The following is a 139,433-nucleotide window of genomic DNA, read 5'->3' on the forward strand; positions in this document are numbered from 1 at the left end:
CTAAGAAGGGCTGGAGGTAGCATTTGAACCCAGGTGGTCCATGTCAACCCCAAGAATAGGGTTTTTCTATACCAGGTGGTAACACTTAAACCCAGTTTGTTTATAATGCCCAACCAAGAATGTGTGCTAGCTCTGGATGGCCACCTGCCCCTTACCAGGGAATCAAATGCACATAGGGTCTTTAAAGGAAGTAAGAGCAGGTTTTGTGTGCTGAAGGTGGCTGATGAGTTGCAGAGCAAGACAATGTCCAAATGCCCCAGATAGGTGGTGTGGAGGTTCTTTTCTGTAGTGAAAACCGGCTCCAGCTTGGAGGTTAGGGAAGGCTAGGCCCCAACCTCCAGATCAGGGGCTCTAACTAGGCATCACTCTGAGTTGACTCCATCTCTAAGCTCTAGTTAGACCACCCTGTTGGCAATGGAGCTTCAGACTGCATCTCTAGTGTGACCTCTGTCCCAAAGGCTACCCTGAGGGTTCAGTGAACAAGGTCAAAATCCTTGGTCTTTGCAACTGAGCAGGAGTTATTTCTATTGACAGTCTGTAGTCTGAGAGCCAGGCTCTGGACTTCTTCCTCCACAGCTAGGTACTTAAAGTCATCCTTTGCCCCTGTCCCATGTTCATGGAGGTCAGGACAGGTAGATCAGGAAGAGGAGTAGGCTTAGCCCTTGGGGCTGTAGCTGAGCCTGGGGTCCTACCATGGCTGTTTAAGAAAAACCTAGTATACATGTATGGGAACAAGCCACCAAAGGTGTAAGGTGCTAAGAGACCAAATAGAGACAAATCCAGGATTGCACAAAATGCAGTTTATTAGGGCTAAGGAAAGAAGCATGTCTTGGGCAGCAACAGGAGGGTCCCTGTACCCTGAGGCAGGAGGAAGGGGTGGATATGCTAAACAAAGGTAGCCCCACAGCCAATTGGGATATGCCTGGGCTTTCTCAAAAAGAAGTGTGTGTGTGTGGGGGGGGCAACAAAAACTTAATATGTCAAATGACAGTTAAGCTAGCTGACTACCTTAATAGCTTGATTTATCCTGTAGAGTTTGGAGTGTGTAGCAGGGTTGTTTGGCAGGCAAGTGGTTATGACCAAGGTGGCTTTAGTTATGTCAAATTGGATTCTGACAAGGGATCCAGTGTTTTGAAATGGTCTTGCTAAGCCCGAGCCTAAACTTGAGATCCTTCTGACTCGGCTTCCTGAATTGCTGGCGTTACACTTGTCCCTTTTTGATGGGAACAGTATCCCTGACCTCAGGTCAGAAGTGTGGTGGTCACTGAGAACAGGAACTATGGCCCCTTGTTGCTAGGCAGATGTAGCTGAGAGGTACTGGACAGTGTGTTATGTCCTAAGGGCACAGAGCAGTGTGGGGTAGTAGGGAAGGGCCCAGAGCCAGGCTGTTTCCTCATCTGAGGAATTGGTTGGTAACAGCATGTCCCCAGAGTAATGAAAGACTCCCTTTTCCATGAACGTGTGCAGTGTTAGTAGTTCAGAGGCAGCCTTTGTCCATACAGACTACATTACTGGTCAGAGGAAGAGGAGGTCCTTGGTACTGGTTGGGATGACAGCTCTGGGGCAGACTGAAGGGTATAGGGCTCAGTTTTCATTGGGCAGGGCAGGCACACTGGCCAAAACAGATAGCAAGCGTGTGTATATGTCAATCCCACGGAGGAACACCGTCTCATGCAACCGCTCATCATGGTCATGCAGCAGCACAGGTGTATGGTTCATGGGTGAGAAGCCCAGAGCTGGGATCCCCACCTGCAAGAGCAGGAAGGAGCTGTTACGGGAAAGCCTGCATTCAGACCAGCCCATTGCCCAGCACTGTAGTGCAATCAGCTCACCGCACGGAGATAGCGGCTATCAGTGGCAGCAGGGAAGATCTCAGGTTCCAGAGTGAGGTTCCTGCAGATGGAAGAGCCTGATTAATGAAAGGGGATAGAGGAGAGGGCAAGGGAAGAATTAGAGGGGTAAAGGAAGGCAGGGAGAGAAGCAGGGAAGGGGAAACAGGAAGGAGAGGAGCAGGTTGCTGGGCTGTGTGAGGGCTGGTGGGTGTGCTCACATGTCCTTGCAGGCCCGGTTAAAAGCTGCCCACCAGGGGTTTGCATCATCAGTAGGTGTCACTCGGGGCTTCATCCACCTCTGGAAGAGAGGAAGGATGGCAGGATCAGGACAGGCCTGCGCATCTTGCCCTATTTCTCAAGAGTAGGTCATGCCTGGTACAGGGCACACCTCATTCCCATTTATGAGAGACATTGAGGTGGTCAGTGCAGCCACGGGCCGTCTTCAGGACCTCAAATGCCCTATGTCTAGGACCTTTCCACGTCTTCCATCTACTTACCTCTGTCCATCCTTCAGATCCCAGGCCAAGTACCCCTTCCTCAAGACGGCTCCCCCAGACCACTGGTCCAATACCAGATTAAATGTTCTGAGTTTCTCCCCTTTCCTGGATAACGTGTACACACTCATATCAAAGCAATACTAAGTAAATATTTGACTTAATGTCTGTCTCTCCCCTTCATGCTCTGAGGACTATGAGGGTAAGAAATAAGCCTAATTTTTCTCCCCACTATATTTCCCAGCACCCACAATGGCCTTTATATCTAATGCTCATTGAGTGATAAAATGTCTCTCAAAGCCCAGATATATGCAGATACACCTAGCACACACTCCCATACTGTCACACATTTGGTAAGCCCAGTCTTTCCCCAGTCCGAACACTATCCCATCATAGATAGGTCCCAAGTTGGCACCTGAACAAACTCGAAGGTGACACCCTCACCAGCCGCCTGGCACCAGCTCTGCAGCTGCTTCTCAAAAGCCTGAGAGAAGGGAAACAAGCCAACCCCTTAGGCAATTCTCTGAGCCTCCAGGGCGTGATAAAAGGTGCAGGTTCTCTCCCTCTAACCCAGGCAGAGGCAGCACCTGCAGGTCCACATCCGGTGCCAAACGGAAGTCAAAGCTGGCGCTCATAGTGGCAGGTACCACATTATAAGCCACACCACCCTCTAGCTTAGTCAGGTTCACGCAAGTTACGGCCCCCTCTTTCAGGTGAGGGTTTGACTGCAGCCTTTAGTTGGGGGTAAACAGATAAAAGAAAGTGGTTCAGCCTCCCTCTTCTCTTACACAGCCCCCCAGGGCCACTCCCACCCCACCCCATTCCCAGGCTGCCTTACCTCTGCCTCTCCTTCTCTCTAAATGCCAAGATGGAGCTCACAACCTTGTGCTAGGAGAGCATGAGGTGAGATGTGAGAGTGGCCCCAGGATAGAACCTCCCAAACACCCAGATTCACCAAGGACCATGCCGCACCAACTTCTCTGCTGCTGTGTCCTCAATGAAGCGTGACCCATGGCCTGGCTTCCCACTGCTGGTAAACCGCACCCCTGGGGAGATGTAGAGGGAAGAGAGGAAGAGAGTATTTTTGGCATGAGAAGGCTGGAGATGCAATCATCCCTGGGATGGGCCCAGGTGTCCCCCTTATTCCAAGCACCTCTGACAGGGCCCTGTCCTGCGTGGAATCATAACATAGAGCTGTTCCTGCCCATAGTCAGAACTTGCCCTCAGAAGCTCAGGAAAGAGGCTGGGGATTTAGCTCAGTTGGTAGAGTGCTTGCTTTGCATGCACAAGGCCCTGGATTCAATTCCTGGTACCGCCAAAAAAAAAAAAAAAAAAAAAACAACCAAACAAAAAAAACCCCCAAAAAACAGAAGCTCAGGAAAGAGGAGAATAGGCAGGAAGGGGTGAGAGGCAGAGGCCCTGGTTTCCAGGCCTATTCAGGACTCAACTCAATATGTGATCCTTTGTTGGCCATTGCTTTCTGGTCACCCATACATATAGCAAACCCTGCCCTCAGGCCCATACTCACACCAGAGGCTCCGCTCACTATAAAAGACAGTGAAGGCATCAGTGGGGTTGGCCAGGCCTGAAGGGGAAAAGGAGGTTCAGAGAATGGAGTGACCTAGCCCCCACCAGCAGTCTCCTTACTTCCATCCTGGTTGACTGGAAGCTTGCCAACCTACTCACCCTCATCCAGGGCGAATCCCACCCTCAGGGCCTGGAACTCAGGTCGCTGTACAAACAGCTCCATGCCTTTGTGACCCCCAATCTCCTCATCTATAAAAGCACAGGAACTTGTGATGAGGGGGCCACCCACTGACACACCCCTTCCTTCCCCAAAGTTGCCCTCCTCCACAAGTCACTCCTACCAGGCACAAAGGTCAAGTGGATGGTTCTAGGAAAACGGTGGCCCTCGACCTTCAGCCTTCTCACAGCTTCCAGGTACCTGAGGGGACATAAGCCAAGTGCTGCAGGAGCTACTAGGTGCTTAGAGTGGCCCAGCAAGCAGGGCCAGCAGTGCTAGCAAGTGCAGTCCTACCTTGCTATGACCTGGCAAGTGCTCCAGAAAGTCCCTGCCCATCTCTGAACCTCAGTCTTTCCATCCATGCAATGGTAATGGAAATAATTCTTGCCCAAGGTGGGGGTCAAGATCTTTCTTAGCACTGAAGTTCTTCAATCACTCTCCTAGGTCCTGGGTCAGTCTATTGGTCCAGTGGGAACACTGTGGGGGACTGGGAATAGAGAATACTCACTGAATGCTGACACTCTTCATGTCCTGGGTGCCCCTGGCATAGATGTAGCCCTCAGAATCCTTGAATGCCTCAAAGGGGTCATGACTCCAATGTTCCTGTGGGTAGGTATGGGAAGAAGAGGTGATAGGAAGGGTGGTGAGGGGTACAGAAGAGGACTGAAGAAGGTAGCTGATCACCACCTGGCACAGAATCAATGCTGGACAAAGACTGCTTGAGTGGAATAATGGCATACAGATGTCAAGAGTTAGTGCTGCATCAATCAGAACAAATTTTTTTAAATACTATTAAAAAAAAAAAGAGTTAGTGCTGGGACCAGCAGCTTGGACTTCTGAGGTCTACATTCTGTGAGTAAGCTAGGCCTGCACATGCCCCTCCACACATACCTTGAAGACAGGTACCACATCCATGTGGGAGTTGAGCAAGATGGAGGAGAGTGTAGGGTTAGTGCCTGGCCAAGTTAGCACAGTGACCACATAGCCAGGTGTCACCTACAGAGGGTCAAAAGGGAAGCTGGTCAGTGCAGAATGAGGAGGTGCCCCAGGCCCATTGCCCCTCCCCACCCAGGGCCCCAGGCTCACCTCCACTTTCTGACAGCTCAGGCCCATCTGATGGGCTCTCTCCTCAAAGAAGGCCACAGCAGGCCCTGGGGACATAGAGAATCTTGGGGCTCTTTCTGCCTACCCATAGCTTCCACCAGCCCAGGCATCCAGGAACAGACCCAGAAATGGGCTGCTGCCTCCCCATCACAATTTCACATCCCTCAGATGCCTTCAGATGCATTTCTGTCCCCAAGGAGAAAGGTTTTGGTCAGTGTGTGACTTTGTGGAAGACAAGGGTAAAGTTCAGGACTGGAAGCAGGTGTTATTCTTTGTGTGCGTGTGTGTGATGCTGGGGATTGAACTCAGGGCCATTGTTCATGCTAGGCAAACATTCTACCACTGAGTCACATCTCTAGCCCTTTTAAAATTCTATTGAGACAGGTTGGGGCTGGGGAGATAGCTCAGTCGGTAGAGTGCTTGCCTTGCAAGCACAAGACCCTGGGTTCGATCCCCAGCACTGCAAAAAAAAAAAAAAAAAAAAAAAAAAAAAAAAAGACAGGTTGGCCTGGAACTTGCAGTCCTCCTGCCTCAGCTTCCCGAGGAGCTAGGATTATAGGTGTGCACCACCATGTCCAGCTTCGGGTGTTATCCTTCTTAAAAGTTGGGGAAATTATGGCCCAGATACATGAGAAGATTCACCCAACATCTCTCAGCTGACAAATCATGGGGCAGAAATTTGGATCCTTGTACACAGTTCCCAACTACCAATCTTGATTCCTAAGAGCCTTTGTCCAGCCCCAGTAGGCTCTGTGAAGGGCCTCTCCTTATGGGCCTCTCCCCATACCACTCCTGCTCTGGGAAGTGAGGTGAGCCTGTTCCTTAAGGAGCTGCCAGGAGTAACATTTGGAGCAGCACGGCCTCTGGGGAAAGTGCTGTCAACAGTAGAAGTGACTGCCTCATCTACTGACATTGCCATTTGGGGCAGTACAGTAGGACTCTGCAGGGTGACAGGAGTTGGAGGTGGTTAGAGCACAGGCCCTGGGACCACCGTGTTCTCACCATAGTCAGGATTGGGGTGGACAGTGAGGATGCGCAGATACTGGCGGAACAGCGTCACAGACGGGTGCTCGGATTCAGGATCCTTGCTGGTCATGGCTCTGAGCGTGGTGAGCTGAGGGCAAAGTTGAACAGTGAACTATCCCTCCCAGCAGCTGGGGTCCAGTGGACTCCACATACCTGCACACAGGCCTTCCCTACTGAGGTTCCCCGGAAGTTCCACAAGGAAAGGACATCTTATTGTGGAGCCCCTATTCTGTTCAGACGCTGTGCTGCCCGTTTTCAACGCATATTCTTATTTAATCCCCCAAAGACCTCCAGGAAGTCTGTCTCTGAATGCTCATTTTATAAAGGAGAAAGCTGAGGCTTAGAGAGGTTCCGAGACAACTGGAGTTGCTGAGCCAGGTCTGAATCAGGACACTGGCTCCCCACGCCCTCCACAGTAGCTTGGCTTTCGTGCCAGGGAATCCCAGACACTTCTAGCTCTAGCCAAGACCCCCCATCTTACTTTTTCCTGGTCTTGGGCCCGCGCTCGCCTCTCAGCGCCCGCCGCGAAAAGTGGCGGAGACTCCGGGTCCAGAGAGGTCGCGAGATCAAAAGTGCCCCGATCCGCCCACCACGTGGCCCAGAGCCTGGTAGCGGGGCGAAAACCGTGGATTGCGGGGAACAACCTTCCCAATCCCTGCGGCAGTATAGGAACCTAGCGCCCTCCACCGTGTTACAGGAGCTTAGATCGGGATCCCGCCCCCTGGGCAGCTCAGGCGGCCGCCAGCTCCGCCCCGCAGGCAGCAAACTCGGGGCTGGCTCCACCCCCAGAAGGTCCCGCCCCCAGAGGACACCTCCTTCTTCAGCCTCCGGTTAGGACCCAAGGAGAAGAGGGCGGTCCCTGCTGCTAAAAGTGGCAGCAACAAGGTTGGGTAGGAGCTAGCTCTCAAGGAGCCGGGCTGCAAAGGCCTGGCCTTGTTTCCCCGCCCCCTCCTGCAAGACGCCTGCCGCTCTCCTTTTCGTGCCTTGACGGTTCATGGAGGTCCTCCCAGACCTCAGCTCTGTGTGTAGTGAATTATTATTATTTTTTTTTTGTGTGTAGTGAATTATTAATCAACATCTACCTGCCCCACACTGTGAGCGCCAAGAACCTGACCCTGTTCAGGCACAGAGCACCTGCCCAGACAATGTGCCAGGAATGAAGGATACATGGCATGGTTGGGAATATGTGTGACTGTGTGAGTGCGCCATGGTGTGGGCAAACCTGTGTATCAGTGGGCATGACCATATATGTGACAATATGAATGTGAGTTGGTGAGTGTGATGGGATGTCACTGAAAAAGATGCAATCGTGACACTATATGACAATGAGAGGTGGGGAAACAGCACACTCTTGGTGCCCTGTGCCAAACTGACTCTTCTTCACCCACCAGAGACAGAGAAACAGACATAGATGTTCCCTTGGCCACCTGAAGGATGTACACAACTGTAGCTGTCCACTTGTGTACCAGGCTGCTCTTTGCACTCTCAGCCAGTTCTGTCCTCTACTCCAGTGGCTGAGTCAGCTTGGCAGCCGCAGGAGTGGAAAACTTCAACCCCTGGACCAAGAAGCCTGGGAGGGTAAGGGAAGGGTCTGTCCCATCCCTCTTGGGGTTGAAGTCTCTGGTTGTTCACCCACACATAACAAAGGAGCCAACAATCTTGTGATTCAGTAACAATGCTGTTTTAATTCTTAAACCTTGTTCCCCATCCCTCCATCTACAACTTCTATATTCCAGACGCAGCTCAGCTACACAGACCCTGGATTTCCCACTGATCCCAGTGGTCGTACAGCAGCATTAACTCATACCCCTACTTCCCCCAGCTCCACGTGACCAAATGCTCTATTTACCAGACACATTCGATCCTACAAATGTCCTCCCTGCTAGATGTTACCATCATGTCTAACAGATGACTGAACTAAGGCATAGAGAAGTAAGGGCATACAGTGAGGAAGTGGACACCTCACTTTTAGATCCACAGTGTGCTGGAGTACCTCCTTCAGCCCTCACCTTCACCCACGATAGTCCCAGACTTGCCTCCCCTCCCACCTCTCAGAAAGTACACCAGGAAAAAAAGCCTGTTACTCTCCAGGCAAAACAAATACATTTTTCTTTATTGTGCCTGTGAAGTAAAATGAGATGTCCTGGCTGGGTCTGCCCCTTGGACCTCTGCCCTCCAACCCTAGGGACTGCGTCCCTGGTGGAGAGAGAGTGGTGGTCCAGACCCTCCTAGCACAGGACAGGCCTAGGGCCTGGGAAGTGGGTTAGTTCAAGACAAATGGTCAAGGAAGTCAAGGAGGACGAGATGGAAGTCTTGTGGCTTGTGGAGGTAGCAGGCATGGCCCGCGTTGTGTATCTTCACCACAGAGTGGTTGGGCAGGTGGCGGAGCTGCTGCAGTGACTCTTGGGCCAGTTTGTGGTCCAGCTCCCCATACAGGATGAGGGTTGGGGTCTGCAGGGCAAGGCAAGAAGCTGTGATTCTGGGGCCTGGTGAGAATCTGACCCCCAAGCTATTACCTCCCAAATCCCCACCTCTTCCATCCAAAATCAGGGTTGGAGGAATGTCCCACCAAGCAACAAAAGATTGGAACAGGGTGCCACCAGGACCTTTGAAGATCCTTTTTCTAGTACCTTCACAGCCCAGAATTGCTCCTGGTTGTAGTTCTGGGTGGAGGTGGGTGCGATGGGCACGAATCCACGTAGCTGGTGGTGGCCTTGCATCAGGAAGGGCAAGGCGTAGTGGCCACTCAGTGAGGGGCTCACTAACACAGCATTCTGCACCTTCAGGTCCCGCAGAACTCGCTCCAGCAGCTCTGCCCTCCCTGCCTCTGTGCTTACTTCCTTTGAAGGTGCTGAGTTCCCAAAACCTGGGAATGGCAGGAAGTGCTATTTGAGGGAGCTCCAGACTTCTTGCCCATCACAGTATGGAAAAGATGGGAACCAGTGGTACATGGCACATGCTACCCCAAACTTCCTAGAAGTGATTTTTTTTTTTTTTTGTAAAGTAGTAGACCTGCTAGAAAAACATCTTTCAGCCAGTGGCACATGCTTGCAATTCCAGCCACTTGGGAAGCTCAAGGCCAGCTTCAACAACTTCGTTAGACCTTATCTTAAAAAAAAAAAAACTAAAAATAGCTGGTGATCTAGCTCAGTGGTAGAGCACCCCTGGGTTCAATCCTTAGTACCCAAAACAAAAAACACCTAGCAATACCCAATTTGGGGGGAAGATGTAGAAAAACAGGCACTTTCATACATGACTAAAGGGAGAATAAATTTGTACAGCTTTTTGGAGGGTGAAGTAGTATTTTTTTCAGAACTTTAAATTGTGTGTCCTTTGATCCATCAATTGTTCTCAATAACTACCCTAAAAACATTATTGCCTTCGTGCTCAAAGAAGCATGTCCAAAAATGTTTTTGAGGATTTCAGCTAACACTGAAAACTCTAAATCAATCTACATAGCCACCAGTAGAGGAATAGCAGGTCAAAGTTTGTCCATCCCTCCTATAGCCTACATTGCAGAGTTGACAGAGAGGGAGGTTTGCAGGGACCAGCATAATCCATGAGTCATAGAATAGGGGGAGAAAACAAAATCGCAGATGGATTTGTGGAGCCGGCAACATCACACCCCACTATCCCCACACTATCCTGCATATCATCTGTATTTCTATGTATGGAAATGCTGAGGAGAGGGTCTGGCAACCCCCAGCTGCTTAGAGAGGGAGAGAAATGTGGTACAATCTCTGAAGTATTCACTGTTTTGTGATTTTTTTTTTTAAAGACAAGAATGATAGTATCAGTTAAGGGTGTAGCTCAGTGGTAGAGCATGTGCTTAGCATGCATGCACAAGGCCTGGGATTGAATCTCCAGCACCAAGGAAAGAGGAAGGGTAGTGGGGGGGTTGCTGATATAGAATGATAGCACAAATCATTTGTGTAGTTAAACACAAAGTTACAGAGTTTGTGTCATATTTCTATTGGCTCTAACAAGCACACTGTAGTTTTCAAGGAAGAAAATACAAATACACATTTGTATACACGTAGACATTTTCATGGTGCCATCTTGTGTTGTGACTGCTTGTCCAGACACGGGTTCAGAGGGCCCCCATGCCTTACCATAATGCTTCCCTACCCCTCCAATTTCCCCTTCTGGGAATCTGCCCTCCTTGTAATTGCTATTTCTTGCCTCCCTAGATCCAGGGGTGGGAGTGCTCACCTGGAAGGTCAAAGGCCACAGCCCGGTAGCCCCTCTGCGACAGTAGCTGCAGTGTGCCCAGCTGTTCCCACGTGTGGGAGTTAAAGGCCTTTCCATGAAGCAGCACCACCTCCACCCTGCAGGCATACAAGGAAATACATCCTGAAATCTGAGGCAGCCCACTGTTCTTTCTTCCTAGGCTTTCCTACTGCCTTCTTAGGTCCTGAGTACCCTGAGTCAGGCCAGGGTCCCTCAGGTCAGCACCCACCTGTGTGTCCGGTGGAGTGGAAGCACCTCACGGTAAAAAACGGGAGAGTTTCCTGGGGTAAGACCAACCAGGATTGTGACATTGGGTTCTCTCAAGAGCCAGGAAGTTTGCTCAGGGGGGCCAGGTAGTCCCACATACAGTAGCAGCATGAACAATAGACCTAGGCCCAGCAGAGCAGCCCAATACTGGCTCACGCAGGTCTGTACCGCAGTCTGGAGGAGGAGGGAGAAGGAAAAGAGGCAAGGCTGAGCCCCTACAAAGGGTCCCATCCCCAAACCCCAACCTGAAGCCCCCCACAGAGGAAGACCTGTAACCCTGGCCCTTCCCTTGCTCTGGATAAAGGACTGGGGGTTCAATACTCAGCTACTCCTTATGCCAGGACAAAGGCTCGAAACCCCCACAGTGTGAGGAGGTGCATCTGAGTTGTCCCTCTAGCACACAGCATGCTCAGTGACCATCATCCCTGACAGTTAAACCTACTTCAAGCACTTATAACAGCAGGCTCTTGCTCAGTTTCCCACAACAAGGAGGTCCACAAAGAACACTAAAGAACAGACATAATTATAGGTCGCTTACAAATGAGGAAATTCAGGTTCCAAGAGGTGAATTCTATTATTCAAGTAGCAAGAAGGGGGAACTAGGATTTGAACCCAGGGCTGGACTCCTAACCTTCAGGTCACACTTGGTTTGGAAGAAGGAAAGCATGGAAATGGGAGACAATGGATGAACTGCAGCCTTACAGCTGGACAGAGTGGTGAGGGCTTTTCAAGGAGAAAGACTATTTGAAGAGACCATCCACTGAGGGCAGGTTTGGAAATAGTTCATTTTATCACTCTGTATATAATACTGCTAAAATCAGAATGTGTTTTACAGTTGATGGGAATATTTAATGGTTGACCACAGCTGTGGTTGGGAAGCTCACAGAGAATGTTGGTGATGGAGGAAATGCTGAGGCCTGAGTCGGTGTGGGGCCAGGGAGGAGCGTGGTTCACCTAGAAATGGAAAAGGCAGCTGGAGGTTGGAGAGATGAATGTCACCACCCCCATATACAGACACACATACAGCTTCACACCAAAGGATTTGCTTCATGGACTCCTCCAGTATAGGGCTTTTGCCAGCCTACCGGCAGAATCCAAACAGGTCAGGTAGCCCTGACTTTAAGACTGATCTCTGCCAATTCCTGACCCTGAGTCCTTAGTATGTCAGTAAAATGGTATAATTCTGGTTGCTCTCCCAATTCTCCTGTGAGATTTAAATAATACAGGGAATTTAAGGGAAGGTGGGCTTTGTCCCTATCATCATTTCTTGGGCCTAGGATGAACACAGCCTGCCTCCTCCTGGGATTCTGGTAAACAATCTTTATTGAGCACCAGCTAGGTGCCAGTCAGAGTTAGCCCGAGACCAGTCCCGGGTCACACATCCCTCTGGGGGACATTTTAGGGGAATGTCCCCCAACCCTGCACCTCCTGCCACCCCCACCCTGGGGTTCCAGAGTCAGGCAGTAGGTGGATAGTGGCAGCTCCTTTAGTGTTGATGGAAAACTAGAAGCCAGGCGGAGAAACAGAGCGCTCTTCTTTTCTTCCTAGTCACGAACAGCCTAGGGCGCATACCCACAATGAAGCACCTGCAACGCATAGTTAATCTGGATTCCTACTATACTGAGCTTTGCGGTCTGCTGAGAGGTTGGGGCACCTCTCGCAGGAGGAGGGGCGGGGCTTTGGTCCTTGCTTTGGCAATCTAGGGTGCAGCAGTTATGAACTTTGCAGAATTCCTGCAACCTGTTGCTCTATAGATGGGGTTGGGATGGGGCGGGGTGGTGAGTAAAGTGCCCACTTTAGGCCATCTAAATATGCGTCGACAATGACATGTGTCCCCACATGCACATAGACAGTCTTGACCCTATACGCTTTTCTTTTGCATGAGCTATTCCTTGTACGCACATGCAGCCTCTCTGTGCACCCATTGGACCTTGCACAGTCAATCCCTCGCAAAAACACTCTCGAAATCACGTGCACCGCCAGGCAACAGGAAGACTGACAGTGAACTCACATACTCTTTCAGAACGACATGTGTAGTGCGCCCTGGTTCATGCCTGTAATCCCAGTCACTTGGGAGGCTGAGGTACAAGGATTACAAATTTGAGGCCGGCCTGGGCAATTTAGCAATACCTTATCTTAAAGTAAAAAAAAAAATTCGGATGTGGCTCAATGGTAGAGGCTTGCACGGCATGTGCAAGGTCTTGTGTTCAAACCCCAGTATGACTGGGAAAAAAAAAAAACACACACACAAAAAACAAAACTCTAAAACAACTCACATGCAGCCCTCAGAAATACCCAAGCACACTGTTGCACACAATCCTAAAACTACACTCACATAAGGAACACACAAGCACAGGCGGACAGAAATGCACCCCCATGGAGACACAAGTAGATAATCCACATAGAGAAATACCCAAAAGTAGACATGCATAGAGCAACCAATACACCGCCCCCATATCAGTGCTAAGAAACAGACTGACAGATATACAAGCGCACACATCGCACACCCACAGCCCCAAGAATACAGGCTACAGGCAGACACTTGCGTGCTCACACACACAACACACGAACACACGTACACTCCCTGCCCCAGAGCGGGCCCCCTCAGGAGGACTCTGACCCAGGAGGCCGGTGAAAGATGGCCCGCCCCGGGGCCAGCCTTCCTCCCAGGGGACACTCACCGGGCCGACCCTGACGACCCGGCTGGCTACGGAGGGGCGGGCCCCACTCCCGCCCAGGCGGGACCAGGAGCCAAACAACGCCGCTGACATGGCGCTGCCTCCGTCACCCGGTCCGCGGCTCAGTGACTAGGCAGTGACGAGTGAGTCCACCGAAGCGCGCCTGCGCAGTCTGCAGCTGGCAGGCCGAGCTCCTAGTTAGCAAATAGTTCCAGAGGAAGGGACTGAGGATGGCGCCCCTAAGCACAAAGACCCAACCAGACCCGCCCGGCCCTCAATTTCCGAATAGTTTTGGCCCTAAGAGCTGGCGGAGAGCCCCCGGATTCTTCTTACCAGAACATCTTCACTTTAGTTCAGTTCTCTGTCGGTACAATGAGATCGAGGAAAGGACCCACTGTACAGGGCTGTCGTAGGATTTAACCGTCAAGTCTCAGCCTGGCATAGAGGCCTCCTTGTGTAAATGCCAGATAGTATTTGTTACTATGCAGCGCGCCCGCCCGCGCGCGCGCGCGCGCGCACACACACACACACACACACACACACACACACATCCAGGAGTGAGGTTTGAGTTTCTGTGTGCTCATGCAATCTTTCCTGGTTGGCGATGTGTGACCAACATTTGGTCCGTCCCAGGTTCAGGGCTCCGCGTGGTACCCAGACTCCGCACAAGGAAGCTGTGCAGAATGCACAGAACTCGTTTCTTATTTCTACCCTGCAGAAGTGGGCAACATTCTACCCATTCTACAAGCGAGGAAACAGGCTTGAAGGAGTTGGGAAAACGATCAAGATCACCGGGCTAAACTTTGGCGGAGCCTTGCACTCAAACCTGAGATCATTAACTCCATGCAAGGTGCATTACTCGGCCTGGGCAGTCCTGACTGGAGATGAGGGCGATGGTGGGCAGGAAGGGAGCAGAGCAGGGATGCGATTCCGAAAGAGCCCACATCCTCAAGGTGTACCAAGTCAACAGTGGGAATGTCACTGAGGGCTTCGGAAGCGCTCCCAACCTCACGCCTGGGGCACGTGGGACCGGAGAAACTGAGATCTCAGTGAGAACAAGTTTAGCGGCGAGGACGGACTAAAAGGCCGCTTGTGGCCACAAGAGGGCGCCCAGGAGCATGGGCCGGGCCTAGGCCCAGCCCCAGCACCCGCCCCCGCCCCCGCCCCGAAGCCAACCTCTTCTTCCCTGCCTACCTCCCCACTTGATTGCCTCCGGTGCGCGCGAGATCACGCAGCTCCCCAGGTACCCACCTTACTCTCCCGACGTTCTCTTCCTCTCTCCAGTCAGAACTCACCCCCACCTACCCCAAGTCTTCCCATCTCGTGGCTTCATAGGTCCCCGCCTCCTGGGTCGCGCTGCCTCCCCACGGGTCCTTCAGACCTAGAGAGACAGACTATGGTCCCCAGAGTGAATCCAGTGAACCGTGCGGGGCGGATTTGATCGCGCCCCTGACCAATGCGTTGGGCCCCAGCCAGGCAGCACGTTGAGCACCGCGCGCTCCTTGCAGGCTGGAACTCCAAAGCCCTTGCCCATAGGGTACTTGGGTTTCAGCCTCTAGAAAATGGGCATTTTACCGTAAAGTTGGACTTCCTCGAATGGCCTGCAGTGCCAACTCACGATCTGTACCAGAGCGTTGGAGAAGATGGGGTTAATAAGCAAATTACTTTTCGTGGATTGAATTTACTCTGATGCGAGTATTTTACATGCGTGGCCTCATTTAATCCTAACCACCTATGAGCTAGTTCTATTGCATTGTCCCCATTTGTAGAAAAGGATAATAACGATGAGAACAATAACCCGTAATGAGAGCCCCACTATTATTTATTTTCTCAAGCTCTTAATAAAATTCATAATGCTTTGAGGTAAGCTTTATTGTCCCCATGTTGCAGATGAGGAAGTTGAGGTCGAAGGGCACATAAGTGAGTAAGTGGCAGAGTCAAATATAACACCTTTGTCTTCCTGACCCTGAAGCTTGTTTCTAGAGCCCTGGAGGCCTCCTTGCTACTCCCTCCAGGACCCCTCTCTGTGGCAGCCTCCCTGCTGTACCTGGGCAGGATGTTCTGTGGCTCCTCATCAGCCTGGCTTTCAACCACAGGCACTTCAGCAAACAGCAGCAGGAATGGCAAGTGTGGAGCAGCGAGAGGGCACCATCCAGGTGGAGGGCCAGAGCCTCTTTTTCCGGGAGGCACGGCCTGGAAGTGGACAGGCCGCTGGCTTCTCTGTGCTGCTCTTGCATGGTATCCGCTTCTCCTCCGAAACCTGGCAGAATTTGGGTACACTGCACAGACTGGCGCAGGCTGGCTACCGAGCTGTGGCCATTGATCTGCCAGGTACTTCTGGGGCAGGCTTCTGGGTAGGGGTTGGGTAGGTCCTATCTGGGACCCAAGGCCTGGGACTGGAGGACTGGGAGGACTAAGAGTTGGGTGTACACTGTAAGTGCCATTGAGCTTCTCCACTGTTGATCTAGATGGGGCTTGGACACTTCTCAGCTCCTCACTGTTACCCTGGGTGGTGCCTCAGTGTCTCTGAGCCTTATTTCTTCAACTGTAATGGGAGATACCAAACTCAAGTATGGGGTTGCCCTTAGTGAGAATGGAATAAGATTATCCATGTGAATATATGGCTAGTGTCTGACATACAGTAATAGGTACTAGGCTCATTGGAAGTTAAAGCATTTTGACAACCATATTCACAGGTTGTTGGAAGACTTGAGTAGTAAGACTTGAGTCTCCTGGAAACGTGCAGGGCCTGATGGGTGGTCAGGCTCCTAGTTGTCATCCCCCATGTAGAGCTCTAAGTTGGGCTCTGGAAGAGGTAGGGACAGCCTCCAGAGAGCTTGTTTTAACCTAGACTACCAGGCCCCAGCTCTTGGTGTCAGGTGTGGGAAGGGAGGCATGGCTGATATAATCCCCTCAGAGGCTAGGGCTGGTATGGTTTCAGGGCTCAAGGGTGGGCCTCCAGCCCTGCAGGATTTGTTCCAACAGTGGGTTGGGCTGAGCTTCAGGGCGAAGGTCTGGAGCTAAGTTACCGATAGTGGGGACTGACTGGATGTGGTGGGGCAGACATGTAATTCCAACAACTCCAAAGGCTGAGGCAGGAGGAGCGCAAGTTCTAGGTCAGCTTCAGCAACTTAGGGATGCCCTGTCTCAAAAGAAAAAAATGAATGGGATGTAACTCAGTGGTAGAGTGCCCTTGGGTTCAATCCCCAGTATGGTGGTGACGAGGTGGGGACTAACTGATTGGAAAGTGAAGGTCTGATTGCAAAAGTGGCCCCTCAGCCCCTTTTCTCCAGGACCCTACTCTGTGCCAATTCAGGGCCAGGTGCCCTTTAATCAGTTAACAATCTTCAATGGCAGGTACTTTTGTTATCCCCTCTTATCAGGGGAAACTGATGAGCTGAGAGAGGGCTGATGGGACTTGCTGAAGGTCACAGGGACAGTAAATGAAGAATTGGAACTTGGATTCAGCACTGTTAGACTTCAGAGCCTGATTTTTTCCTGGATACTGTTGGGGGGTGGGGAAGGTGGACATAAACATGGAGGGAAATGCTTATGTTTACCACAGTTATGATAGATTAGGCTGCTGTAGTTGTAAACCTGGGCTACTGGGTATGAGTAGGAACCTGGGCACAGAGAGATTGAGGTCTCTGGGAGGGCTTCCTGGAGGAAGGGACCCTTGTTTTCCCATTCACTGTCCCTGTCTTGTCTCTCCCATACCTGAATCCCTGCAGGTCTGGGCCGCTCCAGGGAAGCAGCAGCCCCTGCCCCTATTGGGGAGCTGGTCCCCAGCAGCTTCCTGATGGCCATTGTGGATGCCTTGGAGCTGGGCCCCCCAGTTGTGATCAGTCCATCATTAAGTGGCATGTACTCCCTGCCATTCCTCATGGCCCCCGGCTCCCAGCTCCGGGGCTATGTGCCAGTGGCCCCCATCTGCACAGACAAAATCAATGCTGCTGACTATGCCAATGTGAAGGTACCCTTGTGTGGGAAAATAAGACACCCCTGCCAAGAGCCAGAGTCTTCCTCAACTGGGGGTTGGGTAACCAAGGGGTGGCTTCTGGGAGAAACTGACCACCAACTTCCATCCTTTTGGTACTTAGAAGATTTCTGTACTAAACTCCGTGCTAAATTGTGTGCCAGGAGAGACACAAATCCATGCCCCCCAACCTACTGAGCCAGCTTGTCTCTTCTCAGGGTGTCAACACCCATGGCTAGAACTGACCTTCTGGAAGCTGGTATGGTAGGCCCTGTTGACTCTGCTCCCTTTTCCTTTCAGACTCCTGTCCTAATTGTATATGGAGACCAGGATCCCATGGGTCCCACCAGCTTTGAGCACCTGAAGCAGCTTCCCAATCACCGAGTGCTGGTCATAGAGGGGGCTGGGCACCCCTGTTACCTGGATAAGCCTGAGGAGTGGCATGCAGGGCTGCTCGACTTCCTGCAGGGGCTATGAGGCTTAGCCCTGCTGATGGGGTGGACTGCCTGCCTGCCTGCCTTGAGAACCTCTCTTCTCTCCTACATGGGTTCTGGCTTATGCACATGCAACAGGTGTGTCTATGTCTGAATTCTTGTCTTTTGGGGGTTTGTCTGCCTTTTCTACTTTCTCTTGCAATGACAGATTGAGGAGGTAAAATCAAGAGAAAAAAAAAAAAAACAAAACAAAAACTAAGGAATCGAGGAACATAATCTGGTGGAGGGTAATTCATGAGCTTCTCCTACAGGCTTTTCTGCTTGGCCTTCACTCCTTCCTCTGCTCTGATCTGCTCTGCCCTGCCCTCACCTCCACCTCCACCTTCTTCTTTATGCCCTCTAGGTCCTCTTAGGCCCACATGCACTTACACATTTGAGGCCGTCTATGTTCCCAAATAGGACGTTTCACCTGGGAGCAAACCACACAGGTACATGTAACTGAATTGGCATGCACATTCTCATGTGGCGAGTGCATTGCATGCACGTAACAAAAATGCTTGCACAGAAACATGTACACTTCCACCCATGCAGACCTCACTGGGGAAGTGGGGACCTCACACGCCAGCCTTTGCTGGAGACCCTCTTGCTAGGCTTAGGGTGTGGCCAGCCTAGGCTCCACCCACAGGTTGCAACTTGTCCCAGCCCATAATTGCTCCCCAAAAGGGGAGGATCATCCCTCTGCCGATCAGATCTCCTTGTTTTTTTCCCTTCCTTCTTGGGGCTCCACACTTTCCCAGGTTATTAGGCCTGGGTCTTCTCAGCTACGCTTGTTCCTGCTTGGATTGGGGGTGGGGGGGTGGGAAGATGGATTGTGAAGGTCGGTGATATAAAGTGATGCAATTAGACCCCACAGGCTCTTGCTTTCTACGGAGCACCGCCCATACCTCCGCCCCTTGGGACTGCCACTGTGGGCCCCTCCCCCACTCTGGCGGGACCAGATGGTCCCCCTGCCCTTTGTCCACCAGACCAGATGGAAGGAAAGAGAGATTGGATTCCCCTCCCCACCCACACACACCCAGGTGCCAAGAGACTCAGCTGTGGGGGGAGGTGGAGGTCAGTGGGACCAGGCTGAGCCGATTACAGAGGAGAGGGGGAGGAATATTTGCTCCCCAGGGAGTGGGGGAGGGGCAAGAGACTTGGGAACGGCTCCGCTCCTCCCCCCACTTTTCCCTTCCCTAGTAAAGAACCGAAACGGTGCCCCATCCCTTTCGACCCTGGCCCCCAAATGATTTCTGGGGGTAGATTTGGGGGAGTTACGGGGCGGGTGCATAAGGGCCACACAGCTCTCAGGCCCCTCCTCCAGCTGGTCGGGTAACCTGTCCTGCGCGGACAAGGGCCGGGACGTGCGGTGCGGAAGCTGTGGGTGGCTGAGGGGAGCGGGTCTTGGTGGGCGAGAGCCCGGAGCGGAGAATGGAGCAGAAGCGAGGAGAGCCAGGGAGGGCAGAGGGTCCAAGTTTGAGCTCCGAGGGACCAGAACTGGGACCCCGGCAGCTCAGGGACTGGTGCCGGGGCCGGGATAGGGGATCCAGGGGGCTTCGCGGAGGCGCAGGGCCGGAAGGACTGGCCGGGTGGGAGCTGAGGGGCTCCGGGGCCTGGCGCAGTGCGGGCGGCACGGGGAGGACGGTGGCTAGGCACCGCGCTTCAAGCCCCCTGCTCCGCCACTCCCGAGGGCTCTGAGAACTGCAGGGGAAGGGTCGCCCGAGCCCTCCCGGAAGCGGCGGCCGCTCGGGGCGCACCGCGGCGCGCGGGGCGGGGCGGGCGGCTGCGGCACTGGGGCGGCTGGGGCGGGCCCGCCGCGCTGTAATCGGATCCGGGGAGGGGGCGGGGAGGGGCCGGGCCAGGCGGGCCGGGGGGTGGGGGGGGCGCGGAGCCGGGCTCCGGGCCGGCCGGGCTCCGCGCCTGTCAAACCCCTCATTGTTCGCAGCTGATGTCACTCGCAGTTGTGAGCGGCCGCCTCTCCCGGGGACAATGTGGGACTGAGCGGCCCAGCCGCCGCGCCGCCGCCGCCGCCGCCGCAGGACAGCCCCAGCGAGGTAGGGCGCGGGCCGGGCGGGGCACGGCGGGCCGCGAAGTTTGGGGGTTCGGCTGGGGGCGGGGAGTTGATGCTCGAGTACACGGGTTGGGGTCCTGGGAGACTGCGAGGAACACGTTCCCTGTCCCATGCGGCTGAGGCTGAGGCCTGCACAGGTGGGGGGCGCTGGTCTGCCAGGAGAGCCCCCGGCACTAGGCAGGGCTTTCCTGGACCTTAGGTACCAGATTTGAGGCCCCATCCCTTTCGCGCTTTTTGTCCTTTGAGCTTGCCCTGGGTTGGGGTTCTGTCCCCATCTGCCATTCTCCTGCAGCTCCTGGCTGGCACACACCCCTTCCCATTCTCTGCAGTCCTCAGAGGAACCAGACACAAACCTCCAGGCCAAGGGTGTATGCAGATGGTAGTTGGGGGTACAAAGTGGTCCCTCCTGCCCTATTCCTATTCAACTCCTCCGTTCTGACCTAGCTTCTTGCCTGGGGTCCTTGGGGGTGGGGGTCTCTGCTACTCAGTTCAGCCCGGCCTTCTTGCCTTCCTGGCCTGGGGAGGGAGGTGCCCGCCTCTTCACTCCCCTATCCCAGGACCGCCATCTTGAGACCTGTGGCACCCAGGGCCCCGCCCCACCCCAACACCAAGGGAGTGGTCTTCAAGGGGATGCACCTTAAGCCAGTTGCATCCCCTGTTCCCAGAATGTGGGGCTCTGGGTCCTCAACAAGTCCAGGATGGTCACCTTCTTGCTGGACCAACAAGACATGTGTCCATAGGGCCCCCCTTCCCCCACAAAGAGCTCTTAGACCCCAGGCACTCCCCAGGGGCTGAGATCTAGCTTTCACTATTCCCTGAGGTCACCCTCATGGCCTCAGGACCAGTACCTGGGATCCTATTGTTTCCCATCTGAATATCTCCTAGCCCCTCCAGGTCCTGGAACCCCCTCAACTTGCAAGGCACCCCCATCCCTGCCCCCACCCTGTAGCCTTCATCAGCATGCAGGCTCAGACTGCCCAAACACAAGGGGATTGTTCTCCTTGCATGCTCAGGGTGGGGGGCTGGGAGCAGGCGGCCCACACACCCTGGCAGGCCCAGGCCGCGGGGAGGCTGACTTGCCCCACCCTGTGTCCCCAGACAGGCACTGTCCACTCACCCTACTCCCATCACTGCCTCTCTCCTCCAGTCTCCATCACCACTGCCCAGTGGCACCAACCTTTTGAGGAATGAGCACTGAGCTGCTCAGGTGGAGCCCTGGGTTCTCCCAGTCTGTCAGTTATGGCATGTAGTCTTACAAACAATTCCCTTACACTCTGGATCTCAGGTTCCTCTCTTGATTGGTGAAGCCTTTCCATTTGTGATAGGCTGAACCCAACTCAACTCTGTGAAACCTATCCTATGCTCTAGTGCTTCTTACAGCCCCCTTCCTTTTGGGGTGACCTATTCTGGCTCCCCAGAATTCTCAAAACTCAGTCCAAATTCTTCACTCCAGCAACATGCTCAGGGAGCCTCTAGACCTCCCCAAACAGCAAGAGTAGGGGCTGCGGATACTGAGAAAGAACTGAGAATCCTGTCCAGGTAGGGCCTGGCTCTCTGCCCATGTGGCTAGTCCTTCAGCCCTGGGTACTTAGGTGAGCCTCATGGTCCCTAATGATCCCAGGCCCCATGAGCCCTAACAATTCTGCCTGTATTCCAAGCCTGGTCCTGTCTCAAATTTCTTATCCTCCTGGATCTCTCAGGGTAGTGGAAGGACAGACTCTGAAATGCCCAGTTGGGTACCTTTGAGTCACAGCCATGTCTTTGGGGGCACAGAGACCTGAGTGTGCCTCATCTGACTTGGAAGGTTGGGGAGGGCTCCACAGAGGAGGTGGCATTTGAGAAGGATTTTGACAGAAAATGAGGAGGATGGGCATTTCAAACTGGGATCATCAACCTGGACAAAGGCCCAGAGGCCTGGAGGTGGTAGATCTGTTCTGCCGCCTGGCCTGTATGGGGGTTGGGGTGGAAATGAGACAAGAAGAGTTAGTAGGGGTTGGACCATGAAGGGCTTGATTACCTGTCCATGGAGATCGGGCTTTATTCCTTGGGTTCTGGGGGCCATGGATGGTTATTGAGCATCAGAGTAAGCATGCAATCTTCAGCATGGAGAATGGAAGCTAGAGATCTTTCAATTTGGGTGAGACCATGAGGGGATGGGTACCAGTGAGTGGAGCTGTGGCCTTTCTCCTGAGCCCAGTCTGGTTTTTCTTGGTTATAAAGACTCTTTGAGGGCTATCTAATGATGCCCTGAGGAGGCTGTAGCATTTCTGGTTCCTGCCAGCTTATCAGAGGTCCCCTTCCAAACTCCTCCTTCTTTACAGGCACTTTGTCTATGAAATAGACCCAAATCGAGAGACCAGAGGCTGGAGCTTGTAGACCCCAGGCTGTTCTGCTATAGTCCCCTCCTACCTCCAAAGGGAGGCTGAAAGACTGAGTCTGGGCCCATGGTCTGAGGGGCAGTTTTTGTGGATGCCTGGCTAATCAGCAAGGGTGAGCATCCCTCAAGTAGGCGACAGGCAGAGGAGTCAGTAACCCTCAATCCTGACCCCTTACCCCCTGCCCAGTGTCCACCTCCTGCCACACCCTGCCTTGCCTGATGCTCTGAGCTATTCCCTAGCATCACTGGGTGTGGCCAGCATGACTGCTTTTGGAATAGGAGAAGGAAGCTGCTAGGTTGAGAGCTGGGAGTGCTGAGGGAGGTATTGAGGGATGAGAGGTGGGGGAATAAAACTGACCCTGGATCCCCCTCTCTCTCATCCAGGTGGGTCCACAGGCTCTAGCTGGTCCAGACACTCTGACCAGCAGAGCCTAGGGAATCCCCAAGGGGTGGGCCAGCCTACTTGAGTCTCTTGGCCCCAGGAGCCCTCCCCTCCCCCGGATTGTTCTTGCTTCAGAACAAAGCCAGGGTGGACACTTGATCCCTGCATGTGGGGGGAGCTGGCTAAGCCCCCAGCCCTTTGATTGGGCAGCTGTCATGGGAGAGAGACAGCTGGGGGGGAGGGGCAGGAAGGGGGCAGCCACCATCGCTTACACAGCTGTCACCCCCCACCCCTTCTAGCCTGAGTGGCAGGAAGCCAGGGACCGAAGGAGTGGGCACCGGGTTTGGGGAAGGGACCTGGGGAACAGGAGGGAACGCCTGAGGTCAGAGGCCTGGTCTGAGCTTGTTATGTTCTGCCAGGGAGCCCTGCTGACCAGAGGGGGCTGGGCACCCTCGGAGGTGAGCTAGAGGTCAGTGTGGCATGATGTGTGGCTGCCACGTGGGTGGCCCAGCAGAGACCCAAGGCCCACCAGACTGGAGCAGCAAGTAACTTGCTAGAGTCCTAGGGAGGACAGGGGAACCAGTAAAGCTTAACGGGGCTACTTATTCATAGGGCCATAGGAAAATAATTTGCGAGGCATAGTTCAGGATCCCTTGTTCACCCTGAAAAACAGGAAAGACCTTGAGGGTCTCTCAGAACAGAAGGGGCACAAAGAAGCCAGTAAGTTGCCCCATCCCATTCCCCAAACATAGTATAGGTGGGTAAACTGAGGTCCAGATCAGAGGAAGGCTGGGCCAAAGTCTCGGGTTGAATTCTGGGTAGTGGGTTTCTGCTTCAGACCCAGGTGTCTTTTTCATGGCAGAAGCTCCAGTTCAGGCCAGGTTCCAGCCCTCTTGCCCTGTTTTTCCTGGGGCTACAGGAGGTGATTGAGGAGATGGTATGGGAACAGTGTCAGGTCTCCCACTGATTACCGTTCCAAAGGGATCCCTATGCCCCACCCCCAAATTGTGGAGTTCAGGACTGTTTCTTTTACAAACTGTCAGTCCTCTCCAAACAAGACCCACTAGCCACTAGCCATTGTCCACTCTCCACTAGCCAGGCAGGCATGTCTGAGACAACCAGTCTGCATCCCACCCTGAAGAGCCCGACCTCCAGAAAAAGAACTAGCAGACCTAGACAAGAGCAGCCTGATAGGGGACACACATGGGGTCTGACTCATCCCCATGCTAGCAGGCAGGACCCTGTTACTCCCTTCATTCCCCTTCTCTCTCTGACCTTGGGCAGGTTAAGACTCTTCAGGTATCAGGTTCCCCTTCTTTGCAGTGAATTCATCTCAGATCACCAGTATGTTTGAGCACCTTCTCTGACCCAGCTCTGAACTGAGCCCCTGGGAACACAAGCAGAAGGTGGCAGTCTTGGCTCCTGCTCTAAGGGGCTCCCAGGCTTGGCTGTCCAGGGAGACAGAAACCAAGCACGTCATCATGAGTGCTTTGATGGGGGAAGTGCAAACAGCCAGGGGAATGTCTAGCAAGGGCAGCCAGCATGAGGTTGGCCAGGATGCCCGGAGAGCACAGTCCCTGCATCTACTGCTGATCTCCACCCTCTGGTGAGCCTGTGGCAGAACTCAAATGGAAGGAGGAGCAGGTACCTAGAGAAGTGACCTGGGGAACAGGGCTGTCATCCTCATTTTGTATAGATGAGGAAAAGGATACTGCATGCCATACCACAGCTTGGTCAGGTTTCCTGAGAAAAACCAGGCTGGGAGCCCCACTTCCCACTTCACACCTAGGCTGTACTAGCATAAGGGGATTTCAGAAGAGGGCCTTGGACAGAGTTCTGTGCCCTTGACCCTTATGTTAGAATGGGACAGGGGACTGAGGAGAAAGACATTTAGAGGCCTCCCAGGTGCTTCAAGTTCAGTATACTCAACCTTTGTCCCCAGAGCCTTCCAGGCAGAAGGAATTTGTAGCTGGAGGGCTTAGTCTAGGCCCAGACTTGGCATCAGTTGATCCCACTCCCTGTCTTTCATGTGTTCTGGTCCCTCAGTGAGCTCCTCATCAAAGCTGAACCTTGGAGGGAGATAGCCTCTGAAGAAGGATTTCTAAGCAGGATTAAGGTTCAGGATTAAATTGGGGCATGAAAAGGGGTCGGGTGGGGAGGGTTGGTGGCTGAGCTAATCCTAGTAGCTAATCTCAGACTCCATCAGTTTATGGTCTTGACATTCTTGCAGCCCACCAAATACCTTTCTAACCAATTACAGGCCCAAGGAAACATACCATCTGTTTTATAAGTGAGGAAATCGAGACCCAGAACCCAAGTGACTTGTTTCTGATACAGCAGAAATTGTTCAAGGCAGGGAATGTGGCCAGCCTGGATGCTTCTTGCCTCCTGTGCCCAGGGCCATTCTCCACACATAGGAAAGGGACTGGAAACAGGGTTGTGCAGACTGCTGACCAATCTCTGCCCTGGTTGAGTGCTGAGTGCATCTTACCCAGAGCTATCTGCATAGAGCCTCAACTCTAGTGACCTCTAGAAGGTAGAGGTGACCTTTGCCAGACAGGGGGAAGAAGGGCACTACCTTCCCGCCACCCTCCCTTCAGGACCTCCACTGTCTATACCAGCTTACTCTCCAGTTGCTGGTGCACATACAAGCCAGCATGCACTGGGCTCATTCTGCCTGGGTGCAGGGAGGAGCCATAGTTGGGCCATTGGTGTCCATCTGACTCCATTCTTGTCTTGTTTGCAGGAGGTGGGCAGTATAATTGGGAAGGTAGGTGCCCAGTTCTGTTCCTTTTATTTGCAGTTAAACTTTCAACCTTAATCCCACCTTCAAGGGCCCATTCACAGAGATCCTCTCTTTCAAGAGGTCAGGGAGGAGGCTCTTTTCTGCATTCTTATAAGTCTCCTAGTTAATTCCTCTTTTTCTTTTTTGTGGTGCTGGGGATGGAACCCAGAGCCTCATGCATGCTAGTCAAGCACTCTGTCACTGAGTTACATCCCCTGCCCTCCTTCCTCTAATATATGAGAGAGACAGACACCTATGAATGCACTTATCTCATTTTAATTCTCATAACTTGAGGATAAAAATTGGTATCCCTTTTGAAGATGGGGAAGTTGAGACCCAGAAGGGTTAAATGACCAATTACCTAGTGAGACCCACAAAAGCACACTGGTCAGAGGGATATTTATTTATTTTTTTTGTTACTGGGGATTGAACCCAGGGGTGCCCTACCACTGAGCTACACCCTTAGCTCTTTAAACTATTTAAACATTTTAAAAATAATTATTATTAATTAATTAATTTATTTATTAATTTATTTTAGCTTGAGACAGGGTCTCATTAAGTAACTTAGGGGCTCACCAAGTTGCTGAGGCTGACCTTGAACTTGTTATCTTCCTGCCTCTGTCTTTCAGGTCACTGAGATTATAGCCAGGTGCCACCATACCTAGCCAGGGGACATATAAAAATCAAGGTTCATTCTGTCTCCCCTTTCTGGGACTAGTCTGGCTCTGGGGTACCTGTGTAAGGGTAGGAGCAGGGTGAACTGGACTCCTCTCTGACGCCTTCTCCATTGCCCCTGCCAGAGCTAGTCAGGCCACAGCGTGGACGCACCCCCTGGCTGCTGTGGCCCCAGCCCCGCCTGACAGGATGAGCAGCTCAGATGCGGGGCTGGAGGAGGAGCCAGAGCTTAGCATCACCCTCACACTGCGGATGCTGATGCATGGGAAGGTGAGCATGGGGGCTGCCATGGCTTGGGACTGCGGAGGCAAGGCAGGGCAAGGTGGGCCAAGCCAAGTTTGATCTCAGGAATCTTGTCTTCTGTGGATCTCCTGCCTAGGGAGCGGAGGAGTCATCCTTAGGACATTGGTGTCCATCTAACTCTTTTTATTTATTTATTTATTTATTTATTTATTTATTTATTTATTTATTGGTACTGGCGATTGAACCCAGGGGCATTCAACCACTGAGCCACGTCCCCATACCTTTATTTAGAGGCAGGGGCTTGCTAAGTTGCTTAGGGCCTTGCTAAGTTGCTGAGGCTGGCTGTGAACTCATAATCTTCCTGCCTCAGCCTCCTGAGCTGCTGGGATTACAGGCATGCACCACTGCTCCCAGCTAACTGTATTCTTATCTTGTTTGCAGGAGGTGGGCAGCATAATTGGGAAGGTAGGTGCCTAGATCTGCTCTTTATGTCCCTTTCAACCTGAGGCCTCATTCCAGGGTAGGAGGTCATGACCACTCTGGCTAAGAGCAATTATCTTGCTTTGTCTTCCACAGAAGGGCGAAACTGTAAAGCGAATCCGGGAACAGGTGAGGATGGAGTTTAGGGGAGTAACAGGGTACCTGATGTGGAAGGGAGGGGAGACCCCTGTTCCACCTTCTCCCTGAACTACTCCATCTGGTATGACCAGTGTGTGCCTGAGAGTGACCCCTTGGCTGGGGTCTGTGAGTTGGACAGGCAGAAAGATTCCTGGCACCAGAATGGGGAAGGTGCCCTGCTGCCCAGCATTTGTCCTGTACCCGCAGAGCAGTGCCCGGATCACCATCTCTGAGGGCTCCTGCCCTGAGCGCATCACCACCATCACTGGGTCTACGGCAGCTGTCTTCCATGCAGTCTCCATGATTGCTTTTAAGCTGGATGAGGTCTGTGGATGGCTGGGTGGGAGTCCAAGGGTGGTTCCCTGAGAGAAACTTGACTCCTACTCAAGATAGTAGTGATGAATGGGAGGGGAGGTCAAGCCCAGGGCAGTGTTCCCTTGGAGGAGGACTAGGGAAGGTTACCTCCTTATGCCTCAGCAGAACAGGGAGTGATGAGGGTTGGAGGAGTAGTGGGAGCATGTGTGCCCAACCCACCATCTTCCTGCTCCAGGACCTTTGTGCTGCTCCTGCAAATGGTGGCAGTGTCTCCAGGCCTCCAGTGACCCTGCGCCTTGTCATCCCTGCCAGTCAGTGTGGCTCACTAATTGGGAAGGCTGGCACCAAGATCAAGGAGATCCGAGAGGTAAGGGGAGAGGGATGCCACCTAGAGGGAGTCCTCACCCTCTAGTAGTGAGAGGGGAGCCGGCTTATGCCTTCATACCCTCTGGGGAGCTCTGAGGCTAGGCTGCCTTTCTTTGAGCTATTGGAGTCGACAAGACGTAGCCCCTGTTTTCTACTTGCAGACTACAGGTGCCCAGGTGCAAGTGGCTGGTGATCTACTCCCCAATTCCACAGAGCGTGCTGTCACTGTGTCTGGGGTGCCTGATGCCATCATTCTGTGCGTGCGCCAGATCTGCGCTGTTATCCTGGAGGTGCTGCCTTTGGGCAGGGAGAGGGGGCAGGAGAGGGTCCCTGGGCATTCTTTGTCAGGCATCCCAAAGCCTATGCCTGTGACACCAGATGGGACAGGGCAGGGGTTCAGGGATGGAATTTGAGCTCCAGATTGTAGGGTAGCATTTACCTGGGGGTCTTGGGGAGGGCCTTGAGGCCTTTGGGCATTTGGGGAAATAAGTGGGGCCTGACAGGATCCTGACAGAGTCTCCCATTTGTGCCTTCCAGTCCCCACCCAAAGGAGCCACTATCCCCTATCATCCAAGCCTCTCTCTAGGTACTGTCCTTCTCTCTGCCAACCAGGTAAGGGGAACAGCTGGAGGGAGGGGAAGAATTACTGGAGAAGGGGATCAAGTTGGAGGACGGGGTGGAAAAGGGAGTCGGGTATCTGAGGAGAGGGGAAGGAGTGGTCCAGCCCAACTGGCCTGACTTGTCACAGTAACCACCTGTTAACCTATTTTGTCTCCTCAGGGCTTTTCTGTCCAGGGTCAGTATGGAGCTGTGACCCCTGCTGAGGTGAGTGACCTACAGCCCAAGCACCCCTTCCTGAATCAAGCCCCCTCTAACCTCTGACTCCTCTTTTTTGGCACAGGTCACCAAGCTCCAGCAGCTTTCGGGCCATGCAGTCCCTTTTGCCTCACCCAGTGTGGTGCCAGGTAAGCAGCTCCTGCAGAAGGAGGCAGGGGCAGATCCCAGGAGGCTAGGCAGCCCTCTGGAATGGAAAGGGGGGTCTGAAGAGACCTAGAACCACACTCAGTCTCCCTTCTCCACCTCAGGACTGGATCCTGGCACACAGACCAGCTCGCAGGAGTTCTTGGTTCCCAATGATGTGAGCAGGGGATGGCGTGGCTGGAGGATGGGTAAAGGATCTGGGAATCTAACCTTTGCCCAGGGTTAAATTCTACCTTTTCCTTAGCTGATTGGCTGTGTGATCGGGCGTCAGGGCAGCAAGATCAGTGAGATCCGGCAGATGTCAGGGGCACACATCAAGATAGGGAACCAAGCGGAGGGTGCTGGTGAGCGGCATGTGACCATCACTGGCTCACCAGTCTCTATCGCCTTGGCTCAGTACCTCATCACTGCCTGGTGAGCATGGGGTGGGCAATGGGGGGAGTCATAGGTGGGGAGGGGAGAGCTGACCCCCTTTCTTTTTGAACTGATCCTCTGCCTCCCCTAACACTTTTCCCTTTCCTCATGGTGTTCTACCTAAGTCCCATGTTGCCATGTCTTTTCCCTCTGTATCCATCGCTCATGTCCTCTTTCTCCACTGCTCTTTTCCCTGGGTCTTTGGTCATCCCATTTCTGCTCTCTCCCCATATTATATCTGCTTGTCCTTTCTCCCCTCCTCACCTTCCACCTTGCCCATCTTCCTCCCAAACACATCCAACCCGTGTCTCTTCTCTCCTGTCCTTTGGCTAATCTCATGCCATATATTTGCTCTCATTGCTCCTGTCTCACTCCCACTTTCCCTTCATCTTCCCTCTATATCCCTCTTTCCAGTCTAGAGACGGCCAAGTCTACCTCTGGGGGGACACCCGGCTCAGCCCCCGCAGACCTGCCCGCCCCCTTCTCGCCGCCCCTGACGGCCCTGCCCACAGCTCCCCCAGGCCTGCTGGGCACACCCTATGCCATCTCCCTCTCCAACTTCATCGGTCTCAAGCCTGTGCCCTTCTTGGCTCTACCACCTGCTTCCCCAGGGCCACCCCCGGGCTTGGCGGCCTACACTGCCAAGATGGCAGCGGCCAATGGGAGCAAGAAAGCTGAGCGGCAGAAATTCTCCCCCTACTGAGGCTGGCTGAGGCACAGGCGGGGGCAGGCAGGACCACAGGCAGGGGCTTGCCTCCATATCCTACCTGCCCATGGAGACTCCACCCTGGGGTCCCAAACACCGCTAATGCCAGACGCATGGATGCACCCCCTACCCCGCCCCGGTCTTTGGAGTTCCTCCTCTTGGAGAGGGGGCAGTTTCTGGCCCAGAGTTCTGGGAGCTATGACAGCCCCAGGTCAGGGGGCAGTACCCCTTCAGCTCTGTGCTTGGATGCAGGGAGCAGCCAGGGGCCTCCCTAGTGCCCTACCGCGGTGGTGGGGGGAGGTCACTCGTGTACTCTCCACCCTTAGGGTTTCCTGGCCTACTGCCCCACTGTGGGAATCAGGGAGGAGGGCTGAGGGGTGGCTGGGGCCATGTTTCTCTCCACCTCCCTGCAGATTCCTGCTGCTTCCACTGATCTCCTTTTGACTGGAATGGACTGGTTGGGCTTGTCAGGGGGCAACCCAAAGAGACGGCTCTGCCGGGTAGCTGGGGGAGTGGCCTGGGGTCAGGGGCCCAGTTCTCAGCAGCAGACACTCTGTACAGTTTTTTCAATCCCTGTTTTTGAATAAATATTCTCAGCGACCAGAAAGCTGTGAAATACTGGTGTTGGGGTAGAAAAACCTCCAGAAAATGGGTGTAGTTGAAGCCCCAGAGGACCTCCCATCTGTGAATCCACCAGCCCCAGCTGACCCACAGCCCCTTTCACATGCCAGTTCCAGGGTTCCAAGACTCTTTGGTGTGGGTCATGTTGTCCAGCCTCTTGCTTTGAGCACCAAATTGGTCCAGTTGTTCTCTGGGCATTTTAGAAGCAGATAGAAGAGTTTCAGTGACTGTGTCCAGACTTCCTGCTGCACATGTCAAGGCAGTCCTGAGTTTCTCTACTGGTTTCTCCTGCTGTGGGTGTTTGCCTACCCTCTGCCCTGCTTGGTCCATCACTTTAGCTGTGAGCCCTTAGGGTTCTCTTCTTTGTGACCCTGCCCACTCTCTGCTCCCTGGACCTGGGGATCATCCATGAGTTTCACAGCCTACTGTGGTAGGGACCTTAGAAATGGTAGAGAGCACAAATGGGAAAACTGAAGTCTTAGGGAGGGTAGGATTGGGCACAAGGCCAGGCAATGTTGGGCCCCAACCCAGGATTCCAGAGAAGCCTCTGGGCCTTGCCAAACTGCAGACAATCATTCTCTTCGTGTTCCAGAGCTGAAAGACCAAGCAAGGCACCTGCTTCAACCAGTGCAGGGGGCTGGTTGGGCCCCCTCTAATCCTATTCTCCTTTCTACAACTCAGGAGAGTTGTCAGGTGGCCTCTGGCATGCTTGGGCTCTGTCCTCCTGCCAATTCCCGGGCAGGATCTGGTGCCTCAGAAGGGCCTAGGGCAGGGCCCTCCGGGGGTCCCTGGAGGCGCTGCAGGAGTGCCCGCAGTTGCCAGGCCCGCAGGGTGCAGGCTCGAGGGGACCGGGGCAATGCGCGGCGGGTGAGGCGACCAAGCGTCAAGCGAATGGGACGCTGTAGCAGGCCATACAGAAAGGGGTGAGCCGCGAAGGCTGAGTAGGCTACCCAGGTGACAGCCGCCTCAGCCTCTGCGGCTTGCGCCGCGGGCGCCAGGCACGCGCAACCATAAGGCAGCCAGCAGGCTGCAAATTGGCCCACTGCCAGGGCTGGGGCTAGGGCTGCCTTGCCCCCGGGCAGGCGAGACCGGAGGGGTGGCAAGAAGGAGAGGCGGCTGTCCAGAGAGTCAGAGCGTAGCCGAGACCCACGCGCGGGCCTCGGGGGCCGCTGGGCGGCGCGGCGTGCCACAAGGAAGATGCTGCCGTAGGCGCCAAGCAGCAGGAGCGCGGGCAACGCGAAGGCCAGCAGTGCCCAGAGCGGCCGGAAGGGCCCAAGGCCACCGACCAGGACCGAGCAGCGAGCCGGGGCAGGGGGTGGTGCGGGCGGCGGCCCGAGGAGGGAGAGCGCACCCAGGAGCCCGGCTATCGCCCACACGGCGGTGAGGACAAGCCCTGGCGGCGGCCACGCTCCTGGCCGCAACGGATGCACTATGAGGCGGTAGCGCGCTAGGCCGAGCGCGGCCACACCGAGCGTGCAGGCAGGCAGCAGCGCCGCGGAGAGGAAGCGCGCAGCGCGGCACGGCTCAGGGCCCAGGCGCACGCGGCCCAGCCCGGGCGGTGGTGCAGCCAGCAGGCCTAGCGGCATGATGGAGGCGGCCGCCAGCAGGTCCACGACGCACAGGTGCACCAGGTAGAGCGCGTCTAGTAGTCCTGGAGTGCGCAGCACCACGACCAGCAGCGCACCGTTGCCCAGCAGTGCCCCCACCTCCACGAGAACCGCCAGGATCAAACCCACCGAACCTGCGATTTCTGTGGCGTTCAGCCCTGTGGTGTTGGCCATTTGAGCGCTCAGGCTTCACCTGTGTTGGTATGCGGAGAGCAAAATCGAGCCTCTAGCTCCAGGATTCCCATCACTTGTCCCTTCCTTGCTCCTCTGGCCCCTCACTTCATAGGACACTGAGGAGGTGGCTTCAACGCCCAGGCTGCCATCCTCTTGGTGGCTTGGCCGGCCTCATGGAGGGGTGCAAGGCTAAATCTGCGGACTCTCTCCCCCTGCCCAGCTCCAGCAACTCAGCCTTTGTCGGAGATGGTACTGGCTGTCACTCTGATGTTGCACTTTGGAGACACACAGAGCTGGCAAGGGAGGGGCAGGGCCTGGCGCCAGCCCCCTGGGTCCTAGCAGCTGCCAGCTGGAGGCTGGAGGCTATGCAGTGGAAGCGCCCCGGGGGTGTCTCTTGGAGGGGTATGGAGGGGGGCGGGGCAGCAGGTGTGTGGCTTTGGAGGGAGCCAGACTTTGGTCTGCCTTTCCCAGGGGTGGAAAGTGGGGGTAATCAGATCAGTTGATCTGTGTGCTGAAAGAAACTGAGGTACCAGTCAAAAAAGCTGGAGCAGGAAGACCCTTAAGTATGCTCAGCCACAGGAAGGGCTAGTTCTTTCAAAAAGCAGGTTGGAAAAATCCCAGGGCATAGTACATAGTAGGTGCTCAGGTAATAGTATCTTGGTATAGAATAGTTGCTCCACGACATTGAATGGAATAAATGAGAGGAGGCCTTGACAGGCAACTGCTGGTTGTTTTGAATGATTTTAAGTAAATCTTGAGCTCTACTTAGTTTTCACAATGGTAAGGGGACAGAAATCCTGAAACTACCTTTTGTGTGGGATAGGGCAAATGAGCAAATATATTGATATTGATGGAAACCCAGGTTCTTACTGTTTGAGATGGGAGGAATATGAAATTGGGGAAGAATGTAGGACTCTGGTACTTTTTTTTTTTTTTTTTTTTTTTTTTTTTTGCGGTGCTGGGGATCAAAACCAGGGCCTTGTGCTTGCAAGGCAAGCACTCTACCAACTGAGCTGTCTCCTCAGCCCGAACTCTGGTACTTGATTGGAATTGGAAAAATAGATATAGATAGTTGTGCTTATTATTTGTTAACAGATACATACTTCTAAGTTCTGAGCCATCTTTGCTAAAAGGATTTAAAAACAATGACACCCCAGTATCAAGAAGCACATCTACTTTCCAGGTCTTGGACTCTAAACACCACTGCCTGCTTCAGAAAGCCAAGTCTCCTTGGAGAAATGGCTGATTCCAGATTTGTACAAGATGAACCTGGAACATCTTGTGATGCCAGAAAGTAAGGAGGTGGTCAAAAAATAAGAGGGATACACAAGGGACTTTCTGGCCAGCCAAATCTGGACAATTTGAAAATCAAAATAAATAATGATAGTAATGGATTAAAATCCATTGAATAAAGAATCCACAAATCTATATTAATAATAAGAAAAGAAAGAGCCAGGCATGGTAACCACTAGTAATTCTAGTTTCTCGGAAGACCAAGAAGGAGGATGGAAAGTTTGAGGCCAGCCTGGGCAACTTAGTGATATCCTTTTCTTTCTTTCTTCCTTCTCCTTTTCCTTCCCCTTTCCCTCCTCCTCCCTCCCTCCCTCCCTCCCCTCCCTCCTTCCTTCCTTCCCTCCCTCCCTCCCTTCCTTTTCTTCTTTCCCTCCCTCCTTCCCTCCCTCTCTTCCTTCCTTCCCAGGGGTTGAACCCAGGAGTGCTGAACCACTGAGCCACATCCCCAGCCCTTTTTATATTTTTTTTTAGATTTTGAGACAGGATCTCCTTGAGTTGCTTAGGGCCTCCCTAAGTTGCTGAGGTTGGCTTTGAACTTGCAATCCTCTTCCCTCAGCCACCTGAGCTGCTGGGATTACAGGCATGTGCCACCACACTCAGTTTAGTGAGACACTTTTCAAGATAAAAAATATTTTTTTAAAGGGATGGGGGCCCGGTACAGTGGTGCATGCCTGTAATCCCAGGAGCTCAGGAGGCTGAGGCAGGAGGATCAGAGTTCAAAGCCAGCCTCAGCAATTTAGCAAGACACTAAGTAATTTAGCAAGACCTTGTCTTTAAATAAATTATAATAAAGGACTGGGGATGTGGGTTCAATACCTGGTACCAAAAAAAGGGGGAGGAGGATGGGGAAGTAGCTCAGTGGTAGAGTGCAAGTAGGTTCAATTCCTAGTACTGCCAAAATTTAAAAAGAAAAAGGAAAAATAAAAATGAACAATGGAGTTCAATAACTACTATTTGTAATCATCTTAGTAAAAATTGAGTCAGGTGATTGCCTTCAAGTAAATATTATTGATGGATGCTGAAGTTTGTGGGTGACAGTTGAGGAAGAATGGGTATTTATACACAACATTTCCCCAAAGATGACTAGCTAATTACAAAGGGGAGAAATGGTAGTTTTACAGAGGAGAAACTTGGTACATATACCTCAATGAAGTGATTAAATTTAATTAACATCTCCAAGGAAGGGACATGGCCCTCCTGATAAATCTCAGAAGGCACATGATTTATGTAGTTTCCTGCCCAGGCACATGATTTATGTAGTTTCCTGCCCATGCAATACCTGAATCTATTAAGGACAAAACACCAGACAAACCCAAATTAAGAGATATTATATGAAACACCTGGCCTGTTCTCTTTGAGATTGTCAATAATGTCAAAGTTATGAAAGAAAAACAGGATTGAGGAACAACTCTGGATTAAAGGAGACCAAAGAGACACCAGAGTTAAATGCAAGCAATGACCCTAGACTGGGTCCTGACCTGCTCTCCAGCACCTGTATCTCCTGCCTCTGGGTAGGGTCACCTGGGGTGATAAGTGGCATCACTTTCATGATTGCAGGGCTGTTACCTTCCAACAGATGCTTAACTTGTTTGTAATATCCAGACAGGAGACACACTGGGACATTTGATGGTAAGACATGAATGCTTGATTCACCTGATAATGTCTAGGGTAAAGGACAGAATCACCAGGTGGGTCCCCAAAAGATAAATAATTCTAGTAAGTGGAGAGGGTCCTCTTTGGCAACTCCATGATGAGAGGAGACAGGGTGTTTCAGTGAGAGCCCTGAGTGGGCAGGGATAAGTGTATGACCCATATCAGTGAGTGCCTACTCCTTGGAGTGGGGCTAGAGCTGCCATGGGCTGGGTCACCACGGAAAGAAAGGAGGCCCAGGCCTAGAAAGCTGTGGCACAGATAAGCAGAGGCCAAAGGTTCATGTTTAATAAGCCTGCCTGTGAACATCAGAATTTTAGCATTCTGTGGTGAACACAACCTATCAGATGTACCATCTGGGCTAGTGTGGACAGCCCTGGTGTGTGTGGAATCTGGCCCACTCTCAGTCTGTGTCCCTCTAGTCTTCAGTGGGCTGCTGCATCTGGGTCCCACTAATGAGTTCACCCCCAACCCCCTCCTTTCCCATCACCTTTGGAGGCAAGACTTGGGTCACAGCCATCCCAGGGCTGGCAGGGATTGGAGGAAAGGGGCTCACTTTCTGGGACACAGGAGGGCCTGACAAGAAAGGGTGACTGAAATAGTGGGCATTCTTGCTACTCCAAAGGAAATGAATCAGTATGTTGAAGAGATGTCTGCATGCTCATGTTTACTGCAGTACTATTCACAATAGTCAAAGTGTCCATCAACAGATGAATGAGTAAAGAAAATGTGATAATAGATATAATGTGATATTATTCAGCCTTAAAAAAAGAAGGAAATCCTGTCATTTGCAACAACATGAATGAACTTGGAGGACACGAAACTGAGATAAACCAGGCACAGAAAGACAAATACCACATAATCTAACTTACATATGGAATCTAAAAATATTGAACTCAGAGAAGTCAAGAGCTGGAGGGAAGTAAGGTTGGGAAGATGTGGGTCAAAGGGTACAAATTCACAAAGGCGGAATCAGATCGAGATGGACTATAAAATCTATTATATAAGTACTGACAATGTACAGTCATCTGTTGCTTAATCATGAGATTTGTACTCAGAAACATATCATTAGGTGATTTTTGTCATTGTGTGAATATTATGTGTGTGCTTATATAAATTAAGATGGCTACCATGTCATTAGGCAATATAATCTTATGGGCCCATTACAGTATATGTAGTTCATGGTTGACCAGAGCATTGTTATTGGGCACATGACTATACTGTATTTTTTTTGGGGGGGGGGGTGCAGTTCTCACTATGTTGCCCAGGCTGGCCTTGAACCGCTGGACTAAAGCTATCCTGCTGCTTCAGCCTCCTGAGTAGCCAGGACTACAGGCTCACACCAATGGGCTGGGCATGAATTGCATTCTTGGGGGTTGGGGAAGGGGTGACATGCAAGTACCAAGATTGAAGATCATGGTCCAGCCCCTAGCAGGACCTGGCGGATAGGGCAGGCAGCTCAGAGGTGAACCTCCAGCAGGTAGCGTAGGCGACACTGGCTCTCCTGGTAGATAAGGTACTCGCTCTGCCAGAAATGGGAGCTGCTGAACTCTGGGCATTGCAGGGGTGGGCCCTGGGGCACTGCCACTCGGTGGCCATCCAGCTCCAGCTCAGTGTCCTGGATTGGATCTGCAAGGCACGGAAAGGTTCATGAGTGACTCAGGGGGTCACTGGCCCCTGGTTTTAGCAGTTTGTCCTGTTCCCTACGCTCCCCACTTCTGCCACAGGGAAAAACTCTGCTCATTCCTACCTTACCCACCTCCAAGCCCCTGTACAGGCTGAACCTTCTTGGCATATCCTCCCCCATTTCTCTCTGGGAAACTCATACTTCAATGCTCAGTTACTGACACCACTTTTTAAAGCCCTCTCAGATGCTGAGGAGGATCTGTTTCATCAGTGGACATTGTTGGATGACAAAGTTAATGACTCCAGTGAAGGAGGCTGCATCTTTTTGTCCCTCTCCACAGTTCTTTCTCTGCTCACCTCCTCCCTAAAAATGTCCTAGTCCCCCATCTCAGCCCCACCCTTATCCTCAGGCCTCTCTATTTTCCCAGGGCTCACCAGGCTCTGTGCGGCCTCGGGCGATGACACTGTCGAAGCCATCGGGTGGACACGTCAAGTTGGGATGATCGATGGTGATGTGGTACTCTCTACCCAGGGCCACCTCGCCCAGGAACATGTAGCCCACTTGGTGGGACCCACAGTGCATAGGAGTAACTGTGGGACATAGGGAGGCTCAGTGGGGGATAGCTCAGACCCCTGACTCCAGGTTAGGGGGCTTTCTGCTGACGTGACAATGTTATATCTCCTGACTTTTTTGTCCCTGCTCCTTCCTACCTCACCTGCCCCCTCACTCCTTGTCCCCTGCCGCTAGTCTCTGCCATCTCTTTCTTCACCAAGTCAGTAAAGGCCTCCCAGTGACCAAACCCAGGGGAAGTCTTCTTCTGTGGTCTGCTTTGCTGATATTGCTACTGGAATTCTTCAGCCTCCACCCTGGGACTCCTCATGCTAACTTTCCTGAGGCTTACAGCCACTCTTTCTTAGGCTTCTCTACCCTTCTAGAGAACTCTTGGTTTTCAGCCCCATCTGTCCTGGGGCTGCATCCCTGCATCTTTTTCTCTGGGATGGGTGAGTGGTAGTGGCCTCCAGTGATACAGTCAACCTAGTCTGAGAAGCCAGGCTGGGAGGTCACTGCAGTGAGGACACCCCTGGTCCCAAACTCAGAAGTCACCGGAGGTACTTTTGACCCTCTCCCATATACTACTCATCCCATCACCCACAAAGCCCTCTCCTGGATTCTGTCCCCTCCATCTCCATAGTCCTGGGCAGGGTACCCATCACATCTGGCCTGAGTGAAAGCCCAGACTTCCTGCAGCCTCCAGCCTCTGCCACCTCCACAGTCACTGAAATCCCGCTATGTACATGTCCAACGGGGCTTTCCAGTGCTCTCTGGAGAAGGTCCTGGGTCTCCAGCCCTTGGTGCCACCAGGCATTGCTTTGAGTTTCAGCATCAGAATGTGCCTGGAAGTCTTGGCTTCCTACAGCCTCCCAGCTTCCACGTTATCCCCTTGCCTTGAAGGTTCCTCTTTCACCCTTGCAGGTCTGGTTGGTGCACTCATTTGGTTGGTGATTTCACCTCCTCCAGGAGGTTGTCTCTGACCACCAAGAGCCTCCTCTGAGGCTCACCAAGTCCCAGGATGCCCCACTGAGCACTATGGTTAGTAACCCTTTAAGGATTCCTCTCTCAGGTCCACCATGAGTTTCCAGTGGCTAAAGACTGGGCCCAATTCACTTTGGCACCTCCATACCCACCCAGGACTTGACTCAGAGTGGTGCCTCACCATAGAAAACTGATTTGCTGTTCTCTGAGGCGAAGTAGATGCCCTTGCCAACACGACCACTGGAATGTGGCATGATGCGGAGCCCACTGGTGAGGATAGCAGCCACCACAGCCACGTTGGTGCCATGCCACAGTAGCCTCCGATTACCCAGCTTGGAGTGGGCCTGGAATCTAGCTCCCTGGGTGGGGGAGGGGTGGGAAATAGGAGAGGCCGGCCATGCAAGGGTTTAGGTGCCTCTTCTGTTGTTTGGATGGTATGACCAAGGCATAGGTCCCCTCTGGTCACTCACACTCAGCCTGGCAGAAACTGGTCAGAGCTGCTTAGCCAGCTCATCAAGGGGCAGATAAGCCAAAGTTATCTAAGGGACAGGGGGTGATGGGGGAAGGGCTGGAAGAGTCTCTTACCTCCCCTTCTCGGCTCACTTTCCAAATGTTTTGCAGAGTAGGGTACCTGTGTTTGCTAGCAGTCTGTTCTAAGTAGGTTTGTATTACCTGTGGGAGAACAGAAGCTGGGGGCCAAGGTTGGGAGACTAATGGACCATCCCCTCTGATCCCTCTAGTCCCAGAGCTTTCCTTGGGCCCTAAGAACACAGGGAGAGAAGGTTGAAGGCCAGGACGCCTATGGGCAACTTGAGAGTAGCTGGGCCAAGGGACAGGATGGTGCTCTGTGGGACCCAGCCCACCTTGTACTCATGTGCCCCAGAGTCCAGCAGCTGAAGTTCACACTTGAGGAGCTGGTAGTCTCGGTCCAGTGGGTGTGGCACCTCTTCCACTCTCTCTTCCTCCCCAGGGGTTGCCTGCAGGGTCTGGGCCAGCTCGATGTCTGCCAGCACCTAAGATGATGGGCACTGGCAGCTTGTCTGCCCACTGGACTTCCGGTCTCCCCCTCTTCTTCCACATGTCTGTTCCCAGAGCCACCCCACCTGTTGTCCACCTGTCCATCACTACCCCCCATCTGTTTGGCCTTCCCTTCCCCTGTCCCTCAGCTTGTCCACTGCAATCCATCCCTCTGGGCTTTCTTGACCCTCTGACCCCCACATCCCTTGTCCAGTCTGTCTGTCTGGTGTCCCCACTTGTGCCTGCCCACTTGCCAACCCTTACCAGCAGCATGTCTTTCTTAGCCTGAAGAAGCTCAGGGGAGTTGATGGGTGGGGGCCGGCTGCGGCCAAAGTTGTGTGGGATGACAGTGTAGAAGTGGGAGGACAGCTCCTCCAGGTTTTGGGCACCAGCTGCAGGGGCTTTCAGGGCCACCTCCAGTGCCTCCAAGGCCTCAAAACCCCGTGCAATCTGCTGTTTGCTCAGCTTTCCCAGGGGCATCTTCTTCACATCTGTGGGGATGGGAGAATGAGGGGACTCAGCCTGGCAGCTCTGCCATGTGGGGGCTCTGCCACTGTGCCTGGTCCCTCACCCTCACCTAGGTTCATGAGGGCCATAGCATTCTTAAACATCTCCTTGCTGAAGATGTTGGTGATGAGCTTCTGGGTTGCGGGGTCCAGGGAGCAGGGCTGCACCCGCTTGGTCACAATACTTTGTGGGCCTCCATCCACCTGATGAGAGAGGACTCATGTAGGCAGAAGCAGTTGGGCAGGGCACCTGCCCTTGGAGCAGGGTGTGGCATTAGACAGAGACTGGCCAGACAGAGGCCAGAGGGGGAGGATGGTGCCTGAGGTTACAGAGTTGAGAAGTGGCAAAGCCCCAACAGCTGGGTCTCTCCAACCAGTCCCCTTCCTCTGCCCAGAGCCCACCCATCCTCCTTAGTCTCTTTACCTTTACCACGGCTTCCAGAGTCTCGGCCTCTCCCTGTACTTCAATAAGTGTGTATTTGCCAGGGTGGGCCACAAAGTGGTCTCGCTCTGCCCAGTTGTTCTTAGTCTTGTCCCGAAATTTTTTCTCAAAGTCCTTTTTGGCATCTTCTAGGCAGGTGAAGTGGTTGATCTTTGACTGGCCAACCTCTCCCTACAAGTGATAGCCTTCAGGGGTGTGTCCACCATAAATGTTTGCCCACCTCTATTTTGAGCCGGGCCCTGGACAGTTGGAGGTGAAGGGGGACAGTCGGAGGTGAAGGGGGACAGTCAGCAGCTGTGGCCTTTTGGGGGGCCTGGGGAGCGTGTGTTGAGCAGGAAGAGGTGGGGCAGAAGGGGCACTTACCACACGGCCCCAGCGGTTCCAGCAGACAAAGTTGCCGCACTCTTCCAGCAGCTGGATGATGTAGAACTTGTTGTTGTTGCTTCCGATGTTGGTCTGGTTCAGGGTGCAGTCATAGTCTTCATGTACCTGAGCAGAGGCAAGTGGAGGGGAGGGGGGGTGCTGATTGGAGCTGGATGGGGTGCCTGGTTGAACACCAAGAGAAGTCTGGTGAGGACAGGAGTCTGATTCTTTGGGGTACCAGAGGCAGCCTTGTCCTGGAGCTGAGGAACCCTGGTTCTACATTGAGGGATGCTCTTTGAAAACATATGGCTAAGCCCTGGCATGGGGATGGGGGCTTCTGGAAGGACATAGCTCTGCCCCAGGTAGCAGAATTCAAGGGGGGTGTGGTTCTGCCCTGAGGGCTGATTTGAGGGGACGTGGGTGAGCCCTGGGGACATTGAAGGAGTCAGAGCTCTTCCTTTGGAGTGTGGTGGGGGGAAGCCTACTGGGGGTCTGATGGGTAGACATGACCTCTCTTGACCTAAAGGGATACAGCCTTGACCTCTGTGGTCTTGGGAAGATGTGACTTTGCTGTGGAACTTACTTGGGCCTTGAGCTACCTGAGCAGAGTTCAGCTCCCAAGAGGGAGGGGTATAACTGCATTTAGAAGGGAGCAGGCTTCAGCTGACGAGGACTGTAGCTCACCTGGATCCTGGCATTGCTGCTGAGCGGACAAGCAGGGTCCACACGGATTACACGCTTCTCTATGGGTGCAGCCTTGAGGGCCTCGGCCGTGGAGCGGAAGTTGTCCTCTTCTCCTGCCCCCTGTCGTCCCTTCTTCTTGGGACCCTCTGTCTGCACCACAGCCTTTCGTTTTGGAGCCATGGTTGTCCTGGGGCACAGGGGGTCTTTAGACCTCCATGGTCTCTGTACCCCACCCAACCTCATAGCACAAACTGGCTTACCATGAGCTTGCCTTTGGGGGTCTCCTACTACTCCCCCACTACCTACATTTCTAGCCTGGGACCCAAACCAGCTCTCGGTACCTCAAATATGCCCCTCCCTCCAGTCAGAAGAGCAAGGTCAGGACCTGTCCAGTCTACTCACTCTGGCCAAGGAACAGGTTGGTTTCCTTCTCTCTCTCTTGTTCTTCAGTATGTCCTGAGGTGGTAGGGAAAGTGAAAGGAGAATCTCCACCTCCCACTTCTGGGCTCCTCCCTGTTCAGAACACTCCTTCCTTGTCAGCAAGCTGAACCTGGCATGGCTGCTGGGCTGAGTCACTGAGCTGTGGCAGAAAGTAGGCAGCAGCAGCTGGCGGAAGGACAGAACTCCTGGAGTCAAATCTCTCTCCAGAGTTTGGGTCCCAGTGATGCAGAAGCCTGTTCCTAACATACTTAAAGAGTTCTGAGGTGCCAAAGTCTAGATCAGTGGCTTTGAGTAGCTAAGGATCAGGGGCCAGTTCTACTCACCCTGTCCTGCCTACCCTGCAGATGGTTATGGGGAGGGCCACAGGACACTCACCGAAGAGGAGCAGGAAACTGGAAGAAGTGGCTGCCACCAAGCCTGATATCAGGAACACTGTGTGCACCTCCCAGGGCAGTCTCAGATCTGTGGCCTGCTTTAGCAACCCTCTGTCAGCCTTAGGTTTGACTTAAGGAGGTATTTCCCAGAAATCACCAAGGGAGGAGGGGAGAGTTGGTGGTGTAGAATTCCAGCTATGTGGTCACCAGTGGGGTGAGTCAGAGGCTGGGCAGGCTCAGGTCGGTGGCCTGTCCCACGAATGAGGGGACGCTGATTTGGACACATCCAAGGCCCAAGGGACTGGAAAGCCCTTAACGCTGCTCGTCTGTTATGGGGCATGCAGCACATATCCATCAGTTTTCCCAGTGACCCTGGCCCTGGGTATGGGCAAGTTTTCCTTTCTCCAGGGCTGAGTCTGTTTTTTAGAGCCCTAGTTTACTAGGGCTGGTTTACTCTTGCCTCCGCCCTCAACCAGAAGGAGTCACGTTCTGGTACTCAGAAACCCGCATCTCTGGCGCCCCCCAGCGACCACTGGGCGCAAGCGCAGAGAAGGTCTTCCTGGCCGGACCCCTCCCTAGAAGTCAGGTAGCAGTAGAGCGCAAGCGCCACAGCCGCAGGCCGGAAGCGCCCTGGAGAGAGTTGCTTCCGGTTGTAGCCCAGCGCTGGAGCCTATAGAGGCTCTGGGATGCGTGGCCATGAACATCTGGCCTATGGGGGGTTGGGGGCGTGACAGAGCCTGCTGGAGGACCCAATGAAGCTGTGGGAGGCGGGACCCGCCGGGCTGCTGAAGCCTGTCGGGGCGCAGGGTCTTGCCATGCGGCCGGGGGTTTAGTTGCCTTGTGAGCTTTCCAGCAGCTTCTGCAACGCACTGCAGCATGTCCACCGCCGCGGCAGCTCGTAAACCTGGAAAGCAGGCCTCCCGAGCCGGGGCCGCTGCAGGGCCTGGCAAGCGGCGGCGAAAGGTGATTATGGGGTTACCATGTACGGTGGTCAGTCTTACTACAGAGGCAACGATCCCGGCTGCCTCCCTAGCCTTTTGCCCAAGACCCCAGCTGGAGCCAGCTTCGTCCCTCTCTCTGCTAGCCAAATCCCGGAAAGACTTGCGCTTGACCCAGGCCAGGAGCTGCAGCCTTTCCCAGTCCTGGGACTCTTGAGGGCCCATAGGGACACTTGGTCAGTGCAGGGTGGCGGGAGACCTCTGGCCAGAGATATGGTCATATACTTCCAGGCCGACTCTGCGGGGGACAGGAAGAAATCCAAGGGTGGCGGCAAGATGAATGAGGAGATCTCCAGCGACTCTGAGAGTGAGAGGTAAACTGTTCTTGGTGGAAAGGGAAACAGGCCTGTGGTTAATGGAAAGCTCTGAATCCGGGCAGAGCTGGGCCAAGGACCCACGACTTAAGGCCATGACTTTCAGATCGTGGCTTTTTCCTTTAATTTCTGACCCTGCAACATCTCATTCCCACTGCGGTGCCTCTGTGCAGAGGTCCTAATGGGAGACCATTGAGAACTCCTGGCTCAAGACAGGGAGCTAAGCGCGGGGCTGGACTGACAGGCACAGGGAGAAGGATTCAAGGCATACTTGCTAGTTCTTCATACTTGGTAGTTCGCTGTTTTCTTACATCGTTATAATTACTGGTCTCCCCTGGTACTTTTGATTTAAGATAGATTTCACTATATTGCCCAGAGTGGCCTTAACCTCCTGGGCTCATGTGGTCCTCCTGCCTCAGTATCCAGAGTAGCTGGGACTGCTGGCACATGTGCCTCCCATGAGTCTTTGACCTGCCAGGCAGTGGCTTCCATGAGAGCAGCAGGTGAAGAGAACGTGTTCTAGTGAACATACATCTTCCAGTGGTGTGTACTGGGAACACAGGACAGGGAGAGGACATTCAGTAGGGCCTAAGAGATGAGGAGTCTTGTGGAGCATGGTGAGGGCATTCAGGGATCAGAAAAGTTCAGGGGTGAGTTGGGAAGTGTGTTGGAATGGAAGGTGGAAAAAATGGAAGGGCAGGGTGCATCTAGAACATGGAGGGCTTTGAATGCTTCCCTCATTTCTTTGGGTGATGGGGGTGTTTGCAGGGTCTCAAAGGGCCAGGCAAGGCATTTCCCCATTGGAGTGAAGGCTTTCATTCCAGGGAATCCTAGTGCCTTCCTTATGAGTGTGATACAGAAATTCTGCTTCTAAATTTGAGTATGTGTGGCATTAACTTGCTCACAGAAAGACTTAATATGTTTTCTTAATCCTAAGGTTAGTGTATATGGTTGTACTATAAGCACTTTTAAGTATTTAAAATGTTGTATTGTGAAGTGTATCAGTTACAAAGTATGAATGAACTGTATGACTGGGGATGAAGCTCGGTGGCAAAGCACTTGCCTAGCATGCACTAAGACCTGGGTTTGAGTCCCAGCACTGCAAAATGAAAACAAAAACATGTTTGTATATGAAGAATAAAGGTGAACCTCTGCTCACCTCCCACTTAGGTTAAAAACTAGAACTGTCATTCCTGACTCCAGTTAATCATTTCTTTGGTTTTCTTTTTTTTTTGGCAGTACCGCTGGACAGGTGCTCTATCACTGAGCTACATCCCTAGCCTTTCTTAATTTTATTTGAGACAGGGAGACAGAGTCTCACTAAGTTGCACAGGTTGACCTTGAACTTGCCATCCTCCTGCATTAACCTGAGCAGCTGGGACTATAGGTGTGGCCATCATATGTGGCTTAAGTTTTTTTTTTTTTTTTTTGGAAGTGCTGGGGATTGAACCCAGGGCCTTGTGCTTGACAGGCAAGCACTCTATGAACTGAACTATATCCCCAGTCCAGCTTAAGAATTTTTTAAAAGGCCTGGCACAGTGGCATGTGCCTGAAATCCCAGTGACTCTGTAGGCAGAGACAGGTGGATTGCAAGTTTGAGGCCAGCCTCAGCAACTTAGTGAGGCACTGCACAACTTAGCAAGACCCTGTGTCCAAAAAAAAAAAAATGACTGGGAGTGGTAGAGCAGCAGCCCTGGGTTCAATTCCCAGTATCAAAAGAAAAAAAAAAAAAAGAATCTTAAAAAAATTTTTTTCTCATTTAGGTATAATTTATATACAGTAACATTCAACTTTTTTAGTTTATAGTTCTGTAAATTTTGATAAGCCCCAGTTGTGTAGCTACTATCACTATCCACTGTCCCTTAGTTGCCTTTTCCAGAATGCCCTATGAATGGAATCATACAGTGTATGTGCCCTTCCTTTTCTTTAGAGTTCTGTCTCTGGTGTGTTAATCCTTAAACAACAGATTGATTTTTGAGTAGAAGCTCTACTCTGGCTGTGTAAGAAAGGTGCCGCCTGGTTTGGCCTTGGCTTTCCTGAAAGCAAGGTCATGAGTGAGTCCTGGGAAACACAGTTGAAGTACCTGACAGACTCAGTATCAGCTCAGGAATGGGCTGCTCTGGATTTTCTGTTTTGGAGTTGCTGTGACCTACCTTCATCTCCCAGGAGCAGGTCAAAGCAGGACCTATCTTTGAGTGAAATGAGTGCCTTCAGTTGGTTCATGGTCTGGAGCTTGGGAGGGACAACAGGAACTTGATCAGCACAAGGCCAAGCCAAATCCAGTTAATATTCACCTGGAGGTTGTACTCATGGTACAGGATGGTGCCGTGGCAGAGTCAAGGGTGATGACAGTTCCAGTGTGTCTGCTTCTTGGGTCCTTTTTTCTGATTGGACTGATTTATCCTCATGTCTGGGGTGGTCGTCACTTTGGGATCTGCCTTTTTTGTCCTCTGTGTTTATCTCTTGCTTCTGGAACCCCATGCCATCATCCCTCATGGTTTATCTTCTTGTTTGTAAAGTGCATCTCTATCCTTCCTGAAAAAGAAGAAAGGTTCTGTGTCACTTTACTCATCTGACAATATATTTTTGAACTTAGGGCCTTGCACATGCTAGGCAAAAGTCCTCTACAACTGAGCTCTGCATCCAGCTCTTTTTTTTTTTTTCCTTTGAGTCAGGATCTGGCTAAATTGCCAAGTCTGGCCTTGTACTTTTTTTTTTGTTTGTTTCTGTACTAGGGATCGAACCCAGGGGCACTTAACCACTGAGCAACATCCCCAGCCTCCCCCCCATTTTTTTAAAAAATTTATTGAGATAGGCTCTCATGTAGTTGCTTAGGGTTTTGCTAAGTTGCCGAGGCTGGCCTTGAACTTGTGATCCTCCTTCTTCAGCCTCCAAAGCAGCTGGGATTATAGATGTGTGCCACTGTACCTGGCTTCTGGCAATATCCTGATTTGTCATTGGTGCTTTCAGTGGGCAGGGAATTCCAGGTATTGGCTCGCTCTTCCTTCCTTCCTTCCTTCATTCCTTCCTTCCCTCCCTCTCTCCCTCCCTCCCTCCTTCCTTCTCTCCCTCCTTGTAGTACTGGGGGTTGAACCCAGGGCTTTGTACATGCTAAGCAAATGTTCTACCACTGAGCTATACCACAACACTTTTTTTTTAAAAGTATTTTTTAGTTGTCAATGGACATTTATTTATTTACTTATTTATATGCACTACAGAGAATTGAACCCGGTGCTTCGTATATGCCAGGCAAGCACTTTACCACAACCACATCCACAACCACAACACTTTTTACAAATTTTATTTCGGGTAGGGTCTTGCTAAGTTACCCAGGCTGGTCTCTTCCCTCAGCCTCCCAAGTAGTTGGGATTATAGATGTGTACCACTGCTTGGTCAGGGATAGGCACTTTTCTTCTGAGCTTTGTGTATGAGACTCCTTTGTCTTGTTCTCAGTGTTGCTATTGAGATGTCTGAAACCAATTTGATTCCTGACCCTTTCTCTAGGAAGCCTATAGAACCTTCTCTTTCTGTAGAGTTGAGAGATTTGAGTGATCTCTTTGGGGTTTGGGTATTTTTATCTTTGCAGGGCCCCGTGCATTTTAGTTTGTTAAGTCATACCCTTCAGTTTTTTGCATGTGTAATTGCTGGTCCTGGCAGGGATGGGGAAGGTTAAGTGTCAGGATGCACAGTCCTTGTGACCAGAGGAGTGAGATGAGCTCCTCAGACCTAGCCTCCTCCTGCCCACAGCCTGGCTCTAAAGAAGATCGAGGAGGAGGAAGAGGAGGAGGAGTTGGAGGAGACTGTGCAAGAGAAGAAGCTGCGCTTGGCCAAGCTCTACCTTGAGCAGCTCAGGCAGCAAGGTGAGCTGTGGGCAGGCTAGCTGAGGGCCAGGGACTCTGCTGGAGATTCCTACTGTTCCCACTGCAGCCCCAGCTACCTGATAGGTGACCGACATAGTTGCCCAACAGCTGCCAAGGCTTGCTGGTGTTGGCAACCTTGTGGGGATAGCTGGGAGCTCTAGTGGTCCTCCTGGGCAGGCTAGACCTGCAGGGGACTTTTAGACTGATCTGATAAGTCAGGAGGAGATTGTCCAACCTTCCATCCCCTCTGCAGAGGTGAACTGAACTTCCCATTGGACATAGACGAAACATTCAGAGCCCAGCCCTGGAGTGGAGCTGTGGAGATGGAATGGGAAGGGAAAAGAGGGATCTTAGCCTTGGTTTACATGAACTGGTCTGTCCTACACAGAGGAGGAGAAGGCTGAGGCTCGTGAATTTGAGGAGGACCAGGTAGCAGGGCGCCTGAAAGAGGATGTGGTGAGTATGGAGGGAAGGTGAGGTGAGGTGTGTGTGGGGGGGCTCTGATCCTGCTCCCAGGACCTCACTCCTCTCTTCTTCATGCAGCTTGAGCAGAGGGGACGGTTGCAGAAGTCAGTTGCAAAGGAGGTAAGAGGGCAGGGCACTTTGCTATAAGGTTAGAGGGAATCAGTTGTTCTACCTGGATTGGTGGGCAGAGGACCCAGTGGGGCTCAGTGGAGTTCTTTGTTCTGGGATACTATGTACGCCTGGGCACATATGGTTAGGTAAGGGTCTCATCCTTGGCAGCCTTTGGTCCTGTTTTCCTTTAGGCCTGGGTGGGTGGGAAAGGTTGGTGTTGGGGGTGGGTCCCATAATGTCCCAGCTACAGTGACCCAGCCCCTTACTTGCCCAGATCCAGGCCCCAGTCCCGGATGACATTCGAGTTTTACGGGGCCACCAGCTCTCCATCACGTGTTTGGTCATCACCCCTGATGACTTGGCCATATTCTCCGCTGCCAAAGACTGCACCATCATTAAGTGTGAGTGAGATCCTGGGTAGGATGCAGCCACTGGGGATAGCTGGGAGAGCTGATCTGGGGAGTGGGAGTCATCATGGCAAACTGAACTCTGATGGGGGAAGCCTCTGGAGGCAGGTTTTTCTACCAAAGAGGAGCTTTCTGGATAAAAGTGGTTGCTTCTGCCCAGAAGTAGGGCTTATTATGAGCTCTGTGCACTGGAGACCATTAAGCAAAGACAGGACAATGACTTAACAGGAATTAAGTTGCAGGTGGGTGGTTGAACTGGAAGATATTTGAGGCTATGCACTAACTTAGGACTGAGTCCCTGGGCCTTCTGGCTTCCCAGCTTGATAATTGAGCACAGTCCTCATCTACCCATGGTAGTTACAGGAAGTAACTGAAGTCAACACCTTCAGTCCCAAAATACTTTAAAAAATTTAGTTTTTGTTTGAAATTCTAGGGATCAAATCCAGGGCCTTGTGCATGATATGCAAGCTCTTCCATTAGGCTATACCTCCAGTCCCCAGGGCACTTTTGCATCTCTTCCCTTTATTGGGCTTCATGGTGTTGTTTGGGACTGTTACCTACCACTTAATATACGTGGAAACTGATGTGACTTGTCTAGAGGTTCACAGTAGCTGAATTAGGTACTTTGACTCAAGTTCCATTTTTCCATGGCCCCTTTTCCATGCTGCCTCTTGAGGGGATTGCCAACCTGCCCTGTCCCCCATCTCAATATTCTCTGTCCTCTCCTGGTGACAGGGAGTGTGGAGAGTGGACAGAAACTTCATGTGATTCCACGAATCAAGAAGGGTACTGAGGGGCAGCCCCCTGGCCACTGTAGCCATATACTCTGCATGGCCATCTCCTCCGACGGCAAGTATCTTGTAAGATTGGGTTGACCCTGGTGGCAGGTGGGAGTCTGGGTGTGTGGTGCATTCCTGTAGCCATGGTCCTCATCCCCACAGGCCTCTGGTGACTGCAGCAAACTCATTCTCATTTGGGAGGCCGAAAGCTGCCGGCACCTATATACCTTCACAGGACACCGGGATGCCGTTTCGGTGAGGAACTGGGTTTTCCTCGGGATATTTAGCAGACACCTGTGGAGTAGGCCTGACACTGAGCCAGGGGTCACCTGTCCTTGGGGAACCCACACTCTGGGGTAGTGAGTGGTGTATAAAGGACAAAAATGGGCTGACAGGATGGGGAGTTGATGAGGGAGACCAAGTTCAGCTTGCACAGGGACAGGGAAGCCTTAAGAACTCGTATTTGCTTAAGGGCACACAGGCGTGCCTCTGGTTTCATACAAGGCCTCATGGAGGGACCTCACAGAGTGTTTTAGGGAGAGCTGATTCCCTGTGTCATGTGACTTGCTTTCAGGAGGTCCTCCCTAAACCCGACCTCTGTCTCCTGCTATAGTTCAGGTCCCCTTTTGCCCTTTTCCATGCACCCTTAGGGGCTGGCATTCCGCAGAGGCACCCACCAGCTCTACAGCACATCCCATGACCGTTCAGTGAAGGTGTGGAACGTGGCAGAGAATTCCTACGTGGAGACGCTGTGAGTGTGCTCAGGCAGAGCGTGTGTGGATACAGGTGTGTAGGTTCAGGTGTGAACCCATCCTACTATGTCTTGTCCTCAAGCTTTGGGCACCAGGATGCTGTGGCTGCACTGGACGCTCTGAGCCGGGAGTGCTGTGTGACTGCTGGTGGCCGGGATGGGACTGTGCGCGTGTGGAAGATCCCTGAGGAGTCCCAGCTTGTCTTCTATGGCCACCAGTAAGGCAGCCTTCATGCCAGGTGGGAGGGCTCTGTGAATTGGGGTTGGGTCTGGGCCGTGCCCCTAACAGCCTCTTTCTCCAGGGGTTCCATTGACTGTGTCCATCTCATCAATGAGGAGCACATGGTGTCGGGTGCAGACGATGGGTAAGACCTTTGTTTTTTTTTTTTAAGTGTATTACGGTTATACATAATGGTGGGGTTCATTTTGGCATATTTGTAAATGTATATAACATTTACAACATTTCTCCCTTTCAGTTCCCCTTCCTTCTCTCCTCCCTTCCCCTGGTCCCCAGCTGCCTTTTTGATGCTTCTGATCATTGCCCGTTGCTGGGCCCTGAACTTACCTTGTAGGCTACCCCTTGTAGAGGAGGAGTCACCATTTTCATAGATGAGATGCTTGTGACCTGCCTGCACCTCACAGCTATTGTGTATGCACTTGATTCCTCCCTGCTCTGTGCCTTTTTGCCCTGCCCCTGATCCCTCACTGTCTGCATGCCCCATCTACAGCTCTGTGGCTTTATGGGGCCTCTCTAAGAAACGGCCACTTGTCCTACATCGTGAAGCTCATGGACTGCAGGGGATGCCAGGCCTGGAGCAGCCCTTCTGGGTGTCGTCAGTGGCAGCCCTACTTAACACAGACCTCGTGGCCACAGGTGGGGACCCTGTGAGGCAGGGAGAAGGGTGTCCAGGGTGGCTGCTGCAGGGATTGCTCACTGTCTGCCTATTCCTCAGGCTCCCACAACAACTGTGTGCGGCTTTGGCAATGTGGGGAGGGCTTCCGGCGTCTTGACCCTCTGTTTGACATCCCCCTGGTAAGTAGGACCTGAATACTTAACCTGTCTTTGCCATACTCCCAGGGTCCCTGGAGCTCCTGACCCTTGGAATGTGCTCTTTGACTGCTTCCTGCCAGAAAGAATCCTTATCAAGGCTGGGCTAGTTCTGATAAAGTCCTAGCATGACAGGAATTCTCCCTTTCCTCCTCTTCCCCTTCCCTGCCTCTACTGCTCTCCCTGTCCTGGGTGTGGGGTACAAGGGCAAAAGCACAAAGACCTGGTGGTGTGATTGGTTCTGCATGACTGGAGCATGTGGAATTGACCATCAACACTGGGCGACCTGGGGGAGAGCAGCAGGATCTGTCAGTGGTGTGCTGAGTGTAGGCCTCAGTCAATGAAGGTGGTCCTGGGGGTCACTGGTGCCCTACAACCAGAAACCAGGCCTCAGGCCCATCTTGATTTAATTAGTGTATGCTATCTTCTTGATCCTTACCAACCCCCTGCCAAGCTGGTGCTCTACCTCCACCATTTCACAGGTACAGTGGCCGAGGCCCTGAGGGGTAAAGGACTGACTGAGCAGAGATTTCGTTCCCCAGCCCATGACTGTGATGCTGGGGATTGTGGTGGAGGTGTGTTAGATCTAATATTTTAACCTTGTTCCTCTTTCTCCTCAGGTGGGTTTTATCAACAGTCTCAAGTTTTCCAGTACTGGGGACTTCCTGGTAGCTGGAGTAGGACAGGAACACAGGTACATGATGACTTTGAGGGAGGAGGCTGAGGGGCAATATGGTACTGGCTGGGCAGCTGGGTGGGGATGGGAGTAGAGACTGGGTGGGAGCTGAGCGGTTTCAGCTGCTCCTTTGGTCCTCTAGGCTTGGCCGATGGTGGCGGATCAAAGAGGCACGGAACTCCGTCTGTATCATCCCACTCCGCAGGGTTGCCAGACCCCCAGCCTCCAGCTCCTGATGCTCTTATCTTCTTATTTAAGTCCTTCCCAGGTCATGCCCCACTTTTTGTATTAAAAAAAATACCCTTGTGGACTTTGTCTCTTGCAGCTTCTGAGAGGGTGGAGTGTGACAGGGACTGTGAATTGGAAGATGCTTGGGCAGGGGCAGTACTCCCATGAGCTCTCTGCTCTGTCCCTTCTGGCCTGAGATCCTTTATTATTTTCCAAAGAACTTGGGAAGGAGACCTCAGCTGGCTTCTGGCTTCCCTGGGTATCCTGTATGACCTCATCAGGCTAGCTCCCCACCCACTGCTCTGGACTGGAGCGGGAGGAAGCTGCTTACCCTTTAAACATAATTGAACCATCCAATTACTCATATAAGAAATGCTGTTGGGATCTGAGAACTGAAGTGGAGACCGCTGGACCTGCAAGTCAGGTTTTCCTCACTGTCCCACCCAGGCCAAGTCATTCAGACTGCCCCTGAGGTGGGGGTCTTGTGTTAGGGTTGAACCCTGGACATAAACCTATTGCCTGGGAACGAGGTCAGAGTTGGGGATATCTCTGTCCCATTTCCAAATGGCAGAGCCAGGCCACATCACCCATTACAGCAAGAACCCTGTGGGATAAAGGTATCTAAGTGGTGTTTACTTTCTCTAATTTTGCCAGCTGGGTAATTTACTCCTGTTGTGGGACGAAGCTGACAAGGAGTTGAAGTGTAGGAGTATAATGATGAGTCCTCCTCTTAGTGGGAAAATGAGAAGGGGATGTTAAGGGGAACCCCTTAGCCCTTTTGGGTCCAATAGCTGTACCTCTCAAGAGGTGTTGTGGTACCTGCAGGAGAGGAAGCCACAGCTCCTTCCTGCTGCCTTGCTAAGGAGAATTCCCCTTTATACTGACATGTCTGCATTTGTCCTGGGCCAGAGGGGTCAGGTTCAGACTAAACCCTTGAAAATCCTGTTACAAAATCAGAAGATATTGGTGGAATTAATTTTCTTGTATATCCTACCTCAGTTGAGCTCAGCAATGGCAAATATACCTTCTAAATTACTTGGGAAACAACATGGAAAAGTCCCTGAGTACATGAATCCTTTCCTATTAGTACCCTCCCAGGGAGGAATTAAAGTTTGAGATGGAATAGCCCTGTGAAGATAATTGCTCCCATGTTCTGCTCAGCCTTATACTGCTGGGGCTTCCTTGCTGCAGTTGGATTCTTTTTTTTTTTTTTTTTTTTCAATCTAGAGAAACTATTGGTTTCTGTAATCAAACCCATTTGATAAGACTTTAGAGACTTAATACAATGTGTTCCCTCTGTACAAATGGAAAAAAAATTTAAATGTTTATAGATCAATATGGCTGTTAATTTCTGTACAGTGTCAACTCAACATGGTCAACTGTGATATTTTTGCAGTTGGTTTCTTGAGCACCAGCTGCCGTCAGCAAACCTAGTGCCTTCAGCCTTCTCCCAGGCTCTCTTTTTACCTGCTTTGGCCAAGATCCAGTTGTTCCATGAGAGAGTGCCTCCTACCCAGCTCTCAGAGGTAGAGGGAATGTTCAGAAGGTCTCCTGCATCATTTAGCTATTGCTAGGAGACAAAACATCAAAACTTAGGGTCTTAGCAGAGTTACTACCCATGGGTCTATAGGTCAACTGTTTCCTTCTGGTCTGAGCTGAGTTTTTGTAACTCTGGGCTGGAGGCTCTACTAACCTTGTTTAATCTGTTTGGAGGTTGCTGGCAATAGGTCTATCTAAACCATAGGCTAGGAAAACTGAACACTGAAAGGTGGTTTGTCATTCATGAGCAGGCTAGCCCAGGCTTGTTCACGTGTCTGGAGAGGGTTCCAGGACAGTGAGCAGAAGCAAATCATGTAGAGGCCCTGGTCCACATCTGGCACTTCTGTCACATTCTGTTGGCCAAACTGAGTGGCAGACCAGCCCAGATTCAGGGGGAAAGAGATGCCCTCTCTCACTGGGAGTGGTTGCCAAGTCATATTGCAAAGGGTAGAAAGATAGTACACTTCTGCAATGAATCCACTACGCATTCTACTGCCTGTCCAGGGCATCACTCCTCCCTCCTGCCAGTGCTGTGGTCTCCTTGCTCCTGAGCAGGCAGAGGATATTGGTAGAGACAACCTAAGACTGATGGTCTAGGACGAGTCAAGGATGGAATGAGCCAACCTGGCCACCTGGCTACTCTTAGGGGGTGGCATGGCAGATGAGCAGTTGATACTAAGTCACTGTCCTTTCTGCCTAAGAATGGGCCTAGGAGTTAGGTCTGAATCTCTGAACCCTAATCCCCAGTCCCTGTACTGGAACTGATCACAAGCCCTGACTCCAAAAGAGAAACACTATCCTGGAGGTGAAAACAATGGGGCTGGTGACCTCCTTTCTAGGATGGGCCAGAGCCTGTTCTGGGCTTTATCTTTCTGCAGCCTAGGGATGCAACCTCTGATGGCAATGACAAAGGTTGAGGCCACTTCATGGAGCTGGTGATAACACCTGTCCTCAACACCTGTGGTTTTGTCTACAAGGTACTCATTTTCATTTCCTTCTGGAGATGGGACCCCAATTTCTCATGGAAAACTGTTCCTTTGCCCATGTAGCATGTCCATCTGTCCATCCATGCATTTGTCCATTCAACAAAACTTGAGTTCCAATGATGCTCAGCTCCTATTTGGACCATGAGGCCTCAAAAATGAACAAGGAGAAGGTTCCTGCATTTAAGAAGCTCACCTTTAGGAGATCATTAAAAAATGTAAACAAGCAGACATGTAACATTCAAATGACTAGTGATATGAAGGGTGAAGCAGAGTAAGATGAGGGGGCCTCATGGGGGCAGGTGCTCTGAGATTTCTGGAGAACTTACATCAAGAGAGACCTGAATAATGGTAGATGGAGGAAGGGCATCCCCATGCTTAGAATAGCTTGACCAAAGGCCCCAAGATAAAAGCAGTAGAGGGGTGCTAGTGTGGTAACTGAGATGATGGGAAGTTGGGAGAGTGACTTGGGGAGGGCAGGTCTGTTCAGGTGGGGCCTTGAGATCCTGAGAAAGTCTTGGGATTTTTTTTTTTTTTTTTTTTTTTTCCACATGCAATGGGACCATGAGAGAATTGAGAGCAAAGTGACTGGATCTGGTTCACATTAAAAAGATAAAAACAATCCTCTGGCTGCTCGCTGTGTGGAGAATGATTAGGGGTGAAGGTGTGGGGGGAAAAACAGCCAGTTAGGAAGCTATCATAGTGCTGTAGCAGGTAAGAGATGATGGTGTTCTCAGGGTAGAGGTGGGATACAGCCACGTTTGAGATGGGTGTTTAGAGAGAGTTGACACATCTTACTAATGGATTGATTGTGGGATGTGAGAAACAGTGATAACATGTTTACTGAAGTGAGGAGAACCAGGTGGGGAAGGGGTTGGTTGGGGAAGAAGTCAGGGTTGAGTGGAGGACTCCTCATGTTTGCAGTGTCTAGTAGACACAGGGAATTGAGTGTGCCACGGGCTCACTGCTATGTATTGGAATTGCCTGCATGAAGCCATGGAGTTCTGGGTTGTAGCTACCCCTGTTCAGGGGTTGGGGTGGGGCTTTCACCTGCTAATTGGATTATCAAATTTCTATGACCATGATGATTTTGGGGGGTGGGCACATAAATCTTGTTAATTCAGTTGGATTCAAATTTGGGATTTTTATTTGGAACTATTGAAAAAATTTCTGTGGGGCTATAAAGTGGGAACCACCAGTTTTACCACCATGGTGTATGTGTGTGTGTGTGTGTGTGTGAGAGAGAGAGAGAGAGAGAGAGAGAGAGAGAGATATTATCTATTGAGAAAAGGAAAGGAAGCATCATGAGGGAGAGTGTGGAGCCAGGAGAGTATTGTTAGAACTTCTGCTTTTAGCCCTGTCTGCTGGCCAGCCCTCCTTCTGAGCCAGTTGGAGTTTTCTCTCATATTATTCTCCAACAATATACTAACAAATATGTACACAGAGTTTAAAGGATAGGTAAGGATACAGGAAGGAGGGAGAGTAGAAGGACACATTTGAGGCATTCCTAGGTCCTCAATGGGCAAGCTAATGAAAGAGACACCGAAAGTCACCATTCATTGATCATTCATAAAAGCTATAGCTCTGAGTCCCAATGACAGTACTAATATGGCACTGAGGCAGGCCTCACACATGGAGGAAAACTTGGGTTCCCTTCCTGCTCTAGGCCTTAATCACCAACAGATGGGGCAGCACTAGGAAGCAGTGAGGTAGATGCTTTTAGGGGCATCCACCCCACTCAGTCCTGGGGATGCTGAGACCTACCTGGGTCGTGCAGAGGTCATAGGATCTTCCTTAAAGATATGCTTCCCAGGCCTTCCTACCCAGTAGGAGAGTACAGCTGAGTACAGTTCTGGAGGTTCAAGAGTATAGTAGTGACAGCTGAGACAGAAAGTGATTGGCTGCTGTCTGTTCTCCAACTGCTTGTTCCGCTCTTCCTCCTCTTCCTCCCCTACTAATCTACCACATCTCTGTCTCCTTTCTCTTAAGCTTCTCCCCTTTCTTCCACCCCTAACTTTTCAGTGCTTGCTCATCTGGCTGCTGTCCAGTTCTCGGTGCTGAATCCACCTTCCTGATGGAGAGAGAGTTTCTTCAATCACAGGCCAGTTACTTCCTGATCACCCCCATCCATACTGGGGGCACTGGGCACAAGGAAGAACAATGACAGGATCTTCCTTAAGAATAAAGAGAAACATCTTGGGACCTGAGGACTTTAGATCTCTCTAGGGAAGCAGTCTGGTCCTGGTTTACTTTATAAGATCCCATTCATTTGTTCAATAGATACTTATTTAGTACTTGCAATGCACCAGCATTGTTTAGCACCTGGAGACACAAAGGAGGAAAATGCTTAGACTCTGCCCATTAAAAGCTGGACAGGAAAAGACAGAAGCTAGCAAACAGGTGATGGCAGAAGATCAGGTGGGGACCATAATGGAGTTCTATAAAAGGGCTCTGGAGTTTCTCCAAGAGCAGGATCCACCAAGTCAACACCTGGGTCCTGCTGGGAGGGCAGCCATGCTGTAGTTTATAGGCAACAGCAATAGTCACTTACCTGGGGGTGGGGTTGCTGCAGAAGAAATGACCAGGGCAGGGGCTGATGGAGAGGGAACATCTTAGTACAACTCACTTGCAGGAGACCTAATGTCCTCTTCAGTCAATGGGGCTGGAGCATGTTTCGAGTGTAGATCCTTTTGGGACCTCAGTGACCTCTCCTTTCTTCTCTCTACCCATCCCCAAAGGGGTCTAATGAGGACCTATCTGGGAGAACTCAGGGAAAGAGGATAGGAGAATAATGGAGATGGGGTTGGGAAAGGGAGAGGAACCACAGAGTGCTGGAACCACTTAGCCAGGGTCACCCACAATGGTTGTGAGAGCCCTATTTCTTTTTGCGGGGAGGTCTTGATGTACTTTATTTATTTGAAGTCTATGTCCCAGGAGGCAGAATGTCTACAAATTCAGAGACTCTATATGGATAACTTTAAGTTTCTATGTGTGATGAACTCTGCACTCTCCAGAACCATTTGGTCAGGGATGTCACATCTTCCTGTCTCCAGTTCTGGAGGTTCAAGAGCATGGTGCCAACATCAGCTTCTGGTGGGGACTCTTGGACAGCATCACATGGCAGGAGCACATTTGAAACAGAGGTGGATGGAGAGAGGGAGAGAGAGTGAGATAAGTCACATGGCGAAAGAGGACACAGTTGGGGGCTTATTTCTTATTCCTTTACCCCTGCTTCAGGAGGCTTGTGTCCACCATGCTTGCCTCAGGACACTCATCCAGCACGTCTTCAAAGCCTCCCTTGGCCTGAACATGGTGGCAGACATCTGTAATCCCAGCTACTTGGGAGGACGAGGCAAGAGGATCACAAGTTCAAGGCCAACCTTGGCAACTTAGCAAAACCTTGTTCTCAAAAAATAAAAAGGGTTCGGGAGGTAGCCCAGTGGTAGAGCTCTCCTGGGTTCAATCCCTAGTACTGGAACAAGCAAACAAACAAAAACCTTCGTTAGATGGTGTCATTTCCCTGCTCCTTAGCCCTTGGGCCACCAGACATTTCGTCACCCTGGATTCCAGGTGTGGGATCTTTCCTGTGCCCTTGGAGTGTCCCTTAACTCTTCAAATATGCATAGACCCAAATATAATGATTGTGGTTGCTTTGTTTTTGAAATTCGCATACAGTAAATTTGTCTTATATGCAAGTTTTAGAAAAATTTTCAAAATTATACAGTAAAATTGACTTTGGGGAGGGATGATGTACAGTCCTGTAAGTTATAAATAATAGCATGTGCATATTTGTATAACCACTTCACAACCAAGATACAAAATAGTTATTACCCTAAAAATTCTCTCTGCTGCTGCTGTGGTTTGGATGTGAGGTGTCCCCCAAAATTCCCGTGTGAGACAATGAAAGAAGGTTCAGAGGAGAAATGATTGGGTTGTGAGAGTCTTAACCCAGTGAATTAATCCCCTGGTAGGGATTAACTGGTAACTGAAGTGGTCCGGTCTGGCTGGAGGAGGTAAGCATTGGGGGGCGTGGCTCTGGGGTATGTATTTTGTATCTGGTGAGTGAAGTCTCTCTGCTTTCCCATCATTCTATGAGCTGCTTCCCTCCGCCACACTCTTCTGCCATGATGTTCTGTCTCACCTCTATCCCAGAGGAATGGAGTCAGCCTTCTATTAAAACCTCTGAGACCAAGAGCCCTCAAAGAAACTTTACAACTGTTAGGTCTTTTAGTCACAGCAGTAAAAAAAAAAAAAAAAAAAAAAAAAAAAAGCTGACTAAAACAGCTGCCCCCTCCCTTTTTGTTGTTTGTGTTTGTGCTGCTGGAGATCAAACCCAGGGCCCTGTGTATGCTAGGTAAGTGCTGTACCACTGAGTGACACCCCCAGCTTATAGCTCCTTTTTAGTCAAACCTCCCTGATTCCTAACCCCTGGCAGGCTCTGGTCTCTTGTTTGGAGAATATCCCACAAAGGGAACCCTACAGTATACAATATCTTGAGGCTGACTTCTATTACTCAGCACAGTTTTTTTGAAATTCATTCATACTATTGCATCCTTTTTATTACTAAGTAGTATTCTGTTGTGTGGATAGACCTCAGTTTGTTTATATAATCACCTTGTTTTACTTTTTAGTACTGAGGATTAGTTGCTTTACCACTAAGCTACATCCCCCGCTCTTTTTCACTTTTTATTTTGAGACAGACAAGGTCTTGCTAAGTTGCCGAGGCTGGCCTTAACTATCCTCCTGCTTCAGTCTCCAGAGTCACTGGGATTACAGACTGAGACACTACGCCTGCCTATTTATATACTCATATTGTAATGGACATTTAGGTTGTTTCTAATTTTTGGTGACCATGATTAGAATGGTCATGAATATTTGTAGGCATAAATTTTTATTTATTTCATTTATGTGTTCATTTACAGTTATTTTATCAGTTTTTTTTTTATTAGAAGCTCTTTATAAGGTTAAAGAAGTACTTTATTCCTGGTTTATTATATTAGTTATTATATATCCATGTTGAATTTTTTTCAAATGCTCTTCCTGAATCAGTTGTTACAATCATGTGATATTCTTCTTTAGTCTGTTCATATGGCAGTTTTATTGGTTAATTTTTTTTTTTCTGGCACCAGGGATAGAACCCAGAGGTACTTAACCACTGAGCCACATCCCCAGCCCTTTTTTGAATTTTATTTAGAGACAGGGTCTTGCTGAGTTGCTCAGGGACTGCTAAGTTGCTGAGGCTGGCTTTCAACTCGCGAGCCTCCTGAGCTGCTGGGATTACAGGTGTGTGCTGCCACTCCTGGCATATTGGTTGATTTTTGACTATTGAACCAGCCTTGCATTCCTAGGATAATTCCCATTGTCTGTGGTGTATGATTTTTAAAAATATTTGATGAGCCAATATTTTGCTGATTATTTTTATTTCTCTGTTTACAGAGAGTATAGTCTGTATTTTATTTTCTTATAAAGCTTTTGGCATTAGGGTAATTATGAACTCTAAAATACCTTGGAAATGGTTCCCTTCTGTTCTAGTCTTTGGAAGAGATTATGTAGAATTGCTGCTTTTTCTTCCTTAAATATTTGGTATAATATGCCAGTATTTTGACCTGGAATTTTATTTATTGGAAAGTTTTTTTGGGGGGGGCGAGTACAAGGGATTGAACTCAGGGGCACTCAGCCACTGAGCTACATCCCCAGCCCTATTTTGTATTTTATTTAGAGACAGGGTCTCACTGAGCTGCTTAGTGCCTTGCTTTTTGCAAAGGCTGGTTTTGAACTTGAGCTCCTCCTGTCTCAGCCTCCTGAGCCACTGGGAATACAGGCATGAACCACAGTACCCCTCTTATTGGAAAGTTTTTAACATCAAATTTAATTACTTTAATAGACATAGAACTATTTGGATTATCTATTTCTTCTTGAGTGAGTTTTGTTATTTTGAGATTTTCAGTGTATTTGTCTATTTTTCTTTTTTATGGGGGTTGTTAGGGTTCAAACCCAGGGTTCCACAAATGCGAGGCAAGTGCTCCACTGCTGACCTGCAATCTCAGTCCTCTGTTTGTCTAAGGAAGTCTAACTTCTCCTTCACTTTTTTCTTTTTTTGTACCAGGAATTGAACCCAGGGGCACTTAACATCACTTTTTTATTTTTATTTTGAGACAGGGTCTTGCTAAGTTGCTGAGGTCGACCTTGAATTTGAGATCCTGCTTCAGCCTCCTAAGTCGCTGGGATTACAGGCTGTGCCACCATGCCTGGCTCTCCTTCACTTCTTCTTTTTTTTTTTTTTAATTTATTTTTATTGTAAACAAATGGGGTACATCTTGTTTCTCCTTCATTTTTAAGGAGTAATTTCATTGATTATATAATTATAAGCTGATGGATTTTTAAAATACATATATATATATATGTATACATATATATTTTAGTTGTCAATGAATCTTTTATTTTATTTATATGTGGTGCTGAGTATTGAACCCAGGGTGTCACACATGCCAGGCAAGTGCTCTACCACTGAGCCACAACTCCAGCTAAGCTGATGAATTTTTAAGTCAACATTTTAAACATTTCACTCCACTCTCTTTCACTTACTTGATTTCTGGTAAGAAGTTTGTTTTATTTATTATCTTTACTCCTCCATAAATAAGATATTCCCTCATGTTTCCAGCTTTTCAAGAATTTTGTATTTCCATAGTTTGAATATGATGTGCATGGGTGTAGTTTTTTGGTATTTATTCTGCTCGGTGTTCTGTGAATTTCTTGGGTCTATAGTTTAGTGTCTACCACTAATTTGTAAAATTATTGGCCATTTATTTCTGCAAATATTTCTCTCTCTCCATTCTCTTTCTTCTCTTTTTGGCATTCCAGTTACACTTACATTACACATTTAAAAAGTTGTCCCCCAGTTCTTGGATCTTCTGATTTGTTTTTCTTTTTTTTTCCCCCCTTTTAATTTCAGTTTGGGAAGATTCTATTAGTATATTTTCATGCTCACTAATTCTTTCCTCAGCCATGTCAAGTCTATTGATGCCCACAAGAAGACATTCTTAATTTCTGTGATGGTGTTTGTTTCCAGGATTTTCTTTGGACTCTTTCTTAGGGTTTCTATCTCTCAACTTGCATTACCTATTTATTCTTGCATACTTTTCCTTTTGAACCTTTTACATATTAATCTTAGTTATTTTAAATCTCCCATTTGGGGCTGGGGATTTGGCTTGCTGGTGGAGCACTTGCCTACCTGTAAGGCACTGGGTTTCATCCTCAGCACCACATAAAATAAATAGATAAAGGCCTTATGTCCATCTACAACTAAAAATTAAAAAATAAATCTGCCTAATAATTTCAACATCTATGTATCTGAGTTTGAGTCTAATGGTCATTTTATCTCTTCAAATGGCATGTGTGTGTTTTGCCTTTAGCCTACCTTGTAATGTTTTTTTTGGAAAGTTGTATCAGATGATAGGAATGGAGGATCCCTTAGTGTGAGGATTTGTTTTAATCTGCTAGGATTTAATTTTCCTTCCCTTAACACCACACTAAATGTTTCCTCATGTCCCTTGGTAATCCCTTTCTCTTATTTCTCTTCTTCCTGAAGAACTTCCTTTAGTATTTCTTTAAAAGCTGGTCTTCTCTAATTTTCTTTATCTGAGAGAGTCTTTATATCACCAGTATTCTGGTAGAATATTTTTGCTGGTCATAGAATTCTAGGTGACAGTTCTTCAAGCATTTTAAAGATGTTGGTCTATGGTCTCCATGGTTTCTTTTCTTTTTTTTTTTTTTTTTTGGTGCTGGGGATGGAACCCAGGGCCTCATACATGCTAGGCAAGTGCTCTGTCACTGATCTACACCCTGAGGACTGATTTCCTCGCTTTCTGATAAAAAGTCCACACTCGTTTAAATCATTTCTCTGTAAGTAATGCATCATTTATTTTTTCTGTCTACTTTTAAGATTTTTCTTTCTTTGGTTTTCAATAGTTTTGTTAAAATGTATCTGGGCATGGTTTTCTTTGTGTATATCCTTTTTGGTGTTGGTTAAGATTCTTGATTCTGTAAATTTAAATCTTTTATCAAATTTGGGAAGTTTTTATCCTTCCTTCCCTCCTTCCTTCCTTCCCTCCCTCCTTCCTTCCTTCCCTCCCTCCCTCCCTCCCTTCCTTCCTTCCTTCCTTCCTTCCTTCCTTCCTTCCTTCCTTCCTTCCTTCCTTCCTTCTTTCCTTCCTTTCCTCCCTTCCTTCCTTCCTTCTTCCCTCCCTCCCTTCCTTCTTCCCTCCCTCCCTCCCTCCCTCTTCTTCCTTCCCTTCCTCCTCTCTCTTTCTCTCTCTCCCTCTCTCTTTCTTAGTGGGGATCAAATCCATGGTTACTTTACCACTGAGCTATATCCCCATCCCCAGTCCTTTTTTTAACTTTTAAATTTTGAGACAGGATCTCACTAAGTTGTTGAGGGCCTTGCTAAATTGTTGAGGCTGGCCTCAAACTTAAAATCCTCCTGCCTGAGTCATTGAGATTACAAGTGTGTGTCACTACACCCAGCTCTACCCGTTATTTTTCAAATCATTTTTCTGCACTGATTTCTTTCTCCTTTCCATCTAGGTCTTCAACAAAATGAATGTTAGTCCTTTTGATATTGTTCCACAGTTCACTGAAGCTCTTTATTTTTTTTAACCTTTTTTGTCTGTGGTGTTAAATAGGGGTTAAAAATTATTTTAAGATCAAAAACTGCATTTCCTTTCTGCATTGAATTTATTCTGGTACACTTTTAAAAAATCAATAGACCATATAAATGTGAATGCATTTCTGGCTTCTCTATTCTGTTTCATTGATCTGTTTATTCTTATACCACATGTCTTGGTTACTGTCACTTTATAGTGAGTCTTACATGTAACTCCTTCACCTTTTTACTACTATATCAAGAATTTCCCAACAGTTCATTGAAGTATAGAAATACAGTTGACTTTTGTACATTTCCTTTGTATCTTAAAATTTTTTGATGCTTTTTCTTCTTCTTCTTCTTCTTCTTCTTCTTCTTCTTCTTCTTCTTCTTTTCTTTTCTTTTTAATACTGGAGATTGAACCCAGGGATGAGCAACATCCCCAGCCCTTTTCATTTTTGTTTGGGTCAGGGTCTTGCTAAGTTGCTTGGATCCTCACTAAGTTGCTGAGGCTGGCTTTGAACTTGTGATCCTCCTGCCTCAGCCTCTGAAGCCACTAGAATTACAGGTGTGAGCCCCCAGACCTGGACTTTTTAATTTTTTTAAAAATATTTTTTAGTTGATGGACCTTTATTTTATTCATTTATTTATATGTGGTGCTGAGAATTGAACCCAATGCCTCACACGTTTGAGGCAAGTGCTCTACCTCTGAGCCAGAACCCCAGCCCCTAATTCTTTTTTTATTTAAATATTTTGTTTTAGTTGTAGGTGGACACAATATCTTTATTTTATTTTTATGTGGTGCAGAGGATCGAACCCAGGGCCTCATGCATGCTGGGTGAGAGCTCTACCACTGAACCACAACCCTAACCTCCCTTTTTTATTCTTAATTAATTTTATTATGATATAATTCACATATGATACAATTCATCCATTTGATGTATATCATTTAATGGTTTTTATTATATCCACAGATATGTGTAACCATTACAATGGGTATCTTGCAAATTTGCCAAGTTTTCTTGTTAGTTCTCGTAACTTTTTTTTTTTTAAGATTTGGATTTGTGTGTATGTGTGTGTGTGTGTGTGTGTGTGTGTGTGGTGTGTGCAAAATTTATACATGCTATGCAAGTGATCTACCACTACACTATATCCTCAGCTCCTTTTTTGGAAAATTTTATGCACATAACTATGCTGTATATGAACTATAAATTTTATTTCTTCTTCTTTTCTTTTTTTATTTTTGATATTGGAAATTGAACCCAGGGATAATCTATCACTGAGCCACTTTTGCCACCCCTTTTTATTTTTTATTTTGAGGCAGGATATCACTAAGTTGCAGAGGGCCTCCCTAAGTTGCTGAGGCTGACCTTGGATTTGTAGTGCTCCTGTCTCAGGCTCTCGAGTTGCTGGGATACAGGTATGCACCCCTCTGCCCAGCATCATTTTATTTCTTTAAGCAAAATGCTTTAAGATATTATATTTCATTCTCTTGCTTGATTTTACTGGCTAGGATTTTCAGTATATTGTTGAAGAGAAGTGATAAGAACAGATCTTATTTTATTTCCACATCTTTTATTTTGAAGGATATTTCCTTTACAATGGTGTTCCATTTTCTTTTGGCTTCCATTTGTTTCTGTTGACAAGTCATCTGTCATTCTTATTATTCTTCCTTCAAATGTGACTTTCTCTGGTTTTGATTTTATAATTTTCTTTTAATCCTTGGTTTTCATCAATTTGATTATGGTGTGCCTATATGTGGTTTTATTTGCAAGTATTACGTTATGGTTTGGATCCAAAAACTTCCCCCCAAATGCATGGGTTTAGGGCTTGGTATCCAATGCAGAGTTGGAGTCTTTGGGAGGTGATGGAATCATGAGGCTCTGCTCTTATGAATGAATCGATCCATTTATGGCTTAATAGCCTATTGTGAGGTGGTAGAAACTTTAAGAAGGTGGAGCCTAGTTGGAGGAAAAGGTTAATTGAGGGAGTGTCCTTGAAGGTTATATTTTGTCCCTGGCCCCTTCCTTTCTCTTGCTTTCGTTTTGCTTTTTTTTTTTTTTTTTTTTTTTTTTTCAGTGCTGGGGATTGAACTCAGGACCTTGTACTTGCAAGGCAAGCACTCTACCAACTGAGTCAGCCCTCTTTTTACTTCTTGACTGCATGAAATGATCTGCTTTGATCCACCACATGCTCCTTGCCATCATGGTCTGCTTTTCACAGGTTCAGAAGCAACAGAGCCAAATGACCATGGACTGAAACCTCTGAAACTATGAGCCAAAATAAATCTTTCTATCTATCTATCTATCTATCTATCTATCTATCTATCTATCATCTATTTGTTTGTTTATAGACTTTAAAAACTTCCTCCATAACCAAGGCTTTTAACATGGAACAGATTTCTCAAATAAAATGGAGTTTCCAATACATTGAAACATAAATCCATGTCACCATACATACAACACCCAGCGGCAAAAACAAAATAGCAAGTTTACACAGTTCCTGTAACAACCATGCTCTGATTCTCAGATGCTCCATCCATCTACCACGTGTGTTTTGGATACAGAGCACACTGTGACTTCTGGGGTGGCACCCAGCTAAGGCTGTGGTCCACAAAGCACTCATCTGACTGGGCAGTGCTGGCTCTGTTCCACAAGCAAAGCAATTATCAGCACATTCAAACAGTGTATTTAACATCCTTTAAATATCAAAGTAAAAAACAAAAAAGGCAACTTAATCATGTTATCAGAAAGATATCAGAGAGTAAGGACAGCTGTGTAAATCTCAAGCTGAAAGTAGCTTGCCAGTTTCATTTCTTTGGCTTCTTGGATACTAGCTGGAAGATGTGAGATTCTGGTTCATGGGTCATATGATGAACTTATTCCTGCCTCTCCTAAACACCAAGATTCCTCCATTCAGATTCAGACATCAAATTGGTTTTAGGGACCACCTTGGCTCTGTCCTTGGGCAACATGACATGCCAGTACTGGAACTTCTATTGTCATTTGTCTGAATAGTAAATTTGTGTGTGATCGCCCAGCACCACGCTGCCAAACTCCAAACAACTCCCAGCAGTACACCAAATCTTTCCTTTTAAGTTGGTTTTCTCAGGTGTTTTGTCACAGGAGGGGAAAGCTGACTAACACAAGATTGCAAATTTTTTTTATCTGCCTTGGAGCTTTATGATCCCGTATTTTGTATAGTATATATTTTGTATATTGTGTTTTTCAGTTTTAGAATTTCCACTGAGTTCTTTTGTTCCACTTCCTGGAGTTTCCATTTGTATGCCAATCTCCTCCATCTTTTTAGTTATATTGTCTACCTTTCTCTCTAAATTCTTTAAGTTTTAGGATTTTTACTTAGTTCTTTTGCTATTTTTGAAAGAGTTTCCATTTGTTTTCCTGTAATAGCTTGTTACTATAATTAATTAACAGAGGCAGGATAACTTTTTAAAGAAAAGAGGTTTATTCAGCTCACAGTCTGGAAGTTAAGGCATGGTGCTGATCTCGGCTTACTTCTGGTGAGTATTTCATCGTGACTGGCAGGAGCATGTATGAAAGTGGGAGATTAAATCACTGAACAGGAAGTTAAGGAGCAAGTCAGGGGTCAGCCGTGTTCTTGTGAGACTTTCACTCCAGGAAACCAACATTCCCTTCCAAGGGCAATGACCCCAAAGACCTAAGGAGCTCCCAGTAGTCCCCACCTCTTAAAGTCTCACATTGCTTCCGTGGGGACCAACTTCTAATGCACAAACTACATCCAAAACATAGCATTGTCAGAACCTTACATCTTTTCGTTCATTTTTCTCTAAAATCTTTATCCATTATATCCATATTAGTTATTTTAAAGTCCTTGTCTGCTAATTTGAACATATGAATCATCTGTGGATCTGCTTCTATTAATTTTTTCTCTTTTGACTACAAGTCACATTTTTTTCTGCTTCTTCATGTGTCTCAGTTTTGAAATTGTATGCCAAACACTGGATAAATGCTTTAAAGACAGGCCATTTTTCAATTAAATGATTAGGATGGAACTTGGTCATCACTACCTAGTTTTCATACACCTCAGTTTCAGATGTCTTGAGGGATTCGACCCTTTGTTCCAGCATAAGTATGGAATCATAGCACATAAGACTTGACATCTTGTTTTGACTGCCAGCTCAGCTCTCAGCTCCCTGTACTGTTACTGATAGAGTAGAAGTCCCATGAAAGAGAATGATGGTTGGCAGAGGACTCACTCTGTAAGTCTGGCATTTGCAGATTCTAATTAGCCTAGAAGCTCACATGTCATCGTGAATGTTCAACTGATTTCTCCTCAACTCCACAACATTACTCTGCATGTGGAAGGTTCACAGCCCTCTGTCCCTGTGTCCAGAGTTTTGGTAAATATCCACAGCTATGAAAATGGCCACGAACTTCTGTATGACCAGAAAAGAATTGGAATTGAATTTATTTAGACTTATTGTATCTATTGTTCTTTGGTGACTTAAAGAAAATTGCTACTTTTATTTTTTAGTTTATCCAATGAATTCTTATTGTTATGGTTACTGAGAAAATTATAGTTATAATCTCTGTGGCCCTCTACCTCCTAAGTGGTAGTAAAACTCTGACATTCTCATGAGGTGGCATTTCTTTTTTCTTTCTGGGGGAAGAAACTATAAGAAGTGGGACCTAGTTGAAGGGAGTGGGTCCTTGGAGCATGTTCTTGGGGTCTATATCCTGTCCCTGGGCCCCCCCCCCCTCTCTGTTTCCCAGCTGCCGTGAAGTGATTGGCTTTTCTCTGCCATACCCTTCTGTCATGTTGTACTGGTTCACCACAGGGCCAGAAATAATGGAACCAGCCAACCTTGAACTGGAGTGTCTGAAATTGTGAGCCAAAATAAATCTTTCCTCTAAGTTAATTTTCCCAGGTACTTTGTTACAGTAATGAAAAAAACGAACACAGTAATCATTGGTAACAATCTGTGTATTTACTTTTCTCCTTTATATTCATTTTCAAATGTGTACAGAGTTATGTTCTTAGTTTTGTTTACATAAATGCGATCATAGTGATCTTCAGTTTTTCACTGAAATATACATCTTGGATATAATTCCTCATCAATAATAATAGATCAACTCATTATTTTTAATATACAGTATCCTAAGATACAAACAGATAAATCATTAAAGTACCCCCTATTGGTGGATATTTAAGTTTTTCAATTAAATGTTATTACCAATAACTATCTTTACATGATTGTACATCAATGGGCCAGTATTTGTGCTACCTTGGCTTTGAAACCAGGCTTTGACCATTTATGGTCAAAAGCAATTTTGTCTTTTCCTTGGGGAGGGCTCAACTATTGGACTCATCCGGTGTCCCAGTCACAGCAGCCTTTATGACATCATAGGTCTCCCTCCTCAGCTTTCTCTGCTCATGCCATGACTGGAGGACTTCAGACCTGAGGGGGATTTGAACCATCTACACCCAATCCCTGTGTGACCAATGGTGAATAAAAGAAAACCAGATATACAAGGCTTTTAAGGATGTCCCTATAGGTCTCTCAGGATGAGGGGACTCTGACATCTGAAGACTCTGGGAAACCCTGGGGATGTGTGGGCTATTGAATGGAGAGGGAGGGATGGCAGACTTACCTTTACTTTTCTCCTAACTGCTGATTGCAGGAGGAGGAGGAGCAGCCTGAAGATAATGATGATAATCCTCAGCAGACATCATCTCCTTTATCTTCACCGAACCCATCAGAGGTAGGAGGAGCCCTGCCTTGGGTATCATTAATCTTTGGGTCCTAGTGCTTGTGGCTGGGGTCTTTTGCATAGTCCTGAACTAAGAGGAATAAACTCATTTTTGTTTGTCCTTTTCCCCTGTTTCCTTTTCAGACTGATATTCTGGCTGAGACACAGAACACAGACAATAATGATGTGGACTTAGAAGAAGTATGACTTCTCAGACCATCGTGGGCTGGGGCTGGGGCTGTTGTGTTTATGAAAAGGAATGACCAAGATATGGGAAGCTTGGCTTTGTTAGAATTGTGTGTGTGTGTGTGTGTGTGTGTGTGTGTGTGTGTGAATGTGTGTAAGTCAAGAGGAGTGAAGATGGGGGAAGAGATGAGCGGGTGAACTTTCTGAGTTAGGTGAAACTTTATTTATTTTTGGTACCAGGGATTGAACTCAGGGACACTTAATGACTGAGCCACACCCCCAGCCCATTTTATATCTAATTTAGAGATAGGGTCTCGCTGAGTTGCTTAGGGACTTTCTCACTTCCTGAGACTGGCTTTGAACTTGTGATCCTCCTACCTCAGCCTCCCAAGCAGCTGAGATTATAGGCATGTACCACTGCATCTGGGTGGGTGAAACTTTTAGTACCAGGACTTGACAGAGGGAGTAGTTTCTAGAACAAGGTAGAGTCAAGGATGAGGGCGGGATGAGTTAAGGATGCCACTTCCCCAGCAGTTGGGAGGGTTTAAAGGGATATGGGTCTCCGTTAATTAGGGGGTAGATTCTGGCAAATCATGATAGTCTTTTGACTCATAGATCATAGAGATTTTGCTCTAGCCTGGCTAACTTGATCTATGAGAAAACTGATTGCCAGGGAAGGTGTATTCCCATTTTACAGACTGGGATACTAGGACTCAAAGGGCAAGGTGATATGATTGTAGCCGTTAACCAGAAGGTGGCAGAGGTTGGTCACTGACCTGTTTTTCTGGTGCCAGCCACTTTTAGAAGGGTTTCTAGGGAATCAGTGTCTTTCCTGGTATGCCTTTGGCTAAAATGGGTAGGGAATATTTTCTGAATGTCTCCTCTTTTTTTCTTGCAAGCCTCCAGCGATTCAGATCTCTGAAGAAGATATGTCAGTTATAAAGATCCAGGCCTGGTGGCGGGGCACACTGGTTCGTAGGACACTGCTACACGCTGCCCTCAGGGCCTGGGTCATTCAGTGCTGGTGGAGGCTGATGCAGGCAAAATTTACAGAGAAGAGGCGACGGGTGACACTGGATAAATTTTCACGGGAGGAGTGGGCAGCAGTCAGGTTGCAGTCCTGGGCCCGCATGTGGCGCATCCGTCAGCGCTACTGCCAGGTTCTCAATGCTGTTCGTATCATCCAGGCCTACTGGAGGTGCCACACCTGTGCTTCCCGGGGTCTCATCAAAGGCCAATATCGAGTCACAGCTAGCCAGCTGCATCTTGAATTGGAGATCCTGCTGGGCTCAGGGCCTTGTGTTGTGACAGAATGTATTCCCCTCCCAATAAAGCAGTGAAGTGATCTTCCAAACACTTTCTCTGACAAACTCTGGAAGGACAGGGCAGATGATGAGAGACACTTGACATTTAGTATGTTGGCGTAGAATTGGCCAGGGTTATCTGAAGCTTTGTGTAGAGAAGGATCTGAGCTCCTTGTCTAGACTGAGCAAAGACTGAAATTAATTAGCAATGTCTGCTATAGGTAGGAAAGTTGGGGTTACAGATTGATAAGGCTGGCCAACCCCAGGGGGCATCACTCATGCTTGGTTGATAGAAATGCCACACTCTCCCCAAGACTCTGTAGAACAGAAGTCTGGGGCTGGGAGTCCTGGCAATGGCTGCACATCTGCCAGGAATTCACCCAGCTGGGTCTAGTTGCCTCAGGGCTTGTTCCTTATGGCTGTGAGAGGAACCCACCCACCATGAGCCCATGATCTTGTCTCCCTGCACAACTGGGGCTGTATCCCTACATTAAGCTTCTGAGTCAGAATTTGAGACCCAAACAAGGAAACTGTTAGAGAACCCAATCAAATTCTCATTCCCACCTCAAATACCATCTGTCCCTTACCCTTGAGCCCCAAATGGAGGCTAGGATTCATTTTCCTCCACACCTGGCCAGTTGGGAGGTTTCACAGCATGGGAATGGAAGAGATGGCATTCTGCTGCCAGCCCTGCCCTTAGGTGAGTGTCACACCTCAAGCTATCAAGATCCAGGAGCTGAAGAGGCCTTGGCCTTGCCTGTCCCTACAAGAACTGGTCCAAGCAGAGCTGGTTTCTCTGAAAAGTCCCTTCCTGTGACATGCTGCCACTTAGGGTGGGAATGGGGCTAGTTGGTGAAAAAGGGCCAATTAAGAGGTTAAAGCCAAGTCTGCCCCTCTTCCTGTCTGGATACTGCTATCCCATAGATCCCTGCAGAGAGGGAGGGATCTGAGGTCTGAGTCCTTTCCTTCAGAGCCCTATATCCAGGACTCTGCCCTGGTGACCTGATCCCAAGGCTCACAGAGGTTTCTGAGACGATGTCCAGGGGTCTCAGGCTCCAGCTCTCTGTCATACACTTAGGTATTAACTCTGTTTTCTGTTCTGACCTTACATACCATGCTCTTGTGTCTCAGTACCTGGTTCTCTCACACTTACTCTGAAGGATTTCTGTCTCTCTCTGATCCAGGTCAGGTCCCTGATGCTGTCTGTTCTGGCCATGTGGCTATGGACAAATTGATTCCTTTTTCTAAGTCCCAGGTTCCTAAGTTGTGAAGCAAGGCTAATGACCCCCACCTTTCAGGATGAATGTCAAGTACTATGTCCCCTCATTGTTCTGTTATTCTTCAAAACATGAAATTGTACCCTTAAATATGTACTTTAACTTGTCAATTAGAACTTAATAAAGCTAAAAAAAAATTCATCATCATCCACAAAACATAGTATTTTAAATGCTGGTGGCCATGGAAAAAGCAAATTCTGGGGTAGACTGGAGTGACCCACAAAACTCTTAGAGGTGAGCTACCTCTGCTCCTAGCCCCTCTCAATGAGCAGGGCTGGGCAATATGCTTTCATATATGCACAAACGATACTCATATCAATGTTTATTTCTGTATCTTTCTGTATTGGAATCTGTGAGTTCACAATGAGACCTTCAATCCCAATCTAAACTCAAAGGGTTCATTCTAGTTTTCTCCTTTCCATATCCTTCATTTTTATTATTTGTGTGTGTGTGTGTGTGTGTGTGTGTGTGTGAGAGAGAGAGAGAGAGAGAGAGAGAGAGAGAGAGAGAGACAGGGGACTGAACATTGAACTTGAGTGCTTTACCACTGAGTTACATCTTCGACCCTTTCTATTCTTTGTTTTAAGACAAGGTCTTGCTAAGTTGCCCAGGCTGGCCTCACAATCCTCCTGCCTTGGCCTCCCAAGTTGCTGGGATTAGGCATGTGCCACTGTACCTGGCTCTTAATAAATTTTCTTATTCAGTCTTCCTTACAGGTAGCTAGTCTTCCATGGTTGCTAATGATCTCTTTTCTGTACAAACACCTTCCCTACCCTGCTTGAGCTCTCTGACACCACAGTGGACTATTGTTCTCTTCATGTGGCTCCTGTCCCCTCATTTTCTGCTACTCTGTAGAAATGCCCCTCTCACCCAACTAGAGCTGTCAGGAAATGTCAGGACACCCTCTATGTGTCAATTCTCCTTATAGTGCTCAAGTTCTGACTTCCTATGGGACAAGGCTGCCCTCCTCATCCCATGGGATATGATACACATTACTGATATGATCTCAGACCCCTGGGTGAACTCCTCCTCCCTGGGTCAGGTTCTCTGCTGGGCACCCCTCCCACACCAATGCCTTGCACATTCCTCTCGGCGTTCTCACTGGCTCTGTCATGGTGGCTCTCTCCCTGCCAGGTATTTACTTTGGACTGAATTGTTCAGGAAGGCAAAGGAAAAAAAAAAAAAAAAAAAGGACAAGACAAGAAGAAATTAAAATTCCAATTAAAAAGCAGAGACAAAGCATTACCCTATGTAAATTTATGATTACACAAATGGTACGCCTTTACGCCATGTACAAACAGAGAAACAACATGTATCCCATTTGTTTACAATAAAAAAAAAAAAAGCAGAGACAAACCATCTGCAGAAGAAAATTCTCAGTCACTGGCTAAAATTTAAGTTCTCATCCCAAACCTGAAGGAAACATACCACACAGAAAACTCAGAAAACATCCAGGAGAAAATGGCTCCAAATGTTTAAGCACAGGCTCAGGACTTTCTTCCCTTCTATGTATTCATAGGGAGAAGAGAAAAATGCATTAATTTCAAATCTCTAATTGTACCTAAATAGGAAGGTATAATCCGTGGACAGAAATTATGTGAAATCTCTAGAAGGCGGCATATAGGAAAAGATTTTTTTTAAAAAAAGTTCTAAAAAAGATCTTGGGCAAAAAGGAAAGAGGCTGTCCAAGCAGCTGGCAGGAGCTTGTTGCAATGTACTAACCAACTCTCCAGGGAACCAGGCAGCTAGCAAGAGAGCACTTGTTCCAGGTGGTCCTCTCCTGTGACTGGTCTGGAAGAGGAGTGGCAAGACCTGGTACCTTGCCACTGACATATCACCTGAGAGCCTTCCCCAAACCTCCCTTGTATTTCACAGAGTCAGGGACATAGCACTTATCAACAGGCTTTGGGGAAATCTAAAATCAAAGATGGACACCCAAATAAGAACCACCAAGCTTTGGAAAGCAACAGCATGAAAATCCGTCCTTACACCCTGTAAGCAAACACAATGGCCAAGGGAAAGACTTAAGAAAAATCCAAAGAATGAAATTAATATGCTCAGTGGATGGAAGAAAACATCTTAAGTTAAAAAAATTATTAAGAATCCATTTACGGACCTTAGGAAAAATGCTTGTCAAAATTAATAGATGGGATGAATAGCAGAAAGGACATATAAAGAGCAGATTAGTGAGTGGAATGTTTGGCATGAAGAAGCTTCCTGGATTGCAGCACAAAAGGGCAGAGAAATGAAAAGGTTAGAGAAAATAACCAGTGATCCGGAAGTGTCTGTCACGGTTGAGTGTGTGTCCCTAAGAAAGGAAGTACAGAGATGGACGGCTGCAACATTAGGGCATGAATGACTCCCAAAGCTTAAAGGAACTCACTTGCCCTCAAAAGATGAAAGAAAAGAGATGGAGAGCCAAGAGGCTGCAGCAGTGTCATTACTGATGAATATAAAACACTCCAAAAGTTAAAGAGGAAGAGAAATCAACAATTTACCAACTAGGGAATAAGTTTCAGATTGACCTCTGCTCTCAGCAGCAACATGGGGTGCAAGGAGAGAGTGAAGCAACACCCTCATACTCTGAAAGAAAATATATTTGAGCCTCAAGTGATATGCTACCCCAAATGCCATTCAAGCACAAAGACAGAGTAAAAGTCATTTTATTAATTCAGAGACTTTATTAATTCAAAGTTTGGTTTATAACTGTCAGCTCCTTCAGGGGTCGCTTAGTGGCAGACAGCCTGCCTTACCTGAGGTCAAAGCCCTTCCACATGCCAATCACAGTGACTGAACCAGGTGAATAGATAAAGACCTGGGAATTGAGCTCTAATTGGAGCAATTCTGCTGGATCATTTCATCATCAGAGCTTCCTATGGTACCTGCTAAACTTAGGGAATATTGTGAACAACTATACAGCCATTGATTTGATGAAATGCATCAAAAACCACGAAAAACTTGTTCAAGACGAAACAAATAATTTGAATTCAATTTTTAAAAAATGAATTTAAGCTGAGCATAGTGGCATACCTGATATCAAGACCAGACAAATACAGCAGAAAAATAGAAAATGATGCAACAACGTGTCTCATGAACATAGAAGCAAACAAAACAAAATAAACTCAACAAATTATCATCAGATCCAACTTTGCAGCATATACTAAAGTATCTCTCTTTGTCTCTCTCATACACACACACCCCATAACTGGGATTTATTTCAGATATACAGTGGGATATGATTCCCTGGGGAATCTCAATAGCTTCTTAGGTCATGACTACCCTATGGGTTCATCTACCATTACACCTGGGGGCGAGGCACCAAGAGATCTTCCAGTGAATCACTCAAACAGCATTCTCTGCCCTCATAGTGTAGCAGCAGCCCATCCTGTCCTAAAGATCAGGGTTATTATTCCTGCCAGCATGGTGATTCCTTTTTAGTATTTGCACATTTCTTGGCAAAAGGAGGCTAATGTGAACAGGTCATAACCATAGCTTTAATGCCCTGTCAGAGATGTCAAAGGTGAAGGGAATCTAGAAAGGGTGGTGGATGATGGGGAAAAGGAGTGTGAGTAATGGCCTCAAAGTCACCTGTAGTAGTGAGATTTCAGTTTGTCTCTCTGAGATAAGATTAACTAGAATCCCAAAGAAGCTATTTTTGAAATGGTGAAAACTCACTACAAGGAAACAGGTAGATCTGAGTGGCATAAAGGGATGGGCCACAGAAGATATGTGGATGTAGAGGATCCTCCCTGAATAGCGGGTGATGCATCCCACAAGGGTTGGGGATACTGGCTGCTCTTGGGTCACTGCTGTCTCTTCCTGGAAATTGCGTTGGGCCATAGGGAAAAGAGTTGACTAGTTATGTCTTCTCCTCAGGGGAATACTGTAGTCAGTGACTGGCTTGTGGTTGGTGTTATTGGTTGACTTAAGTCCCCTCAAAAAGATACGTTGAAACCCTAATTCCCAGTACCTCAGAATGTGACTGCTACAGTTTGGATCTGGAATGTCCCCTGAAAATCTAACAGAAAGGCTTACTCCCCAACTTGGCACTATTGGGAGGTGGGGAAAACTACAGGTGGGGCCTAGTGAAAGGTTTTGGTGGGGGGCACACCCTTGGAGGGGATTGTGGAACCCTAGTCTCTTTCTCTCTTTTTTTCCTCAGTTGTAAAGTTGGACAAATGTAATTCCATTGTTATTCCCATGGACAGTGGAATCTGGTGACTAGGGTCTTGCCTCTGAAGCCAGACAGATGCAGGTCTCCCAGGGTCTAGCTAACACCTTTATCTTCCAATGTATGCTTCCAGAATCTTTCCTGTCCAACGCATTTTATCCCCACTATTTCCCCCATCTTCTGCCTTACTCCTCCTGTCTTCCCCACCCACTCACCCCATTAACTTCACACCAACATGTTCCCCAACCTCAAATGGCCTCCTTTTCTTCCCTGCATTCTCCCTTTACACCCACACAGGCTTCTCCCACATTCACCCCGTAATTCCAAGTGCATGCCTCGGTGACCCATTGGACTGTGACTCTGAGGGGGAACAATGTCCAGGTGGGTCTTTAGAGGTTGGATAGAGGCAGAGGTGGGTCCCTTCTTCTGTAGTGGCCACCCCTCATCCATCTGATTGTGACCTCAAGGGCCTCAGAGACAGAGGCAAAGCACTTGAACCCATTGGAGAGTTAAATGGGGCCCAGGCAGGTCCTGGGGGCTTCAGGGGATTTTCTGGGCTGTGTGCTTTCTGCTTTTTTAGGAGCCTGCTCAATGGCTGGCCTGCAGATAGGCCAGAACCAGGGATCTAACTACAGCGAAGGAGTTTATCCTGTTCCCTCAATTAAAATATAATTGTTGGAGACAATCATGGTTGTTGTGTCTCTTTCCCCAATCCCCACCTCTTTTTAAGATAATGCCTTCACAGAACATGTGTATACCTAAGTGCTTTTATTTGGGTCATCTTTTTCTTCATCTTGATTTACTTCACTTACTAGATCTTGTACATCTTCTATATTGCTACCCAGAGAGCAAACTCATTCTAATTATTATTTGGTATATTACTGTTTCAATCCACTGAAACCCATTTAATGAACACCAGCCAGGTGGTAAGGAATATCATCATATGCTTTTGTTTCAATCAGTCAGTATTTAGAGTGTTTTTATTTTTATTTTTAATTTTTGAGGTACTGGGAATTTAACCCAGGACCCTATGACATTCCTAGTCTTTTTAAAAATTTATTTTAAGACAGGGTCTTACTATCTTGCCTGGGCTGGCTTTGAATCTGCCATCCTACTGCCTCAGACTTCCAAGTCTATGGGATTGTTGGCAAGTGCCACTGCACCTGGCTCGGGGTATTATTTTTATAGATATTCTGGGTGGGAAAGGACAAGTCCTCTAGGTTTTCCTTAGAAGGGCTAACCTGTTGGGAGTCATGTTGGTGCCTGTGTCATAGGTGCCCTTATGACATCACCATAACCACAGCCTTTTCTCCCGACCCCCACTCTTCCTGCCAGAGCTTTGGCTGGAGGAGGGCAGACCCGAGGGTGATGGAACCATCTAGCCCACAACTATGGGTAATTTAATAGAATATCTGTGGGGGTTTGACCATCCATCCCCTGGTCAGGGGCATTCATTGATTTTTTTTTTTTTTTTAAGTTGTAGTTGGACACAATACCTTTATTTCTTAGTTTATTTTTATGTGGTGCTGAGAATGGAACCCCGTGCCTTGCATGTACTGGGGGAGCGCCCTGCTGCTGACCACAACCCCAGCCCGAATTCATTGTTTTTTAACAGATAGATCCATTCAAACTTTCTGAGGGGGCGGGGTAAGTTTCCTGTAGTTCCTTCAGGAGGATATCCCTCTTTGTGTTTGGAGTCCTGGAAAGGCCCAGAAGCTGGGGTTGTGGTTGACTTGGCACCTGGTGATAGGAGAGCACCCTTTACTTTCTCCAGTATTTTTCCGCTAAACTCCAAGTGTAGAAAGACAGAAAACAATTTTAAGTTATCATTGAAGATGATGATGAAATCACATTGATAGAACAGAGCTTGAGGAAGCAGAGGAAAGAAGAGGGAATCAACTCCACACCAGAAGTCCCCTCCCCTCCCTGCGGCCTCCGTACCACGGTCACTACCTTCCTCTATCTCCAACTCCTAAGGGAGCTAGGTCTAGGCTTTGCTATGGACATCTCTAATTCTTGAAGTCCAGTGGCATGACTCCAAGACCATGGCAATGTTATTTATTGTCCAAAGAGATGTTTCACTCAGAGGGGCACTTGCCATCATTATGCCAGGACACTAGGCATACACCCAGGGCATCCCAGGTAAATGGGGGCAAATGGTTGCTGTACACAGAGCTGGAATGAGCAGAGAGTCTTCTCTTGTCTTTTTCTCCATTTCACCCTTAAGCAGAGAGATGTGGGTCTGGCTGAGATTAGGATTGTGGCAAGGAGCATGGACCCAGGTCACACAGTGTTGGGAGCTGTGGTGAGGCTGTGTTTGAGAAGTGCAAGGGCCAAGGTGTGCATTAGTGTGGATGCACGTTTGTTTGTATCCACGTATATGTTAACGCAAGTTGAACCTGTTAATAATATGGTGAGGTGGAGGAAGCTTGGACCACTTTGATGAGGCAAAAGGGACACAACAGTTTGTGCTTAAACCACTCAATGGCTAACCTTCAGATAGGCCAGACCTGGGGAGTCTAGCTATAGTGAGGGAGTTTATCCTGTTTCCTCAATTAAAATATCATTGCTGGAGATAATTATGGTTGTCAGAGGCAGGGTGCAGGGCAAGTGAAGGATGCCAGTTCTCTGGCAGGTGGGAAAGATCTGAAGAGAAGGTCATGGATTCCAGATAGGTGACCTGTCCAGGTGAAACCTGAAGCTCTTTTACCTCTAAATCATGATGTTATTGCTCTATACTGGCCAACTAAATGAGGAAAACTGGGTGAGGTAGCCAGAGCAGTTGTACCCCAATTTTACAAATAGGGACATTGAGACTCAGAGGTCAATGTGAGGCTTCCATGTTCATTAACCAGAAAGTAGCAGAGACAAGAAGCTTACCTGGTCTCCTGGGTCTAATTGTGGCCATGCACAGTGCTTCCTTTCTTAAGGAAGTGGCCATTGTTGATTCGTTATGGGAATCACACAAGAAGTGGCAAACAGCACTCAAAGAGTGGGAGAAACCAAACTTTATTTTACACTGGCGGGCCCAGAGATTAGCACTCCAAAATTCTGAGCACCCATGACCAATTTTTCATAACATTTATAGGCTATCTCATGTCATAAATTTTCTAGTCTATAACAGTACATAATTGGACACGAGGTTTCAAAAAACAATATATGATTGCGTATAAGGGTCTTCCAATGGGAGGTGTTTACAAAAGCAGACTGACGCTTACAAGGCCTTCTCTATCTCTAGCCTTGGGCCCAGGGCCTTCACAGGGGCGTTACACTTCAAAGGGACATGGTTAGGTCCCAGGCAAAGTCCTTTACATTCCAAAAGGAAGGAGTAAATGGGGCTAGTTTTCCTGAAACCCAGTTGGCGGGAAGGCAATTCTCCTAGGCACCCGTTCTTACAGACAGCGACCTCGGTTTACTTTATATTCAGAGCTGGCTCAGTTACCCACTACAGATATACACCCGTGCTCCTGGCACACCCTGAGTTTCCTAAGTGTCCTGAACATTCTCTGTGTTCTCTTGCAAGGCCCCGACGACGAAGACGAGATCATCCACGAGGAGATCAGCTTGACCACAGAGACTGCCGCTGTGTTCATCCAGGCCTGGTGGCGAGGCACGTTGGTACGCCGCACACTGTTGCATGCTTCTCTCAGGGCGTGGGTCATCCAGTCCTGGTGGAGGCAGACGCGGGTGAAGCTGATGCAAAATAGGCGGCGGAATGCGCTGGAGTTCTATGCACGGAGAGAATGGGCAGCCGTCACGCTGCAGGCATGGGTCCGAATGTGGCGCATACGCCAGCGATACTGTCGTTTGCTAAATGCTGTCCGCATCATCCAGGTCTATTGGCGCTGGCATAGTTGTCATACCCGTGGTTTTATTCAGGGAGACTATGATCTCAAAGAAAACCAATTGAATATTCAACTTGAAATCTCTCTGGGCTCACAAGCTTGTAAGGTGCAACAACGCATACCCCTTCCATTAAAAGAATGATCAGGTCTGCTCCATCCGTGTCCCCAGTTGTCTTTATCAGACATATTTCCAGGAGGTCATTGTTGGAGCTTATGATGGCAGATACTGTAGGCAACTCACAAATCAGCTCTGAGGTATCAGCAGGGGTTGTCTGGTTATAGGTGAGTAAGGCTTTGGAGAGCATGGGTATTGGGTGAACAGAATCAGAGATCCATTAGAAATGTTTGACATAGGTGGGAGTCACCAAGTGAATCAATGCCAGGGAGACTATGTAAGTAGTGCCCCTTGGAGGCCTGCATCATTCTTTGCTCCCCTTCTCTTCCTCCTCCTCCTCTTGGTTTTTTTTTTTTTTTTTTTTTTTTTTTTTTTGGTACAATTTTTTAAGAATTATTTTAAGAATCATGGTAAAACATGAAAATTTACCATTTTAACTTTTAAAATGTACTGTCCAGTAACTTAAGATCAATCACGTTGTGTAATCTTTACCACCCTTCATCTTCAAAACTTTTTTGCAGTTTCCAAAACTGACTTTGAACCCATTAAACAATAAATCCTCATCCTTCCAGCCCCTTGCAACCACCATTCTATTTTGTCCCCGAATCTGACTAATCTAGATCCCTCATAAGAGTGGAATCATACAAATTGACTGCTCTTTTCACTTACCATAATGTCTTCAAGGTTCATCCATGTTGTAGTATCTGTCAGATTTTCCCTTTTAAGGATGAATAATATTCCTCTGAATGCATATGCCACATATTATTTAACTATTCATTTGTCAATTGATATTTGTGTTACTTCCACCTTCTTGCTATTTGTAATGCTACTATGAACGTGGATATATCAATATCACTTCAAGTTCCTGCTTTTGGTTGAGACTGGTGGTCCATGTCTGTAATTCCAGATACTTGGCAGGCTGAGGCAGTAGAATCACAAGTTCAAGGTCAGCCTGGACAACTTAACAAGATCCTGTCTCAAAAATAAAATACAGAAGGGCTAGGGATGTAGCTTAGTGGTAGAGCACTTGCCAGAATGGATGAGGCCCTGGGTTCAATCCTCAGTACCGGGGTGGCGGGGGATCTGCTTTCAATTTGGATAGATACCCAGAAGTGGAATTGCTGAATGGTAATTATGGTAAGTGAAACAAGCAGTCAATTTGTATGATTCCACTCTTATGAGGGATCTAGATTAGTCAGATTCAAGGACAAAATAGAACGGTGGTTGCAAGGGACTGGAAGGATGAGGATTTATTGGTAAGACTATTGGGAAATTTTTGAGGAATGGCTGTGTTGTTTTCTACAGTTCCTGCATCATTGTATACTCCCACCAACAGTACACAAGTTTTCCAATTTTTCCATATTCTCACTCACACTTGTTTCTGCTTTCTCCATGTAGCCTTCCAAATGGTTTTGAGGTGGTATCTTCTTGTGTGTGTATGTGTGTTTACAACTTGATATCATTGATTCCAAAGCATTATACTAATCTTCATAGAAACAATAATTATCTTTTCACACTTATATTTCATTAATTACTCAGTATTTTTAAAAATTATAAAAGTATAGCTGGAATAAACAAGTGTGGGAGTTGACAAATAACTGTGTGTGTTTGTCACTTTTTGTTGCTCTGATCAAAATGCTTGATGAGAACAATTTAGAGGAGAAAAAGATGATTTTGAGCTCACAGTTTCAGAGTTTCAGTTCACAGTCAGCTGACTCTATCTCTGGGCCCAGGTGAGGTGGAGCATCATGGCAGAAGGGCATGGCAGAGGAAAGCTGCTCATCTCATGGTAGCCACGTACCAGACAGAGTGGGAGGAGCCAGGGGCAAAATATCTAATCCCCGAGTCATGCCCTCAGTGACCCACTTCCTCTAGCCATGCCCCACCTACCTATAGTTACCACTTAGTAATCCTTTCAAATTATTAAGCAATCACATGAACTAATCTGCTGATTAGGTTGTGGTTCTCATAATCATTTCACCTCCTGCATTAAGATAGGAATTTTGGGAGTACTCCATATCAAAAAATAACCTCCTGGTAAAGTATATCTCTCAACTGGTGGGTGCATAATTGCTTGGATACCTAATTAGACATAAAAGAAATCAGTATATTTGTGGGCCTTGGTCAATCTCACTGTGGTTTTGATGTGCATTTTCCAAATGATTAGTGATGAGCATCATTTCATATTCTTGCAGGCCATTTGTTTGTCTTCTTTGGAGAAATATTTCTTTAAATTCTTTGCCCTTTTTTGATTTTCATTTTAACTTATTTAATTTTAAATTACTTTTTTAGTTTTTTTTTTTTTGTCAACACTTGTGAAATCATTACATGTAGGTCCCATTTCATGATTAACAAACCAACGAGAAATTCCAGTTGGAATTTAAACTGTTTCAGTCATCACTGTACTTAAGAGCCATGGTATTAGTATCTAATGCCATTTCTCTTCAACAACTAATATGGCATCTAATTTATAATAAAATATATTAAGCCTCCTGGTATGTTTAAATTGCATAGAATGAAGGTTAAGCAAAAGATTGGCATGCCAAGCCAAATTCTAGCAGAGGATTACATGAACAAGCAATATTATAGATAGATGCTGTTTGTTATATATCAAATAATTAGTTTAAAAAATGTTTATAGGCACATAGTCAAACTGTACTTAGAGAATCCTCAATTTAGGGTCAATCATTGGCTTATTTAAATGTAAGTATATTTGCTAGTTTCCAAGTTCACCACTAGGGAAAATATTATTATTATTATTATTATTATTATCATTATTATTATTATTATTTTCAGTGCTGGGGATTGAACCCAGGGCCTTCTGCTTGCAAGGCAAGCACTCTACCAACTGAGCTATATTCCCAGTCCGGGGAATTCTAATAATTAAGTTGAACAGTTATATCAACTGACCTAAATCAGTACCATGAAGGATTTCTAAATGTATTTTATCATGTACTTAATATAACTTGTCATGTTAATGTTATCAGTACTAGACTGCAGACAAGATTAGTTAAGAACTATGCAGAAGGGCTGGAGTTGTGACTCAGTTGTAGAGTGCTTGCCTAATGTGTGAGGCACTGTGTTCGATTCTCAGCACAGCATACAAATAAAATAAAGGTCCATCAACAACTAAAAATATATTAAAAAAACAGAACACCTGAAAATCCTACCTTTACCTTGTATACATTCACATTATCTATTTTTTCTCTTCAAACCATCCCTTAGGCCAAATGCTACTTTCCACCAGCTCTTAAGATTCCCTATCAACAACTGGGCATGGTGGTGCATGCCTGTAATTCCAGTGATTTAGGAGGCTGAGGCAGGAGGATTTCAAGTTTGATGGCAGCCTTAGCAATTAAGTGAGACCTCAGCAACTGAACAAGGCCCTGTCTCAAAAAATAAGTAAATAAATAAAAAGGGCTGGGGATGTAGCTCAGTGGTAAAAGCACCCCTGGGTTCAATCCTCAGTACCAAAAGAAGCTTATCAGAATAAACTGCATTAAAGATACTGGGGGAGTTTTCTAGATGGTGGAATGGAGAAGGTTGCTTTCCTGGCTGCTCCATGATATGGAACCATGAAAGCAGACAGGTAGCTTCTCAGCAAGGTAGGCAAACAAAAAAAAGGGGGGGACTTTACTGTAGTTTAATACTGAATATTGAAAGCAGATCCGGGACTCAGGAGGTTGGATATAATAAAATAAGAAATCCGCAGCCCCTTAGCCACTGCTGTAGCTGGAGGCACCAGCCAGAGTGGTCCCTCCATGAGCAAAGTGGAGGGATAAGGGAATTAAAGAAATCCACATTTTTAGCATGCCTGAAGTGTATCTGGGGGGACGGAGAGTTTAGAGATCAAAGACACTGCCCGACTAAACTGAAAGGTACATTGCACAATATCCTTGTACGGAAAAGAAGCCCCATCTCTCTTGGCTGTGTGCAGAGGACAAAGGAAGGAATGCTTTTGCAGCTGTGGCATGGGGGCCAGCAGCTGAGGGGGCCAATTCCTGGCAAACCTCAGTTGAGCCTGAAATACAGGTCTGGTAAACTCACACTGCGTGACGTAAGTGTCTCCTAAGTGACCAGAAGAAAACTCAAACATGAAGAGAGGTTTAGACAAGGGACAACATGTTGAAGAAACCACCTGGCTTTCTCCCTCCTGCTCCAATCTGGCTGCATGCAGGACCAGCTGGGAGAGATGCATCTGGCCAGGAATTCGAAAGGGCAGGGTGGGAGAGATTGAGTTTGGAGATTGAGCCTGACACCAGGAAACATGGGGTCTGCAGGTGACATAGTGGACCAAGGATTGGCTCCTCCATCACATGAGGGGCATCCAGGGGAGATCCCGGGGTGCAGTCTTCTGGCATGGACTGGCAATTGCTGGGTCCTGGAGGTGTGCTGATTTAAAATCTCCAAACCAATCAGGGATGATCCTGGAGCCTAAACCCCACCTCCAGGAGTTCCACCTAAGGATTACCTTCTCACTCTGGCAACACCACTCTGAGAGTGGAGCAAGTATCACACTCCAGATAACTCCACCTAACATTGCTGAGAAGGGAAGCTGAGGACCTTTTGAATGCAAAAGGAAATAATTCTTTAACTTTTCATTGAGATCTCTTTTCCCCCCTCTTTTTTTCCTTTTCTCTGTTTAATTGTGACCTTAATTGTTCATGGACATTAATACATATTCACATTTGTTTTTTCTCATTTGTAGCATTTTTGAAACCAGTTATTTTCATGGATCAGTTTTTTGAGGACTAGGATGTTTGATTAGAATATTTCAGTTTTGTTTTATACTCTTTTATTTTTGTTTTGAATTTTTAAAAATTTTACTTTATATATATATATATTTTCTCTCACTTATCTGTTGCCCTTGATTTTCTTTCTTTCTTTTTTTTTAGTTGTAGATGGACACAACACCTTTATTTTATTTATTTACTTTTATGTGGTGCTGAAAATTGAACCCAGTGCCTCACACATGCTAGGCTCTTAACAACTGAGCTACAACCCCAGCCCCTCCCTTGATTTTCTTTCTTCTGTTAACAGCCAATCTCTATTGTTCTCTTTTATTTTTCCTTTAATTTTTAACTTCTATTCTCTCATCCTCCCTCAAAATCATCACTACAGCACTTCTGTTCTCTCCCTGTCCACCATTCAAAGTGTAAACCCTTTTGCAAACTTACTGTTTTTACTGTAGACAATAACTTATAACATTTCTGTTTATTGTAACAATTAACATTGTAGTATCATAGCAGGAACTATTTGGTTTAATCCTGTATATTGTTTGCATTTGTTGTTATTATTTGCCTCCCCCTAAGTGGTGAAGTACTGGAAACTTTCAGGGACACTATGTCTACAGGGTAGAATCTCTACTGCCTCAGATTCATAATGTTAGAAGGGTAGACACACAAATGCCATGAAAAAGCAAGGGAACAAATCACTCCAAACAAACCAAGATACTTTAATAGCAGAATTCATAGATATCACAGTGGAAGAAATGTCAGAGGAGTTTAGAATGTAATGCTCTGCAAGGTAAAGGATGATGTAAGAAGTGAAATAAGAGAGAATATACAGGAAGTGAAAGATCACTTCAATAAAGAGATAGAGATTCCGAAAAAAAAAACAAGTAGAAATCTTCAAAATGAAGGACTCAATAAGTCAAAGTAAAAATTCAATGGAAAACATCACCAACAGATTAGACCACTTGGAAGACAGAGTTTCAGTCAATGAAGACAAAATATGTAGTTTTGAAAATAAAGTTGACCATGGAGAAAAGATGTTAAGATACCATGAACAGAATTTCCAAGAAGTATGGGATAACCTGAAAAGATCAAACTTAAGATTTATTGGTATAGATGAAGGCATGGAGATACCAACCAAAGGAATGCACAATCTTTGCAATGAAATAATGTCAGAAAATTTCCCAAATGTAAAGTATGAAATGGAAAACTAAATATAGGAGGCTTACAGGACCCCAAATATACAAAGTTATAACAGATCAACACAAAGGCACATTATTCTGAAAATGCCTAATACAGAACAAGGATAGAATTTTAAAAGCTGCCAGAGAAAAATGACAGATTGCATATAGAGGGAAGCCAATCTGGGTCTCAGCTGATTTCTCAATCCAGACCCTCAAAGCTAGGAGGTCTTGGAATAATATATACCAAGCTCTGAAAGAGAATGGATGCCAGCTAAGAATACTACATCCAGAAAAATTAAGCTTCAGAATCAACAATGAAATAAAAATCTTCCTTGATAAACAAAAGTCAAAAGAAGTCACAACTAGAAAGCCTGAACTACAAAACATAAGAAAATATTTCATGAAGAAGAAATGAAAAATAAAACTGAAAACCAGTAAAGGGAGGAACCACATTGGAAAAATAATCAAAGAAGAAACTAATTCAAATTAAAAGCCAGAAATAAATCAAAGTGACAGGGAATAAAAATCATATCTTAATAATAATATTGGATGTAAATGGCCTAAACTCATCAATCAAAAGATATAGACTGGCAGATTGGATTAAAAAAACAAGACCCAATAATATGCTGTCTTCAAGAGACTCACCTCATAGGCAAAGATATCCACAGACTGAAGGTAAAAGGATGGGAAAACACATATCATTCACATGGATCTTATAAACAAGTAGAGGTTTCTATCCTCATATCAGATAAAGTGTAATCGAAGCCAATGTTAATAAAAAAGGACATTTCATACTGCTTAAGGGAATTATACATCAACAGGACATAATAATCATAAATATTTATGCTCCAAACAATGGAGTATCTACGTACATCAAACAGATTCTTGCCAATTTCAAGAATCAAATAGATCACAACACAATAATACTGGGTGACTTTAACACACCACTCTCACCACTGGATAGATCCACCAAACAAAAACTAAATAAAGAAACTATAGAACTAAAAAATACAATTCTAATTTAGACATAACAGACATATGTAGAATATTTCATCCATCAATGGCTGAATATAATTTCTTCTCAGCAGCTCATGGATCCTTCCCTAAAATAGATCATATATTAGGCCACAAAATAACTCTTAGCAAATACAAAAAATAGAGATAATACCTTGCATTTTATCAGATCAGAATGGAATAAAATTAGAAATTAATAATAAATTCAAAATAGAAGTTATACCTGGAGAAAATAATATGCTATTGAATAATGAATGAATAGAAGAAAAAATAAGGGATAAAATTAAAAAAATACTTAGCACTAAATGAGAATAGCAACACAACATATCAAAGTCTCTGGGACACTATGAAGGCAGTTCTAAGAGGAAAGTTCATTGCACTGAGCTCATTCATTAAAAGAATAGAAATTCAAAAAATAAATAATCAAACATTATACCTCAAAGCCTAAAAAAGAAGACCAAATCAAAATACAAAACAGTAGAAGACAGGAAATAATTAAAATTGGAGTTGAAATCAATGAAATTGAAACACACACACACCCACACAAAAAAAATTTAAAAAATCAATGAAACTAAGAGTTGGTTTATTGAAAAAATAAAATTGATAAACTCTTAACCAAACTAATGAAGAAAAAGATAGAGAAAACTCAAATGACTAAAATTCATGATGAAAAAGGAAATATCACAATGGACACTACTGAAATACAGATGATAATAAACTATTTTAAAAATTTATACTCTGAGAAAGTAGAAAATCTTGAACACAGCAACAAATTTCTAGAGACATATGATCTACCCAAACGGAAGCAGGAAGATATAGAACATTTTAAACAAATCAATTTTAAGCAATGAAATTGAAGATGCCATCAAAGGACTACCAACAAAGAAAAATCCAGGACCAGACAGATTCTCTGCCAAGTTCTACCAGACCTTCAAAGAAGAACTAACACCAGTCTTCCTCAAGTTATTCAGAGAAATAGAAAAGGAGGGAACCCCCCAAAAATAAAAAGGTGGAATTACTTCCAAACTCATTCTATGAAGCTAATATCACCCTGATACCAAAACCAAAGATACATCAAGGAAAGAAAACTTCAGATAAATATCCTGATGAACATAAATACAAAAATTCATAATATGATCTTGGCAAATCACATACAAAAATATATTAAAAGAGAAACAATATCCTATTTTTTTATAATAAAAAAATATATACATATATATATATATATATATATATATATATATATATATATTAAAAGGTGCACCATGATGAAGAGGGGTTCATCTCAGGGATGTAAGGTTTGTTTAACATAGGAAAATCAATAAATAAATACCAATCAATAGACTTAAACTCAATAATCATATGATTATCTCAATAGATGCAGAAAAGGCATTTGACAAAACACAGCATCCATCATCTTCAAAACTCTAGAAAAACTAGGGATAGTAGGATACCTCAACATTGTAAAAGCTATCTATGCTAAACCCAAGGGCAACATCATTCTAAATGGAGAAAAATTAAAAGCATTCCCTCTAAAAACTGGAACAAGACAAGGATGTCCTCTTTCACTACATAGTCCTTGAAACTCTAGCCAGAGCAATTAGAAGAAAGAAATTAAAGGGATACAAATAGGAAAATAACTCAAACGATCCCTATTTGTGGACAACAGGATTCTAAATTTAGAAGACCCCAAAACTCCACCAAAAAACTTAGAACTGAAATGAATTCAGCAAAGTAACAGTATATAAAATTAACACCCATCAATCAATTGCATTCCTATACATTAGTGATGAATCTTCTGAAAGAGAAATTAAGAAAACTACCCCATTCCCAACTCACCCCCCCAAAAATACTTGGGAATAAACTTAACAAAAGAGGTGAAAGACCTCTATAATGAAAACTACAGGACACCAAAGAAAGAAATTGAAGAAGACCTTAAGAAGATGGAAAGATTTCTCATGTTCTTGGATGGGCAAAATTAATATTGTTAAAATGGTCATACTACCAAAAGCGCTATACAGATTTAATGCAATTCCTACAGAGATTCAATGATGTTCCTCACAGAAATGGAAAAAGCAATCATGAAATTTATTTGGAAAAATAAGAGGCCCAGAATAGCCAAAGCAATCCTTAGCAGGAAGAGGGAAGCAGGAAGTATCACAAAACCAGACTTTAAAGTATACTACAGAGTTATAGTAACAAAAAAAGGCATAGTATTGGCACCAAAATAGACAGGTAGACCAATGGTACAGAATAGTAGATACATTAAATACAGTCATCTCATACTAGACAAAGGTGCCAAAAACATACACTGGAGAAAAGATAGTTTCTTCAACAAATGGTGCTGGGAAAACTGGCAATCCACATGTAGCAAAATGAAATTAAACTCCTATCTCTCACCATGCACGAAACTCAATTCAATGCCTAGGTCTAGGATATAGGCATTAGAACAGAGACCCTGTGCCTATTAGAAGAAAGAGTAGGCCCAATTCCCCACCATGTCAGCTTAGGAACCACATTTCTCAATAAGACTCCTAAATCACAAGAAGTAAAATCAAGAATCAATAAATGGGATGGTATCAAACTGAAAAACTTCACAGAAAAGGAAACAAGCAAGAATGTGAAGAGAGAGCCTACAGATAGGAGAAAATCTTTGCCACCTGCACCTCAGATAGAGCATGAGTCTTCAGTATATATAAAGAACTCTCAAAAACTTAACACCCAAACCCCAAAAAAACAAAACCAAAAAGATCTAATAATCCAATTAGTAAATGAGCAAAGGAGGGCTGGTGTTGTGGCTCGGTGGTAGAGTGCCCACCTAGCACATGTAAGGTACTGGGTTCAATCCTCAGCAGCACATAAAAATAAATAAATAAAATAAAGGTATTGTATCCATCTACAACCAAAAAATATTTAAAAAATAATAAATGGGCAAAGGAACTGAAGAGACACTTCACGAAATACAAGTGGTCAACAAATGTATGAAAAAAATGTTCAACATTTCTAGCAATTAGAGAAATGCAAAAAACTACAATGGTATTTCGTTCCACTCCAGTGAGAATGGTAATTATCAAGAATAAAAGTTGCAATAAATGATGGTGAGGATGTGGGGGCATACATTGCTAATGGGACTACAAATTGGTGTAACCACTCTGGAAAGCAGTATGGCGATTCCTCAGAAAATTTGGCATGGAACTACCATTTGATTCTGTTATACCACTCCTTGACATATACCCAAAGGTCTTAAAATCAGCATACTACAGTGATGCTACCACATCAATGTTTATAGCACCTCAATTCACAATAGCTAAACTGTGGAACCAAACAAGGAGCCCTTCAATAGATGAATGGATACAGAAAATGTGGTATATATACACAATGGAATATTACTCAGTCATAAAGAAGAATAAAATTATGGCCTTTTCTGGTAAGTGGATAGAACTGGGACTATCATGCTAAGTGAAATAAGCCGACTCCCAAAAACCAAAGGCCAAATACTCTCTCTGATATGCAGATGCTAACACACTAAGGGTGGGGGAAAGGAAGAATAGAAGTTCATTGGCTTAGACAAAGGGGAATGAAGGGAAGGGAATGGGAATGGGAATAGGAAAGACAGAAGAATAAATCAGACATGTTCATACATAAATATAGGACCAGCGTAACTCCACATCATGTACAATCACAAGAATGGGAAGTTACACTTCATGTATGCATAATATGTCAAAATACATTCTACTGTCATATATTTAAAAAGAACAAATTTAAAAAAAGATGGAAGGGGGCCCAAAGAGTTAGAAAATAAATTATGATGTGTTCTGAAGAAATGAAAAAGATAGTACAGGCACTTTTGATATTTATTCTCGACAGGACTTATTAAAGCTAACCCTAGGTAATAAGTTTCTTGTCTCCCGACATGTTACTCAGTAGTAAATATATTTCTTCTAAGGTTTCCCAGCATGGGACACCTTTTCATTTAGTCATATCTCTTCTCAAAAAATTTTAAGGGAATTTGAAGTTAAAGAACTCACTCTCTTACTGCTCAATATATACACTCTGGTGCTGGGAGTGGTGGTTCCCATCTCTAATCCCAGCTACTTGGGAGACTGAGGCAGACTGTTTGAAAAATTCAAGGCCAATCTGGGTAATTTAGCTAGACCTTATCTCAAAAATAAAAATAAATAGAATCAAATCAAATCAAATCAAAGGACTAGGGATGCAGTTCAGTGACAGAGTGCTTGCCTAGAATATGTGAGGCCCTGGGCTTTATCCCCAGTACTGAAAAAAAAAAAAAAATATATATATATATATATATATATACTTTGCTATTAATATACAAATGTGATGGTTAAAGTTTGAAAGTAGAATGTTATCTTAGTGTATATCTTAGTGTATATATAGTGTTATCTTAGTGTATATATAGAATGTATATCTTAGTGGTATATTGGCTCTGAAAGCAATTGATTGCTTTCAAAAAGAGTCATGTTATGGTCACATCTGTTTATGATAAATCTATTGTTTAAATAGATGTATTCTTTAAGAATATAAAAGAGGCTTTCTTCCATTATTTTCAAGCATCAGATATAGTGGTTTTTTAAAAAAAATATTTATATATATATTTTTAGTTGTTGATGGACTTTTATATGTGGTGCTGAGAATTGAACCCAGTGCCTCACACATGCTAGGCAAGCGTTTACCATTGAGCCACAACCCCAGCCCCGGGGTACAGTGTTTTGTTGTTGTTTTGTTTGCATGTGTGTGTGTGTGTGTGTGTGTGTGTGTGTGTGTGTGTGTGTTTTCCACTATTATCTATAGTGAGCATTAGAGCCATAAACCTTTTGCATTCTGGGCTAGGGTCCTTGGTCAAATCTTGAATATTCTTCAGTGTTCCTATTGAATGAACTGCTCCAGATGTGATTTCTCAGGTGCTCTGTAAATTCAGGATTCTGTTGTCTTATCTACTGATCAAACTTCCATTCCTGTTTGGATGAGGCCGGATAGGCTGGGTAGGCTCTGAAATCTAGAAGCAGGTAAGACCGCGGTATTTGTCATCATTCCTGACATTAATTGTTGAACTTGAAGGTTCTGCATTAAACCTGCTGCCATACTAATGAAAGCTGGATCATTTACCAAGCTAGCCATGTCAAAGCTCAATTCAGTTTCTGTAGGACTAGATAACTCTCTTAAACTCCATTTTTCTATTTTCAGATTTAACTTATGTGAATCATTTTCAGGGTCAAGATATAATGCTTTTTGAAAATTATAACTGCTTCTTCAAATTTATTCATAGCAATGAGGGCCACCCCCATCCTCCTGTAGGCCTTGGCTATACTTTGAATCAATTGCTATTTTTTTTTTTTGCATCTGTATAGTAAATTAATTCACTCTGGGCAACAGTGCTGTTGCAATAATAAACTGCATTATTGCTTGTGTGGAATGATCCACTGCAGCAGTATGATTTCCTTCTTTCATGTGGTGATTACCTTTATCTTTTCTTTCTTCCTTTTTTCCCCAGTACCTGTGATTGAATCCAGGGGCTTTCTACCACTGAGCTACATCCCCTGCCCATTTTATTTTGTATTTTAAGACACAATCTCACCTAGTTGCTGAGGTTGGTCTCAAACTTGCTATCCTCCAGCCTCTCAAGTAGCTGGGAGTACCCACCACACCAGGCATGCCTTTATCTTTTAGTTGGTTGGCTTTTCCCACATCTTCAGGCACTGGGTGTGAGAGGGACAGAATATCATTCTTTTCCTTTTTTTTTTTTTTTTGTTGATTCTTTTTGATTATATATCACAGTAGAATCCATTTTGATGTAATTATACAAGCATGGAATATATCTTATTTTAATTAGGACCCCAGTCTTATGGATGTACACAATGGTGAGATTCACTATAGCATAAAAGTACATAGGAAAGTTATGTCAGATTCATTCCATTGTCTTTCTCTTTCGTATTCCCCCTCCCTTAATTTCCCTTTGTCTAATCCACTGAACTTCTCTTCTTCACCCCCAACTCCCATTGTGGTTAGCTTCCACATATCAGAGAAAACAACCTTTGGTTTTTTGGGATTGGTTTATTTCACTTAGCATGATAGTCTCCAGATCCATCCATTTACTGGCAAATGTCATAAAGTCATTCTTTTTTATTACTTGTTAAAATCCATGTTGTGGGCTGGGGATATAGCTCAGTTGGTAGAGTGCTTGCCTTTCAAGCACAAGGCCCTGGGTTCAATCCCCAGCACTGAAAAAAAAAAAAAATCCATGTTGTATATATATCACAATTTCTTTATCAGAATGTCATTCTTACAGAAGAATTCATGAACATTTCTGTCAAAGGCTGTGAAACTGCTAGATATGTGTCTTCTGAACTGATCTTTAAAACTATCTGCAAGCACTGAATTGCAACTTCAAACTTTCTTGTTAGTGGGAAGCATCCATCTGACTTTGTTTACACAGGAAACAAGTAACTGCATAAGCTAGTTGCTTGATAGATGACATTTTATACACTTAAATACTTTCAGGCTAGAGGACCAGAGATGACAGCTCCTGGGCATCCATAAGCCAATCAGTCTGACCCTTCATCCTCACAGCTTGAGCCTGGCTGCAGATTATAGGACGCCTGCTGCCACTCACTTAGCTCAACCAGCTGCCATTTCCCCCACTTTTGGATTTTTTTCTCTTATTGAGTTGTAGGTGTTCTTTATATATTCTGGATTTTAAGACCTTATCAGATAGGTATATGTAATTTGCAAAAGTTTTTCTCCCATTCTGTGGGTTGCCTTTTTAGTGTGCTATTTTCATTTTGGATATACAAAAGTTTTAGATTTTGATGTAATCCAGTTCTATTTTTTTCTTGCTGTGGATATGATTTCCAAAATTATGCTGAATAGAAGTGGTAAAAGGCATCCTTGCCTTCATCCTGATCTCAGAGGAGAAGCTTTTAGTCTTTCACCATTGAGTACATTAGTTATGTGTCTTTTATATCTAACCTTTATTATGTTGTACTAATTTCCTTCTTTCTATGATTTGAATGTGATTTGTCCCACCAAAACTCATGCTAAGACTCAGTTCCCTAATGCTCTCTCAACTGGGCTTAAAGAAAGTCTAGAGAAATCCTGTTGTTTAACACAACCTTCCTGAGGTTATTAAGGGATGTCTGTTGTGCATCAAGGCTGTGCCAGTGGAGGACACAATGTCTGCCATGGTCAGGTATGAGTTTCTTATCATTTTTTTTTTCATGGGCATTGACTCCTGTGTTTGGTACCAAAGCTCTCATAAAGAACACAAAATCAGAATCAGTCACCCACCTGTTTGGCAGGTCCTAATAAGCCTGGTATTTAGGTTTAGGCTGTTGGCACAATGGTGTGACTCATCCCCAGGGAGACATCTAGGAGCATCTCCAGTATGCCTGATATGTAGGATCCTACTGTCTTCCAGCTTCCAGGTGTGAGATTTCCTGTCTCCTATTTGCCCTTAGATTGCCCACAAAGATATAGCCCTGGGGTGCACATGGAACCTCTTCCTTAATTTTTAAGTGACCTATTCATGGTAAGGAGGCATTGGTGTTCACTGGCAGTCTCATTGTTGACATGGTTGCATGAGCCCATACAGTGTTGTTCATGAAGATCCTACATAGAGGACTAGCAATAGTCTAGTCCTTATTTTCGTCCTCACCATTGGGATACCTCTCGTCCATATAATCAAAGAAGCATGACACACCAAAGTTCTAGCCCCGCAAGGTTTCATTCATTATGGTTATGACATTTTGCCAGAGTCGCTTAGGTTAAAACGGGGCATCTTTGACACCCTCCCATGTGTCAGGTACCAAATTCTCACTTGGTAAAACAGGACTTGGGTTCTTGGGGTATACACTGTGATGTTAGAATGTTGGTTGTATTAGTCAATTGTATATAACTGTAGCAAAATGCCTGAGACAATCAACTTAAACATAAGAAAGTTTATTTTGGCTTATAATTTTGGAGGTTTCAGTCCATGGTTGATTGACCCTATTGCTTTTTTTTTTTTTAAGCATTGAGGTTGATTTTGACATAATTATACAAATTTAGAACATAATTTGCTCCCAGTCAGCCCCCAGAACTTTCCCTTTCCTTCACTCCTCCCTCCCTGTTCTTTTCCTCTACCCAAGTAGTCTTTCTTCTTTTTATTTATAGTTTCTTAAATTTAGTGCATTATAGATAAACCTAAAGGTGAAATTCACGGCATTATATTTATATATGTACATAGGATAGTTTAATCAATTTAATTCCACTATTCCTCCCTTTCCCTTCCCTCCTCCTACCCCTTCAATTCCCGTCTTCTACTTTACTGATCTCTTTTATTTTCATGGTATGCCCCCATTTCCCCCTCTTATTTTGGTCTAGCTCACACATATGAGAGAAAACATTCAATCCTTGACTTTCAGGACTTGGCTTATTTCACTTGGCATGATGTTCCTCAGTTCCATCTGTTTACTAGCAAATGCCATAATTTCTTTCTTCTTTATGGCTGAGTAAAACCCCATTATGTGTGTGTGTGTGTGTGTGTAATACATTTTTAAAAATCCATTCATCTGTTGATGGGCATCTGGCTGGTTTCATAACTTGGCTATTGTGAATTGCATGCTAGAAGCATTGTTGTGGCTGCATCCCTTATAGTATGCTCATTTTAGATCTTTTGAAATATACCAAGGAGAGGGATAGCTGGGCCATATGGAGGCTCCATTCCTGCTTTTTGAGGAAACTTTGTACTGCTTTCCAGAGTTCCCCATTGCTTCTTGGCCTGTGGTGAGGCAGTGCATTATGGTGGGAGCACATGGTGGAGGAAGCTATTTGCCTCATGGCATCTGGGAAACAAAGAGAAAGTGGAGAGACTGGGGTCTTTAATGATCATGTCCCCAATGATCTAACTTCCTCCTACTTGGCTCCACCTCTTAAAGGTTTCTTCATTATGGACTGGGAATCAAGTCTTTAGCATATGGACCTTTGGGGAACACTTCAAATCCAAACGATAGCACAGGTATATCAATGACAGGATGAGAGATCACTGTGATGGAATGAGGTTCAGAGTGGTGGCAGATTCAAGATTTCATCAGGCTACCAGAGGTGGCCACAACTTGAAAGAGCCTAGAGAAGGCAGTATGCTTCCAGGTCTCCACTGGCTCCTTCTTGTTGAAGGAGCAGATTGACAAGGTAGTGTCCATTTTTCTCCTTTCCTGGGGGCTCAGGTGTTCCCCACCTATTGGGTAGAGGTTGAACTACTTTGGTGTAGTTACTGGTCTGTCTGTCTTTCTCAGCCCTGAGATGACTACATCTGCACACACCCATTACCTTTGTTGCTTGTCTCAGACCTTTTGACCTCAGTCATCTAGTCCAGCTTTGTAACCTGACATCTTATAATGTTGCTCACTCAGCAAAGAAAAGTTACTCTTGGTGCCACTAAAGGAACCCTAGCACTCTGGTTCTCCTTGGTTCTATTTTCCATCCCCTTGAGATCCCATAGAGGGGAGGCATGGGGAGAAGTATTACCTTCAGATAAGAGTTAAAGGGCTCTCTCTCAGATACTGTGGTGGCCTGAACCACAAGTCAGCCTCAGGACATATACCCTAAAGGGGAAAAGGAAAAAAAAATGGTTGTTTGGGAACACCAAGATTGGGATTTGGTAGGCACAGCCTAATAAGGGGCTGCCTTGTTTACCTCCACTCCTACCAAGCTCAGTTTTCTCATTGTGTGTCATAATGCTGTGGTTCTTGTGTTGAAATGCAGTATTTAATGCCTATATTGCCCCAGTCAGACAGGGATACTGCCCCGTTATCAGACTATCTTGATGGTCTTTCTTCAGTTGTTTTGTGAGTCAGTTATTCCATCATTCAATAGGTCTGTTGGCTTATGGACGACAAGGTGCATGGGAGGTTCATTGTATTTCATGTCATGTTGCTTGGGTAGTGGAGGATGTTCCTTGGTCAGAGTGAAGTACTATAGGGTATCTAAAAGTATGACATAAGTTCCTTACAAAGGCCACCATGGTAGTCCCAGTATCCACAAATATATTTGTTCCTTCCAGGCAGCAAGTTAGTGCCATAGTCTTGTTTCCTCACAAGGAATCCTTTGATAGTATGATCACTCAGTTGCCATTCTTCACACGGGAAAAGTCAATGAAAATGTGGCAAGATATGGCAGTCGGAGTGGACTGCATAGCCATAACCATTGCATGTAGTTTAGTGTATTGAACAGAACATTCATGTCCAGTTTCAGTCAAAAGACGGTCATTCACTGGGTGGTGGCTGCAGCCCAGTGCATGCTGTATGCTTTTAGTTTCGAATAGTCACTAGTAAATCATGCTGTATCATCAGTAGGTGTTTCTGAGTCTTGGGTTACCAGTTTCCATTGGAGAAGCCAAAGCATCCTCTACAGGTTACTTAGTTCTTTCTGGTAAGCTGCCATTTACTCGTGGTGGACTACTGGTTCACAACTTGGGCCTGATCTTTTAAAAAAAATTTTTTTTAAATTGTATATGGACACAATACCATTATTTTATTTATTTATTTTTATGTAGTGCCAAGGATCAAACCCAGTACCTCATAGGTGGTAGGTGAGTGCTGTACCACTGAACTATGACTCCAGCCCTTAGGCCTGATCTTGAATGTACAATTTATAATTGAGCTCTGTTGAGCCTGGTCACTTTCATTGGTGGGGTTTGCATGCATTCAAGTAAGAATGTACAGGTCAACTTGCAGCATCCCATGTGGGGCTCTAGCTGTCAGCTGCCCAGTCTCCACTAGTACTTGAAACCAAGCAGATATACCACTCTTCAAGAGGCTATATCTGGCGGCTGCTTCAGGCCTCCAAAATACAAGAGGCTGGTGTACTCCAGTGACAGTTTTCTGTTGCCATAGACTATAGTCAGCATGCATGGATGTTGAGGACACCTATCATTCCATCAGGCTACCAGGTTCTAAAAGTTCATGGCCTTTGGAATGGTTTCCAAGGCCTGCTGTTACAAAGGCCCTATATAGTTGGTGGCTTTGCTAGTCACCTTGTCTAAGGGAGCCAAAAGAACACCCAAGGTGGGGTACGTGCTGTCCCCAGTACTCAAAGAGGCTTAGTAGCAGTTGGACATGTATTTTATTAGTGGGTACCTCTAGGGCAGCATTTTTATTGACTGTATGTGGAATATTTCTTTGGTTTCCTGCTCACGTGGCCTTGGAATGAAGCCTGAGATAGTCCATTGTTAGTCTCTAGGCTCTGGAGGCCTTTTTTGAAGTGCCAAACTGGACTGTTAGATTGCTGGTTGTAATATTTTAATCTGTAACAAGTCCTGGATTAACAAAGTATGTCCTTTTTTCCCCCCTCTATTTGATATGCACTACTGCTTTTGTTGAATAACCCATTGAGGCTTAGGCAGCTTGGGCCATAGGCAGAGGGTGGTTGCCACTGCCATGGCACAGATTCTTAATTGTGAATGATCACACACTCTCAGGAAGTGGTGATGTTGTAGGCCAAAATGTCAATACCTACAATGCACTCAGCATTGGAAACCATGGTCACCAGCATCTAGAATGACCCAAAGTTTCCTGCCCTCAAGCAGATAAGCACCAGGGGTCATTGTTCTTATCCCCAAAACCTCCTGACATTGGTTTTGCTTTTCCCTTAAGAGGACCCGGAAATATTGTCACGTGGGTTGCCCAAGACATTTAGGTGTGCAATGTTGTTTTATAAAACAAACCAGGCTGAATAAGACCTCCTTGGCCTTTCTCCATATCTGTCCTTTGGAAGTGAATCTTCCTTCCTGGGAAGGGTACTTTGCACCTGTTGGTTCCTTCTCAGATGCCCCAGGGTCCATCCGAGTATTGAATTCATGAGCCCTCTGTATTGCTTAAGTCTTTGTGTGTTTTCATTTGTATCTAAATATTTTAAATTTATTTTGTGATTGCTTCTTTGACACATTGATTAAGTGTATGTAAATCTCCACAAATTCATGAATTTTCCAGTTTTCCCAATTATTGATTTCTAACATTATCCTGTTGTGGTCTGAGAAGATACTTTGTATAGTATCTACCTTTTAAAAATATGTTGAGACTAAATTTTGGGGCCTAACGTATGGTCTAGCCTGGAGAATGCCCATTGTACTTGAAAAGAATGTATGTTCTGTTTTTTTGAAATAAATTTAAAAAATTATTTTTAAACTGATGAATAAAAACCTAAAAATTATACATATTAATGAAATACCATGTAGAAATACCATGTAATGTTTTGATTCATATATACATATTGTAGTGTTTAAATAAGGCTAAACAAATCTATCTCCTCAAACATTTATCATTCCTTAATGGTGAAAACTCTCAAAATGCTTTATTTAAGCTTTTTGAAATGTGCAGTATATTCTGTTGTTTTTGAGTGTGTTCTGTATGTCTGTAAAGATCTAGTTGGTTTATTGTGCTCTTCAAGTTTTTTATTTCTTTATTTATTTTCTGTCTGATTTTTCTATTCACTATTAGTGGTTATTGACATCTCCAGTTATTACTATTGAATTATTTATTCATTCAATTCCATAAAGTATTTTGATGATCTATTATTAAGTGGGTAATTTTTTATAGTAGTTATATCTTTTTACTGTATTGAAACTTTTCTATAATGTTCTGTTTTGTTTTACCTTTGTTTCCGATTGGTAATCTTTATTGTCTGATATTGGTATAGCTATCTCTGCTCTCCTTTGGTTAGTATTTTCACAGAATATCTTTTTCCACCCTTGAATTATCAATATATTTGTGTGTGTCTTTTTTGTGGGAGTGGGTACTGGGAATTGAACTCAGGAGTGTTCTATTTCTGAACTATATTCCAGTCCTTGTAATTTTATTTTAAGGCAAGATCTTGCTAAGTTCCCCAAGGCTGGTCTTGAACGTGTTTGTGATCTTCCTGCCTCACCTTCCCATGTAACTGGGATTATAGGTGTACAACACCGTGCTTGGCTTATCTGTGTTCTTTTTTTTTTTTTTTTTTTTTTTTGGTATTGGAGATTGAACGAAGGGGCACTCGAACCACATCCCCAGCCCTAATTTGTATTTCAATTAGAGACAGGGTCTCACTGAGTTGCTTAGTGCCTCAGTTTTGCTGAGACTATCTTTGAACTTGTGATCCTTCTGCCTCAGCCTCCCAAGCTTCTGGGATTACAGGTGTGTACCACCACACCTGGTCTATCTGTGTCTTTTGATTTAAAATTAGTTTAGTGGATGGGATACAGTTTAGTCATTAAAAAATCCACTTTGCCAATCTCTGTCTCTTGATTGGAGAATTTTATCTATCTGTATATTTTTAAAATTAAAAAATTTTGTTTAACATGTATTAATTGCATATGTTAATGGGGTTCAGTGTGGTATTTATAGAATTATCCTAGGTGCCCACTAAACAGATGAATGGATAAAGAAAACGTGGTATATATTCAATAGGAGATTCTTCAGTCTTCCTTCAGTGACAGGAAGAGTGAAATCCTGTCACCTGCAGCAAAATGGATGGAACTGGAGGATATCATGTTAAAACAAATAAGCGACACAAAAAGAGAAGTCTCTGTCTATATCAAAGGTAATTACTGATAAGGAGGGACTTCTGTCATTTTGCTATTTGTTTTATATTTGCCTTTGTTCCTTGCTTCCTGCATCACTTTTTTCATGTTTGGTTAATTTTTTTTTTGTAATGAAATGTTTAAATTCTCTTCTCAATTATCTCTATAGCAATTCTTGTTTATGGTTACCATGGTGACTACATTTTAATATCATAAAATTATAACACTAATTTGAATTTATATTAACTTCAAAAACATACAAAAATTGTTCCTTTATAGCTCCATCCCCACCACTTTCAGTTATGGATGTCAGAAAATTATACCTTTATGCATTGTATGTTCCAAATCACAGACTAATAATTTGTTTTTAATGCCTTAGTCTCTTAAATCATGTAGAAAACAAAAAGTCAAGTTACAAAGCAAAGTTACAATGATACTTTTAAAGTTATCAATATATTTTCCTTCATTAGAAATCTTTATTTCTTCAAATGACTGTGAGTATTCTTTCTATTTTGACCCAAAGGACTCTCTTTAGCTTTTCTGACAGGGAAGGCCTAGTGATAATAACCTCCTTCAGCTTTTATTGACTTGAAAATGTCTTAATTTCCTCTCATTTTTGAAAGAATATTTTGCTGATTTTAGAATTCTTAGTTGACCACTTTTCCTTAAGCACTTTGAATATTGATATATCAATCCACTGCTTTCTAATCTGCAAGATTCTGATGAGAAATCTGCTGGTAATCTTATTGGAGATCCTTTTACATAATGAGTTGCTTTCAAAATTCTTTGTCATTGTCTTTTGACAGTTTTATTATCATGTGCTTCAGTGTGGGACTCTTTGAGGTCATCTTGCTTAGAATTTGATGAACTTCTAGGATATTTATGTTCATGTCCTGCATTTAATTTGGGAAGTTTTTAGCCATTATTTCTTAAAATAATCTCTCTAGTTCTTTCTCTTTCTTCTGGACTCCCACAGTGCATATGTTGGCTCACTTAATGTGTCCCACAGGTCCCTCAGACTCTGTTCACATCAATCTTTTTTTCCTTCTGTTCCTCAGACTTGATGATTTTAATTATCCTGTATTCAGGTTCAACTTCTGCCTGCTCAAGTCTGCTTTTGAATCTCTTGGAAAGTGTTATTTCTTTTTTCCATCCTTGCACTATCAACTTATTTGAGTCTTTCTTTTTTTTGGTGGGGAAGCACTAGGATTGAGTCCAGGAGTGCTTTACCTCTGAATTACATGCCCAGTCCTTTTTATTTTGAGACAAGATCTTGCTAAGTTGTGCTTTTAGTTCCAGAATTTTTCTTTGATCTTTTCTTATGTTTTCTACCTCCTGATAGATATCTACATGTTGTTCATACATATTTTTTCATGTTGTCTTTTAGCTTTTTGAGCATATTTAAAAGTTTAAAATATTTGTGTAGTTAAGTCTGCTATTTTGTCTTTCTTAGGGACAGTTTCTGTTTATTTACTTTTTTCTTTGGGATCATACTTTCTTTTTTCTTTGTGGAAACAAATCATGACTCTTTTTGTTGAAAACTGCACTTTTAAATCTTATTATGAATCTAGAGATCAGATTATCACTGTTCCCCATTGTTTGCAGGGATTTTTGTTTGTTGTAGGGTGTCTGGGTTAGTCAACTTTCCATTACTGTGACAAAATACCTGAGAAAACCAAATTAAAGGAGAAATATTTATTTTGGTTCATGTTTTCAGTCAATGGCCAGTTAGCTTCATTGCTTTCAGGCTTGTGGTAAAGCAAACATCATGGCAAGGAGGGTGTGAGGAAGCAAAGCTTTTCACTTCATGGTGGCCAAGTAGCAGAGACAGTGAGAGTGAGAGCAAGAGACAGCGAGTGCCTGGGACTAGGGACAAAATGTACCTTTCAAAAGCATGCCTCCAGTGACATACTTCTTCCTGCTAGAACTCACCTTCTAAAGTTTCCACCACCTCTGCATGGTGCCATCGGCTGGGAACCTAGCCTTCAACAAATGAGCCTCAGGGGAAATTCCAGATCCAAATTATAACAGTGTCACTTCACTGTGATGGGGGTCAGTCTGATGTGCAAACTTAAGGACTTCTCAGGTCTTTTCTGATTCTGTGCCTTTCTGTCAGCATTTGTGGTAACTCTCTAAATTACTCTTCATATGTGGTTACTTTTGAATGTCCTACTTAAATATCTGGCTCCCAAAAAGAGAAAAGGAAAAGTGAAGGGAAGAAAAAAGCCCAAACCTTTAAATTCCCTGGAAGTCACTTTTAATTAGTGGAGGACAGGGTCGCAAGGATGGTGGTCCAGAGGGCAGCAATGACTGCCTCTTTCTGCCAGGACTTCCATGATCAGAAGCATCATTCGTTAATCAGAACACAGATTGACATTTAAAGGACACCTTATTGCCCGCCCTGGTTCTTGGGCACTGCCACCTGCTGTAGTAGAGGTAGATCAGGGATGAATAGTTGCTACCTAGATAAGAGTTGAAATTAACCTTGATTTGTCTTATTAGTTTCTGGGTATTGTAAACCTTCAAATTAACAAAAGGTTCCAAAATCAGACAAATTGTGGTTGTGCAATTATTGTGTAGATAGAGCAATAAGTTACTGGTTCTTACTATTCCATTATCTTTCTTCTAGTTCGATCTTCATATATAGGCTTTTAGATGAAAATAAATTTTCATTTTTTATGGACTAAATGACAGAAGTGCAATTTCTGGGTTCTAGGGGAATTACATGTTTAGTTCTTTAAGAAACTGCAAAATTCTTTTCCAGAGCGGTTTTTTCATTGTATACTCCCACCAATAACATATGAGAAGTATAGTTACTCCATATTCACATCAACATTTAGTTTGGTCATTATTCTAAAATTTATTTTTTTGTGGTACTGGGGATTGAATTCCTCCTTGCTAGGCAAGTATTCTACCATTAAGTTACTTATCCATCCCTTTTTATTTTTTTGGTACCAGGGATTGAACTCAGGGGCACTCAACCACTGAGTCACATCCCCAGCCCTATTTGTATTTTATTTAGAGACAGGGTCTCACTGAGTTGCTCAGCACCTGGCTGTTGCTGAGGCTGGCTTTGAACTCATGATCCTCCTGTCTCAGCCCTGGGTCTTACCAGCATGTGTCACTGCACCTGGCCTTACTCATTCCTTTTAATTTTATTTTGAAACAGGGTCTCGCGCAGGCTGGTCTTGAACTTGCAATCCTCTTGCCTTGGCCTCCTGAGTAGCTGGGATTACTACTGTGCATCACTGTGCCTGACTTGTCATTTTTTATTTTAACCTTGGATCATTGTGTAGTGCTATATTATGGTTTAAATTCGCATTTATCTAATGGTTAGTGAAATTGAACAGATTTCAAAATGCTTGTTTACAACATATATGTGTATACATATGTGTATAATGTGTACATATTATATACAAATATATAAAATAGCAAGATGTTTGTTCATGTCTTTTGCTCATTTTCTAATTGGAGCATATATATTTGCTTTTGAGTTTTTTTTTGTTTTGTTTTGTTTTGCAGTGCTGGGGATTAAAGCCAGGGCCTTGTGCTTATGAGGCAAGCACTCTACCAACTGAGGTATATCCCCAGTCTACTGCTGTTGAGTTTTGAGAGTTTAACAAAGTATATATTCTAAGCTGGGTGTGGTGGCACATGCTTGTAATCCCACCTACTTGAGTGCTGAGGCAGGAGGATCCCTAGTTTAAGACCAGCCTGGGTAACTTAGAGAGAACCTGTCTCAAAATAAAAAGGGCTGAGGAAGTAATTCGGTGAATGTGTCCCTGGATTTAATCTCCAGTAATGCAAAAAAAAAAAAAAAAAAAAAAGGTTTATATTGTAGATAACCAATATGTACCCATTAGAATGGCAAAAATTCAAAACAGTGAAAACACCCCATACTGTCTAGTATGTGGAATAGAAACTCCTTTTAAAATTATTTTTTATATTTTAGATATTTATTGTTGAATGGAGAAGTCACAAATCAAAATGGAATGGGACAGAGGTGACAAACTTAAAACAGTTTTGTTCCACACTATTCTGGATTTCTTAAGGTTAGAAATAGGAAAATGTCAACTGGGAGGATACTCGTTCAAATGAAGTCTTTCTAAATGTTTGTACTTTGAAAAGAAACAACTGTTCTCTGAAAATACCAATCATCCTTATTGCATGAAAGCCCTAATTTAGGAGACTGAGTGAAAAGCTTTTTAGTTAACAAACTGTATCTCTCAGGCACATTAGGAATGTTTGCTTTTAGTCAATGAGCTTAAAATCACCACTTCCACCCTGAAGACTAGCATGACTCTACCAGGGACTGGTGGCATTTCATCCATACTGGAGAGTTTCATGGTGTCTCCACATGCTTCTGTTTTTGCAACCCTCAGTCACGTGGGTTTGGAGGGAAAAAAAAGATTTGAAAGAACTTCAGTGGGTTCCCTAATGAATAACTAAACAAAATAAACCCTGCCTATCCATGCGCCTTACACATCCACCATCACTGACTTCTGTGTACCTGACTGATAAGGTTCAGGTTCTTTACATACCTAGAATGACTTGCCTGAACTCAACACAATCCCCTAAGATGAAAAAATCTCCTGAGGGCACCTCAAAACACCCCAGAAGCCACATTCTTCTAAGTTCTGTCACCCATCGCCTGGCCCACAATGTTCCTCAGAGCTCATCCAAGTGTCTCCATTTTGGCAGAGCAAAGCTCTGGGAATTCTCCTATCATAAGTAAAAAATAACACTTACCACTTACATGCCGACACTAAGAACTCAGATAGAAAATCCACTTTTACCAATAAATGTCCTGGAACTTGCTCTTCCAAAGGCAGGCAGCATCTGTTGCTCTGCACACGATGGAAGAGACTGTGGGGTCCCAGAGTGACACTGCTCACTGGGTCCCAGCTGAGATGCATGCTGGCAAACTTGGGACCATGAAGTTGACTGCAGCTCCATCAGGGGATAGGTCCCATATGTTAGGAGCATGAGAGATCAGATATTGTTGTCTGTAGAAAACACCAGACAATGGCTCTCAGAGGGCTCCAGTGCCTTTCAACGACAGCAATTATCATGGCACCTGCTTTCATCATAACAAAAATACCTGCTGGGGCTCCAGGGTTCCCAGAGAGCTCACAATTCCACTTTTCAGGACACAAGGAAGCTCTCCATAAAAACCTGGAGGTACAGCAGGAGGCAGAGCATATAGAGCTCCGTAACCCTGGAGCATTTGACATAATTCAGATGTATTCAAAGGAAATATGTATAGATTGTTTTTTTTCCAATATTTGGGGAAAAAGTCCATCTGCCACTTTCTGTACTCCAGTCCTGTTGAGAATGGCAGGAGCTTCTAAGAAGCAAGGGCTGGAGTTGGGGTTGGGGGTGGTGGGATGGTGGGGTAGTGGTAGGAGGCAGGTGACGAGCGGCAGCCTGCTGCCACTTCTGCCCCACCAGCACCACCCCTGCTGCAGTGGCCCACTGTGCTCTTGAGTTGCATCAGGAACATCTTCAGTTCACACCCAACCCTCATGATTGTCACTTCCATGTACACAGTGGCAGGAAAGAAATGTCCACTACAGCTACAGTAGCTGGGTAGTTGAGTCTGAGGTGTGACATCATTCCTTACACTAAATTTACTGAAGCATAACCTCGGGGGATATTAAGTAAGATTGAGACAAACATCATTACCTTATGTACATCTAAGATTACACAAACAGTGTGACTCTACTTCATGTACAACCAGAGAAATGAAAAGTGGTACCCCATTTGTGTACAATGAATCAAAAAATAAAATAAAGTAAAAAATTAAAAAAAAATTCATTACTTTTTGCATTAGGCCCAATTTCTCTACAATTTTGACACCACCAAAGTCCTAAGCTTGAGTTCATCTGGACAGTCATGATGAACCAGATCACCAGAAACATCTACATCTGTCTCCTCCTGGTGGCAGTGGGATTTAGGCATGGCAGTCCTGAGTGGAAACCCCCCCCCTCACCTGGAGTCCCAAAAGTGTTTTCCAAAGCATTCTTTTAAAATGTCTTCTCTCTCAGAAGAGCCCTCTGCTATATTTTCCTTTATGAAAAAATGGGGAAGTATTTTTGAAACTCCAAAGTACCTATCAGGAGAGTTATACAAGATGTTAACCAGATATCAAGTATGCAAGGACATTGCCAGAGACTGTGATGGCAAGCAAACTGCAGGGAGCAGACAGAAACCACTGCCCCCAAACTGGGCCATCCGTCCACCTGACCTTCTGAAACAGGAAAGAATGCAGTGAAGTGGATATACTTTTTAAAGCAGCTCTTATTTTGGTTTGGGATCTTTCCATATCATGAAAAGATCTAGAGGGTTTCAGAAGTTTTGGTTAACAGGAAATACAAATGGAAGTGGAAATAAAGAATGAATGGAACTCAACTCTCCACAGATTGAACACATATGGGTGTCTCAGTCTACTCAAACAGCTCCACAATGGGCTGGAGTTGTGGCTCAGTGGTAGAGAGCTTGCCTGGCATGTGTGAGGCCCGGGTTTGATTCTCAGCACCACATGTAAATAAATAAAATAAAAGATCCATTGATAACTAAAGAATATTTAAAAACAAAAAACAGCTCCACTTTTGGAGCAGGGAAGACACCTGTAGCTGAAAGTTCTTAAAATTCACTTTTTCTATCCCAGGGACTTTTCCAAGCTTTTTCAAACACACTGACTGGAGGAAGAGTTGTCCTCCTCTCTTCCCTGGTTCAAACTGTTGCGATCATTCTTTTGCTCTGGTTATCTTTTTATTTTCTTTTCAAATCAAGACTTTGGAGAAACTCTGGAAATATACTCCTTTTAAAGCAGTAAACCAGGAAATATGCTCCTTTTAAAGATAATTTGGAAATTAAAAAACCAAACCAGTATCTCAACAATTGCAAGATGCAGTGATTTTCTTCTTCTTCTTCTTCTTCTTCTTCTTCTTCTTCTTCTTCTTCTCTTTCTTCTTTCTTCTTCTTCTTCTTCTTCTTCTTCTTCTCCTTCTCCCTCTCCTTCTCCCCCTCCCCCCCTCCTCCTCTTCCTCCCCCTCCCCCTCCCCCTCCTCCTCCTCTTCTCCTTCTCCTTCTCCTCCTCCTCCTCCTCCTCCTCCTCCTCCTCCTTCTCCTCCTCCTCTTCCTCCCCCTCCCCCTCCCCCCCCCCTCCTCCTCCTCTTCTTCTTCTTCTTCTTTCTTCTTCTTCTTCTTCCCCAGGCTGGGCTGAGAGGTATCCTTAGGTCAGACTCTGGGGCAGGAATGATACAGGAAGGAAACATGCCCAACTGGCCCAGGTGCTCTGGGGACCAAGGCAGTGGAAGAGCTGGCTCAACCCCAAGCCTCCTGCTCGGGTCAGCACTCATCCGAGAGGAAAGCGCTGCCCAGGAACTCTGTGGCCTCGAGCTCCACGCTGGACAGGAACCTCCTCAGCTTCTTGTGGCAGTTGTAATCCAGGGTGGTGGTGTAGACGGTCTTGGGGTACTTGGGGTAGAGGATGGTGGTGCTGAGGAAGGGTGTGGGCTTGTGGCGGGGCGCAAAGCGCACCTCAGCCTGGTAGTTGCGTCATGTGCAATTGGGGATGCAGGTGACTGGTGTCAGGAGGCCACTGCCAGCTCCAGTGGCAGCTGAACGTCATCAATGAAGTATTACTCCTGGTGGTACTTGACGGAGGAAGTGTACCTCACTTCCGTTGGTGGTAAGGGGTCAAACTCCACTCCTTTGCCAAAGGACAGGGGGCACAGCCTTAAGGAGCAGCTGCCAGCCAGGGCTTTGGGGAGAGAAGCTGGGTTCCGGGGGCCGCTGGGGTCACCACGGCATCGGGCTCCAGCGTCCGGGGGGCCGGGGGGCTCTCCTCACCCCCAGAGGCTGGGGCTGGGGCTGGGGCTGGGGCAGCCCCGAGTCTGGGACGCCGTCGCCCTTTTTCTTCATGTCCACGAGCTCCGGCATATCCTGCAGGCTCAGCCAACCTACCGTGGCTGGGCGCGTGGAGGGCGCGGGAGCACCCGGCGCGGGGGTCGCGGAGGCTGCTGAGCCGAGAGGGGCTCACGCGCCGCGTCCGACCCGCCAGAAACTCCTTTTAATTGCTGGTGGGAATGCAAAATTGTACAGCTGTTTCGGAAGACAGTTTGGCAGTTGCTTAGAAAACTAAACCTACCCTCGTGAAAATAGAAGGTATGTCAGTGGAGAAAGGGGTTAAAGTAGGGAGGGAGGAGAGACAGGAAAAGGGAGGAATGGTGAAATAAAATTGGTCAAATTATGCTATGTACATATACGAATATACCGCAGTGAATTTCATCTTCACGCGTATCTGTCAAGAACCAATTTAAAAAAACTATATATAAAAAAAAAAAGCCCTCAAAAAAAAAAAAAGACGTAACAATCTAAACCTACTCTTACCATAGGATCCAGCCATCATGGTCCTTGGCATCTACATGAAGGAACTGAAAACTTATCTCCCCATAAAAACCTGAACCTGGATAATTATAGCAGTTTTATTGATAATTGCCCCAAACTGGAAGCAACCAAGATGTCCTTCAGGATGCGAGTGGTTAATATACCATAATACATTCAAAAGTGAGAAGTTATGCAGTGTTTAAAAAATGAACTATCAAGCCATGATAAGGCGTGGAAGAAAGTTAAATGTGTCTTACTTATTGAAAGAAACCAATGTGAAAAGGCTACATACTGTATGATTCCAAATATATGACATTCTGGAATCTAAGGAGACAGTAAAGGTATCAGGGTTGCCAGGGTGTGTGTGTGTGTGTGTGTGTGTGTGTGTGTGTGTGTGTTGTGTGTGAGTGTGTGTGTGAGTGGAGATAAATAGATAGAACACAGAGAATTTTATGTCATTTAAACTACTATGTATGATTCTGTAGTAGGGAATACATGCCAGTACTCATTTGTCCAAAACCCCTAGGATGTACAACCCCAAGAGTGAACCCTAATGTAATTTATGGACTTTGGGTGATTATGATGTATAAATGTGGGTTCATCAATTGTAGCAAATGTTACACTCTGGAGGGATGTTGATAATGGTGATGGCTATGCTTGTGTGAGACAGGAACATATTGGAAATCTTTGTACTTCCCCTCTCAATTTATGAATCTAAAACTGTAAAATATAATCTTTAATTAAAAAAATGTAGATTGAGGTCCTTCATCTGATATGTGGTTTCAAAATATTTTCTCCCATCCTATAGCTTATCTTTTCATCCTCTTAACAAGGTCTTTTACAAAGCAAAAGGTTTTTAATTTTGATGAACTCCCACTTTTCTTTTCTGGATTTAGGTTTTGATGTCAAGTGTAAGAACTCTGTCTAAATGTTCTCCTGTATTTTCCAAAGATCTATTGTTTTACATTTTATATTTAAATTGGTGATCCATTTGAATTATTTTTTGTATAATGTGTAAGACTTAGGTCAAAGTTTATTTTTTGGGTGCCTGTGGATATCCAGTTGTTTTAACATCATTTGTTGAAAATGTCATGTTTTGTCCTATGGCCATACCACCCTGTATGCACCCAACCTCATCTGAAATGTCATTTTTCGTCATCAAATTACCTTTGCATCTTTGCAAAAAATAAGTTGGGCATATTTCTGTTTATTTCTGGGTTCTTTGATTCCATTGATTTACATGTCCATTCCTTCATAATATAATTTTTTTCTTGACTACTACAGCTATATACTAAACATAATATTGAATAGAGGAGTTATCCCTCCCACTTCATTTTTTCCTGTAAAGATTATTTTAGCTAACACAGGGCTTTGCCTCTCCATATATACTAGGTAATTTTATGTGTTGGTTTGATTGGGCCACGGGATGACTGTTAAAACATGATTTCTAGGTGTTTCTGTGAGGGCGCTTCTGGAAGAGATTAGCATTTAAATTGGTGAGTAAAGCAAATGACCCTCCCCAGTATGTGTGGCCATTATCTAATCTATTGAGGGCCTAAATAGAACAAAAATGTGCAGGAAAGTGAAATTAACCCTGCCTAACTACTTGAGGTGAGACATTAGTTCTCTCCCTAAGTGTCCCTTGTTCTCAGGCCTTCAGACACAGATTGGAATCTATACCAAGGGCTCTGTGGCTCTCAGGCCTCCAAAATATTTCATTGGTTTTTCTGAGTCCCCAGTATGTTCATGGCAGATCATGGAACTTTCTCGGCCTCTATACAGCCTCAATAATTGTGTGATTCAATACATTATAATGAATCTCTTCATATATAGATGAAATAGAATGGACAACACCAACAATATATATATATATATATATATAAATATATAGATATTTATATATATTTATGGTAGCTAAGTTGTTTAATCTGACATTAAACTATATCAATGATACAGGAAAAAACATTTGGCAAACTCAAGACTCATTCACGATAAAAAGAAAACTCTAAGCATGTTAGGAACAGAGAAAAACTACCTTAATCTGATAGGAGATTCTGTGAAAAATCTACTGCTGCCAAGTGTGGTGGTATACACCTATAATCCCAGCTACTTGGGAGGCTGAGGCAGGAGGATAAAAGTTACAAATCCAGTCTTGGCAATTTAACCAGTCCTGACTCAATGGGAAAAAAAGGGGGCTGCAGGTGTATGTAGTTCAGTTGTGTAGGGCTCTTGCCTGGCATGTGCAAGGCCCTAGGTTAAAAAAGATACTGTCAAATGAATAAAATGACACAGAACATTTTTTCCATTTTAGGCTGGGTTGCTGTAGAACTATTCAACTCATCTATTGCATCTGACTGAGTTGGCATTGTGTAGTTTTTAACAATTAATTTATTCCATATTGTTGAATTTATGAGAGTAAAGTTGATGCTATTATTCTCTTATGCTTTTTCTTATAAGTTATACATTCGCACAGTGGAATACTACTCAGAAGTGAAAACAAACACCACAAGGAAACCTCAAATGCACTATGTTGTGAAAAAAATTCAGACTCAAAAAGGCTACGAACCGTTATGTGATATTCTGGAAAAGAAACCAATAGGGACAGAATAGAGATCAGTGGTTCCAGGGTTTGGAGGTGGTGTAGTGGTTGACTATAAAGGGGCACAGGAGAGTTCTACTTAATGTATTGCAAAGTAGTTATTACTGGATATTCATATTTTGCAATATTAATTACTGTGAATTTTGAAAGATATGACAATATGATTCTATTTTCACAAATATTTCGTTAAATATATAAAGTATATATCAACTAAACCATGTAATTCTTGTTGTTTTCGTTTTTTAAAAAAGTCATGGTTCAGTAAGGAAGGAGTAGTCAACTCTAGCCTGACTCAGAGAGGATGCAGAAGGTAAGAACAGAGAAATAGCCGTCAAATTTGGTCAGGTGGAACATTGTTCAACTGCATTTTTTAAAAAAATTCATTTTTATTGTAAACAAATGGGATACATCTTGTTTCTCTATTTGTACATGAAGTAGAGGCATACCATTTGTGTAATCATACATTTACCTAGGGTAATAGTTTTTGATTCATTCTGTTATTTTTAATTTTTTTTTCTTCAACTGCATTGTTGATCAGTGCAGTCCCAGTGGAGTGAAATGGAGACTAGAAGGGACTACAGAGAAAATGGGAAGAACAGAAGTAGATCTAATGGCAGCATATTTTGCTATGAGGAGAAACTAAGAACTAGAATGAAGATTGGTCTAGGAATTATTTTTTAAAGATGGGAGAGGTTGATAATTTGGATAGTGGGACTGTCCAAGTGGAATCAAATCACTGGAGAAGGCAGCAGGGTAGTGGAGGAATTGAATTTCCACAGGGATAAAGGCCATTCATTTATTCAGCTGGTCATTGAATGCAGTGTGTGTGGTCCAGATGGGCTGGGATGGAGAAAGAGGTGTTAGGAAGATGGGGATCTAGTCTGTTCTCATTTCTCCAGTTGAGTGGGTAGTGACATTATAAACCAAGTTCAGGGGGAGAAGAAGGTAAATGTGGACATTAGGAGAAGAGATGGTAGGAATTATTCAACCCATAAAATGGAAATGCAAACATGGGAGAAATTTATTGGGAAATTTGTTCCCAATATTTTATTGATTAAAATATGTAATCATAAATATAGACTGAGACTGCCTTATGGTTATTGTGTTAAAGTCATGTTCTGCTATTCTATAGGCACAGAACAAGGAGATGGTTGGGTTCATCCCATACATGCTTGCAGAGAACAAGGGAAGGAGGGGTAGAAAACCAATGGAAGCCAAATTGTGAAGGGACAGATTACAATAATTAACCACAGAATCTGAACTGGGAAAAGAAACATATAAGGGCATGTTGGGGTGATGACTGTAAAAAACATGGAACTGTCAGTAGATCAGAAGACCTTATCACACCTGAAGAAATGTTCAACTGAGATGTTTGAAAGGGCGAACTAGTGAGAAAGAATAAGTTAATTGGAGACTGGAACACTAGAGAAAGCAATTGAGCAAATAGTACTATTATTGGTAATAATGAGGATTAGAACCTCACTACTCAGTGGGGTAGCCATTAGCCACAAGTGATTAAATTTAAATTAAATAAAATTAGGTATTTATTCCTCAGCTGCTCAAGGCACACTGTAGGAGATCCACAACCTTGTGCGGCTAGGGGCTTCTATATTGGATTGTGCAGCTAAAGAAAACCTTCCCCATCCCAGAAGGTTCTAGGGAAAAGTGCTGCTTTAGTATGACCACAGAAGTGAGTGCTGAGGAGGGGAGCAGAAATGGTTTATTTGAGGTAAGAATTAAAGGTATTGATAGTGTCATCTTGGTGAAGGACAAAATTACTGAGAATTGAGATAAGACCAGGAGTAGGGACAAGAGGGAACTCTGTTGCATAACTCTTGGGGAGAGGAGTTGTGGTGAGGGAACAGTGGAGAAAGATTGAGGTGCTGTGAACTTCTGTTTTTTACTAGTCACCATGTTCATCACCTCCTCATTAGCATGTCCAACCCCAGGACCATCCACTACTAAGGCCCGTCCTTCTCCTGGGGCCACATTGCACTGTCTGCCTGGAGAGTCAGTCAAATATATTGGCATTCTCTCTAGAGGCTTTCCAAAGAAGAAACAGAGGCACCCCAGTCTCCAATCAACTCTGACCCCAGACAAACAGAGTGGAGCCTCGTAGTTCATCCATATATGCAGAGGTCTTTAGAGTTTTCAGGAGGATGTAGCCCACTTGTCTCCCATATCCCTGGTGGGAAGAAAGGAATGACACTAGGGATGGGAACTTGGACTTCTGGCTCTGTCATATGTCAGGGCAGACTGGGACCTCCATTTCTGTTTTGACAACTGAGTAAGTGGCATAGGGGCCATTGACAGTCCAACTTGTGGACACAGGGGGAAAACTACATTGAAGTTCTTTCTAAGGGAGAATAAGCAAGACCCAAGTCTCAAGGTTCCGAATAGCTGGGGACACCATAAGACACAACAAGACCAGGTTAGAAGTTTACCGGGAACGGGAGACTCAGTGTCCTTTTTTGCCAGTCCCTAGTTGTTCATGATCTCAATGTGGAACTGCAGGTGAGTGGTGGTGATCACACAGTGACCCCGGAGAGAAGCACAGGTCTGGCAGTTGTGGCATTGCCAGTGGCACTGAATGACATAGATGGCATTGAGCACCTGGCAGTATCGCCAGTGAATGCGCCACATGCGAACCAAAGACTGGAGCTTGACCACTGCCCTCTCTCTGCTTGCATAGTTAAGCAGTGCTGCTCGCCGCTTCTTCTCCATTATCCGCATCAGGATCATCCGCCACCAGCACTGAATGATCCATGCCCTGAGGGCTGCGTGCTGCAGTGTCCGGTGCACCAGGGTGCCGCGCCACCAGGCTTGGATCTGGATGGCTGCCTTTATTTTCTTTCCGTTTTTCTAGATGGAGATAAGAGAGATCACTCAGGGATCTTTCTCAGGGACCTGGATTCTCTTTCCTAATGTCAGTTTGTCATCCCTTCAGCCCTCCCTTGGAGAGTTCAGGGGAGTTAGCAGGAGACCAACCCAGGAGCCAGGAGACCTGGCTGGGATCCTTCCCTGCCACTATGGACCTCAACCTCAGCCACAGCATCCTTCTTTGACTACCTCACTAATGAACAGAACAAGAGAAAAACAATGAGTAAATAGAGAGCCATAAGAAGGATATGAGGGACTTTGGTCCCATCCATCTCTTTAAGACTTTCTGGGTTTGAGGTTTGCCTCCCAACACTTCTGCCTTGTTTTCTCTGCATACTTCCTGTCTCAAAACACAGTGGCTGAGTTCTCTCTGCCACATGCATGCATTCTGATACTGTCATAGGTTTTCAGCACCTTCACCATATATTGCACATCCCAGTCTTGCTATATTTGGAACATTCCACCATCTAATTCAGAGTTCTCACATTCTTGTTTCTAGCCCCCTGCATCTTTCGATGGATGACATTCTTTCCAATTATGCTCTATGACATGGTGACAGATCCAGAAAGCCCAGGCTAAGAAGGGGACAGATGGAGAATGAGCCAAAATTGAGTTGTTTGCTGGTTAGTGTAGATTCTAGCTCCATAAGAGGCGGAATCCCACACCCTCATGACATAAATGGTCTAGATTTCTCTTAACGATGTGGAATTCTACCCACCTTTTTTTTCTTTTTCTGAGACTGCTTCTCTTTCTTTTGTTTCTCTGTGTCCTTAATTACAATTACAACGAGATGGCCTTCACTCTGTCATGAGAATAAAATGGGAAATGCATAGATCAGTTAAGACTGTGGTTTCTCTCTATGGCTCTGCACTGACTGCTGCAGTGTCCTTTTCCCCCCCAAGGTGTGTGAAGCTCAGGGTGATACCCACCAACCCCTAACTCTCCCACTGCCCCATAGATGTAACCGTATGTCTTACACAAAATTTAATCCCCATGGCCTATCTCTAGATGGTTCAATTGTCCTGTTTTCTCTGCTCCCAAGACCTGGCATGAGTAATATGAGTGAGGGGAAAGCTATGAATTCACAATTGCATTATGACATAGGGATTAAGGTGCTAGTCATAGAGTTGAGTCTTCCTCAGAAAAAAGTTCCTTGGGAACATAAACTACCTGTCTACTGCTCTGTCAGAGATGTGCCAGAACTCAGAATGGAAAATATAGGGAATAGTCAGGGCTCTTTTCCTGTGAAGTTCATCCACAGTTCTCACGTGATCAATCACATTGCAGGGCAGGAGGGACTGTGGCCACATATCTCCATACAACTCTCCACTTCCTGTCTTCCCTTGACTTAGGCTTCAGTTCCACGACACCTTAGGAAATTAGAAAAAGATTGACCAGAGGAATCTAGAAAGCAGTAAATAAAGTTAAAAACTTAAATGGCACAAACAATAGCAAGGAGTAGAAAATAAATTTAAAAGGCAGTGTTTTGATAAGACCAGTATTACAGAGAAATATCTCAAAAACCTGGGTGATCGTGAAAGAGAACAGAGTGGAGTGAAAAAGGTGAAATAAACATTGGGAGATTTAAATAAATGTATTATGATAACATTTTGAACACTAAGAGAAAATGATTTCCTGGCAAAATGTAAATTTCCAAAATTAACTGAAGAAAATGTGCAAAACTTAATTACTGACAAGGCCATTAAAAATCCATCATTTATAAGGCACCAAAACCAGATAGGTCCAATCTGAAATTTAAAAACTTATAAATTTAGATATTCCCAGTTGCCAAACTATTCAAAGATATTCAAAAAGATAAAAATTTCTGTTAAGCATTTTGAGGGCCACTGTTAATTTCCTGAAATGTCATGCTGGGATTTTGACTGTAAGTTCTCAGATTTGGGGAACAAAGGCTATCTTGTATGACAATTGAGTTTTCCCTTCTAAGAACATGGGCTGTGCCTCTCCATTTGTTAGGAATTCTTTTATGTCCTTCTATCAAGTTTTAAAATTTTGTAAAGGTCTTAATTCTTTTTTGTGGTGGTGGATATTGAGCATGTTAAACAGGTGCTCTGTCTTTGAGCTACAGCCCCAGATCTATTTGTAGTTATGATTTACATTCCATAAAACGCACCATTTTATAGGCAAAAGAGCTAAATGGACAATTCTTAAAATTAGCAACACAAGTGGCCAACAAATGAAAAGATGTTCAACATCTCCAGCCATCAGGGAAATGCATATCAAAACTGCACTGAAATTTCATCTTGTTCCAGTCAGAATGGAATGTTCAAGAACACAAATAATAGGGCAGAATAGGGGAGGTCAAGTTCCTGGCTGCTCCATGGAGTGAAACAAAGAAAGCAGATAGGCAGCTTCTCCACAACATGGGTGAACAAAAAAAAAAGGGTGGCAGGTGGGGTGGTACTTTATTGCAACCTAAAACTGGACATTCAAAGCAGATGGGAGACGCAGGAGGTTGGATATAATAAAATAAGGAAAAAATCCCCAGCAGCACAGCTACTGCCACAGCCAGGCCAGAAGCTCCAGCCAGAGAGGTCCTCTGTGAGCATAATAGATGGGTAAGGGAATTAAAGGAACCCACATTTTTGGGGGGCTCCAGGCGTGTCTGGGTACAGAGTGTTTAGAGACCAAGGACATTGCTCAACAAATCTGAAGGACGCACTGCATGTTATCCGTGGGGAAAGAAACAGCCATCTCTCCAGGCGGTGTGTGGAGGACAAAGGAAGGAACCATTTTGCAACTGCAGCTCGGGCCAGCAACAGAGGAAGGCAATTCCTGGCAAACCTGAGCGTGGCTCGAGATACAGGCCCAGTAAACACATGCTGTAGGACATAGAGTGTGCTTAAATGACCAGGAGAAAATCAAACATGGAGAAAGGTTTACACAGGGGACAACTGGTCTTGGAAACCCATCTGGCTTTACCCCTCTGTCCAAACCAATTCAACTGCTTGCAGGGCCCACTGAGAGAGACACATCTGGTCAGGAACTCGGAATGGGGCAGGTTGGGGTGGTGGAAGAGATTGGAGACTGAACAAGAGACCAGGAAATATGGGGTCTGCTGGTGATGCAGGGGACTAAAAATTGGCTCCCCGACCACAAGAGTGGAACCCAGGGAAGCCCTGGGGTAAAGTCCTCCAGCATGGACCAGCAAGTACTGGAAGCTGGAGGTGTGCTGATTTAAAATCTCCAGACCAATTAGCATTCAGCAAAGAGCCTGGAGCCTGCCTAAACCTAAAATCTGTCTCCAGGAACTTCTTCTATGGGATTACCCCTCTCACTCCAGCAATCCAGAGGATGGAGCATCACTCTCCAGAAGACCCCACTTGAAGCTGCTGAGAAGAGAAACCAAGACTGTTTTGAACTCCAATGGAAAGAGTAACTTTTCATCAAGATTTTTAAAAAATTCTTTTTCACTGTTCCATTGTGACCTTAGTGGTACATGGACATTTATACAATTTCCTATTTTTTCTTCTCATCTCTAGAATTTTTGAAGTCATTTATTTTAGATGGGTTAGTTTTTTGTGCACTAGCATGTTTGATTAGTACATTTAGTTTTGTTTTGTATTCTTTTATTTATATTTTTGTCTTATGTATATTTTTGTCTCCTATTTCCCTTGATTCTCTCTTTTCTTCTGCTAACAGCCAATCTCTACTGTTCTCTTTTTCACTCTTCCTTTTATCTCTTGCTTCTTTCTTCCCTTCTCCTCCCTCATAATCATCACACATTTTATCACTTCTGTTCTCTCCCTATACACCATTTGAAAATGAAAACCCTTTTGCAAACTTGCTGTTTTTATTATAGGCATAACTGATCATATCATTTCTGTTTATTGTGATAATTAACATTATAGACTTCATTGTAGGAACTATTTGGTTTAATGCTGTAAATTATTGGCATTGGTGGTTGATACTATTTGTCTCCCCCTAAACACTGAGGTACTGGAAACCTTCAGGGACACGATAAGTCCACAGGATAGAAACTCTACTGCCTCATATCCATAACTGTTAAATGGGTAGACACACAAGCAACATGAAAAAGCAAGGGAACCAATTATCCCATGCAAAGATACTCCAATACCAAGATACTCCAATAACATAATCCATCAATATCACAGTGGAAGAAATGTTAGAGAAGGAGTTTAGAATGTACACAGTTGAGCTGATTTTCAAAGTAAAAAAATGATGTAAGAGAGCAAATACAGGTAGCACTTCAATAACGTTCACTTCAATAAAGAGATAGAGATTCTGAAAAAAAAAAAAAAAAACAGAAATCCTTGAAATGAAGGAAACAATAAGCCAAATTAGAATTTCAAATGAAAACCTCACCAACAGACTAGACCACTTGGAAGACAGACCTTAGGCAACGAAGACAAAACATATAATCTTGAAAATAGAGTTGACTATGGAGATAAGATGTTAAGAAACCGAGATCAGAACTTTCAAGAATTATGGGATAACATGAAAAAACCAAATTTCAGATTTATCAGGATAGATGAAGACATGAAGATATATACCAAAGGAATGCACAACTTTTTGATGAAATAATATCAGATAATTTCCCAAAGTTAATGAATGAAATAGAAAATCAAATACAAGAGACTTACAGGACCCCAAATATAAAGAATTACAACAGACTCACATCAAACACATTATAATGAAAATGCCTAGCATACAGAATAAGAATAAAATTTTAAAGGTTGCAAGAGAAAAGTATCAGATTACATATGGGGGAAACCAATTCAGATCTCAGCAAATTTTTCAACCCAGACCCTCAAAGCTAGGAGGTCCTAAAATAACATACCATGCTCTGAAAGAAAATGGATGCCAACCAAGAATACGACATCCAGCAAAATTAAACTTCAGAATCAACAATGAAATAAAAATATTCCATGATAAACAAAAGTCAAAAGAATTCAGAACTAGAAAGACTGCACTACAAAACATAATAAAATATTTCATGAAGAAGAAATGAAAAATAAAACTGAAAACCAGTAAAGAGAGGAACCACACTAGAAAAAATAGTCAATCAAAGGAGAAACTAATTCAAATTAAAAACTAGAAATAAACCAAAAGAACTTGGAACACAAATCATACCTCAATAATAACCTTGAACATTAATGGGCTAAACTCATCAATCAAAAGACATAGACTGGCAGATTAGATTAAAAAACAAGACCTATCAGTATGCTATCTTCAAGAGACTCACCTCATTGACAAAGACATCCACAGACTGAAGGTGAAAGGATGGGAAAAAACATCACACATATGGAACAAATAAATAAGCAGGGGTTTCTATTCTCTAAAATAGACCAAGTTATGTAAGCTATATAATGGAAATTGTACAATTATAATATTACCTTAAACATTTTTAGCATCTGTAGGGTTGTTTTGATAGCTCCCTTTCTATTGATATTTTTCTTACTTTTTTCTTGATGAGACTTGTTAGATTTAAATCAACTTTTAGCTGTATTATTTGTTTTCTAGTTCACATTTTTCTGCTCCTACTCCTATTGTTTCCTTCTTACTACCTAATGTGAAAATAATTTGATTATCAATCTGGGTTTTTTCTGATACAAATACTTTGTTATAAGTGTGCATCTGAGTCCTATTTCATCCCAGAAATTCTGATATTTTAAACATTTATTATCACTTAGCTCAAGGCACTTTTTATTTACTTTTCTTATGTTTTCTTCTTTGATCTGTGAGATATTTATAAGTGTGCCATTTAATTTTGAAGTAGTTGAGACATGGGGGTAAGGTTGTATATCTTAAGGTGATTGATTTCTAATGTAATAAATCATGCAGGAAACACAGTCTGAATGGTTTCAAATTTTTATAATTTCAAAACTTATTTTATGACAGAATATAGCTTATCCTTATTAATTTTCTACTTATTATTTCTTTGTATAGTTCTCTAAATAGCAAATAGGCCCAGGTGACTAATAATGATATAGAAGGCAAAAGTGAGGGGGCTTAATACCTCCAAATATGATTGTGGATATGTCTTTCTAGTTTTATTAATTTTTTCTTCGTGTATTTTGAAATTTTTTTATTAGGTACATACACATTTAGGATTGTTACATTTTCTTGAAGAAATTACCTATTATAGTTACTAAATGTTCCCTTCTATCTCTGAAAATACTTGAAATTTATTTTATATTAATAGTTCTACTTCAGATTTCTCATGCTTATTTTCCCCTTCTTTTGCTTTTAATCTATTAGTATATTGATATTTAAAGTGCAACATATGTATAGACCATATAGTTATTGTTTGCTTTTTACACATGTTGTACTTTTATACCCTTTAATTACAATATTTAGATCATTTACATTTAAATTAATTATTGATATTATTGGGAAAAACCTGACATGAAGTTCAGTAAAAAATTGGGCAAATGATAGGTTTGATGATGTAATAATAATAAATGCTGGTGAGGATGCAGGGAGAAAAGGTACACTGACACATTGTTGGTGGGACTGCAAATTAGTACAACCACTCTGGAAACCAGTATGGAGAGTCCTCAGAAAACTAGGAATGGAACCACCATATGACTCAGCTATCCCACTTCTATTTATCTAAAAGAACTAAAATAAGCATATTATAATGATACGGCTGCATCAATGTTTATAGCAGTACAATTCACAATAGCTAAATTATGACATAAACCCAGATGTCCATCAATAGATGAATGGATCAAGAAAAAATGTGGTATATATACACAATGGAGTTTTATTTAGTCATAAAGAAGAATGAAATGATGACATTTTCCAGGAAATGAATGGAAATGGAGAACATCATGTTAAGTGAAATAAGCCAGACTCAGAAAATCAAAGGTTGAACATTTTAGCTCATATGTGGAAGCTACAGCAAAAAAAGGGAAAGAAGGCAGTGGCAGGCAGTGGCAGGAGGCTAGGATATCATAAAGATATAAAAAAGATCAGTGGAGGAGAAAAAGGAGAATGAGGGGGAGGGAGGATGGATGGGAAAGGGGAGGAAATATGGACTGTGTTTAACAAATTCATGCTATGCATACATAAACATACCAAAGGGAATTTCACCTCTGTATACATAGGAAATACCAATTAAAAATCAATAAATAAACAAGAAAAAGGAAGATCAGTAAAGGGGGGGGGAACAGGGGAAGGAGGAGGGAAAGGAAAGGGGAGAATGGGAATGGAAATCAAATTCCTTGATTTTGTCAAAATGAACCCAAATGCTATGTATATCTATAATGATCTAATAAAAAATCCACCATTTTAAACAGTACAATTTAGTGATTTTTATTATATTCACAGATTGTGTAACTGTTATGCTTATCTGATTCTAGGACATTTTCATTACCCTCCAAATAAACTCCGTACCCATCAGTAGTCAATCCCTAGTGTCCCCATTATCTCCTCTTTCAGTTCTTGGTGACTGCTTATCTATTTCATGTCTATAGATTTGCTTACTTGGGGGTATTTACATGAATGGAATTGCATAAATGGCCTTTTGTGTCCCTCTTTTGCTTGGTATAATGTTTTCAAAATTTATCCGTGTTATAGCATGTACTTCACAACTTACTATTGCCATATGATATTCCATTACATCAATATACCACATTTTGTGCATCTGTCCATCCATTCACAAGCATTTGAGTTGTTTCTACCTTCAGGCTTTTATAAATAATGCTGCTATATGCATGTGTGTACAAGTTTTTATGCAGAAATGTTTTTTCCCTTGGTTATATAAATAGAATTTCTGGGTCATATGATAAACTATGTTTAACAGATGCACTGTTTTCCACAGTGACTACACCATTTTACATTTCTGCTAGCTATGTATGTGGGTTCTTGTTCTTCCATACCCTTGTCAGTACTCATTATTGACTTTTGGATTAATTATCCTACTGAGTGTGGAAAAATCTTCCTGAGGTTTTCATTTTTGGGATAAATATATTTTCATGTGCTCATTGGTCATTTGTGTACCTTTGGAGAAATGCCTATTTAACTCCTTTGCCTTTTAAATGTTTTTTTTATTTTTAAAAATATTTTTATTTTAATTTTTAGTTATATATGACAGTAGAATGTATTTTGACAGAATATACATACATAAAGTAAAACTTATTTTATTTAGGTTCCCACTCTTGTGGTCATACATGATGTGGAGTTATCCTGGTCATGTATTCATACACAGGTTAGGAAAGTCATGACCTTTTTTGTGTGTGTGGTACTAGGAACTGAACCCAGGGGGGCTTGATTCCACTGAATTACATCCCTAGCCTTTTTATTTTTTATTTTGAGATAGGGTCTTGCTAAATTTCCCACATTGGTCTTGAACTTTCAATCTTCCTGGCTCAACCTCCTGAACAGGTGGGATTACAGGCTATGCCACCATTTCCAGCTCCTTTGCCCATTTTTAATTCAGTAATTAGTTTTTTTATTATTGAGTTGTTATAGTTCTTTATTCTAGACAAGTGTCCCTTATCAGATCTATGATGTGCAAACTATTTTTTTCCATTCTGTGAGTTGACTTTTCACTACTTTTCACTAGTATTTTTCAAAGTGTAGAAGTTTTTAATCTTTTTGAACTCCACGATGTCCGATTTATCCATTTTCCCTTTGGTTCCTTAGGTTTTAGGAGTCAGGTCTAAGAAACTAATGCCTAATCTAAGAACATGAAGATCTATACCTCTGAGAGTCTTATAATTTTAGCTCTTATGTTTAGGTTTTGATCCATTTTCAAACTCATTCTTTTGCATGTGGATATCCAGTTGTTTCTACGTAATCTGTTGAAAAGATCATTCATTCATTGATCATTGATCATTCATCATTGAATGGACTTGGCACCCTTGTTAAAAATCAATTGACCATAGATACATGGGTTTGCTTCAGAGTCTCTATTTCATGGATCCATCTTTATGCCCCTACCATACTGTTTTGATTATTTTATCATTGTAGGAAGTCTTGAAATTGAGAAGTATGACCCTCCAACTTTGTTTTCCTTTTTTAAGATTGCTTTGACTGTTTTGTGTCCCTTGAGATTCCGTATGCATTTTGGACCAGTTCGTCAATTTCTACAAAGAAGTCAGCTGGAATTCTGATATAGGGATTGCCCTGAATCTGTAGATCAATTTGGAGAGTAATGTCATTTTTAAAAAAAATTATTTATTTATTTATTTTTACAGACTGCATTTTGATTCATTGTACACAAATGGGGTACATGACTTCATTTCTGTGGTTGTACATGATGTAGATTCATACCATTTGTGTAATCATACATGTACATAAGGTAATGATGTCTGTCTCATTCCATCATTTTTCATACTCCACCTTCTTCTTATTTTCTTTGACATAATCTAAAGTTCCATCATTCTTCTCTCACTTCCCACCCCCCCCCATCTCCATTATATGTCATCATCCACTTATTAGGGAAAACATTCAGCCTTTGGTTTTTTGGGATTGGCTTATTTCACTTAGCATGATATTCTCCAACTCCATCCATTTATCTGCAAATGCCATAATATTCTTCTTTATGGCTGAATAATATTCTATTATGTATATATACCACAGTTTCTTTATCCATTCATCTGTTGAAGGGCATCTAAGTTGGTTCCACAATCTAGCTATTGTGAATTGAGCAGCTATAAACATTGATGTGGCTGCATTACTGTAGTGTGCTGATTATCAGTTGTTTGAGTATAAACCCAGGAGTGGGATAACTGGGCCAAAAGGTGGGTCCATTCCAAGTTTACTTAGGATTCTCCACACTGCTTTCCAGAGTAGCTGCACCAATTTGCAACTCCACCAGCAATGTATGAATGTGCCTTTTTCCCCACGTTCACACCAACATCTATTATTGTTTGTGTTCTTGATAACAGTCATTCTAACTAGAGTAAGATGAAATCTTAGAGTTGTTTTAATTTGCATTTCTCTAATTACTAAAGATGTTGAACACTTTTTCATATATTTATTAATCACCAGTGATAACTACAGAACACTAAAGAAAGAAATTGAAGAAAACCTTAGAAGATGGAAAGATCTCCCATGTTTTGGATGTGCCAAATTAATATTGTCAAAATGGCCATACTACCAAAGGCACTATAGAGATTCAATGCAATTCCAGTTAAAATCCCAATGACATTCCTCATAGAAATAGAGAAAGCAATCAAGAACTTCCTCTGGATGAATAAAAGACCCAGAATAGCCAAAGCAATCCTTAGCTGGAAGGGTGAAGCAGGAGGTATCACAATACCAGACCTTCAACTATACTACAGAGCAATAGTAATAAAAATGGCATGGTATTGGCACCAAAATAGACAGGTAGACCAATGGTACAGAATAGAAGACACAGAGACAAATCCACATAAATACAGTCTCCTCATACTAGACAAAGGAACCAAAAACATACAATGGAGAAATGATAGTCTGTTCAATAAATGGTGCTGGCAAAACTGGAAATCCATATGCAGTAAAATGAAATTAAACCTCTATCTCTTCCCCTGCACAAAACTCAACTCAAAATGGATCAAGGACTTAGGAATTAGATCAGAGTCTTGCACCTAATAGAAGAAAAATTAGGCCCAAATCTCCATCATGTTGGCTTAGGGTCAGACTTCCTTAACAAGACTCCCAAAGTGCAAGAAATCAAAGCAAGAATCAATAAATGGGATGGACTCAAACTAAAAAGCTTTTTCCCAGCAAATAATACAATCAATAATGTGAAAAGAGAGACTACAGAGTGGGAGAAAATCTTTTACACACGCACTTCAGATAGAAAACTTATCTCCAAAATTTATAAAGAACTTACAAAACTTTACACCAAAAATACAAAGAAACCAATCAATAATTGGGTCAAGGAACTGGACAGATACTTTACAGAAGAGTAATGTCATTTTAAGTCTTCTAATCCATGAACACAGGATATCTATAAATATGTTTAGTTCTTACATTTCTTTCAGCAATATTTTGGAGTTTTCACTGTAAAACTCTTGCTCTTATTTTGTTAATTTTTTTCCCTAAGCTTTGCATTCTTTTTGATACTATAGTAAATGGAATTTTTTCTTCAGTTTTATTTTTGGATTATTCATTTTTGTTGAATAGAAATACTACTGTTATTTGTATATTTAGTAAAGCTGTGGCTTTGGATTATGTCACCTGCAAATAGCAATAATTCCATTTTTTCCTCCTTAACCTTTATGCCTTTTTATTTAATTATGTTGATTAAATGTACTAATTGGGACCTCCAGTACAATGTTGAGTGGTGAAAGTAGATATCTGTGTCCTGTTCCTGATCTGAGAGTGGAAGCTGCCAGTATTTGACCATTAAATATGATGTTAGGTGCGGTGCACACCTGTAATCTCAGTGACTTGGGAGGTTGAGGCAGGAGGATCTCAAATTCAAGGCCAGCCTATGTATTTTAATGAGACCCTACCTCAAAATTTAAAAATTTTTAAAAAAGAATTTGGGTGTACCTCAGTGGTAGAGTGCTCCTGAGTTCAGTCCCCAGTACCACATACACACACACATGTGCATGCATGTGCACACACACACACACACACACACACTCATATGATTTAACTTTGGGTTTTTTGTTGGTGTCTTTTATTAGATTGAGGAAGTTTTTTTCTATTACAATTTGTTGAGAGCTTTTACCATAAAGGGGTGTTAGATTTTATCTAATGCTTTTTCTTATTTTACATTAAAATGTTTGTGTTTTTCATTTACAAATAAATGTGCATCAAAGACTTGAAAAGCATTCTAAATCTGAGGGGTTATAGTCTTAAATGCTGTGTTTTTGCTTAATAAATATTTGTTTGCCAAAATAGCTCCCAAATTGTGTGGATTGTTAAAAGTGGTTAAGTACACAAAACTTTTTGTTTGTTTGCTGTTTTTATTTACAGAACTATGTGAGTTAAATTGAAATCTGTTCAATGTTTTAGAGTTGACATATTTTGGGGGTAATTTTTTGGGTAAAGTTTTTTTTTTTTTTTTTTTAAGTTCACTCTCTACTGTCCCTAAATCTCTTTTTGTCTTTGTCTTTCAATAATTTGATTATGTGTCTAGGTGTGAATATGTTTGAGTTTATCCTATTTGAAGCTTTTTGAACTTCTTGTATAGATTAATCTATTTTATTAAACTTGAGAAGTTTTTTGCCATTGTTTTTTCAAATATTCTTTCTTCCCTTTTCTCCTCATCTTCTGGTATTTCCATCGTGTATATGTCAATATACTTGATGGTGTTCCACAGTTCAGTTAGGCAGTTAGCTTTTCTTGTTCTTTTTTTCTTTTTATTTCTTAATCTGGCTGCGTATGGTGGATCACGCCTGTAATCTCAGCTCTCTGGAGACTGAGGCAGGAGGAGCATAAGTTCAAGGCCAGCCTGGCAACTTAGTGAGATTCTGTCTCAAATAAAATAAAAATGGTGTGTGTGTGTGTGTGTGTGTGTGTGTGTGTGTGTGTGTGTCTGTGTGTGTGTGGTGGGGGTGGTTCAGTGTCAGAGTGGCCCTGGATTCAATCCCCAGGACTGAAAAAAGAAAAGCCACGGTTCTGTTCCTCAGTCTGGATGATCCTAACTTCACATTCACTGATTCTCTCTTCTGCTGTTGAGCTCCTTTTGTGGATTTTTCACCGTAGTTATTGTACTATTCAACTCAAAAGTAATTTCTGCATCCTTAGACATTGTTTCAAAAGCTAAAGCTCTTTGAACATATTTGAAATACCTGACTTAAACTCCTTGTCTCATAAGTCTAACATTTGTTTCTTTTTCTTTTCTTTCTTTCTTCTGGTACAGGGAATTGAACCCAGGACTTCACACATGCTAGGCAAGCACTCTACTACTGAGCTACATCCCAGTACTATTTTGTTTTTGAGATAGGATCTAAGTTGTCCAGGCTAGCCTAAAACTTGTGATCCTCCTGTTTCAGCCTCCCAAATAGCTGGGATTACAGGCATGTGCCACTATGCCCAGCCCACACTATCTGTCCTCCTTAGGGAGTGATTTCTGTTAGTTGCTTTTTCATTCCTTTTATGGGCTATTTTTTGTTTCTTTACCTGTTTTGTGATTTTTTTGATGTTGTGGTTGTTGAAAACAGGACATTTTAAATAACATAATGTGGCAACTCTGGAAATCTAATTTTCTTCTATCCCTGGGTCTTTATTATTTATCCTTCTTGTTGTAGGTATTGTTGGTTTGTTTAGTGACTTTCTGAAATAATTATGTGAAGTCTCTATTGTTTTTTATGTGTCCCACTGAAGTCTCAGCTTATGGTCAGATATTGATTGGACAAAGATTTTCTTAAAATTTTAGAAACAACCAAACTCCTAGTGTTTGCCAAGGATCTCTCCATGTGGAGCTGGCGTTTGCCTTCAATACTCTGCAGGTAGATTACAACTATGCCTAAGTCTTCATTTCCTGCTTGCACGGACCCTCACTGTCAGCCAGAAGGGAGTCTAGAGCCTTTTCAGGTCTTTCCTGAGCAAGTACAGGAAAGTCGTGTGGCCATTTGAATTTCCAGGAATATGTAAAACCATTTCCAAGCTTCTTTGGTCATATCGTTATCCATTTTTTCCCTCTTTAACTTTTTTTTTTTTAAAGAATTTAAACTTTATTTTATTTATTTGTTTTTATGTGGTGCTGAGGATCAAATTCAGTGCCTCACATGTGCTAGGCAAGAGTGCTACCAAAGGGCTACAGCCCCAGCCCCACTCTTTAACTTTTGATTAGTCTATTTTATATGTGTGAGTGTTTATGTATGTAAATGTATACATATATATTTATACCTGTATATGTATATACATACATCTTGTCATATTTTATTTATTTATTCTTCTACTGATGGATACATAGGTAGTTTCAATATCTTGGCTATTTTAAATAATGATGCAATGAATGTGGGAGTGCAGATATTTCTTCTAGATACGAATTTTATTTCCTTTGGATATATCCTGAAGTGGGACCTGGGTCATATGGTATCTCTAATTTTTTGAGGACCTTCCATAGTATTTTTGGTAATGGCCATCCCAATTTACACAATTTATACCTCAGTGTGCAAGAATTTGCTTTTAGCTACACTCTTAATGACACTTATTATTCTTTGTCTTTTTGAAAATAATAATTCAGACAGATTTGAACTAATGGTTCACTGTGGTTTTGATTTGTGTTTCTCTGATAATTAGTGATGTTAAGCACGTTTTTACATTTCTGTTGACCATTTATATACCTTTGGAAAATTGTCATTTCAGGTCCTATTTCCATTTCTGAGTTTTGATTTTTTTGTTATTGAGTTATATGATTTCCTTATATATTTTGGACAATAATACCTAATCAAATATATGATTTGCAAAGATTTTCTCCTGTTTCATAGATTGCTATTTCATTTTCTTGATTTTATGCTTTGCTTTCCAGAAGCTTTTTAGTTGGATGTAGCTTGATGAGTTTTTTTATTATCTGTGTTTTCTTCTAAGAATTTTATGCTCATAGGCCTTACATTTAAGTCTTTATTTCAAGCTAATTTTTGTGTATGGTATAAACTAAGAGTCCAATCTTATTCTTTTGTTTGGATATCTAATTTTCTGAATGTCTTTTATTTTAGGAGACTCTCTTTTCCTCAGTATGTATTCCTGCACCCTTGTCAAAAATTAGTTGACCTCATGTGCATGAGTTTATTTCTGAATTTCTCTTCTGTTCCTTTGGTGTATGTCTGCTTTTATATTGGAATCATCCTATTGTGATGACTATAACTTTGTAAAATATATAGATTTTTAAATTTATTCTTTTTAGTTATACATGGCAGTAGAGTAATTTTGAAAAGTTTATACAAGCATGGAATAGATCTTATTCTAATTAAGATTCCAGTGTTGTGGTTGTACATGATGTGAAGATTCACACGGTGTATTCATATATGTACATAGGAAAATTACGACAGATTCATTCAACTGTCTTTCCTAGACCCATCCCCCTCCCCTTCCCTTCATTTCCCTTGGTCTACTCCACTGAACTTCTATTCTTCCCCTTACCCCTTGTTGTTAGCATCCACGTGTCAGAGAGAACATTTGACCTTTGGTTTTTTGGGATTGGCTTATTTCACTTAGCATGATAGTTCCAGTTCCATTCATTTTCTAGCAATGTCATAATTTCTTTATTTTTCATGGCTGAGTAATATTACATTGTGTATGTACACCACATTTTCTTTATCCATTCATCTGTTGAAAGGCACCTAGGTTGGTTCTACAGCTGCTATAAACATTGATGTGTGGCATCCCTGTAGTGTACTGATTTTAAGTTCATTGGGTATTCACTGAGGAGTGGGAGAACTGGGTCAAATGGTGGTTCCATTCCAAGTTTTCTGAGGAATCTTCACACTGCTTTCCATAGTGGTTGCACCAGTTGGCAGTCCCACCAGCAATATACGACTTTACCCCTTTCCCCACATCCTCACCATCATTTATTATTACTTATATTCTTGATGGTTGCCATTCTGACTGGACTGAGGTGAAATCTCAGTGTAGTTTTAATTTGCATTTCTTTAATTGTGAGGGATGTTGAACGTTTTTTCATATATTTGTTGACTATTCGTATTCTTCTGTGAAGTATCTGTTCAGTTCCTTTGCCCATTTATTGATTGGATTATTTGTTTTGTGTGTGTGTGTGTGTGTGTGTGTGTGTGTTATTTATTTTTATCCCGAGGACCTGGGGATTTGAACTGTGGCCCTTGTGCATGCAAGGCAAGCACTCCACAAAGTGAGCTATAACCTCAGCAACTGGTGTTATGCTTTTTGAGTTCTTTATATATCCCAGAGATTAGTGCTCTGAGGTGCAGACAGCAAAGATTTTCTCCCATTCTGTAGGCTCTCTCTTCAAGCTCTTGATTGTTTCCTTTTCTGTGAAGAAGGTTTTAGGTTGATATCATCACATTAATTAATTCTTCATTTTACTTTTTAAGCTTTAGGAGTCTTGAAATCACAAAGTATAATACCTCCAGCTTTGTTCTTTATACTCAGATTGCTGTGTATGTCCTGGGTCTTTTGAGGTTCCATATGAATTTTAGTTGCAACTCTTTCTTTAAATGCCTGGAACATTCCTATCACATTTGAAATGCTGAATTTAAAAAATCTTTCATTTTTAGAAATACTATATACAGGATGGAATGCCACTTAAGGAACTGAAGAAAGAAATCTAACATTGGTTCAAATCTAAAAATTAGAAAATGACATAAAAATACACACAAAGTAGTTAAAATTGTTCTCTCAGAAATAAAATGTTGAAATTCTTTTAATAAGGAATAATTGGGTTTCTTGGTAATCTTTAGCAGACAGATTTTTTTAAACCTACTGAGGCCTTTGCTGGTATCTTAACTTGGTTGATGCTCTCTTGTGTGTAGCCTGTGGCCCAACAGGAACATAACAGGGGCAGAAAGCATAGGTGTAAAGGGACACTGAATAAGAAAAGAGCAAAGTCAAAGAGAGAGGGTAGATAACAGAGAATTTTCCTGCTATTATATTGTAATTATTCACATTACTGTCATTCTGCCTTTATTATATATTGATCCAAGTCACTGCTCTCCACATGGAGAGGGAGAGAGAGAGAGAGAGAAAGAAGAAGAAGAAGAAGGAGGAGGAGGAGGGGGAGGGGAGGAGGAGGAGAAGGAGGAAGGAGAGAAGAGGGAAAAAGGAGAGGAGAAAGGGGTCATAGGGAATATTAACCCTTACAGGCACAACCCTTGTGACCTACCTCCTTCAGCCATGCCCCACTTACCTGGAATTACCACATAGTCCATTCAAACTAGGATGAACTGCTTAGATTACAGCTCTCATAATTTAATCAATTCACCTCCTGCATTAACATAGGAGCTTTTGGGGAAGAGCTTTTGGGGGACATCCCTTATGTAAACCACAACAATTTTCTTTTTTGCCTGGCTTATTTCACTTAGCATAATGTTCTCCAGGTATATCCACATTGTTATGAAAGACAATACAAGTACAATAGAAATACTATGTAAATAGTTATTATACAGTATTTTTTATTTTTTCCAATTAGTTATACATGACAGCCAAATGCATTTTGACTCATTGTACACAAATGGAGCACATCTTTTCATTTCTCTGGTTATACACAATGCAGTCACACTGTTCATGCAATCATACATGTACATAGTACTAATGTCCACCTCATTCTACCATCTTTCCCATCCCCATTACTCCCTCCCCTTCCCCCACTCCCCTCTTCCCAATATAAAGTTCCTTCATTCTTCCTTTGTCCCCCCACCTCATTGCGGATCAGCATCCACTTATCAGAGAAAACATTTGGTTTTTGTTTCTTTGGGATTTCTTTGCTTAGCATGATATTCTCCAACTTCACCCATTTACCTGCAAATGCTATAATTTCACTCTTCTTTAAGACTGAGTAATATTCCATGTGTATTTATACCACAGTTTCTTTATCCACTCATCTATCAAAGGGCATCTAGGTTGGCTCCACAGTTTAGTTATTGTGAATTGAGCTGCTATAAATAAACATTGATGTATCTGTGTCACTGTAATATGCTCATTTTATGTTCTTTGGGTATAGATCAAGGAGTGAGATAGCTGGGTCAAATGATAATTATAGTCCTAGTTTTTTTGAGATGCCTCCATATTCCTTTCCAAAGTGGTTGCACCAATTTACAGTCCCGCCAGCAATGTATGAGTGTTCCTTTCCTCCACATCCTAGTCAACAGTTATTGTTGGTAGTATTCTTGATAATTGCCATTCTGACTAGAGTGAGATAAAATCTTAGAGTAGTTTTGGTTTGCATTTCTCTAATTGCTAGAGATGTTGAACATTTTTTCATGAATTTTTTTGAAGGATTGTATATCTTTTTCTGTGAAGTGTCTGTTCAGTTCCTTAGCCCATTTATTGATTGGATTATTTGGTTTTTTTTTTGGTGTTAAGTTTTTTGAGTTCTTTATATATCCTGGAGATTAGTGCTCTATCTTAAGCGTGTGTGGTAAAGATTTTATCCCATTCTGTAGGCTCTCACTTTGTGTTATTGATTGTTTCCTTTGCTGAGAAATTTTTGGTTTGATACCATCACATTTATTGATTCTTGATTTTATTTCTTACACTTTAGGGGTCTTGTTAAGGAAGTCTGGTCCTAAGCCGACATGATGAAGATTTGGGCCTACTTTTTCTTCTATTAGGCACCAGGTCAATGCTCTAATTCCTAGGTCCTTGATCCACTTTGTGTTGAGTTTTGTGTAGGGTGAGATAGGGGTTTAATTTCATTTTTCTACATATGGATTTCAAGTTTCCCCAGCACCATTTATTGAAGAAACTATCTTTTCTACAATGTATGTTTTTGGCTCCTTTGTCTAGTATGAGATAACTGTATTTATGTGGGTTTGTCTCTGTGTCTTCTATTCTGTACCATTGGTATGCCTGCCTATTTTGGTGACAATACCATGCTATTTTGTTACTATAGCTCTGTAGTATAGTTGAAGTTCTGGTAGTATGATGCCTCCTGCTTCACTCTTCTTGATAAGTATTATTTTTGCTATTCTGGGTCTCTTATTTTTCCAAAAAAAATTCATGATTGCCTTTTCTATTTCTATGAGGAATATTGTTGGGATTTTAATTGGAATTGCATTAAATCTGTATAATGCTTTTGGTAGTATGGCCATTTTAACAATATTAATTCCGCTATCCAAGAACATGGGAGATCTTCTGTCTTCTAAGATCTTCTTCAATTTCTTTCTTTGGTGTTCCGTAGTTTTCATTGTAGAGGTCTTTCACCTCTTTTGTTAGATTGATTCCTGAGTATTTTATTTTTTTGAGGCTATTGTAAATGGGGTAGTTTTTCTAACTTCTCTTTCAGAGGATTCATCACTGACATATAGAAATGCATTTGATTTATGTGTACTTATTCTATATCCTGCTACTTTTCTGAATTCTTTTCCAAGTTCTAGAAATTTTCTGGTGAAATTTTTTGGGTCCTCTAAATATACAATCATGTTGTTGTCCAATAGGGATAGTTTGAGTTCTTCTTTTCCTATTTGTATCCCTTTAGTTTCTTTGGTCTGTCTAATTGCTCTGACTAGAGTTTCCAGGACTATGTTGAACAGAAGTAGTCAAAGAGGGCATCCCTGTCTTGTCCCAGTTTTAGAGGGAATGTATTCAGTTTTTCTCCGTTTAGAATGATGCTGGCCTTGGGTGTAACATAGATTGATTTTACAATGTTGAGGTATGTACCTACTCCCCCTAGTTTTTCTAGTGTTTTGAACATGAAGGGGTCCTGTATTTTGTCAAGTGATTTTTCTGCATCTATTGAGATGATCGTATGATTTTTTTAAGTCTATTGATGTGATGAATTATGTTTATTGATTTCCATATGTTGAACTATACTTGCATCCCTGGGATGAATCCCATTTGATCATGGTGCACTATCTTTTGCCAGAATTTTATTAAGAATTTTCATATCAATGTTCATCAGGGATATTGGTTTGAAGTTTTCTTTCCTTGATGTGTCTTTGTCTGGTTTTGGTATCAGGGTAATACTAGCCTCATAGAATAAGTTTGGAAGGGTTCCCTCCTTTTCTGTTTCAGGGAATAATTTGAGGAGTATTGGTATTAATTCTTCTTTGAAGATCTTGTAGAACTCAACTGAGATTCTGTCTGATCCTGGGCTTTTCTTGGTTGGTAGGATTTTGATGGCATCTTTCATTTCATTGCTTGAAATAGATCTGTTTAAATTGTGTTTGTCCTCCTGATTTAATTTGTTTCTAGAGATTTGTCATATGTCTTCAAGATTTTATATTTTATTGGATTTTCAAAATAGTTTCTAATTATCTTCTGTATTTCAATAGTGTCCATCATGATATTTCCTTTTTTTTTAATCACAAATTTTAGTAATTTGAGTTTTCTCTCTCCTTCTTTTTATTAGGGTGGCTAAGCATTTATCAATTTTTTTAAATACTTTCCAAGAAGCAGCTTTTTGTTTTGTCAGTTTTTCAATTGTTTCTTTTGTTTTAATTTCATTGATTTCAGCCCTGATTATAATTATTTCCTGTCTTCTGCTGCTTTTGGTGTTGATTTGTTCTTCTTTTTCTAGGACTTTGGGATGTAATATTAGGTCTTTTTTTATTGACTTTTTATTCTTTTTATGTATGAGCTCAATGCAATGAACTTTCCTCTTAGCACTGCCTTCATAGTGTCCCATAGATTTTGATAATGTTGTATCAGTGTTCTCATTTACCTCTAAGAATATTTTTATCTCCTCCCTGATGTCTTCTGCTATCCATTTGCCATTCAATAGCATATTATTTAATCTTCAGGTGTTTGAGTAGCTTCTATTTTTTATTTTATCATTGATTTCTAATTTCATTCCATTATGACCTGATAGAATGCAGCATAATATCTCCATTTTTTTGTATTTGCTAAGAGTTGCCGTATGGCATAATATATGGTCTATTTTAGAGAAGGATCCATGTGCTGCTGAGAAAAATGTGTATCTACTCAGATGAAATATTCTATATGTGTCTGTTAAGTCTAAATTATTGATTGTATTATTGAGTTCTATAGTTTCTTAGTTTACTTTTTGTTTGTAAGATCTATGCAGTGGTGAGAAAGGTGTGTTAAAGTCACCCAGTATTATTGTGTTGTGGTCTATTCAATTCTTGAAGTTAAGAAGGGTTTGTTTGATGTACATAGATACTCCATTGTTTGGGTCATATATATTTATGATTGTTTTGTCTTGTTGATGTATGATTCCCTTATGCAGTATAGAATGTCCTTCTTTATCCCTTCTGACTAACTTTGGCTTGAAGTCCACTTTATCTGATGAAAGGATAGAAACCCCTGCTTGTTTATGCAGTCCACATGAGTGGTGTGTTTTTCCCATCCTTCCCCTTCAGTCTGTAGATGTCTTTTTCTATGAGATGAGTCACTTGGGTCTTGTTTTTAAATCCAATCTGCCAGTCTGTCTTTTTAAATTTTTTTATTTGTTCTCATTTTTTGTACATGACAGTAAAGGGAGGGGAAGTCTATGTCTTTTGATTGATGAGTTTAGGCCATTAACATTCAAGGTTATTACTGAAATATGGTTTGTATTCCCAGTCATTTTGGTTTACTTTTGGTTTGTAACTTGACTTAGTTTTCTCCTTTGATTGGCTTTTCCTTTAGTGTAGTTCCTCCCTTTGCTGATTTTCATTGTTGTTTTTCAATTCTTCCTCATGGAATAGTGCAGGTTTTCTAGTTACAAATTCTTTTAATCTTTATTTGCCATGGAAGGTTTTCATTTCATCATCAAATATGAAGCTTAATTTTGCTAGATATAAGATTCTTTGTTGGCTTCTACTTTCTTTTAGAGTTTGGTATGTGTTGTTCCAGGACCAATTTTTAGGGTCTGGGCTGAGAAATCTGCTGAGATCTGAAATGGTTTCCCGCTATATGTAATCAGAAACTTTTCTCTTGCAGCCTTTAAAATTCTGCCCTTATTCTGTATGCTAGGTATTTTCATTACATGGTGTCTTGGTGTGGATTTGTTGAAATTTCTTACATTTGGGGTCCTGTAAGCCTCTTGTATTTGATTTTCCAATTCATACTTCAGGTTTGGAAAATTTTCTGATATTATTTCATTGAAAATATTGTGCATTCCTTTTGTTTGTATCTCTGTGCCTTCCTTTATCCTGATAAATCTTAAATTTGGTCTTTTCATGTTATTCCATAATTCTTGGAGGTTCTGTTCATCGTTTCTTACCACCTTTACTGTGTGGTTAACTTTATTTTCAAGTTTATATGTTTTGTATTTATTGCCTGAGGTTCTGTCTTCCAAGTAATCTCATCCGTTGGTGATTGAATTTTTAATTTGGTTTATTGTCTCCTTCATTTCAAGGATTTCTGTTTGTTTCATTTTTTCAGAATCTCTCTCTTTCTTAATCTTTTGCTACCCGTATATGTTACGGGTTATTGAAGTGATCTTTTGTTGCCTGTATTTACTCTCTCATATCATCTTTTACTTTGCAGATCATTTTAACTATGTATATTCTGAACTCCTTTCTCTGACATTTCTTCTACTGTCCTGCCAATGGATTCTACTATTGTAATATCTTGGTTTGTTTGGGACACTTTCTTTCCTTGTTTATTCATGTTGTTTGTGTGTCTTCCCCTCTAGCAGTGCAGATCCAAGGTATTACAGTTTCTATCCTATAGACTTATAGTGTCCCTGAAAGTTTCCAATGCCTCAACTTTAAGGGGGAGATCAATATTAACTGCACCCATTGCAAACAATATGCAGCCTTAAATCAAATAGCTCCTATTTAGATGATTACAGTTTTGTTGCCATAAACAGAGATGATGTGTTTGATTATTATCTACAATATACAACATAAACAGTAGATTTGCAAAAGGGTCTACAGTTTCTAATGGTGGAAAAAGAGAAAATGGGGTATTGTGTGTGTGTGTGTGTGTGTGTGTGTGTGTGTGATGTTTATGAGAAAGAAGGTGAGAATGTAGAGATATTAGATCATTAGGTCTTCAGTGAAGGAGGAATCAAAAGGAATTGGCTGTTAGCAGTAGAAAATAGAGAAAGAGACTCTGAGAAAACAGATAAGTGAGAGGAAAATGTACAGAGAGAGTAAAAAACAAAAAGAAAAGAAAAAGAAAATATGTAAAAATAAGAGAATATACAACAAAACTGTAATACACTATTCATACATCTCAGTTCTCAGTAGCCTGATGCATGAAAAGTACTTGGTTTCAAAAATATTGGGGATGTGAGAGCAGGAAAGGAAAGAAGAAAAAAAATCTCAAAGGAAAATCGAACAACTGTTTCTGTTGGAGTTCTGCTTCCATTCTCATCCAATAGGTGAGGTTTTCTGGAGTTTGCTCACCTCAGGATGGTGAAGGAAAGAGGGTAGGAGGATTAGTCTAGGAGGTGGAACTCCTGAAAGCAGAGTATAGTGATTGCCGGTACCTATTTGAAGACTGGACCCCAGTAATCTCCTTTGATGTCCACTCATGTGATGTAGAAGCCTGGTCTTAGCCCCTTACAATGCCTGTGGACCCCATAATTCCTGGTTTCTAATTTAGTCTCTAAACTGGATCTCTCCCACCCCTGCCTTTTTGACTTCCCTATTAGGAGCCTCGCTCTGAAGGTCCTGAGGGCTGAGTGCTGAGACCTGTGGGCCTATTGAGGAGAACTGTTCTATATCAAGCAGATTGGGACTGAGCATTGAGAGCTGTGGGCCAGCCACATATCTGCAATTGCTGGGCTGGTTTGGTGGTTAAGGGGTAGTTGGGAGACTGAGGATTTGGGGAGTTGGAGGGCCCTGTTCATTGCCAAACTGGTGAGACCAGGTGATTGGTGGATGTCAGATTGGAGAGGGAATTGGGGAGTGGGCACTGGTGTCAGGTCCCAGCAAGTGCCACCTGAGTTGACCCTGAGAATCTGGTGGGTGTCGGGTTGGTTGACTTGGTGAACCAGGATCAAGATATCCTTATAACTTTTTTCCAACCTATTGACTACATGCAATGCTCTCTCCTGTTTCTGCAGCAAGATGGTGGCTATTAGCACACCTAGCAGGGTGACCTCAGGTGTTACCAAGCCTGCAGAGACCTTGGTGATGGTCTTCCAGGCCCATACTGTTGTCCCTAGATGGACATGGTCATGTCCCAAGTTGGTGACAATGGTGGAAATAAACCTATAGGTACCTTGATATGGGACTTCCAGGCCCCAGTTGGAAGCCTGTCCCAAGATGGAAACTGCTCCAACTAAAGATGGTGATGTTGGCAGTGGAAGTAACCCAAGATGGTAGTGGAGGTGTTCCAAGATGGAGGCGACTGCTTTCAGAGATGGATCAGTGGGGGTGGACTGTGATGTGGCATTGGGCACCATGGTCAGAGATGCAGTGCTGTGGCAGGTGGTGCTGCAGCAGGCGGCTGCCTCCAGGCCCCGTCTGGAGGCCCAAAGTGGAGGCTACCACATCCAGAGGGCTTGATAGCAGTTGCCATTGGTAGATTGGGAGCAGCTGGTGTGTGGTGTGGTGGGTCTGTAGGGAGGCAGCATGGGAGGGGTGCATGGTGGTAGGGATAGAGGGGTGCCCAGTATTTTTTTAGGTAATAAAAAGGACCAAAGAGTAAATATATTTTGGGTTGTGTGGATCAGGCTGTTTTCTGATACAACTACTCAATTCCATCCCCTAACATAAGGGCAGTTACAGACATTTAAACTAATGATCCCCTGCTTAGGCCAGCACTGTCTATGGAACTTTTTACAATGACAGACATGTTTTATTACCTGGAAATGTGACTATTGTGACAAGGCACTGAATTTTTGAATTAAAGTCATCCCTCTGATCCACAGGGTTCCAGAATCTCCCCAACCGCCCAATACCAAAATCCACGTATTCACAAGAATCTTACATAAAATGTGTTTGCATATAATCTTTGCACATCTTTGCATATACTTTAAGTCCTCTCTAGATTACTTGTAATACCTAATACAATATAAATATTCTGTTGCTATACTGTATTGTTAAGGGAACAATGACAAGAAAAAGGTCTGTACATGTTCAATACAGGGAAATAGTTTTTCTGAAATATTTTCATTCTGTGTTTGGTTGAATTCATGGACACAGACCCAACGGACATGGAGGGGAAACTATTTTAAATGTAAACGTCCACATTAGCTATTGCACTCACCAGCACTGCCTTAGACTACTAAGTTGCCAAATTTATTTCTGTTCAAAACTTAACAGCTAACAATAAACTAGGTGATTATATTAGAGGGTGAGCTGAAAAGAGAAAACATGATGTGAAATTTCTAGTAATTCAAGCCAGTAAATAATCAAAATCATAAACAAACTAAATTCAAGCAGGAGGTACATGTAGAATTTCATGCATCTGGACTTCACCATACTTTGATGTACACTTGCTGGATTCCAGCTCTGAGGTCCTCCCAGGCCTGGTCAAGGCCAATGTGCTTCAGTCCAGGGGGATTCTAACTAACTCCTGTTTTATGACATTGTGAATACTGTTTTGCAGTGGCCCAGTGTAGCAATCCTTTCAAAATGCACCTAATTCTTCATTAGTTGAAAACATACAGTTTCATTACAGATTTATTCACAGCAGCTCAGAAAGAATGTCCTTTGAAGTATAGAGAATAAAATCCCATTGCAGGCAAACTGGTCCCAGCTACTGTGGGAGAAGCTGTGCAGAAGAGCTGTTGGCACCACCAGCACCCTACATGATTAAATCCAGGAAAGTGGAACCCATGGATATGGAGGGCCAACTGTCTATCTCCTAAAACATAGGAGAGTTTTTATGTATTATATGTGTGTGAGTGTACTCATAGCCAAAGGACATACTAGAGAATGTAAAAAAATCTACAAGACATTAAAGAGTGTTAAACAATGTAACTGGTTATATTAAACATCAAAGACCAAAAACGGATTTGAGGAGAACTTTGGTTCTGATTAAGATGGTGTAAGTGAGGCCAGGGCAAAAGGCAGTCAGTGTAGGGTCTGATTGGGTCTGATGGGGAAGATGGGGGCTAGTAAGAAAGAAAAGGAAGTAAAATGCTAAT

General features: G+C 44.2%; 9 protein-coding genes, 1 non-coding gene and 2 pseudogenes across 24 annotated transcripts; 5 read left to right on the forward strand and 7 right to left on the reverse strand.

The window, feature by feature from the left end:
* Nucleotides 1-780: 780 nt before the first annotated feature.
* Acy1 (aminoacylase 1) lies at nt 781-13,508 on the reverse strand. Of its 7 annotated transcripts, none has more exons than XM_047563045.1 (19): nt 13,379-13,505; nt 11,582-11,651; nt 11,140-11,203; nt 10,660-10,871; nt 10,413-10,528; nt 6,177-6,288; nt 5,157-5,221; nt 4,962-5,066; nt 4,579-4,673; nt 4,195-4,271; nt 4,013-4,102; nt 3,855-3,911; nt 3,299-3,372; nt 3,165-3,214; nt 2,914-3,058; nt 2,742-2,810; nt 2,051-2,130; nt 1,833-1,893; nt 781-1,749 (listed from the first exon to the last, which is right to left on the reverse strand). In XM_047563045.1, exons 4-19 carry the CDS (start codon nt 10,739-10,741, stop codon nt 1,585-1,587), a joined length of 1,443 nt encoding a protein of 480 aa, XP_047419001.1. In that variant the 5' UTR covers nt 10,742-10,871; nt 11,140-11,203; nt 11,582-11,651; nt 13,379-13,505; the 3' UTR covers nt 781-1,584. The 7 variants fall into 7 exon arrangements, with proteins under 7 accessions (XP_047419001.1, XP_047419002.1, XP_047419003.1 ...); XM_047563046.1 differs by lacking the exon at nt 13,379-13,505 and adding an exon at nt 13,277-13,292; XM_047563047.1 differs by lacking the exon at nt 11,140-11,203.
* A 1,010-nt stretch (nt 13,509-14,518) lies between these two features.
* On the forward strand, nt 14,519-18,086 carry Abhd14b (abhydrolase domain containing 14B). 2 transcript variants are annotated; one of them, XM_047563057.1, is made up of 4 exons: nt 14,519-14,618; nt 15,472-15,706; nt 17,107-17,348; nt 17,652-18,086. In XM_047563057.1, exons 2-4 carry the CDS (start codon nt 15,496-15,498, stop codon nt 17,826-17,828), a joined length of 630 nt encoding a protein of 209 aa, XP_047419013.1. In that variant the 5' UTR covers nt 14,519-14,618; nt 15,472-15,495; the 3' UTR covers nt 17,829-18,086. The 2 variants fall into 2 exon arrangements, with proteins under 2 accessions (XP_047419013.1, XP_047419014.1); XM_047563058.1 differs by having other exon boundaries at nt 14,536-14,618; nt 15,348-15,706.
* A 1,588-nt stretch (nt 18,087-19,674) lies between these two features.
* Pcbp4 (poly(rC) binding protein 4) lies at nt 19,675-30,380 on the forward strand. Of its 3 annotated transcripts, none has more exons than XM_047563054.1 (14): nt 19,675-19,878; nt 25,401-25,424; nt 26,240-26,384; nt 26,799-26,822; nt 26,934-26,966; nt 27,183-27,299; nt 27,526-27,657; nt 27,818-27,946; nt 28,194-28,268; nt 28,437-28,481; nt 28,558-28,621; nt 28,742-28,794; nt 28,882-29,051; nt 30,171-30,380. In XM_047563054.1, coding segments are annotated over exons 3-14 (924 nt in total). In that variant the 5' UTR covers nt 19,675-19,878; nt 25,401-25,424; nt 26,240-26,303; the 3' UTR covers nt 30,172-30,380. The 3 variants fall into 3 exon arrangements, with proteins under 3 accessions (XP_047419010.1, XP_047419008.1, XP_047419009.1); XM_047563052.1 differs by having other exon boundaries at nt 19,676-19,878; nt 29,466-30,380; XM_047563053.1 differs by lacking the exons at nt 19,675-19,878; nt 25,401-25,424 and having other exon boundaries at nt 26,301-26,384; nt 27,188-27,299; nt 29,466-30,380.
* Gpr62 (G protein-coupled receptor 62) lies at nt 29,468-32,513 on the reverse strand. The gene has a single exon (XM_047563055.1). It carries the CDS (start codon nt 32,157-32,159, stop codon nt 31,068-31,070), a length of 1,092 nt encoding a protein of 363 aa, XP_047419011.1. The 5' UTR covers nt 32,160-32,513; the 3' UTR covers nt 29,468-31,067.
* Nucleotides 32,514-34,407: 1,894 nt separating this feature from the next.
* Parp3 (poly(ADP-ribose) polymerase family member 3) lies at nt 34,408-42,290 on the reverse strand. Of its 4 annotated transcripts, none has more exons than XM_047565381.1 (12): nt 42,091-42,290; nt 41,677-41,730; nt 41,275-41,461; nt 40,591-40,716; nt 40,210-40,398; nt 39,857-39,989; nt 39,544-39,770; nt 39,126-39,275; nt 38,848-38,934; nt 38,444-38,621; nt 37,164-37,319; nt 34,408-36,731 (listed from the first exon to the last, which is right to left on the reverse strand). In XM_047565381.1, exons 3-12 carry the CDS (start codon nt 41,452-41,454, stop codon nt 36,562-36,564), a joined length of 1,596 nt encoding a protein of 531 aa, XP_047421337.1. In that variant the 5' UTR covers nt 41,455-41,461; nt 41,677-41,730; nt 42,091-42,290; the 3' UTR covers nt 34,408-36,561. The 4 variants fall into 4 exon arrangements, with proteins under 4 accessions (XP_047421337.1, XP_047421338.1, XP_047421336.1 ...); XM_047565380.1 differs by having other exon boundaries at nt 34,409-36,731; nt 41,677-41,854; XM_047565379.1 differs by having other exon boundaries at nt 34,409-36,731; nt 41,677-41,880.
* A 463-nt stretch (nt 42,291-42,753) lies between these two features.
* On the forward strand, nt 42,754-68,571 carry Rrp9 (ribosomal RNA processing 9, U3 small nucleolar RNA binding protein). 2 transcript variants are annotated; one of them, XM_047564937.1, is made up of 16 exons: nt 42,754-43,052; nt 43,319-43,401; nt 47,149-47,261; nt 47,650-47,717; nt 47,805-47,846; nt 48,112-48,238; nt 48,980-49,104; nt 49,186-49,278; nt 49,674-49,774; nt 49,858-49,992; nt 50,077-50,139; nt 50,503-50,648; nt 50,728-50,807; nt 51,443-51,516; nt 51,641-51,766; nt 68,553-68,571. In XM_047564937.1, exons 1-15 carry the CDS (start codon nt 42,966-42,968, stop codon nt 51,732-51,734), a joined length of 1,431 nt encoding a protein of 476 aa, XP_047420893.1. In that variant the 5' UTR covers nt 42,754-42,965; the 3' UTR covers nt 51,735-51,766; nt 68,553-68,571. The 2 variants fall into 2 exon arrangements, with proteins under 2 accessions (XP_047420893.1, XP_047420892.1); XM_047564936.1 differs by lacking the exon at nt 68,553-68,571 and having other exon boundaries at nt 51,641-52,935.
* Nucleotides 46,475-46,546, reverse strand: Trnaa-agc (transfer RNA alanine (anticodon AGC)). Its single transcript has one exon. It is a non-coding gene; the product is annotated as a tRNA-Ala (tRNA).
* Nucleotides 51,656-71,595, forward strand: Iqcf1 (IQ motif containing F1). 2 transcript variants are annotated; one of them, XM_047564938.1, is made up of 5 exons: nt 51,656-51,766; nt 54,144-54,242; nt 68,553-68,633; nt 68,766-68,822; nt 69,707-71,595. In XM_047564938.1, exons 2-5 carry the CDS (start codon nt 54,192-54,194, stop codon nt 70,145-70,147), a joined length of 630 nt encoding a protein of 209 aa, XP_047420894.1. In that variant the 5' UTR covers nt 51,656-51,766; nt 54,144-54,191; the 3' UTR covers nt 70,148-71,595. The 2 variants fall into 2 exon arrangements, with proteins under 2 accessions (XP_047420894.1, XP_047420895.1); XM_047564939.1 differs by lacking the exons at nt 51,656-51,766; nt 54,144-54,242 and adding an exon at nt 68,199-68,376 and having other exon boundaries at nt 69,707-71,594.
* Nucleotides 71,596-74,938: 3,343 nt separating this feature from the next.
* Iqcf5 (IQ motif containing F5) lies at nt 74,939-79,546 on the forward strand. Its single transcript, XM_047565438.1, has 3 exons — nt 74,939-74,953; nt 76,748-76,779; nt 79,123-79,546. The coding sequence occupies exons 1-3, from the start codon at nt 74,939-74,941 to the stop codon at nt 79,544-79,546; spliced, it is 471 nt and encodes a 156-aa protein (XP_047421394.1).
* Nucleotides 79,547-91,297: 11,751 nt separating this feature from the next.
* Nucleotides 91,298-92,946, reverse strand: LOC124993551 (small glutamine-rich tetratricopeptide repeat-containing protein beta-like; annotated as a pseudogene).
* A 14,409-nt stretch (nt 92,947-107,355) lies between these two features.
* On the reverse strand, nt 107,356-108,415 carry LOC124993552 (refilin-B-like; annotated as a pseudogene).
* Nucleotides 108,416-113,476: 5,061 nt separating this feature from the next.
* Iqcf2 (IQ motif containing F2) lies at nt 113,477-114,870 on the reverse strand. Its single transcript, XM_047563095.1, has 3 exons — nt 114,853-114,870; nt 114,594-114,677; nt 113,477-113,857 (listed from the first exon to the last, which is right to left on the reverse strand). Exons 1-3 carry the CDS (start codon nt 114,868-114,870, stop codon nt 113,477-113,479), a joined length of 483 nt encoding a protein of 160 aa, XP_047419051.1.
* Between the last annotated feature and the right edge of the window lie 24,563 nt (nt 114,871-139,433).

Source organism: Sciurus carolinensis, chromosome 9 (genome assembly GCF_902686445.1).
Source record: "Sciurus carolinensis chromosome 9, mSciCar1.2, whole genome shotgun sequence".
Classification (NCBI taxonomy): Eukaryota; Metazoa; Chordata; class Mammalia; order Rodentia; family Sciuridae; genus Sciurus; species Sciurus carolinensis.

Coding starts and splice junctions, on each gene's coding strand:
- Iqcf1 (XM_047564938.1), top strand. CDS start 54,192: ATGGAGCTGGTGATAACACCTGTCCTCAACACCTGTGGTTTTGTCTAC. Junction 68,634..68,765: donor CTTCACCGAACCCATCAGAG/GTAGGAGGAGCC, acceptor TTTCCTTTTCAG/ACTGATATTCTGGCTGAGAC. Junction 68,823..69,706: donor ATGATGTGGACTTAGAAGAA/GTATGACTTCTC, acceptor TTTTCTTGCAAG/CCTCCAGCGATTCAGATCTC.
- Pcbp4 (XM_047563052.1), top strand. CDS start 26,304: ATGAGCAGCTCAGATGCGGGGCTGGAGGAGGAGCCAGAGCTTAGCATC. Junction 26,823..26,933: donor TGGGCAGCATAATTGGGAAG/GTAGGTGCCTAG, acceptor TGTCTTCCACAG/AAGGGCGAAACTGTAAAGCG. Junction 28,622..28,741: donor CTCACCCAGTGTGGTGCCAG/GTAAGCAGCTCC, acceptor TCTCCACCTCAG/GACTGGATCCTGGCACACAG.
- Iqcf2 (XM_047563095.1), bottom strand. Junction 113,858..114,593: donor CTCAGAAAAAGAAAAAAAAG/GTGGGTAGAATT, acceptor ATCTCCATCTAG/AAAAACGGAAAGAAAATAAA.
- Parp3 (XM_047565382.1), bottom strand. CDS start 41,454: ATGGCTCCAAAACGAAAGGCTGTGGTGCAGACAGAGGGTCCCAAGAAG. Junction 39,771..39,856: donor TATGGCCCTCATGAACCTAG/GTGAGGGTGAGG, acceptor CCATCCCCACAG/ATGTGAAGAAGATGCCCCTG. Junction 38,622..38,847: donor AAGTGAGCCGAGAAGGGGAG/GTAAGAGACTCT, acceptor TCCCCCACCCAG/GGAGCTAGATTCCAGGCCCA.
- Acy1 (XM_047563047.1), bottom strand. CDS start 10,741: ATGTCACAATCCTGGTTGGTCTTACCCCAGGAAACTCTCCCGTTTTTT. Junction 3,373..3,854: donor TAGTGAGCGGAGCCTCTGGT/GTGAGTATGGGC, acceptor ACATCTCCCCAG/GGGTGCGGTTTACCAGCAGT. Junction 1,750..1,832: donor ATAGCCGCTATCTCCGTGCG/GTGAGCTGATTG, acceptor CTGCTCTTGCAG/GTGGGGATCCCAGCTCTGGG.
- Gpr62 (XM_047563055.1), bottom strand. CDS start 32,159: ATGGCCAACACCACAGGGCTGAACGCCACAGAAATCGCAGGTTCGGTG.
- Iqcf5 (XM_047565438.1), top strand. Junction 76,780..79,122: donor GGAAAGGACAAGTCCTCTAG/GTTTTCCTTAGA, acceptor CGAGGAGATCAG/CTTGACCACAGAGACTGCCG.
- Abhd14b (XM_047563057.1), top strand. CDS start 15,496: ATGGCAAGTGTGGAGCAGCGAGAGGGCACCATCCAGGTGGAGGGCCAG. Junction 15,707..17,106: donor TGTGGCCATTGATCTGCCAG/GTACTTCTGGGG, acceptor GAATCCCTGCAG/GTCTGGGCCGCTCCAGGGAA. Junction 17,349..17,651: donor CTGACTATGCCAATGTGAAG/GTACCCTTGTGT, acceptor TTTTCCTTTCAG/ACTCCTGTCCTAATTGTATA.
- Rrp9 (XM_047564937.1), top strand. CDS start 42,966: ATGTCCACCGCCGCGGCAGCTCGTAAACCTGGAAAGCAGGCCTCCCGA. Junction 43,053..43,318: donor CTGGCAAGCGGCGGCGAAAG/GTGATTATGGGG, acceptor ATATACTTCCAG/GCCGACTCTGCGGGGGACAG. Junction 51,517..51,640: donor GGAGTAGGACAGGAACACAG/GTACATGATGAC, acceptor TTGGTCCTCTAG/GCTTGGCCGATGGTGGCGGA.